General features: G+C 42.6%; 1 protein-coding gene and 1 pseudogene across 4 annotated transcripts; both read left to right on the top strand.

Annotated features, from left to right (window-relative positions):
* Positions 1-33,170: 33,170 nt before the first annotated feature.
* LOC148480648 (interleukin-1 receptor type 1-like) lies at positions 33,171-108,557 on the top strand. Of its 4 annotated transcripts, none has more exons than XM_088454172.1 (12): positions 33,171-33,240; positions 39,926-40,004; positions 67,384-67,476; positions 68,049-68,292; positions 69,200-69,377; positions 70,526-70,694; positions 81,658-81,723; positions 82,102-82,225; positions 85,517-85,662; positions 97,730-97,873; positions 102,933-103,094; positions 107,735-108,557. In XM_088454172.1, the coding sequence occupies exons 1-12, from the start codon at positions 33,208-33,210 to the stop codon at positions 108,097-108,099; spliced, it is 1,803 nt and encodes a 600-aa protein (XP_088310298.1). In that variant the 5' UTR covers positions 33,171-33,207; the 3' UTR covers positions 108,100-108,557. The 4 variants fall into 4 exon arrangements, with proteins under 4 accessions (XP_088310298.1, XP_088310296.1, XP_088310300.1 ...); XM_088454170.1 differs by having other exon boundaries at positions 69,197-69,377; XM_088454174.1 differs by lacking the exon at positions 67,384-67,476.
* Positions 108,558-142,264: 33,707 nt separating this feature from the next.
* LOC148480647 (coiled-coil domain-containing protein 62-like) lies at positions 142,265-142,936 on the top strand (annotated as a pseudogene).
* Positions 142,937-144,179: the final 1,243 nt, after the last annotated feature.

Genomic DNA, 144,179 nt, shown 5'->3' with positions numbered 1-144,179 from the left:
TCTGTATAGTGTGTACCCACCTTAAGATGCACCTCAAATTGCTTCACAGGATGTACTCCACCCTAAAACTGAGGTGCTTGGTTGGTGCCTCTCCCGAATTTCTATGTTTTAAATGTTCCCATGGATTTGCTGCACTGTATGTGGTCTAGCCCTATTGTCCAGGAATTCTGGTTGTCTGTTTGGACCTATATAACTCAGGACCTTGGTATCTTCTCCACTCTGGATGTAGACTGGGCATTGTGGAATCTTCGACCTTCCTCGCTCCATAGTTTCCGCTCAAAGGGTACTATACAGCTGGCAAGAGTTGCAGCAGCAGTTAAAAAAACAAACTTCTGACACATTTGTACCAGATGGACTGGGTGGAATGTTCCTTAGATGTGGAGAATTTATTTTCCATTTGGCTCCCATACTTTACAACACTGCCCCCTCATGTGAAAGACTACACTAGACAAGCAGTTGGACTAACTTACTGGTGTAATTTGGAAATATTGACCAATGGATCTCCTCCCTTCTAGTGCTGACTCCTTTCTTGAGCTGTTATGGTTGTTAACCCTTATTTCTATAGAATGTTCCCCCTTTATAAAGTTTGTTTTTATTATTAGTTGCAAATGTTCTTAGGTTTAAATGTGGAGGCCATTTTGGATTCCTGGAATGTCCTAGTCTATTTTCCTAAGTTGTAACTTCCCTCCCATATTTGGGTATTCTTTGCAACAGGAATATAGTTTAAATGTATGATTTGCTGTCCCAATGTTTCCTTTGGCTACAGTATATCCTAACACTATTGCTATTTGCATGATTGCTGTATTTATTATGAACATGCTTGACTTTTCCAATTAACATATTTATATAAAAAAGAAACAGCTAGGGTTAATAAGGAGGTAATTGTACTGATAAGTTACCAAGTTGTTATACTGATACAGTAACTGTATTAACATGAAGATTTAGATTCTTCCCTAAAGGCTATTTTCCTTGGCAGTCAGCCACTTTCTATAAATGTTAGCTTACCAACAGTTGCAGGGTTTGTCCCATTCAAAGTTAATTGCAGAACCCATGTGCACCTTAAATTCTTCCTTGTGTACTGTACTTCAATGAAATTATTGTATCCAGAGCTTTGCTGTATGGCTCTTAACCAGCTAGTAGACTGTATATGACTCACTAGGGAGAATGTAGCTTATGCTGACTGACTAGCAAGGAGGTTCCATTTATTTAGAGGTCCTTTTACTGAGAGCTGCTTTGCCTATTACTTAGCTCTCTGCTTGGACACAATCTGACGAATGTTCTAATTGACTACCTTGTTACCATTAAGATCCTCTTGTCATCTTAGAATCTTACCTCTGCAAACAGCTGTACTCACTGACCTCTCTGCTTCTGCTGCTGAGTGGGCATCTGTGCCAGGGACTGCCCTTCTCCTCAGGGCAACTTCCCCCACTCAGTGACCTAGCACCGGTGTCTTTAGGGAGATGGAGCAAGCTGAGGAGATGAGCTGCTGTCAGTGTGATTCAGAGCAAGCACCTCTACAAGAGAGAGCTCAGTCCCAGCAATGAACCACTTGCTAAAATGGTTTGGTACTAGAAATAGAAGAAAAGAGAAGGACAAGCGCCCAATAGTGTGGTATATTTGATAAATATAGGCTGATAGTGTCTCAATATATATGCCTGTACCATATATTTACTTGTACGCAAAGCATATCTGATTAATCTCTGTGCGTCAAACACAATTCCCTGCATTGAGTAGCTGATGTAACCCACATCTTACTCCCAGACTCCAGAATGCCACACACATGATTTCAGCAACCTGGTAAATGTCAAGAAGAGTTGTATGAAATCACGCACATAATGATGCATATAAATGTTGGCATAAGCTGGTGCCAGGTTGGAACACATGGCTGTGCTTGCTGTTTGCATATAATAACGGTCCTGATATGAAAAATGATTGAGCTCTAAAACGTTCTGTAAAAGTGTCAATATGAACTCAATTGGTGGGCCGTCAAAGGAATCTTGTACCAACATGCGTCTCACAGACTCAATCCCCACTTTATGCGGGATCACTGTATACAGTGAGCTAATATTTATTGTAGTAAGCAAACAGTCATCAGGTAACTCATCAAGGTTAGCTAAACCAGTCAGAAAGTGACCTGTGTCTTTAATATAGGTATTCATTTTTGTATACTGGGTTGGAGGCAAAAGTCCAAGTATTGTGCTATAGGCTGAAATTATGGGTCTTCCCGGGGGATCCACCATACATTTATGGACCTTAGACAGGGTGTAGTGTATATGATGGGACACACTGGGTGGTCAACCGTAAGAAATGTAACCAGCATCTCATCAAGCCACCTGTTGGATGTGGCCATGGAGATAAGATCATCAATCTCCCTTTTAATTCATGGAATGGGGTTAAATTCAAGAAGCTGGAATGACTCAATGTCTGGATAGAACTAGGGAGTGGTTATGTCTGCACACATAAGTTAATATTAGTTTTGAAAGACCCCATATTTTTTCTTTTTATTTATATATATTTTAGTGTTTGATCAAGGATTGTTTTTATTTTGGGGGTGCTGCCACTGACAAAAAGGTATCAATTACCTGAGACCAAACTATACAATAAGAGAAAAAAAGAGTTTGTCTATTATGCGGCGCACATTGATAATTTGCTTGTATTTTAAAAGAAATTCATCTTTATTCGATATGCATTAAAATACCCCTGTTAGAGCACACTTCAGCAAAATAATGGTAAACAAAATCGAAAGAAAATAGGTGTGAATAAGTTTGAAATTGTGTCAATAAAGAGAGAAATCCTGCTGTGTCCTTATTTCTTTTAAATTACTATATCATAGAGATGTGTGTGTATGTATGTATGTGTATATATATATATATATACACACACACACACATAACTCTGTACTATAGACAGCGTGTGGGAGAAGAAATTGGCTTTATTACAACCTTTAATATTTTAACATATATATTATATTATTCCTTTATTTATTAAGGTAGGTTATCTAATAAAGACTTCTTAAAATATACTTTAAGATCTTGTATGTTTCAGATCTTAAGTAATATAGATCATTCAATCCTCTGGATTTATATCACATACATTCATTCCTTGTAATACATGTGGTTTTGTTGTGGCTAATCCAGCTGAATATCATAAAGAAATACAAGTGGTAACATTGTTTCTAATGTCCACCTTATTAGTAATTAGCTCAGAGACTTAGACACATTCGCTTGTCTCTAGTGAAATTGAGTTGCACACTGTCACCCTGCTGTATCACATATTAGTTACATTACATTGACATGGGGATAAAGATCAGAGCACACACAGCAGGCGTGCCGATGCGCGTTTCGCTGTCTTAAGCTTGTCTCAACGTCTGACAGTTGTCTCATAATTTCTCTGTCATAGTCCTCATACTCTTGGAAGACCACCGCCCCACCTTTATCAGCCTTCTTAACAACCAAATTATCATTTATGATAAATGTTTTCAATGTCAACCTTTCATCATGAGTGAGATTGTCAAAATTGTTGGCCCTCTTTTTGTTACCTGCCTTAACCTTCAAGTCAACCAATCTCAAAAACATTTTGAGACTGGGGTTGGAAGACATAGGATCAAACTTCCCTGTTTTTTTTAAAATTTCAATTGCCAATTTGGGTTCAACCTGGGGTTTATTGTTAAAGAACTCCTTGAGTCTAAGCTTACAACCCATCTTGTAATGGTCAATCGACCAGCCAAGAGAGTCAAAGTCACAGGTGGGGATAAATGAGTGTTCAGCCTCAGTAAGTTGATGTTTAGCGAGGTTAAAGATCAACTCCTCCCCCTCACCATTCTGCCTCTTGGGCAGCCTCTTATGCCCACCCCTCCTCGGGTGTGGTCTCTTGTGTCCGTACTCGGAGTATCCCTCTGTGTACCTGTGTCTGACCCTAAAAAATTACCACATGGAGGTAGTCTCTCAAAAGACTCACAATCTGATGAAGTTTTAGAGGAATACGTATCTAATCTATTGACTCTGCTCGCGTCTAAATTTGCACCCTTGCATTTGTCTTGGGCCAGTGTTATCACTAGATAACCACCTGTAGACCGTGTGCTCTTGGTAGTCACGTACAACTGTTTCAAGTTTTTTTCTTTTAAAGGACACAAGCTCTGTCTTATATTTATCAAGCTGCGCTTTGATTTTATCATGCCACAAATCAGTCTTATGAGCTACCAGCTTTGGTGTGTACTCTCTATTGAATTTCTCAAGTTCACCACAAAACTTTCTTAAGTTCTGTACCCACTTCCTTAATGACGAGTAAGATTAGGTTTAATGAACATTTATTCAACACCTCTCACCACTTACAAGGGGCATATCTACCCATTGGCCAGGATGGCACTCGCCAGGGGCGCCGACCAAAGGGGGGGTGCCACCTGGCAGTGCCACCAGTAGCCAAGGAGTGGACAAGTCCCTCAGCCCCACAAGTGTAAGGCAGACCGCAGTGAGAGTGGTCTGCCCTACACAGTTTACAAACACGCAGCCGCCAGTGGCAGCTGTGTGCTTGTAATAGCAGCCAGCTAATGAGTCTGCCTGACTCTCATTAGCTGCTGCATCGTCCGCAGAGGGAGCTGGCTGGAGCTCACTAATGAGCTCCGACTACCGGCTCCCTCTGCAGGCTTGTGATGTGAGAGACGTCATGACGTATGATTTCTCTCCCATGCGGGAGAAGAGCGTGCCGGGACTGAGCAGACAGCGGCGGTCGCGTCAGGAGCGAGGATCAGGTAAGTTTTTTTTTTTAGTGTGTATAGGGGGGGCACTGAAATAGGGGGTGGCCGCTACTGGGGGCAATTTATGGGGGGGTGCCCACTACAGGGGGCTCTGTATAGGGGTGGCCACTACTGGGGGCACTCTATAGGGGTGGCCACTACTGGGGGCACTGAAATAAGGGGTGGCTGCTACTGGGGGCACTTTATGGGGGGGTTCCTGCTACTGGGGGCTCTGTATATGGGTGGCCACTACTGGGGACAATTTAGGGGGGTGGCCACTACTGGGGGCACTCTATAGGGTTGGCCACTACTGGGGGCACTGAAATAGGGGGTGGCCACTACTGGGGCACTTTATGGGGGGTGCCTGCTACTGTGGCACTGTATAGGGGTGGCCACTACTGGGGACAATTTAGGGGGGTGGCCACTACTGGGGGTAATTTAGGGGGTGGCCACTACTGCTGGCACTGTATAGGGAGGACTACTACTAGGGGCACTGTGTAGGGGGGGCTACTAATGGGGGGGCATTACATTGCCAGGGGCGCTTGGATCTCTAGATACACCCCTGCCACTTACTACAGAATGTGGGGTTGCGCCTCCCTATTGTAGGGATGTTAGTGACCCTGAACCCACTTGGGATGTGTTTACTCTTGTAGTATTCGGACAAAAACTGCCCATGGAGGGTCAGATCAATCTCCCTTTTGCGAAGTCTGCTAAGGGTATGAAACAAATCAAGTGGGAATTGTGTGGGTATCTCATTAAAATCCACACAATCAAAAAGCACACGTTCAGCGTCATCATCTGTGAGGCTAAGCTGAGCGTTCTCTACCTCACTTAGTAATACTTCACCAAAAAAACTTTCTCCCTGTGACATATCAACAAACAACTAAAGATATTAATAAATACATTTACACCACAAGATCCACGTATAATTAATGTGCCTGATGCCTCTGAAAAAAAACAAAAATTGAAAAAGTCTTACTATGAAAAAAAACAAAAATAATCTAATTCTGAAAAAAAAAAGATAATTTAAAGTAATAATAATCCATCAGATGGTAATCATTCATGGGTCTTGAAGTTTGGCTCAGAAACAATGTTTAAGCTTGATTATAAAGCATCACAGAAAAAATTGTCAATAAATCGTGGGTGCCTGACCAGAAAAAACTCAAAAGACAATCCAATATACTTTGCTATGCGGTCAGCACTCACACCAAAGAAGTGAAACAGCTAGGGTGCTCCTCAGTGTTCACCCTGGTCGGGGGCTCCATAATATAGTTACAATAATAAATAAAGAGAGTGCACTCACCAGAGGTTTCCATAAAAAGGAAAAGTTTTTATTAACATAAGTCCATATCAGCACATGACGTTTCGGTCTGCTATGAGACCTTCCTCAGAACCAGACAGCAAGCCAACAAGAACAGTATGATCACCCCTGACTCTGCCCCTATATATACCAGCCAGTCTCTCCAATTAGTGAACCTCATGTGACACGACCGGAAGTGACATCACCACATGGGCTCACTCTAAATATAACTATACAGTGAGGTAACCTAAACACTGCCAATGCTACTGAGTCACAATACCTTGTCTCAGCAGCTCCTGCTCATCCTGTAGATGCCATTAAAGTGGTAACTGCTCAAACACCCGAAATCGGAAGTGCACACCGCGGCACTTCCGGTTTGCGTGTCAACCCAATCAGCTAATTCAAGGTAAACACCGGGTTAAAGCCCGACCAGAAGTGATCATAAAGGAGCATCATGCGGTTGCCATGGCAACCTAAACAACTACATTGTAATCTTCTCATTAAGACCTTTAGGCGATACAGTGTCTAGCCTAAAAATCCAGCGAGCTTCTAAGGTCAAAAGTGCCTTAGCTCTATCTCCTCCTCTAAGGGATTCAGGGACATGATTAGTCATCAAATATTTGAGAGCAGATAGAGGGTGTCCACTATTCTGAAAATGCTTAGCTACTGGTTGATCAATATCTCTACCTGTGACTGCCAGGTTAATGGCTGATTTATGTAATGCCATTCTGTTGTGGAATTTCCATGTAGTTTAGCCTACATAATACGGGCCACACGGACACCATATAATATAAACAACAAATGACATGGTACATGTCAACACATTGCGAATCTCAAACTTCTTATCCAAATGTGGGTGCTTGAAAAATTTAGCTTGCACCAGGTATCTACAAGTAATGCAATTGTGACAGCAATAACAACCATGTGGCTTCACGTATACATTAGCTGGACAAGGTACACCTCTCCCACTAATATCCGTGATCATCAGCCGATCTCACAAATTCCGGCCCCTCCGGAAAACAGCTACTGGACGTACGTTCTTGAAGATAGGTAGTTCTCCGTCAGACAACACAAATGGCCAAAGTGTATTGGTCGCATGTCTGATCACTGGACTTGCTACAGTAAAACTGCTAGACCAGGGAATAATTTGTATTCTGTTCCCTGACTCTGGGCTGCAACAATTGATATCTAGGCATTAATAAAACCTCCTGTTTTTATTTCTTCTGCAGAAGCCTAAAATCATAACCTCTGGCTCATCATCTGAGAAGTGGCAAGCCCCTAATATATATATATATATATATATATATATATATATATATATATATATATATATATATATATATATATATATATGACAAAAATCTGTCCGTGGTTGGCGCAATCACTCAAAACTCACAATTATTTTCATGTGAGTGTCTTTGGTTAAACAGGAAAACACCTCCACAGAGATTCAGCAAATCTTCTTATTCTTATAGTATTTTATTGTTCAACTTAAAATAATGAATTAAAGATATGCTCATAAAAGAGCTAATATTCTGTATGCTTATCAGTACTTCTTGTGCAGGGGTGATGTGTATTTCCAGATATTTGCAGAAAGGTCATCTCAGAGGAAATACATTTCATTCCAGATTGTTTCCATATAAAATATATACCATTTGCAGTATAAAAAAAATGTAGTGTCATTTAATTAGACAAGAATACATACATTTAAATAAAAAAACAGAGCTTGTCTTTTTTAGGTACGAACCAGCATGGAATACCAGCATATAAAACACCTCAACGTGTTTCATCCATGTAGGACTTCACCAGTAGGTTTAAGAGAAGGTAATGAGCAAGGAAACTGGAGAGACTCTTATAACTTACCAAAAGGATCCTAATTAGTGTTCTTACAATGGTATCACCTGTGCTGCTAACAGGCAAGAGGTGTTGAGGACCTGATTTTTAGTGTGGCTTCTTAGAAGCCTTATAAAATCTAATCATATAGAGAATTTAATAAAACATATAGCTAGATTGGCGCTATATGTTTCTACCTAATAAAATGATTTATAATTAAAAACTAGCGGGACAGGCATAAAAAACTTCACGTTTTTCAGTTTAGAAAAACGGCACATGCGCCATGGTCATCTTGATGGAATAATTTTATTAACACAGCGGCCATCTTGGTGAAGAATATAAGACTTCTTAGTGAGGTCATTTTCCTTATTATGGCAGTCATCTTAGTGGCCATCTTGGTAGAGGATATAAGACTGCACATGCGTTGTGGCCATCTTTAGTGAGGTAATTTTCCTTATTACGGTGGCCATCTTGGTAGAGGATATAGGACAGCACATGCATCGTGGCGATCTTAGTGATGTAATTACACTGCGGTGCCAACTTTATTGGAGAATGTAGAATCCTTATGTGCGAATATAAAAATGTCCTATTTTTATAACGTGTGTCACAGTTGGTGCTAGTGAGTTACCTGTATCAGGTGATTAACTGGAATCACTGGAAGCCGGCTGGACTGGAACCATGGGTAACATGAATAGCTCTTTTAATATAAGAAGTGGGTAGCAGTGAGAACTGCCTTTGGTGATGAGTGACTGGAACTGGAAACTTGAGACGTTGGAATGAGACCAGAAGGAACTTGGAGGGACCGGACTGGGACCGGCAGGTAGGCTGACTGAGCTGGTCGGGGTACCAGTAGATGAGCTTGCAGGTGGATGGTAGCACGGAAGCTACTTGGTGCAGCTAATGAGCCGTGAGGTGAGTGGACTTGGAGGAACTGGACTGGGACTGGCAGGAAGGCTGACTGAGCTGGTCGGGTTACTAGTAGATGGGCTTGCAGATGGATGGTAGCGTGGAAGCTACTTGTTGTGGCTTGGGAAGCCGTGGGTAGACGTTGGTAGCTGGGTGGCTACGTGGAGCGGCTGGATAGCCGTGGGTAGACGCTGGTAGCTGGGTGGCTACGTGGAGCAGCCGGATAGCCGTGGGTAGACGCTGGTAGCTGGGTGGCTACATGGAGCAGCCGGATAGCTGTGGGAAGACTATGGTAACTGGGTAACTACGTGGAGTAGCTGGATAGCCATGGGTAGACGCGGGTAGCTGGGTGGCTACGTGGAGCGGCCGGATAGCCGTGGGTAGTCGCTGGTAGCTGGGTAGCTACGTGGAGCAGCCGGATAGCCATGGGTAGACGCTGGTAGCTGGGTAGCTATGTGGAGTGGCTGGATAGCCGTGGGTAGATGTTGGAGGCTGGGTGGCTACGTGGAACGGCTGGATAGCCGTGGGTAGATGCTGGTAGCTGGGTGGCTATGTGGAGTGGCCGGATAGCCGTGGGTAGACGCTGGTAGCTGGGTGGCTACGTGGAGCGGCTGGATAGCCGTGGGTAGACGCTGGTAGCTGGGTGGCTACGTGGAGGGGCCGGATAGCCGTGGGTAAGCGCTGGTAGCTGGGTGGCTACGTGGAGCGGCCGGATAGCCGTGGGTAGATACTTGTAGCTGGGTAGCTACGTGGAGCGGCTGGATAGCCGTGGGTAGATGCTGGTAGCTGGGTGGCTACGTGGAGTGGCCGGATAGCTGTGGGTAGATGCTGGTAGCTGGGTGGCTACGTGGAGGGGCCAGATAGCCGTGGGTAGTCGCTGGTAGCTGGGTGGCTACGTGGAGGGGCTGGATAGCCGTGGGTAGACGCTGGAGGCTGGGTGGCTACATGGAATGGCTGGATAGCTGTGGGTAGATGCTGGTAGCAGGGTGGCTAGGTGGAGTGGCCGGATAGCCGTGGGTAGATGCTGGTAGCTGGGTGGCTACGTGGAGTGGCCGGATAGCCGTGGGTAGGCGCTGGTAGCTGGGTGGCTACGTGGAGCGGCCGGATAGCCGTGGATAGACGCTGGTAGCTGGGTAGCTACGTGGAGTGGCCGGATAGCCGTGGGTAGACGCTGGTAGCTGGGTGGCTACGTGGAGCGGCTGGATAGCCGTGGGTAGACGCTGGTAGCTGGGTGGCTATGTGGAGCGGCTGGATAGCCGTGGGTAGACGCTGGTAGCTGGGTGGCTACGTGGAGCAGCCGGATAGCCGTGGGTAGATGCTGGTAGCGTGGAAGCTACTTGGTGCGGCCTGGGAGCCGTATGGAGAAGCTGGTAGCATGGAAGCTACTTTGTGCGGCCTGGGAGCCGTGTAGAGAAGCTGGTAGCGTGGAAGCTACTTGGAGTGGCCTGGGAGCCGTAGGTGAGAGATGGTAGCGTGGAAGCTACTTGGTGCGGCCTGGGAGCCGTGGGTGAGAGATGGTAAAGTGGAAGCTACTTGGTGCGGCCTGGGAGCCGTGTGGAGAAGCTGGTAGCGTGGAAGCTACTTGGAGCGGCCAGGGAGCCGTAGGTGAGAGGCTGGTAGCGTGGATAGCTGAACGCAGCATTCTTACGGATAGCACTGGTCTAGGAACCAGCAGGAGCCTGGGACATACTGGTACTCAGAGGTACAGCTATAGCATAAGTTGTACACCACGGAATGTAACAAGATGTTCAAGCACTGAGTGCTATTAGAGGAGGATCTATATACCTAGAGTCTGGCATCGATTGGTGGATACAGACAGGTGGTCTGGCAGTGGCATTCTGAGTGGAGCAAGGCACAACATGCAGAGGGAGTAATCATCTCTGCAGCCCTTGAGAATCAGGACCACACCTGTGATTCCAATTAAGACTAGCAATGCTCACAGACAGAGCAGGGTCCAGGTGTTTAATCAGTGTGGGGGGAGAGCAGTCTGCACACACAGAGATGTTACAGCCAGCATGATTCAGCCAGAGCAGATGTCCCAGGAGAATTACAAACACAGATCCATGGAGCAGCTGGCAGAGGTTAGTCACAAAAGGTAAAAACTAGCTAGGATTGTGACAACATGGCTATATTGGTGGTGTTGTAAGATACTTATTGTTGATTGAAAAAGCATTCTTTATTAATATAAAGATAGCAAAAAACATACATAATCATACATACAAGTGTACTGTGTCGCAGCACAGCTTAAACCCAATACACCATCAAACATATTCGAACATACAATATTATGCATTGCAAAACATATAGCACAAGACATCCTATACTATACCTAATGCTCAGCACTATTTATTCAGAACTTAAACAAAACTGCAATCAACAAGGACTATGGGTGTGGAGGGTAGAGGGTACAGGAATCACAGGTCTGAAGTTTTATTGAAAGACAGACACATATATGGGGAGGGTGAATAAATAGAAACACATATCAACAAAACATCAGTCTCTGTGAAAAAGGGGGAAGGGGGCCACTGTCCCAGTCATTGGTGGACAGTCACACATGGGGAGTGGGGCAGAAGAAGGGGGGGTTTAGTACTCTTCTTCCTCAGAGCTGTCCATGATGGAATAGTCTCTTAGCAGGCTGTAAATCAGCCTGTGACAGTCCTGGATAGACATCCTTTGCCTCCGCAGAATGAGGCGGTTCCTGGCAAGCCACAAAGTGTCCTTAAAACAGTTCATAAGGCGCCAGGCCTCCTGGATAGCTCAATAAGTGTGGGTGCCAGGAAACAGTTCATAAAGTACTGATTGGTAAAAAAGGTTGATCTTGGCACACAGTCTCTGAGTTCATGTTCCAGGGCATCTAACAACAACTGTGCATAAGTACAGTCCCAAAACAAGTGCATAGATGCTTCCTCATGCAAGATGCACCAGGGGCAATGTCTGTACCTGCACAGGTTACTTGAGTGCATGAATGTCCTTAGGGACAGACCCCCTTGGATTGCCGTCCATGACATGTCCTTGTGTCTATTTGTGAGCCTTTTGGAGGCCACATTTTCCCATACCTGCTTGGAAGTTGCAGAAGGGAGCCCTGGAATAGGCTCCATAACGTCTTTTGCTCTGATGAGCTTGTGGATAGTCTTAGGTTTCCACAAGTCAGGTTTAACTCCCTCCAGTTGGTGCTCCCTCACAAACTTGGACACATCCAGGTAGAACCAGGGAGTGTTCCAGTTGTAAGGGATGGAGCTGTACCACTTGTCCCAGCCTAGAACCCTCCAAAGGGGTAGGAGGAAGAAGTGAGACATGGAGTTTCCTGCAGAGTCATTATCAGTCTGACACAAAGTCCTGCGGATACAGTTGCACACAAAGAAGGCTCGCAGCATGTTGGGGATATCTGGTATCCCTACCCACCTTTGAGGGGTTCCTTGTACATAACTGTCTGCTTAACTCTGTTCATCTTGGAGCCCCAGATGAAGTGAAACACTGCCCTTGTGATGGCCCTGCAGACCATGACCAGAGGTGGCCAGGCCTGCGCTGTGTACTGCAGAACAGGAAGGATCTCGTTGTGCAGTACAAGTGCTTTCCCTTTGAGGGTAAGGTCTCTGAGGCTCCACAGTCCAATTTTTTGCCTTACAGTGGCAAGTCTGTTGTCCCAGCACTTCAGGGTCGTACCCTCACCACCAAACCAGACTCCCAGAATTTTGATGAAGTCCGGCTTGACAGCAAAGGGGAATGGGGCGGAGGATGACAGGTGCCACTGCCCGAACAGCATAGCCTCTGACTTCTCGCAGTTGACCTTTGCCCCTGAAGCTTGGCCGAAGTTCTCGCAGGTCTGAACAAGTGCTGTCACCGAACTCTGGTCAGCGCAGAAGACAGTGACGTCGTCCATGCACAGCAAACACTTGGCCTCTCTATGGTCAGGACCCAGTGCGATGACCCCTCTGATCTCTGGTTTCTGTCTGATGCATATAGCCAGGAACTCTATAACACAAACAAAAAGAAGAGGTGAAAGAGGGCAGCCTTGTCTGACCCCAGATAGAATAGAAAAGGGGTCAGTCTCCCAGCCATTCACCAACACCGAGCTGTGGATGTCAAGGTACATCAGGTTAACATACGTGCAAAACATTTCACCAAGCCCAAATCTCTGCAGAACTCTACCCATCAACTCATGTGAGACATGGTCAAAGGCCTTCTCCTGGTCAAGGCTAACCAGAGACGCATGCACGTTCCGGTCCTTGATGTAATGGACCGTGTCTCTGAGGAGGGCAAGGCTATCTGCAATCCTGCGGCCAGGAATGCCACAGGTCTGGTCCGGGTGAATGATCTGTCCAATGACAACCTTCAGCCTGTTGGCAAGTACCTTGGTGAGGATCTTGTAGTCCACGTTCAGGAGAGAGATGGGCCTCCAATTTTTCAGCTCGCATCTCTCCCCCTTATGCTTATACAAGATCATGATCAGTCCTTCCCTCAGCGAAAGAGGCATTTTGCCCTCCACCACCATCTCCTTGTACAACTCGAGCAGGTCCAGGCCAATGAGGTCCCACAGCGCTACATAGAGCTCTGCTGGGAGACCATCACTGCCCGGGGTCCTGCCCTGCCTAAAGGATCTGGTGGCAGAGTGCAACTCCTCCAACACCAAGGGAGCATCCATGGATGCTTTACCTGCAGGATCAATAGTGTTAGTGATACCTGACAGGAACTCATCAGCCACTCCACTGTCTGTTTTCTTTTTGGGGAGTAGAGGTCGCCATAGTAGTCTGTGATGACTTTCATGACGCCGCCCTTCCCCTGCCTGGGAATACTGGTCTCATCTCGCAGCTCAGTCAGGGGCGTGTGGCCAGAGTGGATTTTCCTGAAAAACAAAGAGTTACATTTCTCACCCTTCTCCAGGTTCTCCACCTTGGAACGGAAGACGATGCATCTGGATTCCTCCTCAAAGTGCCTTTTCAGGCCCTTTTTGGTCTCCTCCAGATCACCTCTCACATCCCAGCCACACCATTGGAGGTCCTGCAGGGACTGCAGTTGTCTCTGCAGTCCCTTGAAGTTCCTCTTTCGGTCACGCACATGTTGTCTACCTTTGACCTGAAAGAAACCATGAATGTTAGCCTTAACATATTCCCACCAATCACTCATACATTCAAAATAACATTTATCATTCTTCCATGTGATGTAGGCATCCTTCAGCTCAGCCAGTACCTCCTTCCTTTCCAGCAGAGTACAATTCAACTTCCAGGAGCCTGGGCCGAGAGGAAAACAAATTGCCCAGGACTTCTTGGAAGAGAATGGCCCTGTGGTCAGAAAAGAAGCAGGGAACCATAGCATGCTTATTCTGCTTCACTGCTCTAGAGGTAAACACAAAGTCAATGCGGGAATGCACCGAGCCATCGGGGTGGCTCCACATGTAATTCATGGAGCCCACAGCATCACGCAGAGAAGCTTCGGTTACCATTTCTATGAGCAGTTTAGATGTCAAATCCAACTTAGCAGAGTTACAGGTGTTGCGTCCATCCTCTTCCATGGGGCAGTTGAAATCTCTAGCCATCACTGCTGCCATAGTGGTTGTGAGCTGCAGTCGCAGGGTCTGGAAAAGCTCCAAATGCTCATTCTTACCAGGGGGTGCATACACGCAGACTAACCTAATAGGCTGACCTGCCCAGGAGCTCTCTATGATAAGCTATCTGCTGCAGACAAGCTCCAGAACAGAATCTAGCGTCATGAGGCTCCCCCTAATAAGAATGGTGACCCCTGCAGACTTACACTCACTCCCACCAGACCAATAGGATGGACTGTGAGACCACTGCCGGCCCAGATGTCTATCTTGGAAAAAGGAATAGAGCATTCCTGCAACATGTACACATCACATTTCTGAGTATCTAAAGATGTAAACATAGACTGTCTTCTAAACTTATCCTTAATACTCCTCACATTAATGGTAAAAAGGGAAAAAGACAGCATTAGTTGAAAGAAAAAGGGGTTAGTTCATTATGACATTTAGTTACCACTCCTGTCGGGCGGTGCTTCAGCTGGGTCGGCTACAGGGTCTCCCTGTTGGGTTGGCAGCAGGCCGTTCGCTATCAGCTGGTCGATCAGGCAGAAGGGGCTAGGATTGGGCTCTCCTCCTTCCATGATTTTTTCCACAATCGTCTCCATTTCTTCCTCCAGTGGAAGGGGATCTTCAGCCTGCTCAACCGCCAATTTCTTGGAAGGGTCAGAAGAATGGCTGTCCAACTCCTTTCTCTTCCTGCTTGTCTGGTCAACACCTGCAGAGGGCGTAAGAGGGGGAAACTCTTCCTCAGAGAGGAGAGAGAGAGGGGTGGTGGTAAAGACAGTGGGATGGAGCAGAGAGCAGGAAGGTGAGGGAGGAGCGGTTGTGCCAGCAGTGGGGATGGGAGTTGCTGTCACAGTGGGAAGAGGGAGTGGGGTAGGAGGGGTGGAAAGGGAGGGAGGGAGTGGGGTGGGAAGGTTAGGAGGGGTGGGAAGGAGTGGGGTGGGGATGGAAGATTTCTTACCCTCCTGATGCCTCTGCTAGCCTTGTCCAGTCACTGCTGCTGCAAAGGATTTCACCCTATTGGGGCAGTCTCTGTAAACATGGCTCACCTCCCCACAGAGGTTGCATGTCTTCTGTATTTGACAGTCCTTGGTGTCGTGTCCTGCCAACTTGCACTTCCTGCATGCCACCACCTTGCAGTCTCTCCCAATGTGGTCCTTCCCACTGCAGTTCTTGCAGATCCACAGCTGGTCGGAGTAACTGAGAAATCCAGCAGATGCGCCCAGGGAGAAGAACTGTGGCAGGTGCCTGACTCCATCAGGGCTCCAGTTGTCCTTTTGCAGCCTGACAATGACAGCCCACTTGCCTGTCCAGAAGCCATTCTTGTCCAGGATCTTGGAGGGGTCCTTGATCACCAGGAAGGTAGCGATGACCTTGCCAGGTGTATGTGGGTTCCGCATTGAAACTGTCACCCGCCTATCCTCTCTTTGAATAGGGCAATTGCCCACAAAGTGAGAGAAAGGGGATTCAGGCCTCGCCGCTTTCACCGCTTCCCAATACCTTCTGCAAATGGCAATGGAGTCACATAAAAGATTCCCTTGAGATAGTTCTGGATGCTGAGGGTTTCAGCCATCGAGGACCCCTGCTTAAGGACCATCTTCTTGCCGAAGGTCTCCGTCGTCATGTCCAGCATCTTTCCCTCCACCTCCTTCAGCTTCATCACCACTGTCTGCCTCATCCAGGGCTCCAAGGCTGGGGTACCCTTGGGCTGGGTCTGGCTGGGTTTCCCAGGTTCTGCTGCTGCTGGAGGGGCAGTGGAGGTGGATGGGACTGGGTCGAGCAGAGCTTCGGCTGGCTTCGGTCCCTTCTTTGCCGTCTTCTTCCTGGCAGAGGTGGCTGGAGCCGGCACCGGGGTTGGGGCAGCTGTGGCCATCTCTCCTGCTTCTTGCCCGGGGTTGAAGTGGGGCTGGAGAAGGGTCTGCACTGGTTGGAGGTTGAAAGTCGCTTTCGCAGAGGGCAGAGCAAACAAGTCTAACCCTCTGCCAGTCAAAGTCCTTCCTCGTCGCGGTCGCAGGGTCTAGTCGTCTAGTCGTCGCTGGTCGGAGGTTGGAAGACTGCTTCACAGAGGGCAGAGCAAACAAGTAAGGATCATGTCCTATTCCCCGCATGGAAGTACCCACAACCTATAAGATCCCTCAAACTGAGGAAAGATACTAATGGCACTTACGCAGTAGCCATAAGTAAACCCATTCATGGCAGCTATTTTGAAACACTATAGGTGACTTTCACTACACTATGTAGTATATTAGTGCATATTAGTGAGACTTCCTTTGCGGCAGCCATTTTAAAGAAGAATAAAAATGGCTGCTCTTTATCTAATTTATTGATGCTATTCCCTTTTGGGAAGAGTCCATGTGCATATGCCTTAAAAAGAAGAGACCCTTGTCCTCTTTAGACTGTAAATAAATTTGTGGCTTGCAAATACAATGTGCAGATGGCTGTAGCTAGATTAATTTTCAAATGTGGAAATTGTTACACCCACAATGCACTGCTGTGACAGCATCATTTTGAATCACTCTCTGTAATCCTACTGGTGTTTACGTTAAACTGCCACCGGTGTAAATTGTTTAGTTCTATTAATTCATGTCCGTGAATGTGTATGACCCTTGTGGGCTGCTCTTTATTTGGTCTAGTGAGGCTAATACCACTTGTGAAGAGTCAAAGTGTTTATGTTTTAAAAAGAGAGGCCCTTACCCAGTCTTTAGACTGTGAATAAATAAATCTTTCTGGTGTATGACTTAAACTACCCCCAGTGTAACTTATGTTCTTTTAAAATCTACTTAAATGTGGGTTTGAGTAAGGCTTTTAGGGACTGCTCACTTCTTATCTGTTCTAAGGCCTACTGTTTTTGAAAAGCGCTGAAGAATACATTCCCAGCTCCAGTGGATTGTCTGGTTAATTTTGGGATCAAAGTCAATGTAGATTGGTTAAAATAAAATTATAAGTTGCAAGTTATTTTTCCTACAATGCATTATGCATCTAAAGTTTTCCTTTTCAAATAAGAATAAAATACTCTCCATAATGCTTTAGGTGTGTGATTAAAACTACCCTCACACTCCACCATAGTGTGCATTATATTTAGACCCATATGGGCTCTACCTAGATCTCCTAGGGCTTTTTCTTTTAGAAATTGCTAAATAACCCATGTTTTTAATGGACATTCTGACTAATATGTCTTGTGGTGGAGGAAAAATTTAATATTTGTTTTCCTATACATATACAAAACACAATAAAAAGATAATGCCTGACAGCAAGGAGATGGATGCATAACATGCCCTTATTGTGCAACTGGTTGCTAGGCAACTGGTTGAAAAAGCGACAGTTGCCATGGTAATGGTTGCTAGGCTAGTGATTGCCATGGCAACTGTTGTAATGGCGATGGTTGCAAGGCAAATAGTTGACATGGTGATGGTTACTAGGCAACTGGTTGCCATCCTGACCATTTTCACTGCGATGGTTGCTCGGCAACTGGTTGCCATAGTGATGGTTGCTAGGCAACTGTTGTCATGGTGATAGTTGCTAGGAAACTGGTTGCCATGGCGAAGGTTGCTAGGCAACTGCTTGTCATGGTGATAGTTGTCAGGTAACTGGTTTCCGTAGCGACCATTGTCATGGCGATTGTTTGCCATGGCGATGGTTATGATTGCTTGGCAATTAGTTGCCATTGCGATGTTTGCTAGGTAACTGGTTGCCATGGCGATTATTGTCAGGAAACTGGTCACCATGGAGATGGTTGCTAGGCAATTGTTTGCAATTAGGGCCATTGCCAGGCACCTGGTTGCCATGGCAATGGTTGCTATCATGGGAACCATTGCCAGTCAATTAGTTTCCTTGGCATTGCTAGGCAACATGGTTGTCATGGCAATGGCTGCTAGGCAATTAGTCATGCTGATGATTACTAGGCAATTCGCTGCTAGGCAACTGTGAGTTATTTACACTGTTTTCATGTGATTTGTATTGGAATGAGGATATATATCCTCATTCCAGAAAGAGAGAGAGAGAGAGAGAGCTTGAAGTGTGCCAGTATACAATGGTATAACATACCCAAATTTCACTATTATTTAATGAGGTGACTGCTCCTTTGATGCAATGGGGCTCTCTTGGTCTGTTTATTGCAGCCTTTTCTCCCTATCGATACCTAATTAAAACCTCTGTACGATCCTGCCTATACCTTCTAGAATTGTCGCAATTTAGCGTAATGAGTCGCACAGTAAATAAATGCCTTCAGACTTTGAATGTGATCCAAAGCACAAAAAGTTATTATTCAACATAAAAACAAATGGTTACATGCTGTGATCTAAAGACAATTAGCACCAATAAATCATACAGACCCAAAATACAGTTGTTACATACACACGCGCTCTGGTCCAGATACCGGCATCAGCAAGAAACCTCCATCAACAGCACAGCAAGAAGACTCCAGACTGGGGTCAGAGAGCACACATATATACTCTTTCAGGGATTGGGAATACAATAGGCAAGTTAGGCATAATTCCATTTGTTCTTCTTAAAGTTGGCTTGGTTACAGGATCGTTTATTGGACAATTTCAAATGGACACAACGGCCTCCAACCGCCCTTTGTATCCTTTTTCCCCCTGCATGCAAATCTAAGCTGCTAACAATACAGAGTACATTTTAACACAAGACACGGTCTGCTTACCATGTACTAAACCTTAGATATTAAATAACCTTTATTACACAACATTAATAATCACTGGATAAACCTTGAATGTTACACTTTAATACTAGGGAACCTTTCATGTAAGTGTGCAGTGTGTAAGTATTGGGGAATTTGGAAAAGATGCAAGTTAACATTGTGCGACTTTGTGTTTTGTAGAGTACATTATGGAGCGTGTCTTGCAGGGATATTTAGTTTATCTGTTTTAGCGACTGTATTTATGTGGTAAGGACTTTTAACTTCTTTCTATTGCGTAGGAATCGCACGACGCTAAATAGCATTGCCATATGTACTTATAGTAGCACGTTTCACTAAAATGGCACTGGGCGGCCAGTCACAAAATGGCGTCTCATTGCCATTCGCAAAATAGCATTGTGCAGTTTTAATTTTAAACCGATACTGTCTTAGCTAATTATCCGGCTTCGACATCCCCAAACAAATTTCAAATACATCTGAGCCATCTTATATATCCCTTTATACCATGAACATTTAAGATTATGGAGAGCATTTTAATTTTGCTTGTATTTTTTTTTTTTTTCTCTAATATTTCTCTTCCCCCACATGACCCACCTTATGCCAGTCACATCCACTGATTGCCATATGTCAACCATGCATGAAAGACCACCAACACCATATCAATCATGATACCTTTGGACAAATGACAAGGTAATTTGCATATATGGAAATTATTTACCCACGATGCACCAATGTTACAATTTATGCAATGTTTGCAATCTACATTGTGCAGCTAAATCTCAGTAACCAAGAAGTAATGATCAGCACATAGCAAGAGGAAACAAAAGCATATAAAAATGGAAATGCACACATTATATAATATAATAATAATTTAAAAAAAAAAGTCTCCCTAATACTACTTGTGTGTGATTTAAACTACCCCCAGTGTTGTGGTTTGGTATTTGAATTCATGTCAGGTGGTGGGCTTGACTCTAGGGGGTTGTGCTATGTCTTAATCATTGATGCTATTCTCTTTTGGGAAGAGTCAGAGCTTATGTCTTAGAAAGAGAGACACTTGTTTTCTTTAGAGTGTGAAAACATGGTGGATTGTAAATATATTGTGCAGATGGATGTCTATGTGATGGGTGCTAGAGAACCAGGTGCCATGGTGACCACTGTCATGGCGATGGTTGCTAGGCAACTGGTTGCCATGGCGACCATTGTCATTGCAATGGTTGCCAGGCAATTAGTTGCCATGGCCATGGTTGCTAGGTAACTGATTTCCTTAGTTACTGTTGTCATGGCGATGGTTGCTAGGCAACTGGTTCACATGGCAACTGTTGCTAGGCAACTGGTTGCCATGGTGACCGTTGTAATGGCGATGATTGCTAGGCAACTGGTTGCTAGGCAATTACTAGCCATGACGATGGTTGCTAGGTACCTGTTTGCCATGGCGACCATTGTCATGGCGATGGTTGTTAGGCATCTATGTACCATAGTGATGGTTGCCATTGCTAGGTAACTTGTTTCCATAGCGACCATTGTCATGGCATGGGCAACCTGTTTCCTAGCAATCATCACTATGGCAAACAGATGCCTTACAACCATCGCCATGGTTGCCATGGCGAACATTGTCATAGCGATGGCAGCCATGGCAAACGTTGTCATGGCAAAGGTTGCCATGGTGATGGGTGCTAGGCATCCATTGGTCACCATGGAGATGGTTGCTAGGTTGCTATTGTGATGGTGATGGTTGCTATCATGGCGACTGATGCTAGGCAATTAGTTTCCTTAGCATTGCTAACCAACATGGTTGTCATGACAATGGCTGCTAGTCAATTGGTTGATAGGTACTGGTATTCCAGTCGCACAGAATATATGTTTCCAAAATATGAAGACAATAAATATCCCCTTTTATTATCAAGGGGGTGCTATAAAGCAACCCAAAATGATCAAACTCGCAACTTGACATAAATTCAAATACCAATACACAACACCTGGGGGTAGTTTAAACCACACACCAGTACTATTAGAGAGACCTATATTTTTGTTTTTATGTCTCTATTTCCTCTTTTATATGCTTTTGTTTCCTCTTGCTATGTGCTGATCCTTATTTCTTGGTTCCTGAATATCAGCTGCACAGTGCAAAGTGCAAACATTGCATAAATTGTAACATTGGTGCTTTGTGGGCAAATCATTTCCATATATGCAAATTACCTTGTCATTTGTCCAAAGGGATCATGATTGATATGGTGTTTGTGGTCTTTCATGCATGGTTAAAATATGGCAATCAGTGAATGTAATTGGCATGAGGTGGGTATTGTAGGGGAAGAAATATATTAGGGGGAAAAAAAAAAAATACAAGCAAAATTCAAATGATCTCCCTAATCTTAAATGCTCCTGCTATAAAGGGATATATAAGGAAGCCCAGATGTACTAGAAATTTGGGTGAGGAGAAAAGCCTGCAATAAACAGACCAAGAGAGGTCCATTACATCAAAGGAGCAGTCAGCTCATTAAATAAAAGTGAAATTCTGGTATGTCATACCATTGTATACTCTCCATATATATATACAAATCACATATAAACAGTGTAAATAGCTCTCAGTTGCCTAGAAAACATTGCCATGACAACGATCACCTTAAAAGCCAATTGCCTGGCAACAGTGCTAATGGCTACAAGTTCCTTGGCAACCAATTCCTTGGCAATCGCATTAATGCCTAGCAACCATCACCATGACAATGGTTGCCATGTTGCCTAGCAACCATCACCATGACAATGGTTGAATAGTGACCGTCGCCATGACAATGGTCACCATGTTGCCTGGCAACCATCACCATAGCAACGGTCACCAATCGTCATAACAACCATTGCCATGGCAACTAGTTGCCTAGTAACCATTGCAACCAGTTACCTAGCAACCATCACCATGACGACCATCGCCACAACATCTAGACACCACCACCATGACAGCAGCTGCCCAATAATTATGCATTCACCTGCACATTAAATTTACAAGCCACCTTTTATTTACACTCCAAATAGAGCAAGAGTCTTTCTTTTGACAACATAAGCACTTTGACTTTTCCCAAAAGGAAATAGCATCAGTGGCTTAAGTACAGAGCAGCCCAAAAGGATCAAACTCACAACCCAACATAAACTCAAATACCAATACACAACACTGGGGGGTAGTTTAAACCACACACCAGTACTATTAGGGAGACCCATATTTTTATTTTTATGTGTCTATTTCCTCTTTTATATGCTTTTGTTTCCTCTTGCTATGTGCTGATCCTTATTTCTTGGTTCCTGAATATCAGCTGCACAGTGCAAAGTGCAAACATTGCATAAATTGTAACATTGGTGCTTTATGGGCAAATCATTTCCATATATGCAAATTACCTTGTCATTTGTCCAAAGGGATCATGATTGATATGGTGTTTGTGGTCTTTGGTGCATGGTTAAAATATGGCAATCAGTGAATGTAATTGGCATGAGGTGGGTATTGCAGGGGAAGAAATATATTAGGGGAGAAAAAAAAATACAAGCAAAATTCAAATGATCTCCCTAATCTTAAATGCTCCCGCTATAAAGGGATATATAAGGAAGCCGAGATGTACTAGAAATTTGGGTGAGGAGAAAACAGACCAAGAGAGACCCATTACATCAAAGGAGCAGTCAGCTCATTAAATAAAAGTGAAATTCGGTATGTCATACCATTGTATACTCTCCATGTATATATATATATACACATATACACATCATCCCAATACAAATCACATATAAACAGTGTAAATAGCTCCCAGTTGTCTAGAAAACATTGCCATGACAACGATCACCTTAAAAGCCAATTGCCTGGCAACAGTGCTAATGGCTGCAAGTTCTCTGGCAACCAATTCCTTGGCAATCGCAATAATGCCTAGTAACCATCATCATGACAATGGTTGCCATGTTGCCTAGCAACCATGACAATGGTTGAATAGTGACTGTCACCATAGCAACAATTGTCATGGCAACCATCGCCATGACAATGGTCACCATGTTGCCTGGCAACCATCACCATAGCAACGGTCACCAATCGTCATAACAACCATTGCCATGGCAACTAGTTGCCTAGTAACCATTGCCATGGCAACCAGTTACCTAGCAACCATCGCCATGATGACAATCGCATTGGCAAACAGTTGCCTAGTAAACATCACCATGGCAACCAGATCCCTAGCAACCATCGCCATGGCGACCATCACCCTGGCATCCATGACGACTATCGCATTGGCAACCAGTTGCCTGGCAACGGTCGACATGGCAACCAGATGCATGACAACGGTCACCATGGCAATCATCGCCATGACAACCCATTTCCATGGCATCCGTCGCCATGACGACTATCGCATTGGCAACCAGTTGCCTAGCAAACATCACCATGGCAACCATCATAATGACAACGGTCGCCATGATGACCATCATCACGGCAACCAAATGCCTAGCAACTGTCGCCATGGCAACCAGTTACCTAGCAGCCATTGCCATGGCAATCATCATCATGACAGCGGTCGCCATGGCAAACAGTTACCCAATAATTATGCATTCACCTGCATATTATATTTACAAGCCACCTTTTGTTTACACTCTAAATAGAACAAGAGTCTTTCTTTTTACAACATAAGCACTTTGACTCTTCTCAAAAGGGAACAGGATCAATGGCTTAGATACAGAGCAGCCCAAAAGGATCAAACTCACAACCTGACATAAATTCAAATCCCAATACACACTGATTTGCCTGTTTTAAAGGTGACACATCTAGACTCAGAGTGAGGTGTGTCACGCAAAATTATAGGAGATGACTGGTCAACTGTGTTTGGCCTTGACTTTTGCAAGGGGCATTCTAGTGCATGAAACAGCAGGACCACCACTTGCAAAAAAGTCCATGGTCTGCACCTCTTCTTGCCACAGGGTGTGGTGTATGGCACTGGCATTTTGGCAATTTAAATTTTCAGCAGTAAATTTTCCCTTGATATTTAGAGGTGAATTTTTCATTAGGATTGTGAAATATTGTTTAGATTTGAGGTGCCCTTTACACTTTCTTTTCCCTTAACAACCTTTAGTAGATGTTGAAGAAGTACTATGACTGGAAGCACTGGCACTGGGTTGTTCCTGCTCTTCTATCGACTGATTCATGAATTTAAACCAGGACTGGAATAAAGCTACTGTTGTTGAACTTAATTGACACCACACCAAGTGTACATACATTGAGAAAGGGAAAGGAGGGCCTGTTACCTATACTATGCAGTTTTATTAAGAGACTTGAGGTTTTTTTTTTGCCAACAACAAAAAAATATATATTTTTTCCACTTAATACACAATAATACCCACTAAGTACAGTAATACACACTGTTTCTCAAAAACACATCATACAAATGTTTACTTTTGTTTATAAAAGACTGCCATTTTTTTTACACACAAGAAACAGAAAAGGTTTCCTTTGCAATAATTGTTTTGAGTGCAGATGATGGGGATACCACCGCACACAGTAGCTGCCCATGAAAAAAACACTATGCAACTTTTTAAATTAGATTATAGAAAACTAGATATTTATTTATACACCAGCAACAGAAAAAGGTCTATTTGCTAGAATTATTTTTAGGTGCAGATGATGGGGATACCATTGCACACAGTAGCTGCCACTGGAAAACACAATATGCATATTTTTAAATGTAATTAATTTTTTAAATGTAATTAATTTTTTTTTACCAGAAACAGAAAAGGTCTACTTTGCAAGGATTATTTTGGAGTGCACATGTGGTTCCTGTTTAGTGATCTACAGCTGATGACTATATTTGAATTGCGGAGCAGGGCTATCTTTTAAAAAATATATATTCTATCTATATGCAAAATTGGTGTGCTGGTCTCGTTCTGGCCTCAGTGAGGGCTGGAGTGTATATATATATATAGATATATATATATATTGTAACTCGGCCGGATTAGGGGTCCCTCTCCTGGTATAGATGGATTCCCTCTTCACGCACACAGCAGCCAGAAAAATAGTACACCAGCCTGGGGTTTCGTACTAGCTGGTTGGCACCAGTCTTTATTGTGCAACGTAAAATGAAAACAAAACATATGGGGAAAAACTAGACAAGAGGTTCCCTCTCTAAAGAAATAGTGGGGCCTACTGCCTCCACCATCAACACAAGCATATGCACAAAACTTGCAGGTAGTTTCCACCAAGTGTCTCTGAGCCAGCCAGTCTGCTTGCTCTCCCAGGTATGAGACAATAGCTTACAATCATGCACAGCCTGTATCAGCCAGCTTCAGGTGCAAACTCTAATGAGCAGGCTAACAGGCCAAAAAGGCCAAAACCTGGAGTGGCCTGTGGATAGAGCCCTCCCTCTCCTCACATCCATACTCCCAGGTCCCAAACCGGCTTTTCAAAAAGCCGACACTCAAATCTGCTACACTGCAGACTTTTCTCCTGGGGTTTTTTAGAACACATAGGTCAAAAACCTAGGACAAGTATCTACCACTGACTACTTTACCAGTGATCCTATCACATATCCCCCCCTTTGTTTCGACCTGTGGGGTGGAACAACTGAAGCCCCCAAGCAATGAACATGTGACAATGCGTCTGCATTGGCCAGCTGGCTTCCTGGCCTGTGTTTTACCAAAAATTTGAAGGTTTGTAGTGCCAAGAACCATCTCGTTATTCTTGCGTTACTGTCCTTGTTTTCAGACATCCATTTCTGAGGGGCATGGTCAGTAATCAGTTTGATCTTTATTCCCACCAAATAGTACCTGAGTGTTTCTAACGCCCATTTTATGGCCAAAGCTTCCTTCTCCACTGTGGCATAGTTTCTCTCATGTATATTCAATTTCCTGCTTAGGTAAAAAATAGGGTGTTCCTCACCCTCTCTGTTTTGGGACAGGACAGCTCTGATGCCTACACCGTATGCATCAGTTTGTACCACAAACTCTTTGTCAAAATCAGGGGTCACCAGAACAGGTTGGGTACATATGGCTATTTTTAATTCTTGGAAAGCTTTCTCCACTTCAGGACCCCATTCCACCATGATTTTTTGTTTGCCCTTGGTAAGGTCAGTAAGTTGGACTGCAATGGTGGCAAAACTGGGTATGAACCGCCTATAATATCCAGTGATCCCTAAGAAGTCTCTCACCTGCTTCTTATTGAGGGGTTGTGGCCAGTTCTGTATTGCCTCAATCTTATTGATCTGTGGTTTTATCAAACCTCTGCCAATGGTGTATCCCAGATATTTGACTTCCTCCATCCCTAGACAACACTTTTTTGGGTTGGCTGTCAAACCTGCCTTAAAGATGGAGTCTAACACTCTTTGTACTCTGGGTAAGTGAGACTGCCAATCAGGACTATGTATGGCCACATCATCCAGATAAGCCACAGCATATCGTCCATGGGGTCTTAGAATCCTATCCATCATTCTTTGGAAGGTAGCAGGCACCCCATGTAGCCCAAAGGGTAACATCTTGTAATGAAGTAACCCTTCTGATGCAGAAAAAGCTGTTTTTTCTTTGGCGTTTATGGTTAATGGCACTTGCCAATATCCTTTGGTTAGGTCCAGAGTAGTTAAATACCTTGCTGTCCCCAGCCTTTCAATTAGTTCATCCACCCTTGGCATCAGGTAGGCATCACATTTTTAAACACTGTTCAGCTTTTGGAAGTCATTACAAAAAAGCACACTCCCATTGGGCTTTGGAATCAACACAATGGGACTGGGCCACTCACTATCTGATTCTTCAGTTACCCCCAATTCTAATTTTTTTTAAATTTCCCTTGACACAGACTCTCTTTTGGCTTCGCGCAACCTATACGACTTTAGGTTAACTTTAACCCCCGGGTCAGTGACTGTGTCATGTTTGATGACCGTGGTTTTTCCTGGCAGGTCAGAAAACAGTACCCTATTTCTGATCAAAAATTCCTTGTCATCCTGCTGTTGACTGGCTGACAGGATTTTTGCCACGGTCACTTTGGGTACAACAGGACCTAGTTTTACTGGAGGGGCTTGGATGGCTGACAGTGCTGCTCTATCCTTCCAGGGTTTATCAGGTTCGCATGATATATCTGTTCTGGTTTTCTGATCCCCGGCTGGTAAACTTTATAGTTGACCTGTCCCTCTTTTTATAAGATCTCAAAGGGCCCCTGCCACTTAGCAAACAGTTTAATTTCTACCGTGGCCAACACCAACACTCTGTCCCCAGGAGCAAAGTTTCTTAACCGTGCATTGCGGTTATATAACCTCTGCTGTGCTAGTTGGGCCTGTTCCAAGTGCTCCTTAACTATCGGCACTACAGCCGCAATTCTCTCTTGCATCTGGGAAACATGTTCAATCACTGTTTTATAAGGACTGGACTGCCCTTCCCACATCTCCTTGGCATTGTCTAGTATCCCTCTTGGATGTCTCCCATATAACAAGTCAAAAGGTGAAAACCCGGTGGAGGATTGGGGAACCTCTCTTATGGCCAACAGCAGATAAGGCAACAAATAATCCCAATCTTTACCATCTTTGTCGACTACTTTCCTTAACATATGTTTTAAGGTCTGGTTAAACCTCTCAACCAAACCATCGGTTTGGGGGTGAAAAACTGAGGTCCTTAACTGGTTAAACATATACAGGCGGCACAACTCGTTCATAACTTTTGACATAAATGGGGTACCCTGATCAGTTACTATCTGTTTAGGTATTCCCAACCTGCTAAAAACATGGACCAGCTCTCTAGCAATGGACTTGGTTGACGTATTGCATAGCGGTATTGCTTCCGGGTATCTGGTAGCGTAGTCCAGAATTACCAGAATATATTGATGTCCCCGGACAGACTTCAACAAGGGTCCCACCAAGTCCATAACTATTCTTTCAAATGGTACCGCTATAATTGGTAGTGGGACTAGAGGACATTTGAAATGTGGTCTGGGAGCATGATACTGGCATTCAGGGCAGGAGGCGCAAAAGTCAGACATGTTTTTATGGACACCGGGCCAAAAAAACCTCTGCACAATCTGCTCAGTGGTTTTCTCTACCCCTAGGTGGCCTACCGTTATATGACAATGGGCCAGATCTAACACCGTTCTCCTGTAAGCTTTGGGGACTATTAATTGTTCCACAATCTCCTCCCCTTTCTTAGTCATCTTATACAACAGATTCTGGCATATTACCATGTGAGGATATGTCAAGGGACTATCGGGATCTACGGGTTTACTGTTGACCACCTTGACATTCTCCCTGGCTTTCACCAGAGTAGGGTCACTTAACTGCTCTACGGCAATGACCTCTCGTCTGACCTCTAAATCTGGCAGACGATCAACGGGTTCTAGAACACTTGGCGAGACACCATCATGCTCCGCATTCTCTAGTTCGCCAATCATGCTAGAAAATGGGAACATCTCTGACTCTGCCACTACATCAGTCATCCTTTCAGATGAGGCAGGGTGATTTACCACTGTGCAAAACCGGCTTTCCCACAACTTCCAGAAGTGAGCAAAGTTTCTTCCCAATATCACATCATACATTAAGCCCGGTACCAAACCCACAGAGACTACCGCGGAACCACATGGCGTCTTGATGTTCACTTCAGCAGTAATATAATGCTGAGTATCCCCATGGATGCATGTCACACCAACAGTTTTTCCCTTATGTTTCAAAGGATTCACCAGCTCGGTTCTGAAAAGTGTAACCAGGCTGCCAGAGTCTAACAGAGCCTCTACTCGGTTGCCTTCCACAGTGAGTACACACAGGTGTTTATCTGTCTCAGCCTGCCGGTCAGCAGTACAGGCTGGCTGGGCAAAGAAAGATCCCCTGCAGTTGACAGAAGCAGTATCACATTGCATGGGCTCAGAGGTAAGTGAGCAATTAGCTGCTATATGGCCGAAGCCACCACATCGGAAACATTGAGTCAAATTATTGTCTAGTCTTTTGCAGGGTAGGAACCTTCCTAGTCTGGCAGGCCTGTCTTCTGGTTCCCCACCCTCAGTCTTAGGCACATTCCAACACCCAGCACCCTTCTCCCCAGGAACAGTCTTACCATTGTTGATGGGAGTTTGCCGGTGCACCATCGGGGCTCGATGGGGCAGACTCATCAGCTCCTCAGCCACCATGTACCTCTCCACCAGTTCGACTAACTGGTCGGCGGACTTAGGGTCGGAATGGCTCACCCACTTGTGCAAGGATACAGGTAAGGATCGCAGATACTGGTCCATCATGACTCGTTTGATGATTTGTGGTCCTGTCAGCGGCTCAGGCTGTAGCCACTTGGTGGATAGATGGACGAGGTCATGCATCTGTGAGCGTGGAGGTCTGTCCATTTGGAACTCCCAGCGGTGGACTCATTGGGCACGAACAAAGGTGGTGACCCCCAAACGAGTTAGGATCTCCCATTTTAAATTTACATAGTCCTTTGCATCAGCCAGGCACAGATCATCATAGGCCTTTTGCGGTTCTCCAGACAGGAAGGGTGCCACCAGACTTGCCCACTGTTCCTTGGGCCAACTCTCCCTTTTGGATGTTCTCTCAAAGGCAGTGAGATATGCCTCCACTTCATCGCCTGAAGTCATCTTTTGTAGGAAGTGACTGGCATGTATGGAGTGAGTGGTGGTGGGAGGACCAGTATTAGCATCTCCAGGCCAGGTGACCAGGTGCTGTTCCACCTCCTTAATAGCCTGGCTGTTTTCCATTAAGACCTGGTGAGTTTCCTCGATGGTGACCTGTTGTTGCCTCTGGGCGATCTCCAAGGCCAATAGTTGCACCCTGTTGGATTCCTGCTGGATTTTGTTCATTTCCTGCTGAGCCTTGGTAGCTTGTTGCTGAGCTGCCGTAGCTTGGAACAAGGCTTTAATAATGTCCTGCATTTTGTCCTGGGGTGTAGGTTGGAAGCAGAACCTGGCTTCCCTAAGCGTCTGCGGACGGCACCTCTATGGACATCAAAGGACCCAAATTTACAACCACACTGACAAATTGGTGTCTGTCCCTTTAAATTTTAAATGAAAAGTTTTCCTCTTGCTGCAACTTCAGTGTGTGCTTGCCCGCATTCTCCACCAATTGTAACACGACCGGATTAGGGGTCCCTCTCCTGGGGTAGATGGACTCCCTCTTCACGCTCACAGCAGCCTGAAAAATAGTACACCAGTCTGGGGTCTCATACTAGCTGGTTGGCACCAGTCTTTATTGTGCAACGTAAAATGAAAACAAAACATAAAAGTAAACGCTAGCCCATCTGGGTGCTAACTAGACAAGAGGTTCCCTCTCTAAAGAAATAGTGGGGCCTACTGCCTCCACCATCAACACAAGCGTATGCACATAACTTACAGGTAGTTTCCACCAAGTGTCTCTGAGCCAGCCAGTCTGCTTGCTCTCCCAGGTATGAGACACTAGCTTACAATCACACACAGCCTATATCAGCCAGCTCCAGGTGCAGACCCTAATGAGCAGGCTAACAAGCCAAAAAGGCCCAAACCTGGAGTGGCCTGTGAATGGAGCCCTCCCTCTCCTCACATCCACACCACCAGGTCCCAAACTGGCTTTTCAAAAAGCCAACACTCAAGTCTGCTACACTGCAGACTTTTCTCCTGGGGTTTTTAGAACACATAGGTCACAAACCTAGGACAAATGTATCTACCACTGGCCACTTTACCAGTGATCCTATCACAATATATACAAAAAACAAGGGCACTCTTAGGTCTTCAAAGTGTTTATAGCCAATAGTTATTCTTACAAATGCATCATAGAAATGGTCAACATTTTGGTGTACAAAACACCGTCCTCAGGACCAATAATATAAAGACAAATTAAAGTAAACCAAAGAACAGAAGCACCACTTACTGTACCTAGTTTTTCATAGAGGAGAAGCCAACCTTGTGTGTGACCACCGAGAACACAAGGCTCAGAGAGTACGGTGCCCACCAATGGAATCGCAGTCACCAAGCAGCCGTTCTATAAATATATGCAGTAAAACAAGTTTTAAACTTCTCAGCCAACCATAACAGGTGTCATTCACTGTACTTTTGTGTTAATTTACTGGCTTTGTGCGTTCTTTTATATATATAAATGTGTGTATATAGTTTTATAAATGTTTGTATAGATAGACCCGCCAGTGATGGAGACATATTCACTCAGCATGTTGGATGCTGACAACGTTGCAGAGCCTATGTCCAATGAACAACTGGAGCATATTCACGTCCCTTATCATTATCGCAAATGCGACACTTTAATGTGATAGTTCCTTATTACTGTCTTGTAATAAATTTTGCTGAAATGTTATGATATCAATCATTTATTGGAATGTTTCGACGCATTTCTGATTTATTTATACATATGCCATTATATATAAAAATTTGGTATTTTAAACTATAAGAAGAGAGTGGATTACAATAGATCAACAAAAACACTAATTAAGCAGAAAAAGGAATGAGTTTGCAACAGGGTGCACTATCTCCCTTGATACTAATTTCAATGGTATAATAATTTTGGAAGGTATGCTTTTACAAAGAAAATAGGTATCAGTACAATGTATTGTTATCTTTTATTATTTTTACTTTTTATATATAGAAAATAATAAAAGTTGTGATCGATAGATGTATACTCTCCTTTGATGTTAATTATTACCAATGTATCATTCTTGGTGCAGGATTTTTTCTCATTTTGTTAGAATAGAACTAGCTAGACAGCTGTGAGTCATTCCTTGATGTACTGGAAATGCTATGAAGTAAATCTGTACAAACATGCTGTGAGATGATGAAATCTGCAGCCTCTGCTCCTCCCATGCAGGAAGAAATATATTTTCAGCAGTGATACCAGGGATTTGGCAATGAGACAGCGTATACTGTAGAGAGGTAAGAAGGGACACATTGAGAACCCACTACTGTGCTCTATGTGTGCATATTGCAAGGTTAATGTCAACTGTTAATGTGAGGTAAACATTTTATAATAACAAAAAAAGACTTACTAGGCTGGGATACTGTACCTACAAAATTGGGATACATGGTAAGCATGTGGTTTATTTTGTTACTTAAATGTAAGAGTTCACTTAGTAATAGTTAATTTATTTTCATGTTAAGATTTAAAAAACTTGTGAGTAGTGATAGAGTGTGGTCATGGGGTATATTTACACGTGACATCTTGTAAAAGCCATCTCTTCACAGCGTGATCAAGCCCGAAATTTTAAATTAAAATGTTTTTAAAAGCAAAGCACAGGTTTTTTTGCTATTAAAAGCATTACCCTTTTAAATTTCATCCTTAAACACACTTGGAAGTTGCTTTTACAAGTCGCTGCTTAATAAATAAACCACAATGTGATAACATGAAATAACTTTACCTGTACACTTTGTCAATGCTGGACTGATGGAAATGGCAAGATCCCATGCTATTAAATGTAGCCCCTTGGTCTTCCTCAGTTGTAACATGTAACTATGGGGGATATGTATCACCCGGCGATATGGTTTAGTGGTATCAGTGCACACTATGTGCACTGATACTGTTTCTCCCCCATGTATTAATGTGGTGTTGGATGGTAAATGACAGGGGTGCTATTGCTGACACCAGTTTAATGTCATGCTATACTAAAGCAGAAATTTGCATGACATGTTAGTCAAAATAGATGTTACCAATTTTGGCAAAATTTGACCTAACCCCTTTATGTCTAGAGTTAATGGTTGTTTTAGGTGTACATGCATTACTTGCAAGGAGTTCAATGACCATTTACTCCTTAACTGTTTTCATTAAATATTCCATCTTACCCACAAAATTTTCTATTGCTTATTTACTGTGTTGGCATTAGAGGTTTTAGTAACGACAGTATGTATATGCTGTATATAGCTATAGTTAGAATGGATTGTGGCTCAAGTTATTGCAGCTAAATATATCAATCTGAATTTGTATTAGTCTCCATCTATTTTGCTACTCAGTCTTTTATGATGGTAATTCTGTATTGGCCCCTTTGTTCTATGTTGTATTGTTATTTTGCTGTGTATAGTTGTTTTATAATATACATATTTTTATATCCCATCCTAAAACTGTCTGGGTGGTTATTGTAGCATTCTAGTGCAGTCATTTTTGTTATATGTTGTTTTTCTTAACTTGCATTTTTAATATGTCAGTTGTAAGTACTGTATGCATTGTATTTTGCCCAGTTATAGTTTCCTATTGGTGGAGTTTTCAATGGTGATACCAGCATACCTTCCAGTTCATCTGGCTTGGTGATGTCATGCAGATGAACTGCAAGCCGGGTATGCTGTCTCGCTTTTGGATATGGCTTTCACATGGTGTTTAAGTGTATTTATGGTAAGCACACTGAGTTAAGCATTATCCTTTATGACAATGTTTTAACCCAATGAAGCATTGGAAAGTCTCTCTATTGACAGTGTATGTTATTTTTAGTTGTGAGTACAGCACCTGAAAAATTGCTATACTGTTTCGGATTATGAAGACACCAGACTAAGTATATTTTATTGCATGTATATGTCACCATATCAAAAAGGTGTAGTGACAATAAAAGATATTTTAGTAAAGACACCGCACTATTTTCTGTTAAAAGAGATTTTGTAATTGATGGCATATGTTACATATATTATTGGTATGCAGTCAGGAAGCCGGCGGACCTAATCCCAACTGCTATATCCCGGTGAGGGTTAAATGACAGGCATCTAAATCTAGACGCCTGTCATTTTACCGACGCCGGGAGACCGACGCCTGGCATCCCAAGTAAAGTGATGCCGGGCACCAGGCGCGGACAGCCATGGGGGGAGGGTTAGGTTTAGGGCTCCTGGGGGGGACTTAGGGTTAGGCATCCCCCTGGGAGGTTAGGGTTAGACTAGGGGGAGGGAAGGTTAGGGTTAGGCACCCCCAGGGAGGACTTAGGGTAAGGCACCCCCCCGGGGGACTTAGGTTTAGGCAGCTGGGAAGGGGGGTTAGGTTTAGGCACTTAGAGGGGGATTAGGGTTAGGCACTGGGGGGAAGGTTAGGGTTAGGCACCCCTAAGGAGGGTTAGGGGAGGAGGTTAGGTTAGTGAATACTTACCTGGGGACGATCGGGTTTTTCACCCATGTAGGGCAGCCGCTGTCAGGATTCCAACCGCCGGCGGTAAATCATACTGATTCCTAATTATTTTCTGTTTCAAAATCCATACTATATGGTACAGCCATGGAAACTAAGTTTACCCCCGTATATGCTAATTTATATATGGGGTACAAAATGGAAAACATTGATAAAGCAATGATTCTCAATAAGGGGAGATCTATCATAATTTATAATTAAAGGTATCAAACATTCCCCATCAACTCAAGAGGAGGTAACAGAGAATAGACCCTTGTTAAATGGAATGAAGTTTGGATATATACTGTTAACTTATTGAGCCCAGGTGGATTCAATGAAGGGATAGACATAGTGGAGAAAATTCTCTAAGCTGCAGATTTTAAATTCTGTCAGTTTTGCGGTGGTTTTGCAACTTGCTGATTTACTAAGGCCAAAAATGCCAGAAGACCACAGAGAAAGCACAATATAGAATAGAATTGATTAAGAAAGCACCATCAATGTTTTAGACCATGGAATAGAATAGAAACACAAGTTTTATCATACAGGGATTTTAAAAACTGCCATAAACTCGCCCAAACAATAGACCTGCCAATGACAAACAAGTTTGCATAAAGTGGATATGGATAAGGTTGCATCCGACTGCACTAAATTCTAATAAAAAAATCACCTCTGCTGCTACATTCTATAATAAGGCGTCCCCCCTCCAAGATAAATATATGTGTGCGATATAGAGGTATGATAGCGTTGAAAAAATATATACATACATTTCTACTGCTATCATACCTCTATATCGCACACATACAAGTTTGCATTAAGCACTGCACAGATCACTATGATTTGTGCTGGCTTTGTTATGTTTAAGGATAAAAATAGTTACAAATGAGAAAAAAAATTTGGTTCCCCCCCCCCTCCAACTCCATAACCAGCCCTCGACCTCTGCACCTGGACTGGTATTGGAAACTACGGGGAAAATGTTCCCCCTATTTTCCATTAATCAGCTACAGGGTGAATCAGGCTTAGAGGTCCAGGGCTGGTTATGGATTTGAGAGTGGGGTCCCACAATTTTCTTTTTTTACATTTTCAACTATTTCTATACTTTTAAACAGAACAAAGCCTGCAGAGATCATAGTGATCTGTGCAGTGCTTTCCTATTATTAAGGTTATTCTCTACATTGATTTCAATACAAACTGCTGCCAAATAGAATACACCACGGTGGGTTATCATGTAAAAATTGCAAGGGATTGATGGTGGTTTCAGTTTAAATATCAAAATCTACCTTTAAAAAATTCTACCAATTTGACTTCTAAACTAATTGACGGTGGTTTTTAATTGATAATAAATGCGGTGCTTCGTAAATTGTGCCCAGCATAATTCCTGGGGCAGTAATTATAGGTGCACATATCTGGCTATTTTTTATTTCTTCCCCCAAACTCGCATCTCACATTGGGCTGTGACTTTCAAGTAGTTATTGTTTGCAGATATTGTGTGTGTTTTTTTCTTGTTATTATGTAAGTTTTAAAATATAGATATGACGGTTTTAAAATATTAAAAATTATATTATATGTGAGTTATATTTTGTAATTTCAATATTGTAATTAAAAGTTTTATTGACTACATTGCTATGAATTGTATAATTTGTATATATCAACTCATGAAGTTATTTTTGTATATTATGTTGATATATGTTATTAAGTATGTGTAAATTAATTGTTTTCTATTAAATAATTGACATCAAATTAGTTCACACACAATAGATCATGCAATACTGTATCTGAGATACATTTCTGAAGTATAACTTCCACTATATGTTTAAATGCAATACAGTTGAGTCTCCCATATCCAAATATTCCGAAATACGTAAGTAATATTCCAAAATACAGAATTTTTTGAGCATGACTGAGAGACTTTCTGATGGTTCAATGTACACAAATTTTGTTTAATGCACAAAATTATTAAAAATATTGTATAAACAGCAGAACTCTCCTGGGGTGTCTCCCTTTTGTTGGAGGTGCAAGAAAGAGAGAGGTACAATATTTCACATCTGGTGGGATTGCCCGTTGATTGTACCATTTTGGACCGGGGTTATAGCCTTGGCATCAGAAATTCTTGGTTTTCCTGTCCCTACAAACCCCTATTTTTGGTTACTATCTCATTACAATCATCCCTCTGTCTCAGTATAAAAAGTCTCTTCTAAAACACATGAATAATGCAGCTAGAGCAGTAGTTCTGCTTCATTGGCGATCCCCCCAACCACTATGTGGGACTGGTGCTAAAGGTTAGATTTTTATATGTCCATAGATGAGATATTTCACACTGCCCTGAAAAGCAACCTGATTTCACTGCGAGGTGGTGTAGCTGGCTAGATTTTAAACTCACCTTCTCATATAAGGATCTGACTCCTTGAGACTTAGGCTGATTTACACTCCTGTAGTGCCTTTATATGTTTATGTAGTGATCTTGCTGTTTTATGGCCTGTAGCTCCGCTACTATTAAAATGAATGCCTGATGGCCTGTCTGCAATTACGCTGTTCTATGTGCATACACTCTACCCCTCTTCCCTCTCCCTCTTTTCTCCCTTGTTCAACCTTTTTTTATGTTTTGTGTTTTCAGTATCATATTAAATTAGTATTAAGGAATATAAGATTGCCATCTGTTTACATCATGAGATGCCATGTTGTTTATTGTAAATTAATAACTAACATGTTGGTTTGATTATGTGGTCACAATATATCTGCTGGAACTGTTAAAGTTGTTTTGCTATAAAAAAAGTTAAATAAAGAATTTATAAAAAAAAATATTATATAAATTTACCTTCAGTGTGTGTGTATAAAGTATATATCAAACATAAATTCATTTTGTGCAGGTAGATAAACTTTAATGCACAAAATTATTAAAAATTATGTATAAAATTACCTTGAGGCTGTGTGTATAACGTGTCCCATTCCCAAGTTATCTCATTATGGTATGCAAATATTCCAAAATACGGAAAAATTCAATATCCAAAATACTTCTGGTCCCAAGCATTTTGGATATGGGAGACTCAACCTGCACTTTTATCCAAGTGTTCACAAATTGAAGTCTTTAGAGAAGTAGTTCTGTTCACTATTCACAATTAGTCCTTATTTATAATGGGCAGAATTTGAAAAAAATATATAGACCATACATGCCTTATGAACAGTTCCACATAAAATAAAGATCAATATGTTACAAATCTTCTGTCACTCAGAAGTTGTCTTCTCAGGCTGGAAATCTCCAATTATGTATACTATAAAAAAAAAGAAAATATAACAATATATGGTGTAATACTATTATGTACTTTTTCACACAACACACGTGCTGATAATATATACGTGATCATAAGAAAGGCCCAAAATTATGTCAGTATGACAGTGCTCTTCCATGAAATTTAATAGACACCCAGGAATAAGATAGTAAGCAAACAGCAAGGTGCTTACATTAATGTTTACATAAACATAAGTGTGATCCTCACAAAAAGGTTTCTTTATCCATCCAACTCCAATTAGGATTTGACCCAGTAATAAAAAGGGAATACAAACTTGTAGTGTAATATACCAGAGTTTTAATCATGAGATGAAAATGTTTAAAAATGAAGGTGCAAAAACTCCATACCATACAATGTAGAAAACAGGTCATATATACATCTTCAGGCAGAAAAATACAACCCAGATATACTATAGCAATGAAAATGGAAAATAATATCTGGATAGGATATCTGCACACTTTGTCACTCTACCACTCATTTTGATGCACACATAATATTTTTTAAGGTGAGTGACTGTTTAACAGTACTCTAAAACAAATAGCATGTGGATGCCATTACTCAGTGCTGAGTAAAATGTTTTACAAGTAAAATGATCAAAATATATATAGGAGAAAAAGATTTGATTATTAAAATGCTGAATATTTTGTTTGTTGTGACAGAATTTATATGCAGATTGCATGTAGGGAACAAAGGCCAGATCTGAGTAATAAAATCAACAAGGCAGGAGCTTGATGTCCAGAAAAACCCTGGCACTCTTCTCTGACCTGCTTTGTCCAAAAGAGCGTTCAATTCACTGAGTGCCTCTAGAGGAAGTCACACACTCTAGCCAACTTCTCATATGCTGAACAATCTTACCCCAAAACCCTCATCTCCCAGGCCTCAAACCTTTGTCACTTCTTTGCTGCCTACAACTACATCTTTCTCCCTTACATCCATCTTCCCTTTTCTCACAGTGCACCCACAGCCACTTTAAATCCACAAAATAGTCCATTCACTTTGACATCTTAATACTTTAGGCCCCACCCCTCCTACCAAGACTGCCAACATTTTCCTGCTTCACATCAATCTCTGGGGTATAAATCTGCAGCCTTCTCCCTACTTTACCCCATTCCCACCAAATTCCTCATTCCCACCTCCCTCTTGAAGCAAGCATCCACACTGCAAACCTGGTTAACTTATCTCTCTCTTCTGGCACCTTCTCTTTATCCTTCAGGCATGCCTGGTCTCCCCTATTCTTAAGATCCCTCTCTTTACCCCACCTCTTTTGCTAACTACCATCCTATTTTTATTCTCTCCTTTGCAACTAAGCTCCTCATGCTATAAACCATTTCACCTCCTTCCTCTCCTCCCTCTCGAACCTAGCTTTCATTTTCTTCATTCCACCAAAACTGCCCTCTCCAAGGTCACCAATGACCATTCATCACCAAATCCAAAGGTCAGTTCTCTATTCTTCTACTCCTTGACTGGACACCAGGCTTTTACCCTGTTGATCACCCCCTCCCCCTCCAAATACTCCATTACATTGGGCTTTTTATGTCATCTCTCTTCTTGTTTGCCAACTACTAACTCAACTTCTCCTCCCTCTGTCTAGATACCCACCTCCATCTCCCCTCCACTTCTCCTTCCTGCTGGGATCCCCCAAGGTTCTGTCCTTGGCCCCCATCTCTTCTCCCTCTACATATCCTCCCTCAGTAGGCTTATCAGTTATTTTGGACTTTTACACCATTACCTCTCTGCCGATGAACACCAAATTTACTCCTCCTTCTCAGACCTCTCTTCTTCTGTGTCACCTCCTGCATGTTAACGATCTAATCATGGATGGCCCAATGCTTCCTTAAACTAAATATTTAAAAAACTGAACTCATCATCTTTCCTCAAGGCAAGGCCCTATATACTTCCATGTCTCCTTCTCTGTTGACAATGTTCCCCAAGTCTAATGTCCAGGTGTCATCCTTAACTTTGCCTTTCCTTACCTCTGCTGGACCTCTCCGCCAGTCACTTGGACTCCTATTCTACTGAAATTAAACTCATCATTCTCACCTACAGAGCTCAACCTCACCATTTCACCTCACATCTCCAGCCAAGTTTCCACATACATCTCTACCCCACCAAATGACAGAGACTGGGTGGTTCTGTCATTTGCCAGGCCACCAGGCCACCAACCAATCAGAGGCTGCTCTAGAGTAAGCAGCAGCAAATTGGCTATGAGCCGCATGGCTGTCAATCATTTGCATGACATCAAACACCACACAAGTGCAGCGCTGAGTACAAACCCCTTTTTATCTAAGTACCCATGCAAGACTGGACCACTCTAGTACCCAGTTGCTTCCATCACAATATTAGGTGGAGCAGAGCGCTGCTACAGACAACCCATTATTTCCCAAACTATCCTACCAAGTGTTATTATGTTGTGTTGGTCCGTTGACTACATCCTGTTTCTGATTTTGTTTAAATATGGCATCTAATGTATAGAATAGATTGCTGAATCTGTAAAGTGTACAATTTAAAAGAGCAGTAATATGAAATAGAAAACCAGACAAACAAAAATTTTCAGGATGCAACTGTTGCTTAAGAAATGTATTATTTTATATTTGTATGACCTTACTGTATTTCTATTGTATCTCCCAAATTATTATTTTCTTTTTTTATAGGTCCATGAAATGTTTAATTCACAACTTATATTTATTCTTCATATTTTAACTCTGACATGTTTACCATCATACAAGACAGGTAAGCACAATTTAATATACATATTGAATATTATGATTTTGCAATATAAGATCAATTACAAATTCTTTTTGTTTCCAACATTTTAATATACACACAAGTGTGCAGTGATGTGGTTGTTATATAAATATATTGAAATCTGAAACTTAAAGAAATCTCTTTGATTGAGCAACTATTCAGTTGAACACCATATTCTGCTGAAGCATTTTTTCTGATAATAATTATTTTTGTTTATTCTTTTGGTCCTTAAAAAATTTTTTTTTTTTCTGTCCTTCCTTAAGAAAAGTTAGTATTTTATGGCAGCCTTCTGTGATCCTTTATTTTCTTCAGCCAAGATAATATATTCATTTTTTAATGGGGAGAGCCAATTGAGAAAAATATGCAAAAAGGAACAACATAATGTCTATGCCACAGGTTCTCAAACTTGATTCTCAGGACCCCGCACAGTGCATGTTTTTCAGGTCTCCTCACAGAATCACAAGTGAGATAATTAGCTCCAGCTGTGGATCTTTTAAATTGTGTCAGTGAGTAATGAATACACCTGTGCCCCTGCTGGGTGACCTGGAAAACATGACCTGTGTGGGGTCCTGAGAACCGAGTTTGAGAACCACTGGTCTATGCTAAAAAAGGTGATGCTTTATTGTAGCACTAATTAGACCAGTGGTTCTCAAACTCAGGGCCTGATTCAGACCCACTCGTGAGCGCTGAGTGCTTGCAAGCGGGTCGATGTTGGCCCAGTGCGCATGTGCAGGAAGGACCCGGCTCCGTCGTGCGCATTCGCGATACCTGGATAGCGACGGGCAAGCCGTCGCTATGCGTCTCGGACCAAAGGGGGTGTGCTGTCGATGGTGAGTGACAGCACGCCCCCTTTGGTAGGCATGCTGGGGGCGTGGCTGCCCAGACGGAGGCGTTCCCATGGGAATGCCTACTGTCTGGGGCCGGCCCCACTGACATCACAAGTGATGTCCGTGGGAGTGCCTTTGGCTCTGATAGAGCCGAAAGCACTCCAGGGCTTGCGGCAACGAGACCCTACCACAAGGGTCTCGTCGCAAGCCCGATGGTAACGATGGTCTTGACCATCGCGACCATCTTTTGGCCGCTCGCTATAGCTGTGGGTGGTCACCCACAGCTATGCGAGCGGCCAGGAGGCCGCTCTAAAAAATGAGGACTGCCCTGATTCAGAGCGAGCGCTCTGTCAGAGCGTCCGGCTCTGAATCAGGGCCTCAGTCCTCAGGACCCCACACAGTTCATGTTTTGCAGGTCACCTAGCAGGTGCACTCATTACTCACTGACACATTTGGAAAGATCCACAGGTGGAGCTAGTATCCCACTTGTGATTCTGTGAGGAGACATGGAAAACATGCACTGTTTGGGATCCTGAACTAGACCATAAGACCATTATTTACTTATTAATGGAACACATACTGTAGCAATGTAATGTTATTAGAGATGTGCACTGACCCCTGTGTTTTGGTTTTGGATCTGTATTAACTTTGTGTTTTGGTTTTGGCAAAACTGACCTCATGGGTTTTTAAAAAAAAAAAAAAAAAGATAAAAACTGCTAAAATCACATAATTTGTGCATGATTTTGTTCCTACAGTATTATTAACCTCAATAACATAAATTTTTAGTCATTTCCAGTCAATTTTGATGACCTCACAGCTCACAATATTGTGTTCATCCAGTTTAGGCCAAAAGGTTGCACCAAGCTAGCTGGCTGACTAAGCTAGGTGACAGCAGTGGGCGACATAAACACGTGACGGTTCAACATCCAACATGAAACATCTAGAGGGACACTGCAGTGGCAGACAGGATGGCAGTTTAATATAAACTATATGATGCTATAGAATGTTTTCATTAATCAAGAACTAGATAATAAGCCCAAAAGCAGTACAGGGAAATGGAGGTGGAGTATGTAGTGGAAGATAGATTGATTGAGTAAATGATTGATTGATTAATCATTATTTTATTACTGCTATAATAAAAAACAAAGCAGAGAAGTGTAATAACCACTTGCCTGGCATGGTTGCATCAAATGCGACCACACCAGGCTGGGCTTTCCCAATGGGCGGCTGCTTGAAGATGATCTTCTAGCAGCCGCCAATCTCAGAGGGATCTCCTGGTCCCTCTGTACTCTTCATTTGTCAAGTGCGCCAATCACTGCTAGATCGGGCGGCACCCACACCCGGAGGACAGAGCAGCCGCTGGCAATATACAATCCAGCAGCGCAATGATGGTACTGCCCTCCTCTCTCCCTCCCTTCTGCTGTGCTAGCGGTAGCCTGGTGACTGCATAGAGGACTGAGTAGCTGCTGGTAATATACAAACCAGCAGCAGGCTGATGGCGCTGCCCGCTGCTCTCCCTTCTACCGCCCTGCTAGTGGCAGCCCGGCACCAGACCACTGGCGGCTGCAAGGTGGATGGAGCAGTCATTGGGCATGCAAACAGTGCTATCCTCCTCTCCCTCCCCCAGCCCTGCTAGTAGAGGCAGCCTGGGAAATGGGTAGGAGCAAGTCCCACCCGCCAATGTATACCCTGCCTTAAGTGTATATCCAGTAGCTGCATTGTCTGGCCTGTGCTGCCGATAGGGGGCTCAGAAGAGGGGGCAGCAGCAGGTCCGTATCACCCACTATGCAACATAGGCAGCCATCTAGGGCCCACCTATACTGCTCGATGTATGAAATGTTTGTTTTTAATGTAGATAAATAGCCTATAATGTCTGCAGAGCCCAGATCATGGAAAGCGGGGAGGGCCCCAAGCGTACCACAGTGCTGGTACCTGTGGAGTCACTGATTGATGCAGTATAGTGCAGCTACAACACAGCTGCACATTTTGTTGGTTTCCAGTCTGTACAAACAGAGGTGGGGGGTGGACAGTGATTCTCAGAGAAGTCTCTGGGGTTCCCGGGCAGGTCTATCATTCAGAGGGAGTCAGACAAAAATCATCGGGGGGAGGGGGGCATAGCATCTCTGTATGGGAAGCTCCCATGAGCACTGTCTGCTTGGGGTGTGCGGTCTGCTTGGGGGGCATGGCATCTCTGTATGGGAAGCTCCCATGGGCACTGTCTGCTTGGGGGGGGCATGGCATTTCTGTATGGGAAGCTACCAGGGCCGGCTCTAGGGATGTTCGACCAGGGCAGTCGAACAGGGGCACCACCAATAGAGGGCGCACCCCTCCCCAACATCCCACTGTCCTGTTGCTCCACCGTTGTGATGAAGTGGCCCGTGGGTGGTCAAATCGGGAGGCTGGGGACCCCCACCGCCGCAGCTGTGCGGCAGTGCCGGACCCCAGACTCTGAATGGATGGTGCGCATGGCATCCATTCAGTGATTGGATAGGGCTGGGGGAAGCCCAGCTAGTGAGGCTCCCCCCAGCCTGATGTTATTTGGAGGCATGCCATGTGGTAATTAGGCCACACACCCATTTTTGCTTGCGCACAATGTTGGTGTGCACTGTAGAGAGCCGACACAGGGTGCTCCAGCCCCTGGAGCCGGCCCTGGATGCTCTCATTCCATAAGCACTGTCTGCTTGCAGAGGATTCAGCTGAAAGTTCTATTATTCCCTTTAGTGCACTTGGGAAATGTAAAAATGCACACTGTAGGTGAGTCATGTAATGAAACTTTCAAAGCTTATTACCTTAGCAGTCTGGGGTGTATGGGTCACAATAATGTTAATGAAAGAGAAGTTCCAAACATACATTTTATAATCATTTTCTTAACAAGAACAAATATGACTCTAGTCAACTTCAGCTAGACAGCACTGGTTATGCAATTGACCACCTGTGTTTCTTATACCAGCCATATCATCACTACGTGTAATAATCAGCAATCACCTTTCGCCATAAATACTACTACTGCCTCTAGAGAGTCATTATGCCACTAGTTTTAATTCTGAGAATACAGATACCTAGTTCACCTTTTGCCCAAGGTGCTCTGTGGCTGTGTTGTATCAGCATTCATTATCTGTAAGTGTTGGAAACGGGATCCATCTGCTTGTTCAACGTTCATAATGTCGATACGCTGCCAGCGCCAGTATACCAGCAGTTAAAATGCAGCTTAAAGCATTTTTATGGTGTTGGCAGTATAACTAAATATTCTGGTAAAGCGGCATGAGTACAGTTATATTGGCAACACCGTTAAAATGCATTAAGCTGCATTTTAATTGTCGGTATACTGGCGCCACATACTGATGACGATCTCCAGCCTGTCAACATGAATGTAGATATGCAGACTGCATACCTTGGAAACAGCTGCACTGTGCATGTACAGTAGCTCACCTTACAATTTAGATTTGTAATGAAGGTGCTATATATTTTTGTGGTTTCAAACTATATGATACCATCTTAAAGCATTGGATATGATATCCCAGCGGTGACTATCCTGATGGTCAGAATGCCAGCAGTGGAATCCTGACGTTCAAAATCCAGACAAATATTAGTGACTATTCTAACCCACCCCTCTTGAAGCCTAACCATAACCATCTCCTACCGCAGCCTAACACTGTCACTTACAGCAGCCTAACCCTAACCATCCCCCTAGTGCCTAAACCTAACTATAACCCCAATACTCACAGTTGGGATTTTGACCATCGGATTCTGCTGTAGGTATTATGATCGTCTGGACTTGACTAAGTTACATGCCTAATTAAAGACCTAATGTGGTAATAACCCATTATCCACCCAAGGGCCAATAGAGCCCCTCAGTCCTAAGTTAGAGCACAGCTTAGCCCATGTCAGGGAGGTCTGATCATCAGTACCCCTGCTGCAGCTGATCTCTGCAATAGCAGAAATCAGCCAAAAGTGCTCATGGGGGATCTAAAGTTCACTTTTCACTATTGTTACAGGCGCATGTGGCAGTGATGTCAGCGGTCACAGACTGCCAACATAATTGCACAAGGAAGTTTTCTGATTTCCTCATTAACAACTAGAGAATGGACACAGACAGCTTGGTCACATTGGATGCAATCGTCTTAGTAAAAGCCCACCTGGCTGCATCATATCTCATGCACGTGCTCACCCTGCTTCAGTTGTGGATAGCAGCATCAATGCACTTTATGTACTGTACACAGGGCACCAAAATGCGCAGTGACGACTATGCTTTGGTGTGCACAGATGTGTCCTCCACTGTGTTCAGCACCACTGCCCTAAAAAAATCCTGCAGTGATCACTATCTAATCCTCCCAATTGGTCATTTGGGAAAATGCCTCCCCTTTTCTTTGTGTGTGACCTACACCAATGAATAGCCAGGTTTACCTAACAGAACCACCCAAATACCAAATGTCTGACTATGGCATATGTATAATTCCCCTGTAGGATGTGTGTTGTGTGTATTTTAACACAGAGAATGATGTACACTTGTATGTATATAATTATATTTGTAAGACCATAGACTAATAAGTGGAAGGAGTCAGAAATTGTAAGGGGAGGAGTTTTTGCTAGGAACTAGGGGCCTGATTGACACCCGGTCGTAAGCGCTGTGCGCTCGCAAGCGGCCCGATGTTTTGTGTACGTGCATTCATTGCTCTGCGTGTGCGTGAACTACTCTGTGCGACCGCAAACCGCTCGCTCACCCAGCAAAGCCAACCCAGTTTAATGAGTGACAGGAGAGGACGTTTGTGGGTGGTAACAGGAGCAGTACAGTAATAACGGGGGGCTGGGGATGCGAACGTGATGCCTGAGTGTTTCAATGCTGTTTCAGAGGCGTGCATAATTTAAGAGGCAGCGTCATAGTACATGTCACTTGCCATTTTTTTACACTGATTTCCTCGCAAAGCTTGCGGGAGGGTAAAGGCTACCACAAGCACTACGTTCACATCCGATGGTGCTCGATGTAACAATGTTTTAATACACTTCCTCGAGATGATGTGCTCGTGGGCATCTCTGCCTATGCGATTGGGCGTACGCTTACACAAAGTGGCCGCTCGCTAATACATGGTGAGCGTGCTTATGCCTTGGTGAGCGATCGCTTTCAATGCTCTCACTATGAAAAATTTGCATACGCATCTAGCGAGTGTACGCAGATAGCGACCAGCTCTGAATCAGGCCCTAGATGCTGAAGCAAGATGGACCTGTGTGCTTTAAATGCCAGGGCCTATGTTTAGTCCCAGTCCGGCCCTACCCAGCGATTATATGTATGTGAACAAAACGCACTGGTGTACAGCGCACGGACGTAGTACAAACAGCAATAGAAGAATTTTTTTTTCCTCTTTTTTTAAATACGCAGCTTAGTTGACACTGCGTACATTCACAGCAATTATAGGCACGTGACCAAAACACACTGGGGGACAGCAGACAGATGAAGTACAAACGACAATAGAAATAAATATTTTTTACCATTTTTCTTAAATGCGCAGCTCAGCTGACACTGCGTGCATTCACAGTGCTTCTATGTGCATAAACCAAATGCACTGGGGGACAGCGCACAAAGGTTGCTTAAACAAAACATTTTTTTATAACATTGTTTTTTTTACTTTTTCTGCAAATGACAACTGCAGAGTCACAATGCTTATATCACAGTGAGGTATGGTCTGCGGAGTCACACTGCAGCACCACTGTGTGACTAATATAATTCCTGCACTATAAAACTTATAAACAATGATTTTCTATCTGACAGTACTGTAAATCTAGCTCTGCCAATATTAACTGTTTAACACTAAGGGGACTAGACTGGACACAGCACAGCAGCAGCCACTGGAGGTGGAGAGACTGGACACAGCAGCCACAGGGAGTGAATGGACACAGCAACAGCCTCTGAACACAGGGTCTGGAGTGGACACAGCACAGCAGCAGGGAGTGGATAGAGCACAGCAGCAGCCACTGGTGGTGTAGAGGATGAACACAGCACAGCAGCCACCAGACACGTTAGTCTAGACTGGAGTCAGTGTGAAATGGTGCCCTATTCACCACAGGAGGGACTTGTATAGAATCCAAACCCGTGAGAATCCAACTCCGGATGATGATGTTTTGCCTCTATTTGGAATCCGAGCGAGGCAGGGACACCCGAGCCACTGCTCGGATTCATTCAGAGAAGTTCAGGTGGACGCGGTTTTCAGAAAACCAAGCCCGCACATCTCTAAATGTTATATGGAAAAGTTCAAATTACATCCATAAAAACAAGTGAAAATTTCCATTCCATTTTTGAAAATGATCCCCATTAGCTGACCTTTAAGTGAATTATTTTTTTAGGGATTACACTCTAGAATAGTATTTCTAAATGTGCATACACACACAATGATTTTTTGAACGATTATCGTTAGCTCATTGAAAAAATCGTTCACTTTCTAAGTTAAAACGATGAACGATTATTGTTCATGTGCGTTCACGTTTATAGTTTGTAGTTCAATTAGACTAACCAACTCAATGATTTTCATTAAGGGAAAATGCAAAAATTGTTTGTAGTTCAAAAATGTTGTTCATTACATTTATTAAATGAACGATTTTGGTAAAGGATTTTCGTTCATTTTTCCCTTGAAAAAATGAATGAAAATCGTTTACTAAAATCGTTCATTTACAAAATCGTTGTGTGTGTGTATGCAGCTTAACAAGTATTGTGTTGATCATATTATACTAGAGAGTATCTATCTAAAGGTAAGATGTTGGACTTATTTTTAAACTTTTAATTCTTAAAAACAAAATCCATTGAACTGTATTCCTATGCAATATACAGTATAATGTAAGCAATATAACTTTTGCAGTGGCAGCACAATTATAGTGTAATTAGAGCTATTTCGGAACACAATTAAAGTATTGTGGTTTCCTAGAAAAACGTTACAGGATGACAAAGTTATTACAAATGAATACAGAACATTATTAAAAAAAATAGTTTATAGATGTTAAATCTATTAACAAGTATGGTTTTCTCTGACTCGTTAGTCGTTAGTACTATTATAGATTTTGGTGTGTGTAGGTCTGGCAAAAGTAACAATGTTATTACCTTGGTAAATCATATGTCTGCCTGTTCATATTCTAATACGTTCTCTATTGTTTGCAAATGATAAAAAGCTGATATAAAATGGTAAATGACAATTATTACTGACATATTTATTGTGGTATTGTAATAGCTGCACCCTTTCACATAATGTCACAATTACTGTACTAAATATGAGTCTTCCTATTCAGCCTTCCACACTGACCTTCAGCCAGAGAGTATGATAAACAAAAGCCCACTCACACGGCTTCCTATTTTTGCCAGGCCTATATCATCTACAGTAGGTAACACATGTCCATTAGCAAATTGAAGAAACCCAAAATCTATATCAGTTATTTAGATGAACATAATGCTATCATTACCATAACCACACAAACTACTGTATTCAGTCATACTTATTTTTGCTATCAAGGCTTATAAACAAACACTTTACAAGATAAATTCGATGTCCTATAAATATTATAAAGCAGAGGAGAGCAAAAGGCATTCACCAGCTGCCTTTACCTCTATGCTCCAGAAATGATTTGTTATTTGTTTTTTTAACTGTGACCATATCTGTTTTCTGCCTGTGCTGTCCTCTTGACAAGCAGATTCTTAGGGAGTTGGATACCCAGATAAGACATGCTATTATGCACCCACTGGAAGGAACAGGCTGAGCCACAAGACATTGGTGCGATCCAAAGCATATGGCTACAGACTTGGAGGGGTTAATGTGAAATCCAGAGATGTGGCCATAATCATCAATTTCTACAATATGAGGGAGGGAATTTTTGGGCCGCACCAAATACAAAGATAATCAGCGAATTTGGCATTTTGGGCGATTTTAACCCCCAACAAAAGTGGGCCAATTCTCGACCAGAGGTAGGAGAGGGTATAGTGTCAAGTTAAAGAGAAGGGGTAAAAGGGGCTAGTACTGCTGAGTATCTTGTTGACGGACAAATCTATCACCTCTCATATCATTGCTCACAAGAGAAGTTGAAAGGGGGAAATAAAAATAATGAATCAAGACAATAAAAGAGTGGTTATTCTTTAGTCTTTAATACTACATACAAATATGACCACTGATTGGAGTCAAATGTCTTTTGTGTATCGAGGTTGAGTAAATGGGCCTTAGAGTGAGGGTGAGCTGAGGCTGTGAAAGTGGATGCATTGCAATCCCCACTGTCCTCTAACAAAGACTAGTTGGTGATAGGTTAGAATTCTCTGGCAAAATATGTTGTGGCGATCATTTTGTATAGTATCTTGATATCTACATTTTACAAGGTCATGGAGCAGTAAGATTCCAATAATTGGGGGTCCTTAATTATGTTTCAGGATAAATATAGTATGGGAATCGTTAAAAGTGGGAAATAGGGAGCATTGTGTTGAATTGAACAATTCGGTTCCAGGAGAGTTGGGACCAGATTATGATGAAGAATTTTATAATAGTCTCCGGGAAGACGATTGGGTAATGGGGCAGTTGTTTAGTGGTAAACTTTAACACCCTCAAGGCATGCTTTCTGAGAGGTGGGCAACCTAGGGAGATTGGCGTCGTGGAGGAGTCTAGAACAAAGCTCAGGTTCAACTGGAGAATCACTATAAATATCACAGTAGAAGTTCTAAAACAATGTTAGTATGCCCTTGGAAGAGGTAGTCAAAAAGTGTGTGGAGGTTTTTTTTCCTATTATATAGTTATGTTTATGGTTAGCTTTTGCCATTCAGGTCAGAAGATGCCCTGGCTTATTTCCTCAGCAGTCATATTTATGTTTATTGATGAATAATAAGTTATGTGCTTTGATTAAAATAAAATTCAAATGGTTGGTTAGCCTGTTAATACAGTGTGAGGTTCGCACCCAAAAGGATGGTGGAGTAAGTATTAATAGCCGAGGCTAGATCATTGTGCAAAGAAATGTAAACTTGCTCAGACTCACATTTTTCCCTGAGATGTTTACAATGAACCAACAGTCTCCCAAAATATGATTGGGTTATACCAGTGGTCTATATTGTCATCAAAATATTCTGTCCATGCAGCATTTACAAATGTTTTAAAGTCATCAGAGTCATACAAATATGATGGAATCCTCCATTGATGATTAACAGCTAGCATTGGCAAAATATAAAGTTGCAGAGATATCAGGGCTTGGCCAGAAATAACTGTATCATGTAGTTCATCATTTCTCAATTGATCAAAAAGATGGTCAGACCACAGGAGGTAGTCAATATGCAAGAAGGAATGTTGAATGCTGAGTAAAATGCAAAGTAGCAGTCTGTAGGATACAGAAGTTGCCAAGATATGTGCGATGGTTAAGTAGAGGACAATATAGGAATATAAAGAAGCACGGTCTCATGAAGTGGCCCCCCCCCCGACTTATTCATTGTCATGTCAGGTACAACATTAATTAATTAATTATTTAATATTTTCAGGAACCTATTTGGCAAATAAGCTGTGTGATAGTGTAAAAATAAGAGTGCTCTATCAGCAAAGTATAGCAAGATTGGAAAATATCAACCTCCAATAACATATAACTTCCATTTGGGTCAATGTGTTGCAGTCTTTTTACTTAAGATGCTTCCTGCAGCTTTTGCAAAGTTTTGCACAAAGGTGCAGCAGTGAAGAAATTAGCGTAGTGGAGTCAAGATGCAAGAGTCAATCCATTGGGCTTTACGGGTGGAAGAAACTAACTAAATCCAGTGCATTTCCTGTAAAAAAACAAGACATCTGGATGGAATGGCTTGGCATGAGTAATCACCCTCTTTTAACTGGTAAATTAAAGGCCAATTCATTTTTAGATGGACTGGAAGACTCTTCTGAATAGAGGCATTAGATTGGGAGGATGGCATACCTATCCCAAATACTGAGGGCCCTGCAGACATGGCTCAAGGAAGTGGAGTAAAATGGCCAATTTGAGAGGATATACTATATATATACAGGTTGAGTCTCCCATATCCAAATATTCCAAAATACAGAATATTCCGAAATACGGAATTTTTTTGGCATGACTGAGATAATGAAATCTTTGATTTTTGATGGTTCTATGTCCACAAACTTTGTCTAAGGCACATAAAATTACCTGCAGGCTGTATGTATTAGGTGTATATGAATCATAAATTAATTTCATTTCTGTACACAAACTTTGTTTGAGCCACAAAATTATTGAAAATATTGTATAAAATTACCTGCAGGCTGTGTCTATAAGGTGTATATAACACATGAATGCATTCTGTGTGTATATTTGGGTCCTATTCCCAAGATATTTCATTATGGTATGCAATTATTCCAAAATACGGAATATTCCGATATCCAAAATACCCCTGGTCCCAAGCATTTTGGATATGGGAGACTCAACCTGTATATATATATATATATATATATACACACTAGAGTAAAATCAATTCAGTACTCAAAATTTGTGAGGCAGAAGGTACAGAACTCAGGGGAGGCAAAGCAGTAGAATTTTGGCTCTATGGCCCTCATTCAGAGCCGTACGCTCTGAGCAGAGCGCACGCTCTGAATGAGGGCCGGTCTCCATGAAAATGGAGCGTCCTCCTGGACGCTCGTATAGCTGTGGGTCACCACCCACAGGCTATACGAGCGTGCATTTTGATGGCCGCGATGGTCGTGACCATCGCGACCATCAAAACTGCGAGCCGGAGCCTGCGGTTGAGGTTTTCAACCGCAAGCTCCGGAGTGATTTTGGCTCTATCAGAGCCAAAATCACTCCCACTGACATCACTAGTGATGTCAGTGGGCCGGCTTTTGACGGGAGGCGTTCCCGTGGGAACGCCCCCGTCAGGGAGGCACGCCTACCAAAGGGGGCGTGCTGTCAATCAACATCGACAGCACGCCCCCTTTGATCAGACACAACGAGCGAAGGACTTTCCTTCGCTCGTCGCGTCTGGCGCATGCGCACGACGGAGCTCCCTCCGTCGTGCGCATGCTCAGTCCAGAACATCGACCCACTTTCGAGCGGACAGCCGCTCGCGAGTGGGTCTGAATCAGGCCCTATGTTCCTCAGGAGAGACCTTAGTGACAATAATACTTTATGAATTTCAGCACAGGGGGCATATAAGACCTAAGCCTTGGAGTCCAGGATTGTTAAGGTGCATACACACACAATGATTTTTTGAACAATTATCGTTAAACGATATCGTTTAACGATAATCGTTTGTAAAAATCGTTCACTTTCTGAGTCAAACGATGAACGATTATTGTTCATGCGCGTTCACGTTTGTAGTTCAGTCAGACTTCTCAACTCAACGATTTTCAGTAAGAGAATATGCAAAAATCGTTTGTAGTTCTAAAAAATCGTTCATTACATTTAAATGAACATAGTAAATGAACAACTTTAGTAAACGATTTTAGTTAATTTTTTCAAGGTAGAAAATTGTTTACTAAAATCGTTCATTAACTAAATCGTTGTGTGTGTATGCAGCTTAAGAAATAAGTAAAAGACAAAACAAAACATAAATGAACACAATGTCCTAGCCACATTAAGCTGGGGCTAGTTTTGTCCAGATGAAACAGCGTGAGCCAGAAAGACACAGAAAAATAACTAATGAAAAACTAGATAAACTCAACTCCATTACTGGAGAATGTACAATAACCTCAGGGAACATATGAGTACTAGAGGGATTTAGGTAGCAAACCCCAATGAAAGTAGAGATGTGCATAGATACCCTTGTTTTGGTTTAGATTCTAAATCATCATCGTGTTTTGGCTTTGGCAAAACCACTCTCAAATGTATTGGTTTTGGATTACTTTAAAAAATTATAAAAACAGCTAAAATATGTAACGTAGGATATGTGTTTGTTCCTACAGTATTAACATCAATGACATTAATTTACAGTAAATTTTGACCACCTCACAGCTCAAAATATTGTTTTCACCAGTATTGGCCAAAGGCTGCAGAAAGCCTGCTGGCTAAACTAAGCTACAGAGCAGCGGCACAAACGCATTGTAGTTTAAAAGAATATAGCACATCTATGACACATTGTGGCAAAGCAGTGGTAGAGAGGATGGCAGTTTAATAAACTATACAACCCTATACAATGTTTTCATAATCAAGAACTAATAGCCTAAAAGTAAATGACTAGTAGGAAATATAATATATTACCAACACACTTCTCCAAACAGCAAATCACTGGCCAATACAAGTGATTGGAGGTGCAGTAATAAGTATTTAGTGACGTGGAAAAAACTATTTAAAAACAAGCATCCAAATGTGAGTTTACAAACACATTTGGATGCAATTCCCAGCAAATCCCAGGCCCGAGGCCAATACAAGTGATTGGAGTTGGAGCACTAAGTTTTTAGTGACATAGAAAAAACTATTAAAAAAACAAGCAACCTAATGTGAGTTTACAAACACACTGAATCCAACTAGCCAATCACTGGCTCAATTAAATAAAATCAAATAATATAGACACAAGATGCAGAACATTAACATCTGTGACTAGCAGCTGTTCAGAATTATATCTATGCTGCTGCCAAGACCTCTATCAGAGAGATTACAAACTGGAGTTGATACTTCAACATCTACTGAAGGAGGAAAAGCTGAAATGAGCAACTTGGATGTTCTGCACTCGTCATTGTCATAAAGATGCTGCCTGTCAAAGACAGACAATAAAGTATGAACAGGAGGATGATACTACTCTGTAGCTGTGAAGAAGCTACTGGAAATGGGTTTATACTTTTGGATGAGTAGCTGGTGATGAATGGTCTTGCAAGATACAGAACATCAATGCCCCAGTAAAGTACAGTAATATATATGCTGCCTGTCAAACACACAATCAATCTTAGCAAAGACCATAATGAAAAGTTGTACATAATGGAATTGTCCTTGGACTCTCCCACCCACCTTTATGTTGTATATTTAAAAGGACATGCACAGTTTACAAACCAAGCACTGCAGAAACAGGCACTGCAACTTTTGCGGCTGTATTGCTTTGACTGTTTGGGCGGGTTGGTCAAGCTACCTTTGAATTATGTATATATATATATATATATATATATATATATATATATATATATATATATATATATCCACTTTTGATCCAGTCTCCTAGATAGGAGCACTCACCAATAACAACAATAAAAGTCTCTAATGAATCCAGAAAAGTGTCATCATTTAATCTTCAAAATTGAAAAATGTTGTCCACAATAGGCCATATATTCAGTATTGTCGACGTTTCGGTTCAAAATATGAACCTTTCTCAAGACTGGCACAAAATGTACATCATACTCATAGTGCTAAACGCACACACTTATGTATTACATCCGAGTCATCTGTACACCACACATAGCCGTAAGGGATCTAAGTCACTGGCGTCCTTCCGGGACAACAGGGTGCACTGATGTGCATATACCCTGTTGTCCCGGAAGGACGCCAGTGACTTAGATCCCTTACGGCTATTGTGGACAACATTTTTCAATTTTGAAGATTAAATGATGACACTTTTCTGGATTCATTAGAGACTTTTATTGTTGTTATTGGTGAGTGCTCCTATCTAGGAGACTGGATCAAAAGTGGATATCTAATTGGATCAGTGTAGAAATCTGATCTTGGAAGCACCCCATGGATGAATTGTTTTTGATGTGAGTGCAGGATTTCATTGGATATATATATATATATATATATATATATTCTTTTATTTAAAGATGCACAAGACAAACACAATAAAACTTTTTCATAAATATAAAATGTCCAGAATTTTAATTAAAAGAAAAAAAACAAATACAGGGGGAAGAGGAAATGACAAGGAAAGCATGGGGTGGGGGGGGGGACGGATCTCGCAGGCCTTCATTGGAATAAACATATCTCAATCTAAAACTACAAAAGGCAGGGTTAAACTAGATCAGGCCATTAAGGACTTGTATGTAACAGATTCCTTAAATTCTAACCATTAGTACCAGGTGGTGATGAATGTAGAAAAGCGGTCCGTAGCCGCCAAAGAAAGCTCTACTATAGTCATATACTTATCAAAATGAATTAACCAGTCCTTAACGGAGGAAGGAAACGTTGATCTCCATTTGACTGGTATAACTACCTTGGCCACACTTTTAATATGACATAGAAGAGATTTTTTATATTTGGAAATGGGCCAAGGAATAATATTTAGAATCCAAAACTCTGGGCCATCAGGAATTTTCTCTCCCATAATATCTTTGGTGACTTTAATAATTTGATTCCAGAATGAAGCCACTGTTGATTAGTAAGAGAGATGTTTAGATCAGTACACCAGGCATTATTAAACTTCGGAAATTAGGTAATGGCACTATCTAGCAATATTTTATAAACCACAAAAATTGCATGGCGAAGAGGCTCTTTTTGCAAACAATGTTTCAAAAAAATTCAGATCTCTATGTAAAATACCTTGTCTATTTACCTTCCTTACAGAGGATACCAACTGAATATATGACCAATATTCAGAATGGGGAAGGCCCAGTTCTAATCTCAAATCTGGAAAAGAACTAACTCCATTGGGACAAATTAACTCATGTAACCTCAAAATATCTGCAGAGTTCCATAATCATAAGGCATATTTATCTAGACCTGAAAGACAATCGGGGTTACCTAAGGGAGAGGTTAGAGGAGTAGGAATAGAAGATATTAATGACTAAACCCTCAGTTTCTTCCAAGTTTGTATGGTAGGAGTGATAGTAGGATGATCAGTTAACGGAATAGATGGAACCCAGGGTATGACTTGCAATGGAATGTGGCTTGAACACTGCTCCACTGAAACCCATTGCTTGTCAGAATGGGATTTAGACCAATCTACAATTCTATTTCAATGTACTGACTTATGAGAAAATAAAAGTTTGGAAGCTGCAAAATCATAGGACTCTGCGATGACATGGACTTACAGATTAAATCAATCATTTTAGTTGTGTTATCTTTTGCTTCTCCTCCGATACAAATACTTCTTGATCAGTATGAATCAGAGTGGCAACAAAGGAATAAGATGATTGGCCAACACTTTTGCATATAGCTTGAGATCAACATTGAGTAATAATATTGTCAGACAACTCAAACACAGGGTCAGGTCATTGTCTGCCTTAGGGAGAACAGTAATATGGGCTTCAAACATTGAAGCAGAAAAGTTTCTCACCCCATCAACATCATTGAATGTCTGAAGTAAAAGTGGAGCTAAATGAGTTTGGAACAATTTATAATATGAGATGGTAAACCCTTGAGGGCCTAGACTCCTACTAGCCAGAGTGGATTTAATCGCTGACTCCACTTCAGTTAATGAAATAGGTTGTTCCAAAAGTTGTTGAGCCTCATCAGGAATTCTAAGGTAATTAATGGAAGATAAATAATCTTCTATTTCTTTGGTGAGTAGCAAAAATTGGGTTGGGGAGATGGGATTAGAAAGGGAATAGAGACCAGAATAATATTTCTGAAAGGAGTACGCAATTTGCTCCATAAGAGAGCTAACAACGCCTTGTGAGTCTTTCATTTTAGAAACAAAGGTTAAAGCTCTTCATTCCCACAAAGAATGTGCTAGGTGTTTCCCAGGTTTATTGCCCCACTGAAAATACTTGTAGCAACATTTCTGAAAAGATAATTTGGTTTTGTCTGATAACAGTTTGTTTAAAGCTGATCGAGTTTGCACCAACTCCATGCCTAAAGTAGCATCTAGAGAGAACTTGCGATAATTCTAGAGAGCGAATTTTAAGTTTCCTTACCTTATGCAGATCTTTATGTGGTACATCTGATACTGACCTAGATGTGTCCAGAGCTGGATCAAATGTCCAATTAAAATCACCTCATATAACAACAATACCCTGTAGCACAGATTAAAAAAATAGTAACACTTTAGAAAAAAAACCAGGCTGACCCTTGTTTGGACCATAAATATTCACGAAAGTTTACATTTGGTGAAAGAGTTTTTTTACAACAGTCAAAGCTCGGCCTTTAACCACACAATTTGTGACCATGTCCGTAAGAGAGAGGTGCCTAGAAAAAAAAAATTGCAACTCCTTTATTTTTGCCCTTCAAGTTGTCACTGATGTTGGCCCATGGATAATAAAAATGTTTAAACAAGGGGGCATTCCTTCATTTTAAAGTGCATTTCTTACACAAGTTTCTAGTTACGAAACTCATGAAGCACTGAAGACCGCTTCTCGGGAACGTTCAGCCCCTTCGCATTAATAGAGGATATTTTTAATGTTTCAGAAACTGGCATAATGACAACTCACAGGGCAAGCCTTATTATTGGACATTGGAAACCCAGGACCCTGAATAGATAAATACTCTGGAACACGTTCAAAGGAGAAGGACGTTTCCAATGGAGACCTAGAAGGGGAGACAGGGAAAAACAAGCGAAAAAACAATTTGATTATAGACACAGTACAACTAAGAAAAAGGAGAAAATCACGTATCATCAGTGAAAAACAGATAAGAAAATCCAAATTAAAAAAATTTGCGCAATCACACATGAGAAGTCCATGGCCAGAATAGAATATGGTAAAACAAATTGAGAAAAACATAGGGAGGGCTCAATAGAGGAGCGAACCCATACTCTGTCACATAACAAAATAACCATCAATAGAAAATGATAAATCTAAAGAATCTCTGCAGCGGAACTCTTTAAAAAAGCTACGGAGAAAAAGCACAAAACTGCAGCTACAGCAAAATACACTCACAGTTGGCAAATAGTATAACATTACTAGCATATAAAAACCTTTTAAATGATATTGGATTTTGTAAAAATATATATAACAATTAGAACAAATTAGAAACATACTATGCAAATAGAAAGCCATAAGAGGCAAAGAAAACCATATAACATAAGGACAAGAAGAAAGTCAAGTAACAGGGCCAGCAGCATTATGTGAACAAGAAGAGGTGCCTCATTTCTTCCCTCCTACAGTATCCCATTGTTTATCCTCAGGGATGCTTGGTAAGGGTGGGGGATCCAAGTGAGAAAACAAGGCAAGCCATTCGGTAGAGCAAATCTAGGAATTTGTGTATCACAAATGGAGTTCAAGTCTCCAGGATCTTTAAGTGAGTAAAGCATACCATTGTGGTGGACACCCCCAACAATATTTTAATTCTTGGTTTTTCAGTTCATCAATCAATGGACCCAGCAAATGCTATTGTTGCAGCGTGTTCCAGGAGGTCTTGAAAAAAAGAGAGATCTGGCCATCCGCAGAACAAGCTCCTTGTCTGTAAAGTAATGTAGCCGCTGTACATTTCTAGGTTTAAGTACCCTATGCGCTCTATTAAACACTAAAGGAGTGTCTGGAGCCCTCTCAAGAACTTCATTAAATGTTTTAGTAAGTATGCCAATAGTGTCCTGAGTCTGTATATCTTCAGCTATGCCCCGTATCCATAAATTATTTTGTCTGCCCCGGTTGTTCATGTCGTCCAGCCTGCTCAGCATCAGATGTAATTCGGAGGCATGATTCATGGTCGTAGAATTAAAAGAGCGATGATATTCATCCATCTTATCCTCCTGATCCTCCAGCTCCAGTAAGCAATCAGCAACCTGAGAAATGTCCAGCTGCAGAGCAGAGACACCTTTACTAAAAGCTTCATGTAGTCTCTATTCTGAAGCTAGCAAATCCTGCTTTGTGGAAAGGGAATCCAAACGTTGAAGGATAGTAGCCAGATCACACTTGGGAGCTGAGGAAGGAAAAGGTGATGACGCTATGGAATAGTCTGTAGAAAACAAAGAGAAAAAAAAAGTGCGCTCAAATGCTCAACATGGTACAATGTAACCTGCAATGTAAATAAATTGACGGTGCATAAAGTCCATTAAAAATATAGTGATTTATTAATAAAAATTGATATGAAGATTCAACCCTCCAGGGGGGTGCTGAATAGGAACCAGGTGTAAAGTATTAATCACCTGTATGTTTAGTGTCACTGTGGGGAGTCAGCTTATCTTTTAGGGACAAGCTCTCCGTATGTTCTCTGCCGTTATGCTTATAACATACGTACCCCTATGTTCTGCTATGCAGTATCAGTGAGTAAACATATAGTGTATGGTATTGATATAAGTATCTAGCCACCTCGTCTCACTGTGGGATGTCAGCCTTTCTTGCAGGGATAGGCTCTCCGTATGATCTCTGTTTAAACACTTCTATCATACGTCTCCCAGGAGGTTGCTATGCAACCATCAGTGAGTAATGTGGCTGAGTGTAACTGGTGAATGACACAGTATGCGGCGTCCCGCACTGTTACTCACCCCTCTTCTGGGTGACTTCTCATCCGAAGTCAAACCTCTCCTGAAGTGTGGAGCCATGTGTGGTATAAAGTTTTTGGTAGACTTGCACTACTGTGCACGAGCGTAGTAAACCAATCAGTTTCTGCTGTGAGTCTTTGGGCACCAGATCAAACAGTCTTGCACTATAGAGACTGGGTCCGGGATTTTTCAATGTCTATCCACTCGCTCCGGTGAGAGCTGAGCATCTCCACGCTCCTCACGTTGATAGTGGAGGGCTGTATGAACCGAGTTCTTCAGTGCGGTGGAACGGGGACTCAGTCCAGATTTTTTTTTTTTCTTTTTCTTTTTTTCTTTTTTTCCTTGAAACGCTCGTGTGGAAAGCTTAGACACGCTGACTGCTTGTGCTGCTTCTCACATGCTGGTTCTATCCGTATATGTCTCTGTCACGTCATGCGGGATTCCCAACGCATATCGGCCTCTGATTGGGGGGTGTGTTTCTTGTGTCTGAGATAGCGCTGCCTTTATACAGTGCAGGCTCCGTTCTTATTGGTCAGCAAGGGGCATCATCAATTGTTTAACGACTTGTTGATTAGTTCCACATGGGATCTATCTGTTTGTGAGGATCTGATAAAAAAAGGGGAGGGGTTTGCAGACTAATTGAGAAACAGCTGGTACTTGATCTGTAATTGCTTTTCGCTGCTGATTACTATCATATTGAAGTCTAATCGCTACTTGTATATCTAATGTAGTTTCTGATTAGTAATCTACATATATTCTTGACACTCATAAATATCCAGTAAGATGACATTCATGCATCATAATCCTAGTAAATGGGACAATTGGGTAGAAAACAATCCCAAGGTGTATGCTGATGTAAAGAATTGTACAGATGGTTATTAAATGTCCCTATGCTATAGTGCTGGTATAAAGAGCACAAATTTGTAATGCATTAATAAATCAAACATTAATTACAATTACACAGATGGTTATTACATATCTATGGGTTATGGTGCTAGTCTCTAGAACGAGGCTTTCTGATCTATTAATATATCGATCATTAATTAGACAATAATTATGATACTTAAATTTATTTTGTATATGTCTATTATTGAGTCACATATATCCATATGCTGACCTTAAGTTGTAATGACGGAATAGATCTCATTATCTATATTTAAACCTCGTGGTGTCATTGTCTTTAAGGTGTAGATCCATTTAAGTTCTTCTTTATTAATTTTATTAATAAAGTCACCTCCTCGCCAGTTTTTTTGTACTAACTGTATCCCTATTACTCTCAATCCTTTAGGGTTACAGTTATGTTCCATTTTGAAGTGATTGGAAAGACTGTGTGTTTCCAATCCTTTCCGGATATTTCTAATATGTTCTGCAGTTCTGGTTTTTAAAGCACGGACCGTCCTACCCACGTACTGCTTGCCACATGGACATTGTGCTAAGTATATGACTCCTGTACTTGCACATGTAATAAAATCTGTGATTTTATATGATTCCTTTGTTTGTTCTGAAAGAAAAAATTCTTGGCCTTTTGTGGTATATGTTAATATCTTACAGCTTTGACATTTCCCACATTGGAAAAAACCTACAGGATGTGTTTTTCCATCTATTGTTTTTTGTGTTGTAGTACTTGGTGTTATATAACTTGAAACTAATTTACTTTTTAAGTCCGGCGCTTTTCTGAATGTTATTGATGGTTTTGGTGTTAAAAAGTCAGTAAGAATTTCATCTTGTAAAAGGATATGCCAGTGTTTCTTTAATATTTTGGTTAATGATTTGTTATCCCTGTTGTATTGTGTTACAAAGGGAATCTCACTTCTTTTGTTTATTCTGTTCTTGTGTTCTAGAAGTTCACTGCTTTCTACTTGTGCAACTTCGGAGAATGCTGTTTGTACTAATTGTTCGTCATATTTTTTCTCCAGAAATTGTGTTTTTAATTGTAACCCCTGTTCCTTGTATGTATTGATGTCGGAACAATTTCGTCTTATTCTTTTAAACTGACTGCTGGGGATGTTCCTCAGCCAGTTTGGATGGTGTCTACTATCTGAAAAAATAAAACTATTTACATCCACCTTTTTTTGGTATGTTTTAGTTTTCAATAGTCCCTGTTGTATGTAAATTGTGAGGTCTAGAAAATTAATTTCTGTCTGACTGTACGTAGTAGTAAAAGCTAAATGGTTGTCATTGTTATTTAAATAATGAGTGAATTCGATCAGTGATGCCTCTTCTCCTTGCCAGATGAAGATGACGTCATCTATGTATCTTCTCCAGAGGACCAGGTTTGCCGACCAGCTATGTCGAGACCAGATCTTATTGTCTTCCCACCTACTCATAAATAGGTTTGCATAGCTGGGGGCAAACCTGGTCCCCATTGCAGTACCTGTGGTCTGTCGGTAAAATTCCCCGCCAAACCACAGGTAGTTATGTTTAAGGATAAATGTTATGCTGTCTATAATGAATTGTCTCTGTCTTGGATCAACCTCTATGTCCTGTGTTAAAAAATGTTCTATTGCTTGTGTTCCTTGCTCGTGGTCTATAATGCTGTATAGTGACGTCACGTCACTGGAACACAGCCAATAATTCTTCTGCCACTTTATTTGATCCAAGGTTTTCAGTGTGTCAGTAGTATCTCTCAAATGGGATCTTTGCTGTTTTACATAAGGTTGCAGGAATTCATCAATATATTGAGAGAGATTGGCCGTTAAAGAATTGATTCCTGAGACTATTGGTCGGCCCGGTGGATTTAGAATGTCCTTATGAATCTTTGGCAGATAATAAAAAACAGGAATAATTGGGTGTAAAATGTCAAGAAATTGAAACTCTTTCTTATTGAGTATTCCTAATGTTAGGCCTAAATTCAGATGTTTCCTTAGTTTGTTCTGATAGTTATCTGTGGGGTCTTCTTTAAGAATCTCATGTCTTAGAGTCCTTTAATATTCTTAGTGCTTCTGTGTTGTAATCATTTGTATTCAATAAAACGATTCCCCTCCCCTTGTCTGCTGGTTTGACTATGATATTATCATTTTCCCTAAGTTCCTTAAGGGCTTGCATCTCTGCTTTTTTAATGTTGTTGTATTTTCTATTTTGCAATTCGAGTTTCTCTAGATCTTTAGTTACAAGAGTCTCGAAGGTATGTATAAAGCTACCTTTCATGTGGTTTGGACAAAATTTTGATTTAGGTTTCAGGTTGGTATGTTTAAATTCCTTATTAGATTCTGGATTGAACTGTGGGAGGTGATTGTTTGCAAAATATTTCTTAAGTGTTAAGTTTCTGGTGAATTTATGTAGATCCAAATAGGTGTCAAATTTGTTTAGTGATCTTTTAGGGGCAAATTTTAATCCCTTTTGTAAGGCTGATAGATGTTGATCTGTTAGTTCCATGTTACTTAAATTGAAAATTCCTGTTTGATTTACTGAATGTTCTGATCCATCCTTGCCATTTTGATTGTTTCTACTATTTCTTCTCTTACATCCTCCTCTACATCCTCTTCTAGTCTTTGTAATTTTCTTTTGTTCGAAACTAGGGGTGTCGTAATGCATGTTTCTATGCCTGTTCGTAGGTCTAAAAAATTGTTGGCCCATTGTTTTGGTTGTGGAACTGTCTCTATTTGTATTTGTGGTGTTACAAAGTTTGTATTCAATATGGCTGTACCCAAAGATAGTCTGGCTGTTTCCTCATATGTACACTCTTCTTCCTCATCTAGACTATAGGTAGAGAAAGTTTGTTCTAAGTCCGAATCAGTTGTATTTGACATATGATCGGGACTCGTATGGTAGGTGTTTATAGCTGGTTGTGCTTGGTATATTATACCAAGTCCTGTGTGTAATTTCTGCATGTATTGTTGATATGTTAAGTTCAATTTAGTGTATATAGGAGTTTTATTGGTATTTAGTAGTGTTCTCGTCTTTGTTGTGTTGATTTCTTTATTTTTGTTAGCCAATCTTAGTTTAGTATTCTGTTTCTTTTCATTTCTTGTTTTTTTTCCTATTTTATCTCTGAGGATTTTAGACCGTTTTTTTGCTATTATTTTGTCCTCGTTTAGTTGCAGTCTATTGTTTGTCAATATCTCTAAATGTCCAAACTCCGATTCTTTTTTAAAAGGTTCAAGCTTTGCATCTAGTAGTGATATGTCTTTGTTTAATTCGATCAGTTCTTTCTCATGTGTGTCAATAATTAATTGCATTAATTGTAAAGAACAATTTTTAGTTATATTGTTCCATTTTTCCATAAATAAATCATTTTTAGTATTGTGTGTTGGTTGTTTCTTAATATGAAGTCCCTTTGGTATCAAGTTTTGCTTGATATACCACTGAAGTGTTTTACTATCCCACCAGACTTTGCTTTCTCTCGCAATGAGTTTCTCTAGTTGCAAAACTGTGTCGCAAAAATCTTTGCCACTATCATGTAATGATGATGTTGTGTCTAACTGGGAGAAAATGCTATTGGCTTTAACATCCCTATTTTGTCCTACATCTAGAATACCCATAAATGTCTGTGATGTATATAATCAGTGCAGCGGTAAATCGTGGACCAAGTCAAGTATAATTATAAATGAAAATTTACTGCGCTCTGAAGCAATCAATGAGTTGGTATAAGGCAGCACTTATTCAGATAAAAGGGGTCCTCCTTCTTATATATACAATAGAAAACAAAGAGAAAAAAGTGCGCTCAAATGCTCAACATGGTACAATGTAGCCTGCAATGTAAGCGTGGAGACGCTCAGCTCTCACCGGAGCGAGCGGATAGACATTGAAAAATCCCGGACCCAGTCTCTATAGTGCAAGACTGTTTGATCTGGTGCCCAAAGACTCACAGCAGAAACTGATTGGTTTACTACGCTCGTGCACAGTAGTGCAAGTCTACCAAAAACTTTATACCACACACGGCTCCACACTTCAGGAGAGGTTTGACTTCGGATGAGAAGTCACCCAGAAGAGGGGTGAGTAACAGTGCGGGATGCCGCATACTGTGTCATTCACCAGTTACACTCTGCCACATTACTCACTGACGGTTGCATAGCAACCTCCTGGGAGACGTATGATAGAAGTGTTTAAACAGAGATCATACGGAGAGCCTATCCCTGCAAGAAAGGCTGACCTCCCACAGTGAGACGAGGTGGCTAGGTACTTATATCAATACCATACACTATATGTTTACTCACTGATACTGCATAGCAGAACATAGGGATACGTATGTTATAAGCATAACAGCAGAGAACATACGGAGAGCTTGTCCCTAAAAGATAAGCTGACTCCCCACAGTGACACTAAACATACAGGTGATTAATACTTTACACCTGGTTCCTATTCAGCACCCCCCTGGAAGGTTGAATCTTCATATCAATTTTTATTAATAAATCACTATATTTTTAATGGACTTTATGCACCGTCAATTTATTTAAATTGCAGGCTACATTGTACCATGTTGAGCATTTGAGCGCACTTTTTTTCTCTTTGTTTTCTATTGTATATATAAGAAGGAGGACCCCTTTTATCTGAATAAGTGCTGCCTTATACCAACTCATTGATTGCTTCAGAGCACAGTAAATTTTCATTTATAATTATACTTGACATGAGTCTGTGTCAGAAAAAAGCGCAGGAAAGAGAGAAGCAGTTGTTCCAGGAGATATGAGAAAGTGTTCTAGCTTTGATTGAAATAATGGAGGATCTTGAGGTTTGCCTTGAGTTTTACGGCAAATGCATTTCCTTTCTTTTGTCTTTCGATAAATTCCAGTGCAGAGATAGCAAAATTAGTTCTAAGAGTGTGGCTCCAGCCTTCCCCCCTCCCAAGCACTATTGTTGCAGTTAGTGGTGACATTGGTTCATGGAGATGAAGATCATCATGGCCCAGAATTCATATATATCTATGCTGCTTGAAAAAGGACAGCAAAAATAATATAGATAATGACTTGAAAATTTTAGAACTGTAAGGCAGGTACAGAAAGCCACCACAAGATGGAGCTCCAACACAGCACATATATAGTGAAGGTACAATAATATTTAGCAGCAAAATGGAGAGAGGAGGAAAGCTGGAGAGATTCATATGTGTCCCAGGAGATAGGCAGAGTAGTAAGGCAGGTTAAGATGAGATAGCACACAGTACCTTTGAGGATCCTATAGATGCAGCAATAACCTAGATGGTAGGTGAGCTGTAGTTGAAAATAGCTTCCCTCAGCAAGTGTAATCGATGTGCAAACTGGACATCCTCCCTTCTGGGTGTCAGGCCATGCCCCCAGAACAGGAGACACCAGCGGGGTTGCAGGGGTCACTAGAAGGGAGGGTATCAATCAAGTGCAGCATGCGGCACACACAGTGCTGATGAAAGGTGGGTGTGTCTGCAGGGTCTCGGTGGGGGGGAGAAGAGGCAGTCTCTGGCAGGGTCCGGCAGCTTCTCCACCTCATCCATGGCCACATATCTCCCAACTGTCCCACATCCAGCGGGACAGTCCCATTTTTCTGGGACTGTCCCGCTGTCCCACCCACGGGCCACAGTGTCCCACAGTGGGGGGGGGGAAGTTGGGGAGCGCACAAACTGCTGCTCTGAATAGCAAAGCAGGGGGTGCGCGGGAGGACAGATGCCGAGCGCATGCGCACGGCATCTGTTCTCTTGTGTACGGGCTGCCCAGCACCTTGGAGAGTGCTGGGCACGCCCCCAAAGTGACAAAAACGGGGGAAGCCATGAGGCTCCGCCCCTTTTCCAGTACGCTCCACCCCTTTTGTGCAAACTACGCCTCTTTTCGGCTGTGCGTGCCTTCGGCGCGTGACCTGTCCCTCTTTGGGAGGTTAAAATGTTGGGAGGTATGCGGCCACCAGAGAGGGAGAGCCATGAAGCTCCGATGCTGAGGAGGGTAACTTGGGTCCAGCTGAGCGGTCCACCAGAACATCAGGCTGCCCAGAGCCGAAGATGAGGCTGCAGCCGCAACAGTGTCCTGGAGTAGGCCTCTGCTGGTGGGATTGTGCTCCCGAGGACAGGGGCACACCCCCGGAGCAGGATTAATAAATTCAAATTGCAGTCCTCTCGCGCAGTAGGGTGCAGGAATCACATAGAATGGATCAAGGTGCCTCTGTAAGTGTAAAATAGCTCACTATTTAGGGAGCTAATGTGGAGCTGAGAGGAAAGCATCCACCATCTTGGGCCACCAAGCCACTCCCCTCGAATTATGTATTTTTGTTAATGTACTGGTATAATTCTGGCCCCCCACAGATCAATAGGATGCTAATTCCTATGACACAGGATAAATATTTAGTGTAGGGGCTATAGGAGGCCTTTTGGTTAAAGTCCTGTCATAATAGCACCGGTGACTGAATTAAGAGTCAGGCCAGGTTTTCCACTAGCTTGTTAACAAAGTCAGGAGTCCTAACCAAATTTGTCTGAGGTAGAGCCATTCTATACATAGTTGCCTACTTTTTGAGTCTCTCCTCCGTAATGAAGATTCACCACAGCAGCAGCAGTCCCACTAAAGTGAGAGTTTTTAGAAGTTGAGATGTTGCCCATAGCAACCAATCAGATTCTACTTAACATTTAACTAATACCTCTAGAAGATAATTGCTAGAATCTCATTGATTGCTATAGGCAATATCCCCAATTCAAAAAACTCTCACTTTAGTAAATATACCCCCTAGTGCGCAAAGATTCTTCTTGGAAATCCTGGATAGAGGAGGAGTCAATTTGCCTTTGGAAACTGGATACAGGACTACTTCCAATCTTTAATAAGAAAGGTTGATAATGGAGATTGCATGTGTTGGGATCTATCTATGCTGCTAGTAGCTGATGCTGAACTGCTTATTATTCTATAAGTTTTTCCAGATTTTGATCAAATAATTTGCATGAACTTGCTGCACATAACATAAGAGAGGAAATGTCTAGATGGTTAACGTCCTTACCTCTGTTTACTTTGACACTACAAATAGCATAGATGCCTTGACAAATGTTGTCAGAATTTGGGTAAAAAAAAATCCACAGTGGCAAGTAATGCTGCTACTGGTGGCTGAATTACTTTGACACAAACAACTCCAGCTTCCTGAATTTTATCAACTTGGTCTTGTCCAATACGTTCATCATCAACATCCTCATTAGTTTCAGATACACAGTTATCACCCTGTGCAAGGCAGTTACAGTAACATTCATAGAACAAACCTTTTTTTCATTGTTTTTATTTTTTGTGAAAGCTATGTTATCCAGTTAGCCAATATATTACATTTATGAAACAATTTAAGTACACGTTTTCTTTTACTGTCTTCATAATTTGAGATTAATTGATATTTAAGATAAAGTAGGTAATCGTTTTTTCAGGGTGTGAAATATATTACCGCCGGGCGCATGGCCAGCGGTTCAACTCCCGACAGCGGCTGCCCGACAACGGAGGAAATCCCGATCGTCCTAAAGGTAAGTATTTACTAACCTAACCCCCCTAACCCTCCTTAGGGGTGCCTAACCCTAACCGCCCCCCCGTGCCTAACCCTAATCCCCCCTCTAAGTGCCTAGACCTAACCCCCCTTCCCGGCTGCCTAAACCTAAGTCCCCCGGGGCGGTGCCTAACCCTAACCTCCCCCCAGGGGTGCCTAACCCTAACCCTCCCTCCCCCCTAGCCTAACCCTAACCTCCCGGGGGGTGCCTAACCCTAAGTCTCCCCCCCCCGGAGCCCTAAACCTAACCCTCCCCCCCGCGGCTGTCCGCTGTGGTGCCCGGCATCCGCTCGATCGGGGTGCTGGGGTGCCGGTCTCCCGATGTCGGGCAAATTACAGGCGTCTACATTTAGACGCCTGTCATTTGTCCCTAGTCGGGATAAAGTAGTCTGGAAGCCGGCAGTCGGCATTTAAACCGTCGGGTTCCAGACTACATCCCGTTTTTTCATAAGGCATTTAGAGATCTGCCTGCCTGATCAATGTACCATTTATGTTATGTAGTTATTGTGTATTGTTATACACATAATACTTTTTGCATGATTTGCTTTGTAGAGCTGTGTGAAGATTATGGAGAGGCGCCTGAGACAAAAATTGTTGCGGATGGCCAGCCTTTTTATGTACCCTGCCCACTTCAAGACTTAATAGACAAAAACAATTTCAATGTAACCTGGTTTAAAAATGGCTCACAAACCAAAATCACCTCAGACATGCAAATGAGAGTTCATCAGGATCAAAGTTACCTCAAGTTTATCCCTGCAATGCTGAATGATACAGACTACTACTCATGCATGCTGGGGTAAGACTGTTGTCTGACAATTGATCAGTGTCGTGTACAGTTAGGTCTTGGAATAGTTAAAGTCAGTTGTGATACATGTTACATACTTTAGTGTTAATATAATTTCCAGATATAGTCCAGCATCACTATTAAGCAGACAAAAGCAATGTTGCTATTATTCAAAAAATAAAGTCAAGTTATTTATTTTTTGGTATACTAATTACAAAAATTCTAAAGTTAATATTGCATACTTCATGAAGTCTGTTGTCAATCACAAATAAAGCAAGCCAATACATATAGTGATAGAAATTACACATTTCTAAACCTAGCCCACTCAAATAAATGCTAATTAATGTAATTTATTCTATGTTGCTCAAACAACAGACTCCATTATTGCTTGATAAATTAGCAGAGTAGGCAAAATACACATTTTCACCATATAGATTAGCAAAGAACCAACTGTCAACTTTATAAATAGGTATCACGTTTAAAATGTTCTTTTCTGATTACATTTTCATTAATTGTAAATAAATAAAATGATATAGTTCCAGGGATAAAACACAATAACTTACAATAGAGATTCCCATATTATGAATTGTTTTAAGACATATCAATAAAGATTTATTGCATGTTAATTAATATATAGAAAAACACATAAGAAATAAGCAGTGCACTACAATATGGATCTCTTCTAGTTCTTCCTTGTAGTAGAAAACACAATTTACCTTCAGGAATGTTGAGAATCTACCATATCTGAAATGTATCATACACCATACAAATCATTTGCTCTACATTTAAAACCCCAAAACCCAATATAATGCTGCTGCTTAGTAAGTAGACAACCAGACACTGAGGGGTAAATAGTGATTTCATACAGTAACTAGTGATTCTTTGGTTTACAGTACTTTTTTCTTCTCATTAAAAGCAGAAGTTTTACATACTGCAAACAGATGCTGACAAAAGTAAAAGTATTTAAAAATGACGATGGACTGTGTTACAATCATGCCAGAGTGTACCTTTATAATCCCACTTTGGACCGTCCACCTACAATTGAATGTCCAGACATAGACAACTTTGAAAAGAGGTCACAGATAAAATGGTTTAAGGTAATAATTATTTTATTTCCTAAAATTAAATATTTAGAAATACACAATGCACATTTCAGTGCTATTATTAATGTATTCATTTCAAATAAGTGTGCCATAGGCTACTTTGCTTTATTTCTGAGTTGTAGACATAGTAGTATACTGTACCGTTACATAAATATGCTGGAATGTTATTGTGCTGTACCTGAAGTTGGGCCTAGGAGTAAATGTATTAGGAATAAAAAACATCAGCCATTTGCAGTGTTTATTACAATTGTCCCAGGAGTCACATCAGCAATAGGATATACATCTAGCAGGGAACCACAACGAAGAATTTTAGCATCACATTGAAATACAATGGTACGAAGCATCCTGCTTATCACACTATTGTGTTGTGCAATATATTTATGATTTTCCATATATATATGCGTTTAAGAGACAACCGAGAGATGGGATTCTACATCAAAATCTTTTCCTTATCTTTTTTCTCGGCTGACTGATGAAATTAATTTTTTGGCACAGTACATTTAAGGGAGTTTCTCCTTTGAATTTTATTTATTTTTTTCTAATTATTGACAATATACAATACTGTGCAAAGTTTTAGCCAGGTGTGGAAAAACTGCTGCAAAGTAAAAATGCTTTAAAAAATAGAGGTGTTAATAGTTTATTTTTTATCAATTAACAAAATGCAAAATTAATGAACAGAAGAGAAATCTAAATCAATTCAATATTTGGTGTGACCACCCTTTACCTTCAAAACAGCATCAATTATTTTAGGTACACTTGCAGGGTTTAACACGGGAAAAACCCGTGAAACCCTGCAGTGTAAACGGCGCGATCCGAATCACGGTGACCTGGATCAGGCCACATGCCTGCCGATTGGCCGGCTTCAGTGGCTCTTGGAAATTACGTCATCTCCAAGTGTCCACTTCAACGCCGGAAAAGCCAGGTCCCTGCAGACCCGGCTCCAGTGTGAACGGCGCCAACTCAGGAATATCTCGAGTCTGCGCCAGGGAAATTCCGGGTCTGATCCGGATTGGAACCCTTTTCCAACCTCCGGGTCAGACCCAAAATTACGGTATAAAAGCAGTATTACTTTGCAGCATTTTTTCCACACCTGCCTAAAACTTTTACACAGTACTGTATATATAAACTTTATTTCTGTACAGGAATGCCAGCCTTTGGAACTAGACAGTAGTAAATTTTATGCTAGAAGGGATTTCTTGAATATCAAGAATGTGACATCGCAAGATATCGGGAATTATACATGTGAAGCTACCATCATGCATAATGGTACAGAATATAAAATCTCGCGGACCATTTACTACTCTCCTGAAGGTAATTATGAAAACATATTATATAACATTATTCTAAAATGACCAATTGTTTGACTAGTTATTCTTAAAAATAATATTATGAATATAAATGATACTGCAAACACAAGACAACAGTCTATAAATCACTTGCAGCTCTACATGAGATGTGTCACTCATTTCCCCTTCCTGAATGACTACTAGAGGCCAGAAGGCTCCGAACAAGGCGCTGAATGAGAACCATTCTATTTGGCTATGATTTAATTTTTGGGGACAGATCTATCCTATGTAAACATGGCATACCCACTCATCGGGTTACTCCATGACTAAACTATAGGCGAAATGCATGTCAGAGCGTTTCAGGGACACACGTGTCACTGAAACTCTACCAGCATATTCACATGTATTACTGTTGAATGATAAAGCTAGCCTTTGCTCTGCAATTGATAGTGTGTTGCACTGCTGCATGAGCGGTCTGCCCTGCCTGCTATTAACTACTTGCCTGGCAGGGTCATAATTTTCTGACCACCAGGCAGTTCTTTATCTGCTCTGGTTGTAAAATTGCGACAAGTCAGATAAGCATGAGGGCAGCTGCAGGAAGAGAATATTCCTGCAGCTGCTGCTCTCAGAGAGACCTTCCGGTCCCTCTGCTTGCCAGCACCCTTTCCCCCTGTGTCTGCTGTGCTGCCAATCACTGCTGATCAGTCAGCAAAGCAGGACCCCCCACCCAGCGGCTGCAGAGATTAGCAGCCGCTGGTAAAAAGTAAATTAACCTCCTCCCTCACGCCCCTCACATACCTGGTGCCTGGATCCGGTCTCAAATTGAAAATCACGATGGTCGCGAGGTTTCCGATGTTCCAATGGTGGTTCCGATGTTTGGAAAAAATATTACAAATCTTAAAAAACAAAAATCTTTTTTTTTTTTTACATTTTTATGAAACCATTTTGGATAAGTTAAAATGGATGTTCCTCACCTAATTCACTCATAAAAAAAACACGACAATTTTGAAACGGGTTTTAGAAAAAAAATCGTCAGTTAAGTGGTTAAACAGACACTGCATGCATTATCCTGTGCTTGAGAGATGGAAATCAATGCTACACTAGTTAATGTGCAATATTGTAATTATATACAGTATCTCAACACAATTGCAAATATTATACCTGGCATAGTTGTACTAAGCCTAGGAGAGAGATCAGGTGGAGAGAAAGTACCAACCAATCAGCTCCTAACTGTCACGAAACAGCTCATAACTGTCACGAAACCTATACCTGTGTGGGATTGCAGTGTACTTTTAATTTTTAGTGTGTCTTGAGTGATATCGTTGTCTGTTGGAACCATTTATATAGTTTGTTCAATTGTGCTGATTTTTTACTTGCAATTTTATTATATAGATTGTATTTGTAAAGATAATATATGTGTAAATGATATCTGTTTACTGTTATACCTGATATTTAAATGATTTTTGTGTACAAATCCATAGAACATACTTTGAACTAATTGATCCACACCGGTGAATATATTGGGCAATCAGTGAACCTGTTGCTGATTGGCTTTCACCCACTTAAATAAGGATCCAGCAAGCATTCCCTTATAACCCTCTGATGAAACCTTCACTGTATATTAAAGGACAAACACGTTAGGAGTAGGACTGGTAAAACTGCTCTGGGACTCTCTGCTCCAAGGTTGCTAAAGGTCCCTGATTGCTGAAAAACACTTCTAGCATCTGGGGATAGTGGCCCTCATTCAGAGGCGGTCGGAGGATGCAAGCGGTCGCCCAGAAACTGGGCGGCCGCTTGCATCCTGACCGCCCGCCTATGTTTTGGTCGTTAGGCTGTGGGTTTACACCCACAGCTCTAACGACCGCTCGGGTGATGGTCGCGATGGTCAGAGACCATCGCGACCATCGGGGCTTACGACGAGACCCTAGGGTAGGGTCTCACTTGTCGTAAGCCCCGGAGAGCTTCTGGCTCTGTCAGAGCCGGAAGCTCTCCACTGACATCACTAGTGATGTCAGTGGGGCCTCCCCCAAACGGTAGGCGTTCCCTCCGTTTGGGCTGCCACCCCCCCGGCCCGCCTTCCAAATGGGGCGAGCTGTCAATCAACATCGACAGCTCACCCCCTTTGGAAATAGACCCGCTACGACCGGCGCTGTCGGTCGTAGCGGGTCTCACGCATGCGCACGAGGGAGCCGGCTCCCTCGTGCGCATGCGCACTGGCCAAACTTCGAGGCGGCCGTGTGGTCGTACAACGTACGGCCGCCTCTGAATAAGGTCCAGTGTCTACTTGGAGGTTGCTGCTTAAACAATGAGATGCTGGCAGTGACATATTGGATATAAGCAGGGGTAAGAAATATACTACTAAACCCCCTGATATGCTGATCTGTTATAATTGTGACAGAGTGCAGGAGGTTGAGCTTAGCACTCGCATGCATACACTAAACTAGCGCTCTCCCTCTGTTAGCATTGCAACTTACCATCAGTGTACTCCCTGGAATCTGTGACACAGGGTTGAGCACAACGCTGTTTCAGAAACCCATCTGCACCTTTATCTGTGTACACATACGGCTCTAACTGTGACCTATTGTTGCCAATTGGTAATACTTATACCTGGATCAAAAACATTTGTGGATTTGTAAAAGACTATGGGCGGGATGCACCAAAGGGAGAAATGCGGTCAAACCCTGAAAATGCGGGTTTGACCTCATTTCTCATATGCACCAAGCCCCGGAGTGCGAAGCATTCTGGGACATGTTTGCAGTGGGTAACACCATCTTCCCGATGGCATTACCCTATAGAAGCCTATGGGCTTCTATCGGGAGGGTGTTTTGAGAGGGATCCAATTGTATCCCTCCCAGCAGCCCCCACAGCGCATGCATCCTTCTGCGCATGTGCTGAATGATGCAAGAGGGGCTTCAGAGGGGCTTCTGGGTCATAGACCTGAAAGTCTCTCCATCGCAATGGGCCACTCTTACCGAGAGAGCAGTCCTTTGCAGTGTTCGTAATGCATGCAAAGAGCAGCAGGATGTATCGCATCCCGAATGCAATGCATCATGCATCCCGCCCTATGTGTTATAATTATTCAATTAACACCTTGGAGCAAGTTATTTAAGGAATGGTTTTAGCATTGTGTTAATACTGTGAACACATTTTGGATATATTATTTTTATATGTCTTTAACTGTTTTTATATAAAATGCACTCCTAGTAGTTAGTATTCTCACTCCTCCTTGTTCTGCATACACAAGAGCCTGTTTGCATTGGATTGCAGGTCCTACTAGTGTCGGAGACACAAACAAATAAACACAGTGACAAATATGCCTGTACACACCACTCTATCTATCTACAACTCTCTCTAATGGTAATTAGTATTTAGCATTTCAGCATGAACTACAGCCCACACCTTACCTCCATCCTTTAATATGTGTGAAATAGCACCTGAAATCATGAGGTAGGACTTAAATGCAATCCAAAACACGCAAGATCCAGTTTTAGATCTGAGATCCAAACTTGGCAAGAAGACCTCAGAACTCGGAACCCTAAAGTTCAGGTGTGTTCGGTTTTCAGCAAAACAGAATTCCCCTTCTCTAATTTTTACTACCTATTCCATGTTACATCTGGCGATAAGCTTGATTGTGGGTTGACTTTCTGGCTTTTACAGACAAGCCTATGTTACAAATATTGCCATGCTGCTTTGGGTTTGGTGTGAAATACTGGCGGCTAAATAGCCACCGACCAAATCCCGACAGCGGCATCCTGATGCATGAAGATCCTGACAGGGCAGGTAAATACCCTAACCCTCCTCCTCTCCCACCTAATCCTAACCATCCCTTAGTGGTGCCTAACCCTAACCTCCCCACCATGTGCCTAACCTTTACCCCCCTATACCCAGGACAGTGATACCCAGCATTTTGCCGACGGTCGGTATTCCGGCGGCAGTACAGGCTTTTTAACTACATCCTGCTGCTTTACCTGTCTAATATCGCCATAACAAGATGATGCAAACAAAACAAAATCATTAAATAAAGCATTTTTTTATCCATTAATGTTTGAATTTTTTTTTTAATTGAATAAAATCTATTTTTGAACTGTATTTTCTATTTTTTTTGCACATTAGTGTAACTAAAATCCCACATCTGCGTTTTGATTCCACTGTACATAGACATATCTACCAAAAATTGACCCTGCTAAGTGAGAAGTTAACTCTTACCTCTCCTGGCCATTATAACCATCGAAGCTGAGTACTGCACAGCTGCCTCTGTAAAAAATATTTTTCTTACATTGTGGCGATAATTGAGAATTTTTTAGCTACAATTAAATTAAAAAAAAAAACTTATTGTCACAATAGGGGTATATATATGGGAAGCAATCGGGAAGCATGGCGGTGTTTCATACCCATTCCATATATATATATTGTGACACAGTCAGGTTAGGGGGTCCCTCTCCTGGGTAGAGGACTCCTTCCTTACACACACAGCAGCTGGGAAACAGTACGCCAGACTGGATTCGAGTACAAGCTGGTCGGCGCCAGTCTTTATTGTGCAATGTCAGAAATAACATAAAGGAAACAAAACATAACTCCTAGCCCTGTCGGGGCACTAACTTCACAGGTGGTTCCCTCACTACCAGAACCTGGCAGGGCCTAATGCCCTCACCAGCAACAAAGGCACAGCACAACACTCACAGGTTTTTCCAGTGTCTCTGAGCAAACTCCCTGTCTGCTCTCCCAGGTGAGACACTCAGCCCTATACACACTAGGCTTATATTGGCCACTCTCAGGTGGAAACCCTAACAAGCCTGTTACCAGGCTGCAAGGCCCAAAACCTGGAGCGGCCGTGGGTGGAGCCCTCCCTCTCCTCTCACCCACAACCCCCAAGTCCCAAACCGGCTTTTCAAAAAGCCGAGACTCAAGCCTGCTACACTGCAGACTTTCTTCTGTGGATTTAAAACACATAAGACAGGAATCTGGGATAAATGTCCCTGTCACAGACCACTTTACCAGTGATCCTATCACATATCCCCTCCCTTTATTTCGACCTATGGGGCGGAACAACTGAAGCCCCCAAACAATGAACGCGGGACAACGCGTCTGCTTTAGACAACAGGCCCCCTGGCCTGTGTTCCACTGAAAATTTAAAAGTTTGTAACGCCAAGAACCACCTCGTAATTCTCGCATTACTGTCCTTATTCTCGGACATCGACTTCAAAGGGGCATGATCAGTGATCAATTTGAACTTTCTTCCAACCAATCAATTTTGAAACACTGTTCAACTTTCGGAAGTCATTGCAGAAATGCACACTCCCGTCGGGCTTTGGAATCAACTCAACGGAACTTGACCATTCACTATGTGATTCTTCAATAACCCCTAACTCTAGCATATTTTTAATTTCTTTCGACACCGACTCTCTTTGTGCTACTGGTAACCTATAGGGCTTTAGATTAACTTTAACCCCTGGGTCAGTGATGATGTCATGTTTAACGACCGAGGTTTTCCCAGGTACGTCAGAGAACAGCACCCTATTTCTGATCAGAAACTCTTTGACCTCTTGTTGTTGAATTGCCGACAGGGTTTTTGCCACTGTCACTTCGGGAACTAAGGCCCCTGGACTTACTGGAGGGGCTCGGACGGCCGACAGTACCGTTCGATATTTCCAGGGCTTTAACAGATTTATATGGTATATTTGTTCCGGCTTTCTTTTCCCCGGCTGGTAAACTTTGTAATTGACCTGTCCCACTCTTTCTAAGATTTCAAAGGGCCCTTGCCATTTAGCCAAAAGTTTATTTTTCCCCGTGGGAACCAATACTAACACTCTGTCCCCAGGAGCAAAGCTGCGTAACCGAGCATTGCGGTTGTATACCCTCGGCTGTGCCTGTTGAGCCTGTTCCAGGTGCTCTCTCACTATCGGCACCTCTATAATAGGCAATGGAACTAGTTGACCCTTAAAACGTGGTCTAGGAGCATGATACTGACACTCAGGGCAGGATGCGCAAAAGTCAGATACCTCTTTATGGAGCCCGGGCCAGAAAAACCTCTGCACTATTCGCTCAGTGGTTTTCTCTACCCCTAGATGGCCTGCCGTTATATGACCATGGGCCAGATCCAACACTGTTCTTCTGTAGGCTTTGGGAAGTATTAGTTGTTCCACAACATCTTCCCCCTTCTTAGTCACCTGATATAACAAATCCTGACACATTGCCATGTGGGGATAGGACAAAGGACTATCAGGGTCTATGGGTTTACCATCAACTACTTTCACATTCTCCCTGGCTTTTACCAAAGTAGGGTCATTCAACTGCTCCACGGCAAAGACCTCTCTTCTGACCTCTAAATCAGGCAGACGATCACCTGGCCCAACAACACTTCCCACCTCAATGGGAGGCACATCAGTTGGCGGGCCACCGTCACGCTCCGCATTCTCTAGTTCGCCAATCATAGTAGAAAAAGGGAATAACTCTGACTCAGAAGAAACTCTCTCCTCTACTACATCGACAACCTTCTCAAATGGACCGGGGTTGTTCACTTCTGGAACAAAACGACTTTCCCACAACTTCCAGAAGTGAGCAAAGTCTCTCCCCAATATTGCATCGTACATCAGACCATGCACCAAACCCACAGAAACTATAGCCGAACCACATGGTGTCTCGATGTTCACCTCGGCAGTACCATAATATCGAGTAGCCCCATGTATGCAGGTCACACCAACAGTTTTCCCTTTATGCCTCAAGGGGTTCACCAGCTCAGCTTTCATAAGTGTCACCAAGCTACCAGAGTCTAACAGTGCCTCTATTCGGTTGCCATCTACAGTGAGTACACACATGTGCTTATCAGTCTCAGCCTGCCGGTCAGCCGTACAGGCTGTCTGTGCAAAGAAAGACGCCCTGCGGTAGACATGAGCAGTATCACATATCATAGGTTCAGTTGTAAGTGAACAATTAGCGGCAATATGGCCGAAGTCACCACACCGGAAACACTGAATCATATTAATGTCTAGTCGTTTACGAGGCAAGAACCTTCCTGGCCTGGCAGGCCTGTCTCCAGGTTCTACACCCTCAGTCTTGGGTACATTCCACCGCCCAGCACCCTTCCCCCCTGGAACAGTCTTACCAGTGTCTGTGGGAGTTCGCCGGTGCGCCATCGGGGCTCAGTGGGGGGATACTCATCAGCTCCTCAGCCGCCACGTACCTCTCCACCAGCTCGACCAACTGATCCGTGGACTTAGGGTCTGCATGGCTCACCCACTTGCGCAGAGTCGCAGGTAACGATTGCAGGTACCGGTCCATCACAACCCTTTCCACGATCTGTGGTCCCGTCAGCGTCTCAGGCTGTAGCCATTTTGAGGACAGATGGACGAGGTCATGCATCTGCGATCATGGAGGCTTGTCCATATGGAACTCCCAGCGGTGGACCCGTTGGGCACGAACAAAGGAGGTGACTCCCAAGCGAGTTAGGATCTCCTGTTTTAGCTTTTTATAGTCCTTGGCATCAGCCAGGCATAAGTCGAAATATGCTTTTTGTGGCTCCCCAGACAAAAAAGGTGCCACCAGACTTGCCCACTGCTCCTTGGGCCAACTCTCCCTTTCGGCCATTCTTTAAAATGCGGCAAGATAGGCCTTCACATCATTGCCCGAAGTCAACTTTTGGAGGAAGTGACTGGCTCGTACGGAGTGAGTGGTGGTGGGAGGACCAGTATTAACATCTCTGGGCCGGGCGACCAGGTGCTGTACCTCCTCTTTTATGGCCTGGCTGTTTTCCGCTAAGGCCTGGCAGGTTTCCTCGATGGCGACCTGTTGTTGCCTGGCGGATTCCTGCTAAAGTTTGTTAGTCTCCTGCTGAGCCCTGGTAGCTTCCTGCTGAGCTGCTGTAGCTTGGAGCAAGGCCTTAATAATTTCCTCCATTTTGTCCTGGGGTGTAGATTGGAAGCTGAACCTTGCCTCTCTGAGCATTGGCTGATGCTTCCTCTATGGGACTCCAAGGACACAGTGTTATTTCCACACTCACAAATTGGGTGTCTGTCCCTTTAATTTTTAAATGGAAAGTTTTCCTCTCGCTGCAACTTCAGTGTGTGTGGATGCCCACATTCTCCACCATATTGTGACACAGTCAGGTTAGGGGGTCCCTCTCCTGGTTAGAGGACTCCTTCCTTACACACACAGCAGCTGGGAAACAGTACGCCAGACTGGATTCGAGTACAAGCTGGTCGGCGCCAGTCTTTATTGTGCAATGTCAGAAATAACATAAAGGAAACAAAACATAACTCCTAGCCCTGTCGGGGCACTAACTTCACAGGTAGTTCCCTCACTACCAGAACCTGGCAGGGCCTAATGCCCTCACCAGCAACAAAGGCACAGCACAACACTCACAGATAGGTTTTTCCAGTGTCTCTGAGCAAACTCCCTGTCTGCTCTCCCAGGTGAGACACTCAGCCCTATACACACTAGGCTTATATTGGCCACTCTCAGGTGGAAACCCTAACAAGCCTGTTACCAGGCTGCAAGGCCCAAAACCTGGAGCGGCCGTGGGTGGAGCCCTCCTTCTCCTCTCACCCACAACCCCCAAGTCCCAAACCGGCTTTTCAAAAAGCCGAGACTCAAGCCTGCTACACTGCAGACTTTCTTCAGGGGATTTAAAACACATAAGACAGGAATCTGGGATAAATGTTCCTGTCACAGACCACTTTACCAGTGATCCTATCACAATATATATATATATATATATATGTATATATATATATACATATATATACACAAGCTAATGCCATCACAGCTGTGATCCGTATTTAGCTGCTGTGCGAAAATATGCAAATGTCGCAGACGCCGAGAATTGTATTGAGACACTCACCTGCGGCTTTGCAAATCCAAGCATCTGCGTACAAAGACGCAGCATCGGTCACAGATCATTACAGTATCACAGTTCTTAGTAACCCTATGACTACTCAGAATGGCCGTGAGAATTAAGATGTCAGAGCCACTTTCTCTGCATACAGGATTGCAGATGCAGGCTGTGAAGCACCCCCAAAATTGTAGCAACACGCCTGTGTTTTTTACTGCCATTCACCATTACCTGCCCCAAACGCTCCCTGCCTGTCAATCACACTGAGTAAAAATTTGCTGCGAGCGACTACAGTAATGTATCTTGAAGCATGCATAGTTCAACTTAGATGCATGCGTAGTTTACCGATAATCACTCAGCTGTGTAAATATCGGCATTGCGTACCTCTCTGAATCAGGCCCAGAGTGTTGTATGATTTCAATAAAAAAAAAAAATATCAATAATATTGAGTACTAATGCCCTGAGGGAATCGGTATGAAATACCGCCGGCCGCATGGTCGGTGGTTCGATTCCCGGCAGCGCCTGGCCGACCAAAGCAGAGTTCCCGACAGTGCTGGAAATCCTGATCGTCGATAGGTAAGTATTGACTAACCTAACCCCCTAACCCTCCTTAGGGGTGCCTAACCCTAATCCCCCCCTTCCCCGCTGCCTAAACCTAAGTCCCCCTGGGGGGTGCCTAACCCTAAGTCCCCCCTGAGGGTGCCTAACCCTAACACTCCCTCCCCCTGGCCTAACCCTAACCCTCCCGGGGGGGTGCCTAGCCCTAAGTCCCCCCCAGGGTGCCCTAAACCTAACGCTCCCCCTCGCAGCTGTCCGCTCGTGGCGCCCAGCATCCCTTCGATCGGGATGCCGGGCGCCGGTCTCCCGGCCTCGGAGAAATGTCAGGCGTCTACATCTAGATGCCTGGCATTTCACCCACGCCGGGATATGACAGTCAGGAAGCCGGCTGCCGGTATTAAGGCAGCCGGCTTCCCGATTGTATACCGCCCTGAAATATTCTCAAAGACCAGCAATGGTGCCCTAAGGGAGGTTTCCAGTTGCTCAGAAATTGTCATGAGCTTAAAACATCACCTCATAAGAAGGTGTAGTATACTGATGCTGGCTGCCAGAAGGTGGGCCGCCCCTTACTTTCATTGTAGTGAAGGCAAGGGCTGTGGTGGGACTCCCTATACTCCATAGTCCACATGCATCATTGCCATAGAGAAGGCAGCATGAGGTCACTATTATGCAGATTTGGACCCCACCTCTGGGGCATTTTAAGAGAGGAGAGGGCCTGTGTGCAGACTCCATGCAGGCCCCCTCCTCTCTGCAGTGCAGTAGGCTCTGGCTTTGTGCCAGAGTCTACTGCGCATGCGCAGGTCTCCGGGCAACTGGCTGCCGTATGCACAAGTCTCTGGAAAAATGGCTGCCCCTCCATTTTCCTGGTGATTTCTGCTGCAGCATTGATGGAGAACTCCAAAGAGGGAGGTATAACCCTGCAGCCATTATAGATATGCCAATGCCCCACTTCTACACAGTTGAGCAGCACCTGAGCATTTCTTCTCCTATAGTGCTTACAACCAACTACCGAAAAAAATTAAGTATCTCTCTGAGGGCTAAATTTTCAAAGGTGAGAGTTTTTAGAAGTGGAGATGTTGCCCATAGCAACCAATCACATTCTAGCTATTATCTTCTAGAAGGTGCTAGTTAAATGTTAAGTAGAATCTGATTGGTTGCTATGGGCAATATCTCCACTTCTAAAAACTATCACCTTAGTAAATTTACCCCAGAGAATTTGAACAGTATCAGCAATTATATCATCACTAACACATTGCATTTATGAATGAAACTATGTATACAACAAATGATTCAGAAAATCCCTTCAGCACTAATAATGTTTAAGGTTCTCCTAGCTGCTGTTTTAATTGAAATGGTGTAGTTTTAAGGAAATTATTAATGAACAAAGAAGGAGAAAAACACTTGTTTTAGAACACCTATAAAACACTTTAAATAATTTAGGTGTTAAAAAGGAGTTTTAACACTAGCAATGTGTTTTCTTTGTTAGTACTGACTAGTTTGGTGAAGCCAAATATTCCAATTTACAGGTATCAGCAAGTTGGAGAATGGGCAAATGATGTATAATCACTGTCACAGAACTTTTTTTTTTGTTTTTAATTTTTAGTTGTACAGTTACCAAGTGAACCTTTTATAATAAATCCAAAGAATAACTTCTTACAAGTGGAAATAGGTGAGTTTTGCCCTGTTGCAAAAGGGTGATTGATTTTTCACAGCATAACTGCCTGATTCCAATCCATTTTAGTACTGTTCTCTGAGCTGATTTCCTTTATTAGGCCTATTGAATTTATATCCTGCAGCTTGCATAGCAACCCCCTAGGTTGATGAAGTAGTAGAACACAGTCGAGGTGGGTGGGCTTTTCCGTAAAGCTACAATTTACTTGGGCTTCTATTTATGCCAGTGCTTATCACTTTATATTTACATTGTACTACAATATAGTATGCTTGTATCCTAAAAGGGTAGCTACTCTGTCATTATCAGTCTACATTAAAGGCTTCCTCAAAAGACCATTATATGTAATTCATTGTTCAACTTGTAACAATTTTGCAGGAGCTGCTATTTCACTAACCTGTGAAGTGCTATTTAGTGGAAACATTTTATTGTATTGGACATTCAATGATTCTGAAATTCCTACATATTCAGACGATGGCAGAGTGGTAATGGGAGAAATGTAGTAAGTATGAGTTACTCATTACTCAAAATTTATTTTGTAAATTTAATATATATATATATATATATATATATATATCACATAGGATCACATGGTATATATGTATATATATATAAGATTACGGGTCGACGGCACCCTATCAAACATAGAAGTCACGCAGGATGTATGATCAACGTTTCGATGTTTATTACATTGTCTTCAGGATGCAAAAAAATGAAAAATTTACTCACTGTAATACCACCACTACACCATGAGCACAGACGGGGCTTCCGGGTCCAGCTCAGCTGCGCCCACAAATGACGTCAACAGCACGCCCGGTTACCTCGGGAACAAGTGAAACTAAAAACAAATATAAATACATCAAAATATAGTATAAAACTGAAATATAATGCAGGATAGTCAGTGATCCAGAGTGTCTGCGAAACAGTTCATTTATATGCACAACACCTCTCATATGTCGGCATTTGTCTCTGAAAGGAATGTCGGACAAACGGGATTGAGTGATGGAAAGTCTGTTGATGCAATCTGGGTAGACTGCGGCATCCCGCTAGTCTCCCTGCTGTATTGAAGATAGAAGAGGGGAAGGGGAAGGAGGGTCCAGTATACTCTCACCGGAGCCCGGGATATTCTTCTTGGAAGTGTCAGCTGGGAAACTGGGGCATAACAGAGGGTCTTCTGACTGGACTGTTTTCCCTAAGGACAAGCTGCTGATGTCCTCCCTCTTGCTGGGTTGTTCGGCAGATGGTACTTCCAGGTGGTAAAATCACGTGACCAGGATTATGCTACGTTCGCTGACTGCGTTCCTTTCCTTCTTGATTAGGTTGTTTTTAGAGGTGGTTTTTAGCAATTGATTTTGTGAGTATTGCCAGTGCTCCAACGCGTTTCAGCCTTATAGGAGAAAGGAGAAACATCGATTAAATCCACCAGACCACTATCTACCAGCAAACGATAGTGTTAGAGTTTTTCTATCATACCCAATGCTGTCTAGATCCTCAGGTGTGCTGTGACTATATTTACTCTCAGTTGTATAAAACAAGACATGAGCTCTCACCTACTACTTTATGTAAAGTGAAGGACACTAGTCACAGGATAGATAGCAGGATAAACACTCACAGCACATATCATTGGCTAGGAGTTTAGACATATAACTAGAGAGAATACTAAGATAGAGGATGGAGCATTATATCATTAGCAAATGTCTTTAATTACTTATTGGGTACCTGGCATGTCGGAACGGAACGATATTTTGTGAAGTATCTAAACGTACACATATGTATTTGTACATTAATTTATTTAATATGTATGTGGAATACTACAGACTTTAGCCGAACTTTACTATCTTTCTTCGCACTCTCATCGGTACTGGCCCGCAGGAGCCGGGCACAGTAGGACCGAAAGCAGATGCACCTATTAAAAGGGATCAATTATTGTCAATATATGTACTCTCATCATTATCTCCTCTGCACGATACCGCTGAAGCATAGAGATATGAAAGCAGATGCATGGCATTCTTGATTCTTTCTTTTCAGTATGACTATTACTCATCTTAATTTTCTGACTGTTATAACTGACACTGAGAAGGTTAACACTCATTAATATCATTCGATGCATGCAGATGAATTAACAGCAGTATTTCACTCCTCAAAGTGTGCAGTTCTTTTATACCCACTATTCTTTCTTTTTTTCTTTCTTTTCGGCAATCCAAATCATAGACAGATATTACCCCATACTATAAGGGGGCAGTCTGGTGATATTCCCAACAGATACTTCATCCTATATGTTTTTTAGAAATATTTTTTGCCTTGACATATGAATACGGCAGTTCATACTTGGAGGACATATTCTGGATCACAATAAGCATTTTAGATGTCTACTAAGTGACAAGAACACGATACATTTGTCCAACAATAGTTTAAGTAACAGTGTGACACTTAAATATACAACCTTTGTGTAATTTGTCTATATATGGTGTTATGTCTATTATGTACGTAAGTTGAAGATTATGTAATAAACTTTGTTTTAATAGATTACATTAAGTTTGTGCCCCCAGCCAGAAGAGTTTTCTTTTCCTTTCTTTTCTTGATTCCATTGTATCTTAACTCTAGGGGAGCACTGCCAATCGTGTATATATAAGTTGATGGCATTAGAATCAGTGACATTTCCAACTACAATTTGAGATTGATCACTTACTGCCACACAACTGTAAACATTTGGCAATACTAATTTGAATTTCTCAAACGCCTGTGCGGGGACACTCTTCTCGTTTCTTCAATATGTCACTTTATAAAGAAAGATGAAAACTCACCCTTTTGGGGTTAAATGCAGGAGTTGGACAGTTTTTACACCAATGTTCTTCGGTGGTTGCAAAAGCCACAGGTGAAGCTCACTCAAGCTGTAGGTACACGGCCCTGAAGTGTCTCATCCGTTCATCTAGGGATATTTAGGAACTTCCTTCAGTGATCTTCTTTCAGTGTTAAATAACTCAAATGGGATGACATAGATTGGCAGACATCGTGCAGGTCAATTATAAATATGGTATTTAGAACATTTGGGTTATTTTACTCACCCTTTTTGTATTAATAAAGAGCTTTATTAATACAAAAAGGGTGAGTAAAATAACATTATTTACTTCAAGTATCCAATATCCATCGATTGTACAGTAAATACCAAAAATAGATACAAGAAGATCATTTTGGAATAGGATGTACAACTACTGCATAAAAAGTGCCAAAAAAATAGTATTTTATTTAAAAATATTTAATTTCTATAAGATGCATTCTAAATATTGCACTATAATAAAAGCAGTTAAATAAGAGAATGAGAGTAAACATAAAATACCATAAAAAGCTACGCATTTCACCGAACATGTATCCACTTCCTCAGGCTGATAACCTATCACTAGACCAAACAGTTCCATGTGTTCGCATGATCGCTGCCTAGTTACTGCCCAGAGAGACCCATTTCATAGAAAGAGTGTTCCGATAAATCCATCCGCACTTGCAATCTCTATGCGATTGCCTGATTTTGCACAAGCACATTTGCCAGTATCTTGCAGAGCATGTACAGTATGCTCTGTACTTGTGTCCGATTCAGGACCAATGTGCACTTGTTAATAGTAATAATGTTAATGATAATAATTGGCTTATGAGTTGGTAGTTTACAAAACAAGAATCATAACGGACCAGCCCTATGATAGACCATATTTAACATGAGAATCCCTAGTTCTTTACCTTTAGTGTCATTAATGTGATGTGTACGAAATGTGTTCGTTTATACCTTTCTCTCTTATATTAGCAGTACATTCACTGAAGATGGGAACAAAGTAGTCGGCATAAGCTTAAACTTTTCAAAAGTAATAGAAGAAGATTATAACCAAGAGTTTTACTGTCATATCTATTCTGATGTAGACCAAATGACATTTGTTATGTTGAGACACCCAGGTATGTATTGAACCCATTTACTAAGTGTATTATTAGTTTGATTGACACAATATGGAAAAATGACTAGGTGTTTTGACCATTTGTCTCATGGTGCATGTGTGCAGAAATATACAGGAGGTAGGGTGCCTCCTGCAGATCACACAGCCCAGCCAACAGCAGCCGGCACCAACAGCGAGAGACTTCCTTCTCAGTGCTCACGTCCCCTCAATCCACTGTCCTGTGGGTGCAGCAGCTGCACCCCCTGTATTTGTTCACATTTTAAAAGGATCCATGGCCACAGCTACCCAGATTAGCCACGCCCCATCTCAGTACCAGGGACAGGGGATGCTATCTACGGCCCTGCCACTGCTTTACTGCTTTTGTTAGGCAACAAAAGGACACTTACTTTGCAGTACAAACACAACTATCCAAGTGATTTCGGCAGCAGATCAAAATGTAAAGTGAATAAGGAGTATATTTGCTATTTTAATAGATTTTGATTGCTTTAAAATCAATGAAAATCATTCAACATCGATGTTGTGTTTCTGGGGCTATGGTAAATCACACATTTACTAACAGACAATTTTTTATTTGATTTTTTAAGTATTAGTAAATGTATGATTTAGCCCCAGAAACACAACATCAATATTGATCAATTTTCATAAATTTTAAATCAATCAAAATCAACCTTTAGTAAATATACCCCTAAGATTTCATTATCCTGACACATTTATTGAACCTGGTAAGAAATAAAACATAGAGAGACATATCAATAGACAAAGACTAATAAATCATTATATACTATCTGCATTATATATTTCAAACAACAGTTCAATAAAGCATTAGCAGCAGCACTGATGTGAATATTTAGGTAATGTCATGTCCTACTGATGCTTGTAATACGATTTATACCTGACAGGGTATATTGCGGGCTGCTTGCAATGAATAATATTATTTACATGCGAAAATCTGGGTAGGAAGCCATATATAATTAATAGTGAGTGTTTGCTTTGTATAGGGAAATTGCATGTGCATATGGGAGAAAACACTAATAATTAGAAACTGAGCCATGGAGAAAGGATTATACATGTGATGCTTGTACTAAAACAATATATACATAATTGCTGCACAGCCTTCATTCTCATATATGAAAATCACTGCACACAGGAATTACAGTATCTTGTATCTTTTGATTTCAGCAATAGATTGTGAAATATACAGCAGATGCAATAATATATGCAACTGTCCAAACAATCGGAAACACTATGGCAGAGCTTAATAGACTGGTACTAAGTTAAAAAATGTAACAATTGTCTGGCAACTGTTTCTAGTATTTAACTAATTTGAAATCTCTCTTTACTTTCGGGACTAGAGCAATTCAGCTTACATTTCCTACCAAGAGGAAAAAAAGAAACCACATCTGCTGTATCATATTGAATAAAAACCTGACATAATATAAGAGCCTGTAAATAAACTAAACATAGAGCGACATATTAAAAGACAATTACATTACTTGGACTGTCTACAGCACTAACTACAATGAGCAGTTTTATATAGCATTAGCAGCAGAACCTTTCTGGATATATATCTGTAAGTTGTATTTACTGAAGCTCATTATTGAGGATATATAGTGAACAATTTACTAGGGATTCGCCCAGTGTTCCTCTAATCCAGGGGTGCCAAACATGCGGCCCTTTAGCTATAGTGGAAATACACATCCCAGCATAAACTGCCACAGTTTTGCTATTAGGGCACCCTAAAACTGTGGCAGGGCTTGCTGGAATATGTAGTTCCACAGCAGCTGGATGGCCGCATGTTTGACCCCCCTGCTGTAATCAATATAACTAGGATACTTAACATTTGTAGGAAATTATAGCCTGTTTTTCAACACACTTATTATTTTATTTCTCACTTCTGAAACCTTTTGCTTTAACCAATATTTGCTTTAGGTAATATGTAATATTTAATATGTAAGGTCTCAATCCTAATTAATTAGGATTATATCCCATTTTCTAAACCAATGAAAATAAAAAATGATGTTCTAGCAAAACAATATTAAACATAGAAGTCCCAGGCGCACTGTCAATATATACAGTAACTGTCTTTTTATTTCTGCTTTTCAATACATGATGTGTATATTGGATCCGATTCAGACATGTACGCAAGGCGATATGTACACAGATGAAGCAATTGTCTTCCATTGAGCATGTATGTGAGCTGCACTGTACACACGCAGCGATTGTTTTCAGATCACTCTCACACAATTCATTTGCAAAGTGAGTGACAGATAGTCAGCGTTTGGGGAGGTAATAGGGAGTAGCCAGGCAAATGCAGGTGTGTCTTAAAAGCAAAATGTTAAAAAAGGAACAGTGCTATTTCAATCACAATGAATACTGAATATGCACACACACACACACACACACACACACACACACACACACACACACACACACACACACACACACACACACACACACACACGTGTGTGTGTGTGTGTGTGTGTGTATATATATATATATATATATATATATAGTAGAAGTATAAACAATTTATTTAGACAAATAGTATAATACTAACATAGATGCCTCGGTCCCAGCATCATATAAATTCCAATGTAACCTTAAGTTACTATGATAATCTAAAAATAGACGCACTTATAACAGACCACCCTTTCCTAAAGTTAGGAAGGAAAAATTGAATAAAATAAATTTAAAAAAACACAAAGTCCCAATAATATGGATAAATCATCCAAAATGAATCCTCTGTTAATGATATTTTGATACAAAGTTCCAAATTTGTTGCAAATAGATGGTAACTGATAAATATTGTCCTAAGAAAGTGCAACAATGTCTCTGCTCTGTGCAGTGGAAATATTCACATAAATTCCATAGGTATTGCCAAAATGAGCTGTATAGTAAAGCGCTGCTTACCGATGCAGCATATGCAGTTGATCTGTGAGTCCGTGCTGGTGGTATATTGGCTCGCTCCCTGGTCTGTGCTGTGTGTCGACAATGCCATTCACTCCGTCTGATGAGACCTGTATACCTGTATACCGTTTATATAATATTCCAGTATGCAGGCAAATAGGGGTCAGTTGTAGTACAGCCCGTCCCTAGTGAGAGTCCTAGAAATTAATCTTTAATGGCATATTGCACCCCAGTGGTTAGTAAGGTGTACGAAGATCACTGTCACAACTCACAGATGGACAAGGATGCTAACCTGTATTTTGAAATTGGCGAGACCTATTTCTGAGACACAAAGTCTAACATGCCAGCAGTATTCACCAGGGCCCGGCAAGGAGGTTTTGGACTTCGTCCGACAGGTTTTGGCCCTCAGATTAGGTTCCCTAATACAGATACTGGTGTACTCTGGATGGAAACTAGTACGATGAAGATGTATAGCGTAGTCGACAAGTCGGGTCAAAACCAAACAGACAAGACAGTACCAGGGAACTGACAAAAGCAGGTCAATGAGGATAGCCAAGAGTCAAACCAGAATACCAAGTGCAGTACCATGGAGTAGACAAAGTTGGGTCACAAACAGAGCCAAGGTCAGGAACGAGCAGTAGAATCACAAACAGGAACGCTGGAGTAAGGTTTGGGAGCCAATACACTGGCACAGGAGCGCTCCCAGGGACTTCCTTATATAGGCAGGGCTTGAATTAGGTGCCTCCTGTGACATCATGATGGAAGGTGGTCTGGCCCTTTAAATGCGCGCACCCCAGGGGAACCGCAGCTGCCCACACCATGCCACTGGGAGGAGGATTACACAGCAGTGGGTACTGGGGACTCCACGTCCGCAGCCCTGCCACTGACCAGCGCTGCCAGACCCAGTTTTTGTGTGCCAGTATCCCGCACACTGTGACATTACCCCCTCCTCTAGGGGTGGAGACCAATTACCCCACAAATAGCTTGCCAGGGAATTTCTGATGGAATTTCCGAAGAAGTTGAGGTGCATGAATATCCGAAGACTTGACCCAACATCGTTCTTCGGAACCATATCCCTTCCAGTCCACCAAGCATTGAACTGTACTACCTCGAGAGATTCTGGAGTCCAAAATTTTCTTCACCTCATATTCCTCTTGATGGTCCACTGGAATAGCAAAAGGAGGATCGCAAAGTGTCAAAAATTGATTAAGAACCAGTGGTTTCAAGAGGGAGATATGGAAAATGTTTGGTATTTTAACGTGCCTTGAAAGATCTGAAAAGGCCCAATGAACCTGGCAGCAAACTTTATTGTAGGCACCTTCAATCGTAGATGTTTGGTTGACACCAAGACTGTCCCCGGGACTTAGTAGAGGATCCTTTTTCCTCTTCCTGTTCACAAACAGTTTGTACTTAGAAGACTCTTTGCACAAATTCCACTTTACTTCTCTCCAAATTTTGAGGAAACAATTCACTGTACCCTGGACCACTGGAAGTGAAACTGACCGGAAGGCCGGAACCTCCAGGAACACAGGATGCAGACCGTATTGGATAAAGAAGGGAGAGTTAACCAATGCCTCATGGAACAGATTATTGTGTGCAAATTCAGCCCACAGCAACAAAGATACAGATCATCTTGACTGGCTGAAACATACAAGCTAATAAATTCCTTCAGATTCTGATTCACTCGCTCTGTCTGACCATTACTTTGAGGATGATAGGTTGATGAGAAACTCAAATTAACTCCAAAGCATTTACATAGTGACCTCCACAATTTTGATGTAAATTGTACCCCACGGTCTGAGACAATGGGCCTTGAGGAACCCATGCAGCCTAAAGATTTCTCTTATTAATGCTTCTGCCAGTTTCGGAGCAGAAGGTAGACCTTTTAATGGGACAAAATGAGCTTTGAAAATCTATCCACCACCACCCAGATGCTACTGAACCCTTGGCAAGATGGCAGATCAGTGACAAAGTCCCTGGATATATGGGACTAAGACCAATCAGGCACTGATAGTGGACATAGAAACACAGAGGGAGGGTGAGGTGGAGCCTTGTGTTGTGCACAGGTAGTACAAGCTGCCACAAAGTCTTTGCCATCATAATGTATTGTTGGCCACCAATAAATCCTGAGGATTAGCGCCAGAGTTATTTTCACACCTGCATGACTGTGGTGAAGCATGGTGAAAGAGCCCACTGAAGTAACTTAGACTGGATTTCAGGTGCTATGAATGTTTTTTCCAGTGGAATCTTGACCTTGTTGGTGACAGCCACAAAGCAAGCAGGGTTCAGAATGGGCTTGTCTTCCCTTCAGCAAAACTAAATGCTCAGAACAGAGCATCGGCTTTGATGTTTTTACTACCCGGGCGATAGGTAATCACCAGATTGAACCGATCTAAAAATAATGACTATCTGAATTGATGGTAATTTAGGCAGTGGCTTTTTTAAGGTATGTCAGGTTCTGACGATCAATATAGACTATCACTGGACATTTTGCTCCCTCCAACAAGTATTGCCATTCCTGAAGGGCCAACTTCATGGCTAGTAGTTCTTTATCCTTGACAGAATAATTCTTCTCTGGAGCAGAGAATTTACTGGAGAAGAACCCACAGGAATACCACTTGCTCTCTTCATCCTTCTGTGACAGCACTGCCTCAACTCCAACATTGGGGGATTCCACCTCTAGGAAAAAAAAGTTGGTCACAATTTGGTTGTCTCAGAATGAGTGCTAAAAGAAAACACTGCTTTAGAAGGACAAAAGCTTCCTCTGCTTAGAAGGCCACACTCGAGTGTCTTGACCCTTCTTGGTAAGAGCAGTGATGGCAGCTGAGATGGATGAGTAGTTCCTGATGAACTGGCAATATAAATTGCAAAACCCAGGAAGCATTGTATTGCTTTCAACCCAAATGGACAGGGCCAGTTGACAACGGCAGTAAGCTTCTCTGGATCCACTGAAGGCAAGAACCTGAAATGATGTATCCCAGAAATGTCAGTTCCTTTTGCTTGAAGGAGCATTTTTTAAGCTTGCAGAAAAGCTGGGTGGCCTGGAGTCATGACAGTACTTCAAATACGTGTTGGCAATGGCTTACTATATCTTCAGAGAATATCAAGATGTCATCCAGATATACCACAACGAACTTATATAACAGGTCCCACAAGATATGATTCATTTATTTTTGGAAAACAGCTGGGGCCTTGCTTAATCCAAAAGGCATGACTAAATACTCAAAATGACCATCATGAGTATTAAAGGCTGTCTTCCACTTGACCCCAGATTCTGATTCGATTGTAGTCCCCATGGAGGTCTAACTTGGTGAAAATCTTTGCCCCTTTTATCCAATCAAAGAGCTCAGAGATCAGAGGTAGTGGAAATTGGTCCTTGATGGTAATGGCGTTCAGGCCCTGGTAATCAATGCAAGGTCTCAAACCTCCATATTTTTTTTAACAAAGAAAAGGCCAACTCCGGTGGGTGATTTGGACTCTCTGATGTACCCTTGCTCCACATTCTCTTTAATGTATTCTGCCAATATCGCAGCAGGGCAACAACCCCAAACATACAACCAATGTCATTAAGAACTATCTGCAGCAGAAGAACAAGGAGTCCTGGAAGTAATGATATGTCCCCCACAGAGCCCTGATCTAAACATCATCTAATCTGCTATGTGAAGAGACGGAAGGATTTGAGCAAGCCTACAAGATCTGTGGTTAGTTCTCCAAGATGTTTGGAGCAACGTAACTGTCGAGTTCCTTAAAAAATTGTGTGCAAGTATACTTAGAAGAATTGATGCTGTTTTGAAGGCAAAGGATGGTCACACTAAATATTTAATGATTTAGGTTTCTCTTCTGTTCATTCACTTTGCACTTTGTTCATTGATAAAAATAAACTATTAACACTTCTATTCTTGAAAGCATTCTTACTTTGCAGTATTTTTTCCACACCTGCCTAAAACTTTTGCACAGTACTATATATACAGTTACGTTGATACATATACACACAGACACATATATATAGTTACACAGACATATATACATGCAGACACATTTACACGCAGAAACACATACACTGTTTCACAGATACATATGTACGCAGACACATATGCACACAGACACATATATAGACTGACACACAGACACATGCTGGGGCAAATCAATAGAATTTACTGTCCTTCTTACCTCACAGGCTGGATATTTGTCAGTGAGAGTGGACTGTGGCAGCTCCACTCCTCCGATTTCATGTTACAGCAGCAGGAGTCAGGGCTGTACCTTGTTCTGTGTAGTCCCACTCCCCTGCTGGGACACTGCCCCATCCTTCTCCTCATCTCTCCTGCTTACAGGACAGTTCCCCTCAAATAACGACTGGGGGTGGCTTCTTGAGGAGTGGGGGGCAGGACACATGTCCCCAGAGCGTTAGCAATGTGACAGGGCACGTCACACTGCCCGCCACTACACAAGTGATGTCATCAATTGCGGCTGATCCTGGCTAGACGCCACAGGAACACATGGAGCGGGAGCCAAGGCCAGTCTCCAGTCACCACCACAGCCCAGACCGATATGCCGGAGGAGAAGAGACTGGTGGCATAAGGAAAGGGTTAGGTAGGGACAGTTAGGTAAGCTTACATTGCGGGCAAACTAACAGTCTAAAAGGGGCCCACCAAATTCTCCATAAAGGAGCTATAAACAGGTAACTGAATAACCAGTTTTTCCTTTACAGGTGCCAATTTTTGATATTTAATATACACATAGTGCTCAGTAATTGTTTGCATCCCCCCTCTGTGAGCCACCATTCTATCAGCAGCAGCAGCCAGCTCCTCATCTAGAGGATGCAGCTTCTGCCTGCCGACTGGGAGGTAAGGGGAGGTAGCAGGGGATGGGACATAGGAGGAGCTGTGACAGCTGTTGTAGAAAAGCTGCAAGAGCAGAGGAGAAGTGTCTAGATATTGGCGGCAGTGGTGAATAAGACCCGTGGCTAGTGCAAGCATAATCTGGACAAAGGTAGTAAGCCTCAGCAGCGCCCCCTAGGCTGCAGCACCCCAGGCAATGACCCTGCCAGCCTGCCCCTTGAACCGACCCTGATAGAGATGGCCATTGTTGTGTGTTAACCATCCATCAGTGATTAACATTGATGGCATGAAACAATTGGTGGGGAACCATTTATGGTTTGCACCCATGGATGCATATCCCTGTTGTGGGGATTGGCAGGTGGAAGGCCAATCACTGAAGGGGACATGGCTCAGTGGTGCAGCTGCTGGTGGGGCTAAACTGAATTCCCCTGCGCTAAGAGAAAAAAAAATATGGCTGTCTCTGTGCCATTGGCTGGGCAGTGTTTCGGGGTGCAGTTGGTGTGGCTCCTCTCTTTTAGTTTTGGACTGTGCTGCAGCCACAGCTTCACAACCACCACTGATAATAACCAGTGGTGGATTTTACCTAGGAACTGTAGGACAGCAGTGCCCCCCAGTAAAATCCACCACAGCCTCCACTGATTCTCAGCCCAACAGTGGGTACTAGTGCTACGAGGAGGAGTAGATTAGCTGTGAGTGGCTTCCTATTGAAAACTCTTTCTGCTTATCTCACACCGGGCTAGCCGTCCCAGGGGTAGAAAACTACCAGTCCAGAGTGTGATTAGCACTAAGAGCTTCCAGCAGGAAACCCACACTGTGATAAATTTCCTGCCTTGCAGTGTTACTAGGAGCTGCAGATTACTGTATGCACTCCCTAGAACCTCCTGTAGTGATGCTGCCCATGTGCGAGTAGTGATTGCTACTAAATAGGCACATACATACTGCAAAGTGTGCCTGGACCACCATGGAACTGAAACTAAATCCCAAACAGCTCACTTAATAAAAAAGGTAGCAACTGCTTCTATAAAATAAAAAGTATGTCATATAGTACAAAAGTAGAACTATTATGTACTATAGCTCTATAAAAGGTCAGTTTTTTAGTATGAATTGGCAAAATAAAAACTCCTCCCAAAAATGTAGATTTAACATTGAAAACTTAATGGTACTTACCTGGGATGAGCTGTTCACTGGATCCACAGGGATCCTCAATGGATGAAATGGATCCATACTGCTTTGTTCTCTCCTCTAACCTCTTGATCTTATGAATGGGAGTTTATTCTGTCTTTTGAAGCCACTTCCCTGTCCGAAACAGGATGAAGGGTAAAAAAAGGGTGATGTGGAGGTCTTATATCCATCAGGATGGCAAACTGTGTATACCCACTTTATGGTCCTGATTCTGAGTCGCACACAGCTCTGTATGTGGCTGCTTTTGAATACAAATATTTTGCTAATGGAATACTAATGTTACTATATGCACAATCCAGAATAAGGGGTCCATGAACTAAGGGGAGATAAGGGGCCAAATGAAAAAGACAGCAAAAACACCTGTACATATCGCTTAGCAATAGCAATATGCATTAAGGGGTTTTCTCTGCCTCCAACCTTCTAGCGCTAAGAGCAGGCTAGAATATTGTGCTGCCATAGGCACCTGCGGGAGGGGGTGACTTTACGTTTACTCTCCTCAGCAGGTCTATTTTTAGTAAACAGCTGCTTCCTGTTTTGCACTGATAACGGGCAAAGGGCCTGATTCAGGAAGGATCACAGTTGCAAAGACGCATGCAATAGGTCAATTAATTCGCATTGCGCATGTGTATGCATTGCATTACGCATGCGCAAACTAGTAATTGCGATGGGAAATGCGTTTGCAGAGACTACGCAGACCCATGGCAGAGTGATTGACAGGAAGCGCCGTTTGTGGGTGCGATGTTGCTCGATGTTACCGATTATTTAGCTATGTTGCTCAAGTATACAGATGTGTGTATGGGGAAGTGGGCCTCCTTATGGTAAGCTGTGATAGCAATGCAATTGCAAACATTTGCATTTCACTGCTAATATTAGCAACTGCGATGTGTGCGTCCTAGCAGGATAGCGATCCTTGCTGAAACAGGCCCAAAGCACGCTACAGTCTCTTAGCACATCCACAAAATGGTTCTCTTGTGTATGTTTAAATTATTATCGCCCAGTTGCCAATTTGCCACCCAGATACTCCTCACACGTGCGCGCAGATGGTGTTTCCGAGTACCTAGAAACCCCCCCTGGCCACCAATTTTTTGCAGCTGATCAGAAGTTAAAGAGGGCCGGAACGAGGCGGATCTGTGTTCCGCCACCTCCGATCCACCTTACCCAGCCACACAGGGCTGTTTCTAGAGAGGAGGGGGCCCATGTGCAGTCTGTGACATGGGCCCCCTCCTCTCTGCCTGGCAGCCGGCAGCTCACTGAGCTGTGTGCGGCCAGCTCCGGAGATATAGACTCTGGGCACTAGAGTGTGCCCAGAGTCTATAGACTATGCGCAGGTCACCGGGAAAATGGCTGAGGCGGCCATTTTCCCTGCACTGTTCATGCGCAAACAACGGGAAAATGGCCGCGGCGGCCATTTTCCAGTCATTTTTTCAGTGCCGGACCCCGCATTGACGTGGGACTCCGGAGAGGTAAGTAGCCATATGGGTGCAGGGCCCCCCTGGACCCATGGGCCCGTGTGCCCCGCACACCTTGCACCCGTTATAGATACGCCCCTGCGGCCACAGCAGTCAGAGACTGCAGCTAATGTGACCACCAGTACGGCAGCCGAACCGCCTGCCTAGCCAAGATGGGGAGGAAGACTAGCAGTAGCAGCTCCTGACTCGTACCGACCTCTGCCTCCCATGCGCAACGTAACGTGATGACGTTACGCTGCGCGCACTCCACACACACTGCATGTGACTCTTTCCTGCATGTGTCTCAGAAGAGCCGTCCGTGGCTGGAGGAGCTGTCAGCGCCAGAGCAGGAAGATGCTGAAAGGGTAAGTAATGTCTAAATCCTGACCCTGACGTCAAGGTAGAGGAGCAGATAGGCTGCTAAAAAATAGGCTAGAATGGATACAGGTGGCAGGAGGGTACAGGAGGCTGCAAGAAAACCAGGAAGAGGGGGGATACAAGAGGCTGCAAGAAACAGGATGCAGGGGAGACACAAGAGTGCAAGGGACACAGGAGGCAGGGGAGACACAAGAGTGCAAGGGACACAGGAGGCAGGGGGGACACAGGAGGCAAGGGAGACACAAGAGTGCAAGGGACACAGGCAGGGGGGACACCGGAGGCAGAGGGGGACACAAGAGGCTGCAAGGGACACAGGAGGCAGGGAGGACACAAGAGGCTGTAAGGGACACAGGAGGCAGGGGGGGGAACACAGGAGGCAGGGGGGACACAAGAGGCTGCAGGGGACATAGGAGGCTGCAAGGAATACAGGAGGCTGGTAGGGACAGGGGGCTAGGACACGGAGAGTGGTGGCAGGAGAGACACATGTGACACAGGTAGCAAGAGTTTGGAGTGACACGTAGCAGTGGAGAAACATGTGGCACAATGCTGGAAAAATAGGTGGCAGGAGGCTGGAAGTGACATGGGCAGATGATGGTGGTAGTCAATGGCCTCCATAATCATAGAATGGAACTGTGACAAACTGACATTTAAAGTACCGTTAAATTATTTTACATTTAGTTGAAATGTTAAAATTGTACTGGTAGTATAACTTTTGTCCGTACATACTGTTACACATTGTGCATAAGCTAGATTTATGCCCAGATGCCTTGTTTTATTAATATTATTAACAATATTATTTTGTGTTATTTATTTTAAAACACTTAAAGTACACAATAAAGTATATGTTGCAGGTTTATTCTGGTTAGACTTTTTTTGTCATTTTTTCTATAACAAATTATTTGGAAACCCCCCTTTCAAAATCCTGCGTTTGCCACTGCTCCCATTTAGCGACCACAGAGAAATAAGCCAGATCTGTTTGACTTAGAATTCCCCGGAGATACGCAAAGATGTGTGAATTCACTACAGCCCATGCGCAGTTTAATAAGATGTGCTAGATGTAGTCACATAAGGAGCTCAGAATATCTTTGTTTGATTTTTATTTTCGCATAAGGAACTTCACTAAAAGATACAGTCAAACTCTATTTTGCAAGGAGTTATAAATATGCGATGAGGTCACAATTTATACTGTCTGGGGTCATGAGAAAATAAACAGTTTTTATTAGTCAAAAGGTACTGTTTATATTGTCACTACTGCTTTATCTTTTCAAACATTTCCAATGTCTAATTGTGTCTTTATATTTTTCTGTGTTTGCAGAGCCTAATTTCCAAAGTTTCTTGATTGCTTTTTTTGTGGCTATGGTGTCTGTTATTGTTATATCTGTAATTGCCATCCGTGTTTTTAAAGTTGAAATTGTTCTTTGGTACCGGAGTTCCTGTTTTGCTCATACAGATCAAAAAGGTATGTTTCATGTGTCAATGGCAAAGGGGATTGGGATCCAGATAATCTATTTAATGAGATTGGAAATTAAGTTAAGACATGGGGGCATATTTACTAAAGGTAATTTTTTTTTCTTTTTTGGGCAGTTTTCTGCCGGTTTTGCAATCCACTCATTTACTAAAGGCCAAACTGATAAAAAAAACGACAAAATGACTGACTTTAGAATACAATAGAACATCGGCTCACTGTTGTTTTTATTTAATTACAAGAATAGAAACCTCAGATTTACTAAGTGTCGGGTTTAGAACCTGCTGCAAAGCCACGGCAAACCCGCCCAAATAATAGACCTGCCTCTGGCTGGCGAGTTTATGTGAAGCCCTGCACAGATCACTATGATCTGTGCAGGCTTTGTTTTTTTAATACGATTAAAAAGGTGTTTAAAAAAATCATTAACCAGCCCCAGTATTGGAAAATAGGGAGTTCCTACAGGGGTGGTTTAAGAGAGGAGGGTGCCCATGTGCAGCCTCCCTGTGGGCCCCCTACTCTCAGGCAGGCAGTAGACTCTGGCTTTGTGCCAGAGTCTACTGCGCATGTGCATGTCTCTGGGAATATGGCTCCATTGCCTTATTCCCGGGGACATTACTACTGTACTGTGCATGCGCAAATGACCAGGAAAATGTTTGCCGTGCCAATTTCCTGGTGAGTAAAGTCTACAGAACGGTTGACACAGGACTCCGGAGAGGTAAGCATACTAATTATATGGGTGCCAGGTGTACGGTGTGGGCCCCCTGGATCTAGGGGCCCGTGTGATAAATACGCCAATAGGTTAACCACCTATTGAAACAGCCAGGGTAACTGATACCATTGCAGGGGGGGGGGGAAAGTGTGGGCCCCCCTACCATAATGGTAACCATCCCCAAACTTGTCAGCCCATGGCTTGAATCCCTCGGGAAGTGGAGACCCCCCACAAAATGAAGTCCCCCCCACCCAAAGGACAACCAGCTCTTGGGCTTTAGGTCGGAAGTAAGAGTAAAAGTAAATAGTTAAATAATATTGTTTTATTTTTACAGGTGTACTACAGGCCACAGCAAGCCTGCACTGGCATGATGACACTTTTTTTAACCACAAGTGCCTGCATGCCCTGACATCAAGGGCCCACTGACACCTGTACTTCACCTGTAAAACACACAGAATTTCGTATTAGTCTATTAAATAAAAACACCCCCACACAGCCCCCATCCACCAATTTATTACTTGCAATATGAAGGGATCATTTCCTCTTTGGCCCAAGTAGCATCGCAAATTTTGGCGGCACAAAAAGTACACCTCTACTGTTCCTGCAAGGAATGAGAGGCCACTAGGGAACATTCTCCATAGGAATGAATGGGGACTGCATGTTGGTCAGTTCACAGCAGTTCCCACACTCTGCCCAGTCAGCACGTCCCCATTAATTTCTTTCGAGACCCCACATCGTTTTTTTTATTAAACTCCTTTTTACCTAGATTAATAAATAAAGCAAAGCCTGCAAAGATCATAGTGATCTGTGTAGTGCTTTTACTTTGTCGCAGATGGACGGCGAATTGCAGTCAGATCTTCTGCATAATAGGGTGTTGAAATCTGACAGGAATCGATGGGAAATGACAGTCAAAACCGATGCATAGCAAATATTGTTTTTTCACACTGCAATTATTCGTCGATGTTTGCCGGTTTCAATATAACTGCAAAGCTGAGGCTTAGTAAATTTACCTCATGGTCTATATGATATTTTACCAGGAAGTAAAACACTCTTTATCAAGTATGTCTTGGATGCATTGGCATATTTATATTGGGTGTAGGGAGTGCTATGTACACGGACCCCTGGCTCCAAGAGGACCCCACATCTAACACCCTGCACCCAGAGTTATATTTACCTTGTGCAGGCAAGCGGGTCCACAGAGGAGGAGGGACCCACTTGCCAGCACAGAGTAAGTATATGCAGGGCTTGCTGCTCAGAGGAGGGTGCAGCTGCAGACGGACCCCTTTGGGAGTTAATACTCCCCTGCTTAGATGCATCAAATACATTTGTGAACAAATTACAGAGAAGAGACATTAAGGGTCCTATTCACAATGCACATTTTGGAGGTCATTGTGATAGGACAAATTCGATTACATTTTTATTGCAAATATTACCAAATATTGCAGGAATATATCAATATTCAGATGCTGGAACAGAGCTTGCGAGAAAGCTCTGTCTCGACGATGTGTCCGCAGTGCACTGTCAGCACACGTGCACTGGGGACACCGCTGGCATGCTCGCTTTGCCGACACCACTGGCTCCCTGCACTAAGGACACTGCCAGCACCCCCGCACTACTGCCCCACATATTGAGAATGCCGTCAGCGACCCTGCATTGCCGCTACTCCCACACCGAGTGCATCCCCGCACAGCTGACACTGTCAGCACTCCTGCACTGAGGACACTGCTGGCACCTCCGCTCTGCCGATACTGCCGGCACTATGCACTCAGGATACTGCTAGGACCCCCACTCTGCCAACATCACCACACTGCCAACACCGACGCTATTTCCGCATTGAGGACACAACTGGCACTCTCGTATTGAGGACACCGCCAGCACCCCGCACTGCTGACACTGCTGTCACAGTAAGTGCAATATTGGTGTATCCAACCCACACTGTATAACACACTGTATCTGTGTTGGAACTTGGAAGCTGAACTGCCACATGTTAATGCCACCCACTGCTGTCGCTTAGCTTAGTCAGCCATCTAGCTGGATGCGACCTTTTGGCCCTAAACTAGATGAAAAAAATCAATATTGTGAGGTGGTCAAAATTGATTGGAAATGACTGGAAATAAATGTTATTGAGGTTAATAATACTGTAGAAACAAAAACAGGCCCAAATTATGTGATTTTAGCTGTTTTTATAATTTAAAAAAAAAAAATACAGATCCAAAACCAAAAACCAAAAAACGGAGGTGAGGTTTTGGCAAAACCAATCCAGATCCAAAACAAGAGGAGATACAGATCCAAAACCAAAACACATGGGTCGGCACATATTTCTAGTTGTAATGCTAGCTAAAGCTTTCTACATGTGTCAGCATCATAACTCTAAACATGATGGTAAAGCACTACTGTAGCTAGCATTACAACCATGTCTGTATAATGCAGCTGGCATTCTGCATTTGACATATTCACACATAAAATAACTTTTAAAATTGTTGCATCAGTCTTAGGTGTTTTGCATAAATGGGTGTGTTTGTTATCAATCACATGCAGTCATCATTATCAATGTCACGCTTACCACATGGTCAGAGCACATGTATTGCAGACTCTTTTCGGCAGTCATTCTAGTTGCACTCTGCAAATACATGCCCACTCCACAGTCTTTTAGCAGCAACTGCACACCTACTGTAAAAGCGCACATGCCCACTGTAAAAGCACACACGCCAGATAGAGCATTGGCACTCCCCCATTTTTCAAATAGGGACATAACGCACCCAAAAAAAGGGAATGGCCTCATGGGGAAGGGCCAGGGAAGAGATAGGGGAGGCCAAGAGATGCTGGGGATGAAATAAGAGGAAGCTACAAGAAAGAATTATGATAAACAGAAAATTGACCGGCCTGAACAGAGGGCCTGATTCAGAGACAGACGCTCTGAAAGAGCGCTCCCTCCGAATCAGGGCATTTTCAGTTTTTTCGGAGTGGCCTCCTGGCCGTTCGCATAGCTCTGGGTGACCACCTACAGTTATAGCGAGTGGCCAGGTTGATGGTCGCGATGGTCAAGACCATCGTGACCATCGGGCTGGCGACGAGACCCTTGTGGTAGGGTCTCGTGGCCGCAAGCCCCAGAGAGCTTTCGGTTCTAACAGAGCTGGAAGCTCTCCCACTGACATCACTGGTGATGTCAGTGGGGCCGCCCCCAAACGGCAAGCATTCCATTGGGAACGCCTCCATTTGGCCGGCCACCCCCCCGGCCCGCCCACCAAACGGGGCAAACTGTCACTCACCATCGACAGCTCGCCCCCTTTGGTGCGAGACCTGGAGCGACGGAGCACCAGTCGCTAGCCGGGTCTCGCGCATGCGCACGATGGAGCCGGCTCCATCGTGCGCATGCCCAATGGGCAAACATTGACCCGGTTGCGAGTGCTCAGCGCTTGCAACCAGGTCTGAATCAGGCCCAGAGCCCCTTGTTCTGCGGTGGCCTGTGCCACACTACCCTAGTTACGGCCCTGCCCACTGCCTCGGATTGCACACCCACTTCCCAGACTGTATGACCATTCCAGCTCCGCTCTAAGGGCCTGATTCAGCAAGGATCACTATTCTGCTAATACACACACATGCTAATATCAGCGGTGATATGCAAATGATTGCATTAGCATTGTGATCGCAGCCTAACATAAGGGTGCTCACTTCCCCTTACTCACATCTATATACTTTAGCAGCATAGCAAAATAATCGGTAATATCGAGTAACATCGGACCCATACGCACACTTGCACAAGCCCAGACCTTACTCAGAAATTGCTAACTTCCACACATGCTATGAGACTTCACAGTGGCTAATTTGTGCACGCCCCTGCAATGGCATGCAAACTACTGTCCATCACTCTGTGATGGGTCTGCGTAGCCGCCATTATTGCAGTCCCCATCACAGGAGCTGGTTCACGCACGCGCACTGCATACACATGCGCAGTGCAAAACAATCAGCAGATTGCGTGCGTATAAGCAACTGTGAACAAAGCTGAATCAGGCCCTAAGCCCCTTAGTCACTCTTGGGACTGAAAATTATTTTTGGATTGCAAAAATTTGTGCATAAGCAATGTCAAAAATCACAACTTGAGACCAAACAAAAATCATAGCATTTCAGATGGATAATGAGGACTGGAAATATTTAACATGTTTTCAGAAATTTTGTATATATCATTTAGAGCATATTTTACCAGGTTGAAACATACATTAAATCTGTCCGATATAAAGCTTGGGGTAAACATTCTGTGAGAGAAGTAGAAAAAAACAAGATATAGATGATTTTATTTCAGGATAAAAGTTAGACATTATAGTATTTCTAATGTTACATTTGCAGATGGAAAGATTTATGATGCCTACATCATGTACCCGAAAAACGTCATGGGAACCAGCTATCATAATATGGATATATTTGTACTTAAAGTGTTGCCTGAAGTGCTTGAGAAACAGTGTGATTATCGATTGTTTATAATTGGACGGGATGACCTACCAGGCCAAGGCAAGTATTTTCCCATCCACATATTCAGTACATTGCTAGAAATACTGGTAGCCAGAAACATGTTTATTCATTTATTATGTATAGAGGAAACCATATGAATAACAATGACTAGATTTGGTATGTGTTGTTGGTTTGTGCAATATTCTGGTTTAAGTGCTTACAACTTTAGTGGAAACCAAACAGCTTAAGGTTAAACAAAAGAGGGATGCCCTAGTATTACTAGATCTGGTGTTAGCAGTGGAAGGGTTAGAGCAGTTCAGGTGCAGTAGCTGGAGTATCAGCCCCTTGTGCTAACACCACACATAGCAATAGTTCTTTTCCATGCTCTGAGCCCAATTCTTTGAAGAATTTCTCATTTGTACAGGTCAGAAACCTGATCATTACACATTTCATTGATCCAGTCAGTGCTAGAGTACCATATGTCAATTTACCAATTGTTAGGTGCAAATGGCATATACACTAGTGTTCACTTTAGGTCTGGCGCCAGGCAGGGCGCAGGACCAAGAGAAAGGGAACTGCGCGGGCCCAAAAAGAGGGTGTGGCCAATGAAAAGGGGGCATGTCTTTATGACGTGTCCCCTTTTCGTCACTCTGAATGAATGCCGGGCGCAACCATTCACTGGCAGTGACCGCTAGCAGGCTAGTGCGAACGCTGTACACTACTATATTACTGATGGAATCAGTATGAGAAGCCGCCGGTTCAACTACCGACGCTGGAAGGCCGAATGGTGCAGAATCCTGACAGGCGCAGGTAAGGACCCTAACCCCCCCCCTCTACCCTAAACCTCCCTTAGTGGTGCCTAACTCTAACCTCCCGGTGGGGGGGGGCTAACCCTAACCACCCCTCCAGTGGTGCCTAACCCTAACCACTCCCCAGTGGTGCCTAACCCTAACCCGCCCCTTCCCGTAGCCTAAACCTAACCCTCCCGGGGGGTGTCTAACCCTAAACTTCCCCCAGTGGTGCCTAACCCTAACCCCCCCTTCCCCTAGCCTGGGGTGGCTTAACCTAACTCCCCCTTTCCCAGGCAGTTACTTACCCATCTGGACGATCGGGATTCCAGCGGATCGAGATGCCGAGATCGGTATCCTGTTCTCCTTGGGGATATTGGTATCGGCATATATTGCCCCCCCCCTGTTCCCCTAACCTCCCGGTGGGGGGGGCTAACCCTAACCACCCCTCCAGTGGTGCCTAACCCTAACCTCCCCCCAGTGGTGCCTAACCCTAACCCCCCCCTCCCGTAGCCTAACCCTAACCTTTTCCAGGGGGTGTCTAACTGTAATCTTCCCCCCGGGGGTTGCCTAATTTTAACCCCCCAATCCCCGGCTAACTGCGCATACTTACCGCTATCCGGACATTCTGCATTCCAGTGGTCGGGATGCCGACTCCGGTATTCTGATCTCCTTTGGGGTATCGGCGTCAGCATTATACCGGGTGGCGGAATTACAGTGTCGGTATTTTGACTGTCGGCATCCCGTTTGCCGGCATATAAACTGCATCCATTGAACAAAGATAGTTAGTGTTTTCAATTGATACAATGTTTTCTCTAGTACTACACATGTATTTGCTTAATGATAAGATGGATTATTGTACGAATGTACGTATATTCTACTTACAGCTCTCATGTCCATAAGGTTGGTCTTTGAAAGAGGTAATAATTTCCCAGGTTCCCTGTGTGTCTTCTACACTATATGGTGCATGCACATGCAGTTATACAAATACATCATAATCATTCAGTGCATTGTCTCCTGGCAGTTATGATTTGAAATGCACCCAGTTGGAGATGGCTATGGTGGTAGTGGTTCAGCAACTTAATTTCAACATCTGTGTTATCTAAATATAAACGTCAGGAGGATAATGCAATTCTAGATCCCAGTGGAATTGCAGGTGATACAGAAATAAACATGCAACCAAGCAAGCATCTTAGTCATGTAGTAGGAATGATAATAATAGCAGCCAGTCTTTTTTAGGAAGTTACAGTTATAGTAATCTTTTTTAGGAAACACTAACATATTAAGGGGCATATGTATTATCCTGGTTTTTAAAGGTCTTTAAATGCATGGCACTATTTCACCCATTATTGAGGCGAAGCAGGGCCAATCACCAACGGGATATATGAAAAAATAATTTGCCGAAGAAAGAGAATATTAACTCGTCTCTCCGGTAAATAGCACTCGCCCTCTTTCGGCGTCTGTGACTGACACTTGCAGTGAATCTGCACAGACACAGGTCTAAATTTCCCGACAACTTGTACGGCCGACAAACTCACTTCTATCTCCTCAGCTGTACTCTCTTCTACTGAAGGGAGTAGCTATAGCAACAGTTAAAAAAAATATATTTTGTAAACACAATTCCTGGCTACATATTTGAAAGAGAAAAATAGAAGAGCAGGATTGGAAATGTCATTTGTGGTGCACTTAAAATTTTAAATATAACTTTTATTAGAAACATTTTAATATGTATATAGATAGATAAATAGCTATTTTTTTTAGATAAAATAAAGATGAAATAAAAGAATGATAAACGGTTAAAAATATGCTGTGTGTGATGCCTTCACTGTGTGTCATCAACTATTTATGTAATAAATAAACAATCTTGAGTGTGTCATCTTATGTCTTTAGAAATTATTCTTATATGTAGTTTGAATATTATGAGTCATTATAGCAAGGAATATGTATAGGTAAGTTCCTGTCAAGTATTTGTGGAAGAATTCCACACACTAAGGGCAAAATTTACTAAGCGGCGGTTTGATGGCGGTTTCTATTCTATTCTAAACCCCGGCGGTTTGGTGGCAGTTTTGCAGCAGTTTCTAAATGACAGCCTAGGTCTATTCTATTCTAAAATGTGTTTTTATGGCAGTTTTGCAGCGGTTTTGGCCTTAGTAAATCTGCAGATAGAAAAACCGCCGCTAAACCACAATCAAAACACATTTTAGAATAAAATAGAACAGGGCTGTCATTTAGAAACCACTGCAAAACCACCACCAAACCCCCGGGGCTTAGAATAGAATAGAATCCGCCACCAAACCGCCGGGGTTTAGAATAGAATAGAAATCGCCGTCAAACTGTCGCTTAGTAAATTTTGCCCTAAGAATTGTTATCAATCAAAAAGCCACATATAACCTCACATGTGTTAGAATCTGAATTCAGAGTTTATTAGCTGTAAATCTAGTACAGATAAGTGACACACATCTGTACTAGATTTACAGCTAATAAAGTCTGAATTCAGATTCTAACATATGTGAGGTTATATGTGGCTTTTTGATTGATAACAATTCTTAGTGTGCGGAATTCTACCACAAATACTTTACAGGAACTTGCCTATACATATTTCTTGCTATGATGACTCATAATATTCAGACTACATATAAGAATCATTTCTAAAGACATAAGATGACACACTCAAGAAGATTGTTTATTTATTAAATTAATAGTTGAAGACATACAGTGAAGGCATCACACACAGCATATTTTTAATTATTTATCATTCTTTTTTTCATCTTTATTTTATCCAAAAATTTATATTTTAAATTATCTGTGCACCACAAATGACATTTCCAATCCTGCTCTTCTATTTTTCTATGTAAATTGCATATGTTAATGGTAGCACATTCACATATTTGAATTTGATTCGATACTATATCACAGATATTTAAGATTATTCCTGTGCAACTGGATTCCAATTACCTACATATTTGACAGCCAAGTACAGTACTGTGTGTGCGGCAGCGGCAGCTGGAACTGTCAAAAATGATAGCTGCACACATCAGAATGGTCACTGCCACTAACCGTACATAACTTTCAAATCCAGAACAGTTCCCTATCTCTTCTTAGTGGTGCCAATGATGAAAGGGGCGCATAGCGCCTCCATCATTCTGATTACTTTACTGCTTTAATAAATGCAGGGAAGCGGTAACTGCGCACCACGTTAACAAATGTTTATACATCTCACCCCATATCTTAATTTCAGTATAAATGTAAAGCACATTTGCCTTCTTTCTTTAACTTCTCTCTGGGAGAAGCCGGGTGAGGGGTTGCAACTGGCCACTGAGAGAGAGCGGTGTCGGGAACGTTGTATCATTAAGCCTCACACCCATCGTGGCATAATCCCACAAATCATGGTTCTCACAGAAGTGGGGCCAAAATGAAGCAATTCACATCCTATTGGCCCCGCTCCTCCCTACAGACCTGCAATTCCTGATATTGTTCTCCCAAACCAACCCAATTCACTAAGAAGTTGGTGAGATGCGGGAGGTTCACCCACTCTTCCAGAGATCTGTGGAACAACACAATTGGGAGTCTCCCGGATGTTCTGCTAGAGTAGGCATGTATAAAGCAAAGTGTCAGTACTTATGCTCTGAATGTAACTCTCAGAACATGCATACATTTTGTACATATATACAAATATAATTAGGAAGAGGGCTTATTTTGGGGGACTTTGTGGGGGCACTAACTGTTTCTTTATTCTTATTTACCACTGCTAGTGAGAGCTGAAAATTATCCATCTATCTTATCTATATTCGCTATCTTTACTATCCCTGGCAGTGTCACTTCAGATACATTTTTCTGGTTTCTTATTTGTTGTGTGATAAGTAGGAGGATCTTTTGGTATAAATCTAAACCTACATTTTTGTGTGTTCGCAGCCATTGCAGACCTTGTGGATGAGACAATCTCCCAGAGCAGAAGGTTGATTATTATCATAGGAGACATATCAAGTGAGAACAGCCTTGGTGATGATTTTGAACAGAAAATAGCTATGTATGATGCTCTCATTCGGAATAAAATTAAAGTAATCTTGATTGAGCTGGGAAAGATAACAGATTACACATACATACCAGAATCTATCAAGTATATCAAACAGAAGCAAGGTGTTGTCCGATGGAAAGAAGAATTTACAGAAAAGAGTCTTCACCCTAATACAAGGTTCTGGAAAAATATCAGATACCGGATGCCTCCAGCCCAGCATTCTTCTGACAGAGAATTGTACTATATAGTTTCAGAGGACTAATAATGACCTGAGTATTTATAATATGGATACATTACCAAACCCTCAGTTGGCTTTGATCAGCGTTAAGTGCATTTAGAAGAAGTCACATTGGAACCTTGGTTAGATGTGTTTGAAGGACAGACAAACTGCATCAGCGTTCCGTATGATCATTTGTTTATTAATCATAGCTATAATATGGATACGTTGGACTGATACGGAACATAGTACTATATCAGTCCAAGACCCCATAAAAACAATGTACATTTTTATGTAAATATTTTTTCACATATTTTAAGAACATGTATTGCAAGGTTACAAAACTGTAAAGTTAAATATATTATTTGCCATTTTTTTTCCAGAAATAAAAAAATCCTAACCAAAATGACAAATAAAAAACATTTTTCTTTAAGATTGCAACTCTAAATTCAGTCATCCAGTCTGGCTATCCTTGTAATTTACGATGAACAATATAAATTAAACTAAGCAGTCCAAACTGTTTCAACCCATCATTTGATCAGTGTTTTTACAGGGAAATCATTTAATGCGCTGAGGGTGACAGATCTTTATGCTAATGCTACAGCTGACAGAATTAATCTGCTGCTTTGCGTAAAAAGGTCGCACCATTGGTCATTCCATCAAACATTGCACCAGCCCTATGAAGTCAGAATATCAATCTGAACATAGCTGCAAAATGTGTGCAACTGCGTAAAAAGATGCAGTCGCTGACCATGACACCCCCCCTACCCCATTGTCTGGCAAGCTGCCCCTGTTACCACCCAGAAACGCCCATTGAATTTCCATCTGCGCCCCTGGTGGTAACCATCAGGATGCATGCGCAATGTAACTTGGACGCATGCATAGACTGAATACATTGGCCATCTGCGTCCAATATCGACACTGCATCAATCTCTGAATAAGGCCCTTAGTGTGCTCACACTGTCCACTGATTTCATTATTCATATATATTTTTCAAATTTAGAAATGACTAATGTGTGTTTGGCCAATTGCTCTGTAAATGCGGTAAAGCATATGTAAGTCTACGTTTTAGGAGATCGATGGTGAGTCAGTATCATTGCTCTTGCCGCACTGTTTATAAGTGAACTTTTGTATCGGGGGGCTGAAGTATTTGTCTATTGAGTAACAAAAAGTTTGGATTTTCTAGGTCATAATTTTGTAATATAATGTTAGCTAAGCCTTTTACTAAAATGGGTTATTTATAGGGTAGTGCCACTAAAATCAGAGTGGACTATCCAGGCCTGATCCACATCTCTAGCAAAATCCCATGTCACCTGGATGCATCTTACATCTTAATTTAGCATAATTTAGCAGTGAGGTATAGAGGTTTATAAGAAATATTTTATTATTAACATAGATAATGTGACTAGGGTCCTGTGGTGCAATACAAAGGTCTTCATATGTAGTCAGCTGTCTTACTATTTCTGCTATAATGTTTCTCTTTTGGAGGTAGTGCCTGTCTGGCATATATTACCAAATTTCAGGGATTGAGGAGCCTATTCATGATTTAGTATTGAACTCGCTGCAAGGGATATTTAAGCATCCAACTCTCAGCGGGGGATAGTTTACACCGGAGCAATTCATCATTGCTCCGGTGAGGGGACATCTGCTCTAAAAAGCAGCTGACCCTCGGTTAGTATCGCAGTAACAGATGTAGCTGCGTTACTTACCTCCTCCCCATCGGCATGGCTACGTGATGCATTCACAGCCGTCGGGGAGTCCGTGAGAAGGAGGCAGAGAGATCAGCTTGGATCCCTCTTCGCATCCCCAACTCCTTGCCATAGGAAGGAGCGGAGCTACGAGAGCAAGTGCTGTCTGAAGATGGCGCTTGATCTCGAGAGCAAACCCTGAAAACTTTATGTTGCTGAATATCAGAAGGTCCTATCGGACTCCTGATGATGAATGGCCCGGTAAGTAAAATATGCGGAAACTAGTGTTTCCGCATCGTTACCGGGCCATTTATCGATGATGAATTTGTCCCTAATGGACAAAAATTAAGAGAGAAACCGTGAGTCACTTAATATGGTGCACTCTGGTCCATAGTTTCCTAGTTAGAATATCAAATTTTATTAAGTATACATTAAAAATATCAACACAAATGGTCTCCGCCTTCCTAACTACTTAAACATACTACAAACAAGTAATTTTATTTTTGCTCTATAAATCCCACATCTTGGGTTTATAAATTAAGACATTCTAGTGAATTATTAAATAAGCAAAATACATACAAGAATAAAGAATTGTGAAGAAAAAGGAAATAGTAATAATTAAAAACAGCTGTACAGTATATTTTCCCCTTTAGAGCCTTTCCTAATTCTACATGTCTGTGATTTTAAATTCAGTATTAACAGTGAAGCAGTCACAGTGTATATTATACAAGTATTTCAATAAAATTTGAGTATTGAACACCAGGGGGTAAATTAACTAAACATTGGTTTTGCAGGGATTCGTACATCGGATTGACTGCAGGTTCTAAAAGGGAAGAAAGAGACTCAAGCACCAGCTATACAAAATAAATACCATTGCTATAATAGAAAATGAAATGGTAAAGTATGCGCTCAAAAGTTGTGAAGTGTAATGAGGGATCATGTACTAAAGACTGTATGAACATTCTGGTAGTTACCCTTCAAAGCGGCAAAAATAAAAGAATAATATAAGAAAAAATACACAAATGTATCATATAAATATCAAAATTAATTTAAATGCTCCAGTTCTCAATAAATCCTTAACTTATTGATTGAGTATTTTAATAAGTCATTTAATCTCATTTAAAAATATTGCAATTAGGAGAGAATAATTAAAGTGAGGTTGTGTTCCAAATTCTGCTGCTCAGTATGTGTCCAAAGACAGTGAACAATGGGCCTGATTCAGAGCCGGATGCTATTTGCGGACGGTCGTTCCAAAAAAGGGGGTGGCTATTTAAATTGAGCACTCGCTCTTTGCGGTTTGTTGACGCCTCTATGTCTGAGCGAGTGAACAAAAAATGTGCTCGCTATTTTGTAAAGACGCCCCTTTGCCGTTCGCATCACACGTCATCTCCGGTATTTATTAGATTAATCGGGTACATCGAAAGGCATCTGAACTGCTCACAGTGCTTGTGGTAGCTTTTTCTTACAGCTATCACTGCGAGCATTTCAGGCTAAAAGACAACCAAGTGACGTGGTCGATGACGCTCCTTTACTAATTATGCACTCCCATTAAACACCCTTTTGACCGTGTGGCACACCTGCGTTCGGATCTCCACTCCCCCGTTTTCAAGCTCCTTCCCCTGTTACCACCCACAAACGGTACATTCTGTGAATCAAATTAGCAGCCCCTCGCTGTTTTGCGAGCGTACGATTTCCAACCGCAATGACTGGTTTGCGCATGCGCATTATGACCCATACGTATGCGCAGTTGTGCGAACATCGCTCAGGGCGAACGAGCGGCCGCTTACGAGCGGCTCTGAATCAGGCCCAATGAGTGAGAGACTTGTACTGATAATTAGTTTTTTAGAATAGGATAGAAAGGTACGTAACTGCAGTTAATCAATCTTTTCAGTTCTACTGTCAACTGTTTGCCTCTAGAGCAATAAAAGCTCGGTTTTAGATAAGAATTATCCCTTCTGGTGGGTTCTAAAACTTTCCATGCACTAAACAACTTTTCATCCAACTAGCTAGCTGAACAATTATCTGACCAACTAAACCAGTGTTGGCTAACCTTGACACTCCAGCTGTTATGGAACTACATAACCCAGCATGCACTGCTACAGTTTTGCTATTAGGGCATGCTAAAACTGTGGCAGGGCATGCTGGGATATATAGTTCCACAACAGCTGGAGTGTCAAAGTTAGCCAACACTGATCTAAACAATCCTTAGTTTATTTAAGACCATTGGTTGCCACTAAGCAATGAATCTTGGATGACATTAATTTGTCAGGGTCATAACTAGGGCTCTGATCGCCCTGTGTCGGCCCTACCCCCCTTGCGTGTGATATCATGACATTGCACATAAGGTAGTGGAGCCGCCGGCACCCAGAAATGCAGCAGTGCCTGGAGTGTCTTCAAGACGCACTAGGCAGCTGTATATTGTGGCAGGGTGCCTGCCTGTAGTGTCCAAAGGATGCTACATGCAGCACTGTTGCAGCGATACTGGCTTCAGGGTGCAGTTCCAGGCACCTTGCAGCCAGAAGCAGGGGCTGTGGGGTGGAAACAGTGCCACTCACAGAGCCCTGTGCCCTGTGTGGCCACAACAGTCACACACTCATAGTTACGACTCTGTAATTTGGTTACTAATGTTGCCCTCCAACATAAATAAGGTGCACATAGCTGTATATATAATTTAACATTTTATCTATAATAATGTCCAATATATTACAGTATTTGCGGGACCTGCCTTGGCTGGTGGGTGTCCTATTTCTCCTAGGACATAGAACTGTTAAAATAAATTTTCTAGGGTACATATGAATGTAAAAGTTGGTGCATGTTATTAGGGCTTTCCATCCATGTAACATATTCACTAACTTTTTACACAAACAAAAAAGTGAAGCGCATAAGTGAATTTCTATCAACACAACTCTTAAACTTCATAACTTCTGATGTTAGCCTATATTTCTACATTAGGTGAATAGAGGAAAATCATTTGCAATAAAGACATATTTGCGGGGAAAAGGGTCAGCTTTATTTTATTATTTATTGAATGGAGGGAAATGGTATGGTGGTGAAGAATGTAGGTGTAAATGGGGGACAAGTGCCAGTCCATTATCATGTCAATGTCTACAGTAGATTGGTGCCAGTTGCTAGCCCAACAGCAACAACTCAAAATATTCAAACTTCCCTGCCAATGAAACACAAAAATACCCACCAGAAACGCTGGTGTCACTGACCCCAGTGGGTGGGGAGAGCACCTCAAGACCTACAGTACAGCACTGTTACTGTTCTGTCTTGCAAAACGATAGAACTGACAATCACAGTAATTGGTTGGTGGGAGGGAACATCCAAAGATGCAAGAGACCTCCCAACCAGGAAATCACTATTATAGACCAACCCCAAAATTTCACAGCTTAACTGTAATAGGACTACACAAACCAGACTATAAAAAGTTGACACTGCTTACATTTTTAACCCTTGCTTTTAAATGTATTCTGAAACAGCCTACTAGTTTATATTCTGCCAGGCATATACACTCTTACCATTCTTTCCCACCACACAAGGTTCTTAGGAAGGGACCACAGTTGCCACCATACTAAACTGTGGCTACTCCTTTAACATTCTTAATTAGATCAAAAACAGAACTTCCACAGTGAGATGACCCAAACTGGCTGGTAAAGATGGGAGTCTTTACTCCTACTCAAACAGGCATCTTTCGGACCATGTGATCTCCTACATGAATAGTGGATACCGACTGAAGACGCTCTGCCTAGGGAGGAATAATTTCTTTAGTTGCTCCCCATTGCAGAGAAACCATCATATAGGTAAAGTGAGTATACACAAAAAACTAATTCTTTTTGTGAAATGACTTGAATTGTTTGGAATATATCTAGCTCTTCATGGCCCAATTCGATGCTGCCCCTAATGTTTATTTTTATTTCCCTTTAATTCAACCTCACATTCTGGACACACCTCCTCCCTGGCCCATTTGGGGGAGGGAGGTGCCGTAACACCCACATGCTCTGGGCGCCCTGGCCACAGGCTACATGTCTGCATTTCCCTCTCCTTTATTTTTACATACAGGTAGCAAGTTAACTCTACTTTAGTTCAACCATAGGTGTATAAAAAGTTTAGGCCTTGAAGTAATATGGGCTGAATTTTGCTGCTTGTTCAGGTTCCCAGGGATGCAGCAACATAGGTAAGGCATGACCTCCCAACCCAGAGCATAATTTGTTTAAGATTAATTGATTTAAATTCCCAGCAAGACTAGAAAGGGTATTATGGTACTTTACCTTCACAGTATTCTATGGTCCAGGGAGATGTGTGTGTTTTTGTTGTCTTTTGATATGCCATCAAAGTTGCTTTATAGTATATACAATCAAATCTAATCCACAGACCAGTTTATCAATTTGTCTCATATACATACCGAGGTGTGCATATTATAGAAATATTTATTGCAAATGGACAAGTGACTTGGCAGAAGCTGGGTGGACTGAAGAGGGTAACAGTGTCAGTTGTCAGGTATTCACATGATGCTCACATTCTACTGTATACAGGGATACAATGTAAGGACAATATTAACATGTCTATACAATAGCTTGTCAATATATTTACTCCTGTTATTTGCAAATCTCATGCTATATACAAATAATCTTTAGGTATACATATCTACTTACATACATGGATCATGCAATTACAAATATTGCACTATTTCAAATGTTTTTTGCCTATAGATAAGTAAAAAAATAAAACAAATGTTGGTATCCAAAAGAACAGCTTACCTAAACACCTATATATGTGCATTTCCTCATACATGTACTTCCCTTTAGGGTAATGTGCAATGTATAACCACAGATACTTTTACACAACCTACTTGTCACTTCCTTATTGCTTTTTCCGAGATGTCATCATTGACACGTAAGTTATGCAGTACATAAAAGTCTGATGACTAAGTTGAAAAAAAAAACTATCAAATTCTGTATCTTGCTTACTATTGTAGGTTTATACTATCAATGTTTTCTTGTCATATCCAATAAACCTTCCTTTTTTTAAAATCTCTTTACTGTACAAAAAACATTACCAAAGTAATAAAAGTTTCTCATTTTCTCATTTTTCATGTGGTTTTTTAGAAGTGGAGATGTTGCCCATAGCATAGAAATCCACCAGAGTAACAGCGCTGAAGCAGATCCTTTTAATACAGGCAAGTCAGTGTTCAGATTGCTACCCTAGATATTAGAGATGAGCGGGTACGGTTCTCTGAGAACCGGACCCGCCCAAGCTTCACAATCCAAGCTGGGATCAGAGTCCACCTCGGGTTTTCCCACCTGACTCGGATCCCAAAACGAGGCAAAACATCATCAATCTCTCATTGGATTCTCATGGGTTTTGGAATCTACAAAGGTCCCCAGTTATCAGTGCCATTTTCACTCCGGCTGTGGAGAGTGTACTGAATAGAAGTGTGTGTCCTCCAGTGGTGCTCTGTCCATGCATCAAGGGGCTGCTGTGTCCTCCAGGGGTGCTCTGTCCATCTAGGGGTGCTCTGTCCATCCATTAAGGGGCTGCTGTGTCCTCAAGGGGTGCTCTGTCTGTCCAAGGGTGCCCAGTGTAAAAAAATAAAAGCTAATAAAAAATATAATTAAAAATAATATTATTTATTTGTGCTGTACCCCAGTGTGCTATATTATTTTACTTATTTTTCCTGTGATGCTGCCGGTCAGACCACAGTGTAATATTCATACATGTATTGTGACACTGTAAGTGGTACCACAATTTCATCCAAGTATTGTGACACTGTAAGTGGTAGCGCAGTGTAATATTCACAAACGTATTGTGACACTGTAATTGGTAGGGCAGTGTACTATTCATACACGTATTGCGAAACTGTAAGTGGTACCCCAATTTCAGCCAATTATTGTGACACTGTAAGTGATAGTGCAGTGTAGTATTCATACATGTGTTGTGACACTGTAGATAGAACAGCAGTGTAATATTCATACTTGTATTGTGACACTGTAAGTGGTACCCAAATTTCATCCAAGTATTGTGACACTGTAAGTGGTAGCGCAGTGTATTATTCACAAACGTATTGTGACACTATAATTGGTAGGGCAGTGTACTATTCATACACGTATTGTGAAACTGTAAGTGGTACCCCAATTTCAGCCAATTATTGTGACACTGTAAGTGATAGTGCAGTGTAGTATTCATACATGTGTTGTGACACTGTAGATAGAACAGCAGTGTAATATTCATACATGTATTGTGACACTGTAAGTGGTACCCAAATTTCATCCAAGTATTGTGACACTGTAAGTGGTAGCGCAGTGTATTATTCACAAACGTATTGTGACACTATAATTGGTAGGGCAGTGTACTATTCATACACGTATTGTGAAACTGTAAGTGGTACCCCAATTTCAGCCAATTATTGTGACACTGTAAGTGATATTGCAGTGTAATATTCATACATGTGTTGTGACACTGTAGATAGAACAGCAGTGTAATATTCATACATGTATTGTGACACTGTAAGTGGTACCCAAATTTCATCCAAGTATTGTGACACTGTAAGTGGAAGCAGTGTAATATTCGTACATGTATTGTGACACTGTAAGTGGTAGCGCAGTGTAATATTCATATACGTATTGTGACACTGTAGTTGGTACCCCAATTTCATCCAAGTGATGTGACATTGTAAGTGGTATTGCAGTGTAATATTAATACACATATTGTGACACTGTAGGTGGTAGCGCAGTGTAATATTAACAAACATATTGTGACACTGTAATTGGTAGGGCAGTGTACTATTCATACACGTATTGTGAAACTGTAAGTGATACCCCAATTTCATCCAATTATTGTGTCACTGCAAGTGATAATGCAGTGTAATATTCATACATGTGTTGTGACACTGTAGATAGAACAGCAGTGTAATATTCATACATGTATTGTGAAATTGTAAATGGTACCCAAATTTCATCCAAGTAATGTGACACTGTAAGTGGAAGCACAGTGTAATATTCATACATGTATTGTGACACTGTAAGTGGTAGCGCAGTGTAATATTCATACATGTATTGTGACACTGTAAGTGGTAGTGCAGTGTAATATTCATACATATTGTAACACTGTAGTTGGTACCCCAATTTCATCCAAGTGATGTGACATTGTAAGTGGTATTGCAGTGTAATATTCATACACATATTGTGACACTGTAGGTGGTAGCACAGTGTAATATTCACAAACGTATTGTGACACTGTAATTGGTAGGGCAGTGTACTATTCATACACGTATTGTGAAACTGTAAGTGGTACCCCAATTTTATCCAATTATTGTGACACTGCAAGTGATAATGCAGTGTAATATTCATACATGTGTTGTGACACTGTAGATAGAACAGCAGTGTAATATTCATACATGTATGGTGACACTGTAAATGGTACCCACATTTCATCCAAGTAATGTGACAATGTAAGTGGAAACAGTGTAATATTCGTACATGTATTGTGACACTATAAGTGATAGCGCAGTGTAATATTCACAAACGTATTGTGACACTGTAATTGGTAGGGCAGTGTACTATTCATACACGTATTGTGAAACTGTAAGTGGTACCCCAATTTCAGCCAATTATTGTGACACTGTAAGTGATAGTGCAGTGTAGTATTCATACATGTGTTGTGACACTGTAGATAGAACAGTAGTGTAATATTCATACATGTATTGTGACACTGTAAGTGGTACCCAAATTTCATCCAAGTATTGTGACACTGTAAGTGGTAGTGCAGTGTAATATTCGTACATGTATTGTGACACTGTAAGTGGTAGCGCAGTGTAATATTCACAAACGTATAGTGAAACTGTAATTGGTAGGGCAGTGTACTATTCATACACGTATTGTGAAACTGTAAGTGGTACCCCAATTTCATCCAATTATTGTGACACTGCAAGTGATAATGCAGTGTAATATTCATACATGTGTTGTGACACTGTAGATAGAACAGCAGTGTAATATTCATACATGTATGGTGACACTATAAATGGTACCCAAATTTCATCCAAGTAATGTGACAATGTAAGTGGAAACACAGTGTAATATTCGTACATGTATTGTGACACTGTAAGAGGTAGCGCAGTGTAATATTCACAAACGTATTGTGAAACTGTAATTGGTAGGGCAGTGTACTATTCATACACGTATTGTGAAACTGTAAGTGGTACCCCAATTTTAGCCAATTATTGTGATACTGTAAGTGATATTGCAGTGTAATATTCATACATGTATTGTGACACTGTAAATGGTACCCAAATTTCATCCAAGTAATGTGACACTGTAAGTGGAAACAGTGTAATATTCGTACATGTATTGTGACACTATAAGTGATAGTGCAGTGTAATATTCATACACGTATTGTGACACTGTAGGTGGTGCCACAATTTTATCCAAGTATTGTGACATTGTAAGTTGTACCGCAGTGTAATATTCATACAAGTATTGTGAGTGACACTGTAGGTTCATCACACCGCAGTGTAAATTTCATACAAGTATTGTTACACTGTTGTTCAGTAATACTGCAGTGTTATATTCATACAAGTATTGAGATGCAATCGGTCAGTAATTCCGCTGTATAAATATTTCATACAAGTATTGTGACACTGTTGGTCAGTAATACCGCAGTGTAATATTCATACAAGTATTATGATGTTGTCGGTCAGTAATACTGCGGTGAAACAGGTGTTGCCCATGATAAGAATAAGCCCATTGTCATGCCTGTGCATAAGACAAAAAAATCCCCTTCTTATCTGTGGAATTATTGCTACCCAAATCTGGACAATTGTCAAGCAATCTGTACCCTTTGTAAAGCGAAAGTAAGTAGAGGCAGAGACCTTATCCATCTAGGAACCTCCTCCCTGTTACATCATCTGCAGTGCATCCATCAAACATTTTTGTCAAATTCAGAAACTTTGGCTAAAAAAGTAACAACAAGCAGTTCAGCATCAGCTAGCTCCCTTCTATCTGCTAGATCCAAGCACCTGTCATCTTCACCACCAACACCTTCATCAACATTATCCTCAATCATGAAGTATTTTGGTTTGTTTGGGCCTCCACAAAACAGGGAACCAATGCACAGCTGACATTGCTATCAATGATCTCTCCATGCACAAACTGACTTTACAGAGGCAAGATGTGTCACCATCATCATCCAATTCCTCACCCTCATCAGTGTGTACATCATCTCCACACAATATTATTAGTCCCCACTGGAATCCACCATTACAGGTGCCTCTGTAATTTTTGGACTTAATTAGCCACTGTGATGGCATACACAGCCTGAGGACTCATAGTGCACGATGAAATTAGCAATTTCAGAGTAAGATGAGAGCTTGTACAAGTGTATGTGAGGCTGCGATTGTACTCGATTGTACCGATGGTTTTGCAGTCTTGCTAAACATTACAGAAGTGTTTAAGGTAAAGTGTGTCTCCTTGTGCAGTGCTGCAGTGGCATAATGATTTCAATGAATTAACATACTATCTGTTACAGTTCTCAAACGGTTGTGTAAGATCGCAGGACTGTTGACTAGCAACAAGGCTAAATTGAGGAGTGGCAGTCCTTCCACTACTGGAACTAGCTGGAGTGTGGCTGCAGGAGAATGGTACTATAACAGATGTACTAGCAGCGGCAGATGAATATGATCTGAGGTACATCTTGGGACTATGGTGCAGCTAGGTTACCAGACAGGAAGTGGATAGACAATGCATACAAGGGCAGGAGTGGCCAGGACTGTGAAACTGTAGGATAACAGACAAGGACTAGACAGGCAAGATACAGACAAGGACTAGACAGACAAGATACAGACAAAGACCAGACAGGCAGGATATTGACAAGAACTAGACAGACAATGTACAATATAGTGGCAGGACCACTGACTGAAGTGACAGACTAAGTTCAAGGTGTGTCCTTGTGGGCTGAGGTGTGACAGGAACAACACAGAGCGGCCTTGAGGGACGATCTGTGACAGGAACAACACGGCGCGGCTTTGAGGGCCGAGGTGTGACAGGAACAAGACAGAGTGGCCTTGATGGCTGAGGTGCTACTGGAACAACACGATGCGGCCTTGAGGGCTAAGATGCTGCCTTGAGGGCCGAGGAGCAACAGGAACAGGATGGCAGACAGGTGAACTCAGGTGCGGCAGGAATGCAAGCTGGAGGCAGTGAGGTTGGAACCACAGTAGATGACACACAGGCGAATACAGATCAGGCAGACAGCACTGGACATAGGAACTGTGGAACAAGGTAAGACCGGCTAGAACTCAAGCTTCTGAGCACAGGACAAACATACAGTGGAAGTCAGACAATATCAAGGGCACGAAGTGTAGGGCTGGCTGTAACTTATCAGAAGCAGGGTCCAATCAGAGAATCCCTGCAGAAGACCTCCCTAATACCCAGCTGTGCTCTTCACACAGACAGACAGGCAGGAATGCAGCACTGAGCAAGACAAAATTCCAGCTGCCTGCAACAGTCGGAACATGGATCAAAACATGATGCAGTGTCCCAGTCACCTAATATGGCTGGGACCTGCCACCAAGAAGATCCACTACTGCGGATCCTAACACTACCACAGTTGATCTGCATGCGTAATCGCTATTGCATTTGCAGTTGCGTTCATTACTGAATCAGGCTCTTCATCTAAATGTCCAACATACTTACCGGAATCACTTTGTTTCAGCTCCTCCTTCAGATTCTCAAGTTGCTTTTCCAACAGTCTGATTATAGGAAATTACCTGACTCAAGCTGGCAGTGTCCAAACTCACTTCACAGGTGACTACTTCAAAGGGTTTCAGCACTTTGCACAACACAGAATGTATTACCACTGAGCTTGAGTAAAGTATATTCCCCCTCCTCTTCCTTTGTCATACTTCATTGTGTAGCTTTGAATGGCTCTTTGCTGTTCCTCCATCCACTAAAGCATATAAAGGGTTCCACCTTGTAACTACCTCTTGCTTCAGCTGGTGACAGGGAAAATTCAACATTTCTTGCAGGTGCTGCAATCATCTAAATGCACCTGCTGAATGGCGAAAATGTCCAGAAATTTTTCGGGACACAGAGAGCATTTCCTGCACTTGCCAGTAATTTAAAAAAAAATTTTGCACCACCAAGTTGAGTGTGTTGGCAAAACATGGGTTTGTTGGAATTCACCCAGCTGTAATGCTCTCACAATATTAGTGGTATTGTCAGAAATCACACATCCAGAGGAGAGTCCAAGCAGAGTAAGCCATTTTGCAATGATTTCCAAGAGATTGTCAGCGCTATGCCTCTTAGTGAAACCGTTGATACACAGAGTAGCCTGCCTTTGAATGAGCTGCTGTTTCTTAGATGCTGCTGCTGCTGTTGGTGCCGCTGAATGCAATACACCAACCCTGTCTGCTGTTACAGTCATGTAATCTTGTGTTTGCCCTTTTCTGCTTGTCCACATATCTGTGGTTAGGTGAACAGTTGGTACAACAGAATTTTGGAGGACACTAATTATGTTTTTTTTTTTTTAACAACCCAGTACAGACTGGGAATTGTTTTTCTAGTGAAATGGAATCTAGATGGGATTTGGAAGCGGGGACACAGGTTCTCAATTAACTGTCTAAAACCCACTGCATTAATGGCAGATATTGGATGCACATCTAATAGCAGCATAGATGTTATGACATCAGTGGTCCGCTGTGCAACTGGGTGACTGCTGTCATACTTGCTCCACCTGGATTGTTTAACAGTCAATTGTTTTTTAAACTGCTACTAGTAATCTTCCTCGTTCCCTTTCGTGATGAAGATCTACTCCCAGCAGCAGCAGGCGTAGCGCTCAAGGATTCTTCTGAGGAATCCTGGATTGGGGAGGACTGAGTAAGCCTTATTAAATTGGATGCAGGACTACTTCCAAACAGAGTAATAAGTAGAGGTAGAGACCTTAACCATCTAGGAACCTGAAGTGATTGGTTTGTTAAACTGTGTATGTCCTGTTTAATATATAAAACGTAAGGGTGGGTGGAAGGGCCCAAGGACAATTCCATCTTGCATCTCTGTTCTTTGCATTATGTGCTGTTTGGGGCATTTCTGCCTGACATTTTTCATGTTATAGTTTATTAAACTGTCGTCCTGTATGCCACTGCTGTGTGGCAAATGTTTTGTATATGTCCTATATTATTTTAAATTGCCGTGCCTCCCAGCCTTCTCATACATAATTCCAGAAGCACAATGATAAGACATGTTTAGTACCAGACTTTTAAATCCCTCTGCCCCCTTCATAGCTTCCATTTTGTGTGCTGCCACAGACAGCATCTCCTGCATGCCCCTTTTATTTTTTTTACAAAAATGTGGAACCACCAAAGAGCTCAACTGGGGCAAGGACTGATGTGAATGATTTTAAATATTTTTTGTAAATGCCTAACCTCCATTCTCATAAATTTGCTTTGGAATCAAAAAATTATATTAAATTTACTACGTATCAACCCTTCCTCTCCCTGCCTTCAACTACACACATGCTCTATCTCCCTCAGGCCATTTGATTAATGAAAACATATGTTTCCTTATGTGCCATGTTGGAAGTTGAACTACCACGTGTTTGTGCTGCCCACTGCTGCCACTCAGCTTTGTCATCCAGCTAGCTTGGTGCAACTTTGGGCCTAAACTGGATGAAAACAATATTGTGAGCTGTGGGGTAGTCAAAATTGACTGGAAACAAGTGGGAAACAAGTGGTAATTAATGTTATTGAAGTTAATAAAACTGTAGGAACAAAAAAAAATGCCAAATTATGTGATTTTAGCAGTTTTTATTAAAAAAAAAAATTTTAAATACAAAAACTAATCAAAACCAAAACACGCAAAGGCGGTTTGGGCAAAACCAAATTCAGATCCAAAACACGAAAGAGATACAGATCCAAAACCAAAACACGGGGGTCATCGCACATCCCTACTAGAGATACTACAGATGAACTCAGTATCAGGCTCCCTAATACACTAACCACTATCAGTCAGTGCAGCAGCATCTATTGCAAACCGTCAACACACATCTACTGCAGGATTAATTCATTTACAGCCCATTTACCCAAGCTTGGTGAACTTTGTATGCATATACATCATTCGCATAAGCAACAAAGACTCCATTCTACAATTTGGATCAACCTATTGTTAAGGAGCTATAATACACTCCAGCTTATTCTTATGGGATACATACTCAAAAGCCAATAAGGTACTTAAAGTGCCAATTCCTTAATGACTAAAAAGAGCTAATTATACAGATTAATGCAAATTCACTGAAAAGAGATTTAGGGATTCTCTTAACAAGTAATTTTCAAGGATAGCTGCTTTAAGTTCAGCAATATAGCTATAAGTAGCTACAACTCTTTTAAGAAGACAATACGACTTTATGCAAGCCATCCTCCACCCCTGATAAATACTAAGTGCACTAACGACATAAATAACCACGTGGTACCAATATTGTTTGCTTTATTATTTTTAATTATGAACTTTGTTGGCTCTGCTCTGTGTTTATATGTAATTATTAGTAGTAATTGTTAGGTGTAAAGCTTTAAAAATAGTTTCACATATTTAAACAACTGTTCCAGGTAATATTTATATATGTGAGCATTTAGTGTACAGATATTGATCTTTATATAATATTGCTGCATATTATAATATACTGTCATCATAATGACATTGTAGTTATGTACTGTTTTTACTTACCTTTAAATATTGCCATCAACTGGGGTCACAAAGAAAGAAAAGTTCCTGATAAATAAAGTAAAGTAAAGAGAACTTTTGTTTTATTTTACCGTGTTCTTTATTTCTTAAGTATTCCGAGTATACTCTATAAAATAGAATTGTTAAATTTAAGTAACATTTATTCATGTCTATATTGTCCAAAGCTAGTCCCTCAAATCATTGTCTATATTTTCTATTATCTTGGGTGGAGACACATCTAGTTTAGTAACCTATACTTTGTTGACTCAAAAACTTTCATTAGGTTAGTTTGGACTGGCCCAGGGTGGGAATCAATATAGAAGCCCCATTTATTGCTAAAAAAAAAAATGTTAACCAAGCTTCTATATTTGGGTGTGACATTTGCCTTTGAAAGTATGTAATACTTTACTGCACCTTAAAAGGAAAAAGTCAAATAAATCCAACGCTGTAATCTAACTTTTTTTTCGGAAGTGACCATCACTGTCAGAAAGAGAATGAGAAGCGTAATGGGGAAAGTTGATTTCCAGTTTGAAAAATCTGGTAAAAGAATTGCTTCAGCACATTTGGGAGCATATTTATTTACCTATCTTTTTTTTCAAAAATATTGTGAAAATGGATGTTTTCACACTATTTTTATATTTAAGTTTCACGTAAATGTATCACATTTACCATAACTCTAATTGGAAATGCTATCAGACCAATTATTCAATTGTAAAAACCTCCAACCAGGCACTAATAATATAAGCAAGCCTGTGTAAACTCACCAGCAGCAAAGGAAACAACGATATAAAAGAGTGTTGGTGATGCACTAATTGAATTTAACCAGTGACTCCTGAGATTGCAGAAAGAATTCACCACCTAAATAACAATAATCAACTTTATGTATTATTATTGATTTAAAAACATATCAATACATAGAATAAAATAACGTATGCACAATAAACGATTACAACCCATGGATCCTTTAAACACTGTCTTAATTTTATAATGGTAGCTAGCTATTCATGGCAGAATGGATAAAAAGCATTCTGTTTGGAAGCCAAGGAAAATTTTTGTGTTTGTATATATATATATATATATATATATATATATACACATATATATATATATATATATATATATACACACACACAAAGCAGTTGGCTGCACTCAAGACGTCTTCACAATTGACCCACTGGGTAATAAATCAAAGTTGTGTAACTGGGTTATTACCCACTGGGCACTAAATCAAAATTTTTTTTGTGTGTGTGTATATATATATATATATATATATATATATATTAGGGGTGTGCCCCGGCCACTTTTCGTGTTTTGGTTTTGGATCTGGATCTTTTTTCGTGTTTTGGATCTGGATTGGTTTTGCCAAAACCACCCTTCCGTGTTTTGGGTTCTGGGTTTTGTGTTTTGGATCTGTATTTTTTTTTAAAAAAGCATAAAATCAGCTAAGATCACAGATTTTGTGGGTTTTTCTGCTCCTATGCTATTATTAACCTCAATAACCTTAATTTCCACTAATTTCCAGTCTATTCTGAACACCTCACACCTCACAATAGTGTTTTTATGTCCAAAAGGTTGCACCAAGGTAGCTGGATGACTATGCTAAGAGATACGAGTGGGCGGCATAAACACGTGGCCCATCTAGGAGTGACACTGCAGTGGCAGACAGTATGGCAGTTTGAAAAACTATGCCCCAAACAATACATAATGCAAAGAAAAAAAAGAGGTGCAAGATGGAATTGTCCTTGGGCCCTCCCACGCACCCTTATGTTGTATAAACAAGACATGCACACTTTAACAAACCAATCATTTCAGCGCCAGGGTCTTCCACATGACTGTGGCTGAAATGATTGGTTCGTTTGGGCCCCCACAAAACAAGCTGGCAATTAATCTGTCCCTGCACAAACTGGCTCTACGGAGGCAAGATGTCATCCTCATCCTCCTCATCCACCGATTCCTCACCCTCTTCAGTTTTGTGTACATCCTCATCCTCACAGAGTATTAATTCGTCCCCGCTGGAATCCACCACCACAGGTCCCTCTGTATGTTCTGGAGGCTGGTCTCCCTGGAAGAGTTGATAATTCATTTTTATGAACATCATCTTCACCACATTTTGTGGAAGCAACCTCCTACGCCTTTCGCTGACAAGGTTCCCGGCTGCACTAAACACTCTTTCGGAGTACACACTGGAGGGGGGTCAACTCAGGTAAAATAGAGCCAGTTTGTACAGGGGCCTCCAAATTGCCTCTTTTTCCTGCCAGTACAGGTACGGACTGTCTGACATGCCTACTTGGATGCTGTCACCGATGTAATCCTCCACCATTCTGTCAATGGTGACAGTATCATATACAGTGACAGTAGACATGTCAGAAATTGTTGCCAGGTCCTTCAGTCTGGACCAGATGTCCAAACTTGGTCCTGCCTGCCCTGCATCACCGCCAGCGGGTTGCTTAGGATACCTAAGTTTTTCCTGGCAGCCCCAGTTGCAGGAGAAAATGATGAAGGAGCTGTTGACGTGTCACGTTCCGCTTCAGCTGACAGTGTTTTCACAAGCAGGTCTTTGCACCTCTGCAGGCTTGTGTCGGCTGGAAAGAGAGACACCACATAGGCTTTAAACCTAGGATCGAGCACGGTGGACAAAATGTAGTGGTCTGATTTCAACAGATTGACCACCCTGGAATCCTGGCAAAGCAAATGAAGGGCTTCATCCACAAGTCCCACATGCCGAGTGGAATCGCTCCGTCTTAGCTCCTCCTTCACTTTCTCCAGCTGCTTCTGCAAAAGCCTGATGAGGGGAATGACCTGACTCAAGCTGGCAGTGTCTGAACTGACTTCACGTGTGGCAAGTTCGAAGGGCTGGAGAACCTTGCACAACATGGAAATCATTCTCCACTGCGCTTGAGTCAGGTGCATACCCCCTCCTTTGCCTATGTCATAGGTGGATGTATAGGCTTGAATGGCCTTTTGCTGCTCCTCCATCCTCTGAAGCATATAGAGGGTTGAGTTCCACTGCGTCACAACCTCTTGCTTCAGGTTATGGTGGGGCAGGTTCAAGAGTGTTTGCTGGCGCTCCAGTCTTTGGCACGCAGTCGCTGAATGGTGAAAGTGGGCAGAAATTTTTCAGGCCACCCAAAGAGTCTCCTGCACGCCCATCGCTTTTCAGAAAATTCTGCACCACCAAGTTTATTGTGTGAACAAAACATGGGACGTGCTGGAATTTGCCCAGATGTAATGCCTGCACAATATTGGTGGCGTTGTCAGATATCACAAATCCCCAGGAGAGTCTAAGTGGGGTAAGCCACTGGGTGATGATTTCCCTCAGGTTCTCTAAGAGGTTGTCGGTGGTGTGCCTCTTACTGAAACCGGTGATACACAGCATAGCCTGCCTTGGAACGAGCTGGCATTTCTGAGATGCTGCTACTGGTGACGCTGCTGTTGTTGCTGCATAAGGTGATATATCTACCCAGTGGGCTGTCACAGTCATATAGTCATTAGTCTGCCCTGTTCCACTTGTCCACATGTCCGTGGTTAAGTGGACATTGGGTACAACCGCATTTTTCAGGACACTGAGGACACTTTTTCTGACGTTTCTGTACAGTCTCGGTGTCGCCTGCCTAGTGAAGTGGAATCTAGACGGGATTTTGAACCAGGGACACACTACCTCCATCAATGGTCTAAATCCCACTGCACTAATGGTGGATACCGGACGCACATCTAACACCAACATAGCAGTCAAGGCCTCAGTTATACGTTTTGCTTCAGGATGACTGCTGTCGTACTTCATCCTCCTTGCTAAGGACTGTTGGAGGGTCAATTGTTTAGTAAAGTAGTGGTGTTCCTACTTCCTCTCTGGGATGATGAACGACTCCCAGCAGCAACAGCAGCAGCAGTGGCAGCGGCAGCAGTATGCGTAGCAATGCAGGATCCTCCTGAGGATTCCCGATAGGAGAATCAGTCATGCCAGTGACATGGCCTGCAGGACTACTTCCTATCCTGACTAAGGAGTAAATTGACGAGGAGGGAGTTGACGGTGTGGTTTGCAGGCACTTGGATACAACAGGACAACGGGAATTAGGTGTCCCTGGACTGCTTACGGTCTTAGCCAAAGTTTCTGAACTTGACAGTAACTTTTTATGAATGCGCTGCAGGTGCCGTATAAGGGAGGATGTTCCTAGGTGGTTAACGTCCCTACCCCTACTTATTTCACCTTTACATATGGTACATATGGCAAGACAGTTGTTGTCCAGATTTGGATAGAAATATTGCCAGACCAAAGAGGTGGAATGTTTGGTCTTCTGACCAGGCATGACCGTGATGGGCTTTTTCATCTGATGTTTCTGTACAGTCTCGGTATCGCATGCCTAGTGAAGTGGAATCTAGATGGGATTTGGAACCGGGGGCACACTACCTCCTTCAATTGTCTAAATCCCACTGACTCCCCGGGAGCCTGATTTAAACAAACCACATCACCATCAGAATCCTCCTCGCCAACTTCCTCCTCAGCACCAGCTACACCAGTATCCTCATCCTGTTGTACTTCAACAGTGACATCTTCAATTTGCATATCAGCAAGTGGACTGTGGGTGCTCCTTTCAGCACTTGCAGGGGGCGTGCAAATGGTGGAAAGAGCCACCTCTTCCCGTCCAGTGCTGGGAAGGTCAGGCATCGCAACCGCCACCACACTTGGACTCTCCTTGGGGATTTGTGATATCTTCTTAGAATGCACAGTTCTTCGCTGGGCTTTTGCCAGCTTAACTCGTTTGATTTTTTTAGCGGGAGGAGGGCTTCCATCGTCATGTGAAGCTGAACCACTAGTCATGAACATAGGGAAAGACCTTAGCCGTTCCTTGCCACTCCGTGTCGTAAATGGCATATTGGCAAGTTTACGTTTCTCCTCAGATGATTTCAATGTTTTTTTTAAGGTAATTTTCCTGAACTTTGTCATTTGGGATTGTATGTGCCCTCTACTATGACATTGGGCATCAGCCTTGGCAGACGACGTTGATGGCATGTTATCATCTATGTCATGACTAGTGGCAGCAGCTTCAGCACTAGCAGGAAGTGGTTCTTGATCTTTCCCTATTTTATTTTTATCGGAGAAAGTTTGGTCCTCCGTTTATGTTATATTGATATATATATACGTGCTGCTAAGGCGCACACAAACACAGAAAATAATTTTTTATTTTTGTTGGAGACTAGTGCACTTTATGGGTTACACCACCCTTTAAGAAATGAGCCAGCCAACTCTTTACTTATGGGACACAGGCGCATGCTTGGCGCTGCTCCTTTGTTGATGCACGTGCGGCTACAGTGCACACAATTCACAAAGACAGAAAAAAAAGAATTTTTTATTTGTGGAGCGCACTTTGAGGGTTACACCACCCTATAACACACAGACACATGCTTGGTGCTGCTGCTTTGAAGATGCATGTACAGTGCAGACAATTCACAAACACAGAAGAAAATGTTTTATTTTTGATGGAGTGCACTTTGGGGGTTACACCACCCTTTAACAGACAGACGCACGCTTGGCGCTGCTGCTTTGAGGATGCACATACAGTGCACACAATTCATAAACACAGCAGAAAATATTTTATTTTTGTTGGAGTGCACTTTGGGGGTTACACCACCCTTTAACAGACAGACGCACGCTTGGCGCTGCTGCTTTGAGGATGCACGTACAGTGCACACAATTCACAAACACAGAAAATATTTTTTTATTTTGTTTGAAGTGCACTTTGGGAGTTACACCACCCTTTAACAGATGAGCCAGCCAGCCTTTACTTATGACACAGGCGCACGCTTGGCGCTACTTTGTTGATGCACGTGCGGCTACTGCGCACACAATTCACAAACACAATAAAATATATGTTTTTATTTTTTTTGGAGTGCACTTTGGGGTTTACACCACCCTTTAACGGCCAAGCTGGCCGGTCCTTTACTTATGACACAGGCGCACGCTTGGCGCTACTTTTTTTATGCACGTGCGGCCACAGTGCACACAATTCTCAAACACAGAAAATAATTTTTTATTTTGATTGGAGTGCACTTTGGGGGTTACAGCACATTTTAACGGTCAAGCCAGCCAGCCCTTTACTTATGACACAGGCGCACGCTTGGCGCTACTTTGTTGATGCACATGCGGCTACTGCGCACACAATTCACAAACACAGAAAAAATATTTATTTTTTTTGCACTTGGGGGGAGCACCCTTGATGGACAGAGCACCCCCTGGACAACACTACAGCACCCCTTTAGGACTGGGACACTGCACAGGACTTTGGAGTGGACACAGCCCCTATGGACAACTGACTGCACAACACAGTCCAGCCAGCCCCTATGGACTTTGGAGGAGTGGACACAGCCCCTATGGACAACAGCAGCACAGCACAACACAGCCAGCCCCTATGGACTGGAGGAGTGGACACAGCCCCTATGGACAACAGCAGCACAGCACAACACAGCCAGCCCCTATGGACTGGAGGAGTGGACACAGCCCCTATGGACAACAGCAGCACAGCACAGCACTATTCTACACTACACTGCACTACACTACACTATACAGCCAGCCCTAACTCCCACCCTCCCTCTTCACTGTCCACAGCCGAGTGAGAAAATGGTGCCGATGCGGGTACCTTATATAGAATCCAAAACCCGCGAGACCCAGAAGGCAGGATGATGACGTTTTGCCTCGATTTCAGAACCGAGTCAGGTGGGAAAAGTTGAGCCTGACTCGGATCGGCCTCGGATCAGGGGGCTCGGGGGGGTTCGGATTTCAAAACCCCCCCGCTGAGTAAAAAATCAAAGTTTCAGAAAACTTTATGGTTCTTTCGTCAGACTAAGATGAACAATACAAAATACCTTACCTTAAATACATAGCACCATGAGTGAGCAGACGCTGGGGAGCACGTCGCAAAAGCGGCTTGCCTCTGATGTCATACATATGTTACTACACCATCACCATAGAAAAAACAATGCATAGTAGTATGGAAGCCTGGAAAGTACAAAAAAATTAATTTAAGATATGCAGTATTGGATAATGAAAAAAGCACATTAGTGCTAGCTGGCAATTAGCAACAACAACAATATGCTATTACAGACCAATGTTGACACTAATTCAAGGGTTACCAATAAAGGTTTAGAGTCTGAGCATGATATACTATAAGATAAACACTAAATGTATGGCCATTGAATGACCCCCACTAAGATCTATACATCATTACAGGAAACATTGCAAACCTAATTGCTTGTTTAGACCCTTGGGGGATAGAGTATCCAAATGGAAAATCCATTTGGATTCCAGTTTAAGTAGCTGTCGAGAGCGGTCTCCTCCACGTATATATATCGTGGCACATGGTCAATGATTCTATACCTGATCAATGCAAAGCCATGCTTGGCTTCTAAAAAGTGTTTTGCCACTGGTTGATCACTGTGTCCTTTTACTAGGGCTGGTCTAATGGCACTCCCATGGAGAGTCATATGCTCCTTGAACATCCTGTCGGTTTTACCAACATAATTCTTGCTGCAAGGACACGTTATAATATAGATAATGAACTTAGTCGTGCATGTCAGGTAATATCTGATGGCAAATAGCTTGCCTGTTAGAGGATTATTAAATGATGGACCACTAGTCATATATCTACAAGTGATACAGCTTGCACATTTGAAACATACTGTCTTTTTTGTGCACAGAATTAAACCAGATGGAATTTGTTCTATACAGTATATACATAAATTGCTAGTGGGATTCCGGCTTAGATAATTTCACAGAACCTTCTGCATAATAGAAAATCAATAGTATCCAGTTAATAACAGGCTCTATGATAAAGCTCCCTAATCAGAGCAAAACGCGGAGACTTACCTGTTATTAACTGGATACTAATAACTAGGGGTGTGCACCGGCCACTTTTCGTGTTTTGGTTTTGGATCTGGATCTTTCTTCGTGTTTTGGATCTGGATTGGTTTTGCCAAAACCACCCTTCTGTGTTTTGGGTTCTGGGTTTTGTGTTTTGGATCTGTATTTTTTATAAAAAAAGCATAAAAACAGCTAAAATCACAGAATTTGTAGGTTTTTCTGCTCCTATGCTATTATTAACCTCAATAACCTTAATTTCCACTAATTTCCAGTCTATTCTGAACACCTCACACCTCACAATAGTGTTTTTATGTCCAAAAGGTTGCACCGAGGTAGCTGGATGACTATGCTAAGCGACACGAGTGGGCGGCACAAACACGTGACCTATCTAGGAGTGACACTGCAGTGGCAGACAAGATGGCAGTTAGAAAAACTAGGCCCCAAACTGTACATAATGCAAAGAAAAAAAAGAGGTGCAAGATGGAATTGTCCTTGGGCCCTCCCACCCACCCTTATGTTGTATAAACAGGACATGCACACTTTAACAAATCAATCATTTCAGCGCCAGGGTCTGCCACACAACTGTGGCTGAAATGATTGGTTCGTTTGGGCCCCCACAAAACAAGCTGGCAATTAATGTGTCCCTGCACAAACTGGATCTACGGAGGCAAGATGTCATCCTCATCCTCCTCACCCTCTTCAGTGTGTACATCCTCATCCTCACAGAGTATTAACTCGTCCCCACTTGAATCCACCACCACAGGTCCCTCTGTACCTTCTGGAGGCTGGTCTCCCTGGAAGAGCTGATAATTCATTTTGATGAACATCATCTTCTCCACATTCTGTGGAAGCAACCTCCTACGCCTTTCGCTGACAAGGTTCCCGGCTGCACTAAACACTCTTTCGGAGTACACACTGGAGGGGGGGGCAACTCAGGTAAAATAGAGCCAGTTTGTACAGGGGCCTCCAAATTGCCTCTTTTTCCTGCCAGTACAGATATGGACTGTCTGACATGCCTACTTGGATGCTGTCACTGATGTCATCCTCCACCATTCTGTCAATGGTGACAGTATCATATGCAGTGACAGTAGACATGTCAGAAATTGTTGCCAGGTCCTTCAGTCCAGACCAGATGTCCAAACTTGGTCCTGCCTGCCCTGCATCACCGCCAGCGGGTTGCTTAGGATAGCTAAGTTTTTTCCTGGCAGCCCCAGTTGCGGGAGAAAATGAAGAAGGAGCTGTTGACGTGTCACGTTCCGCTTCAGCTGACAGTGTATTCACCAGCAGGTCTTTGCACCTCTGCAGGCTTGTGTCGGCCGGAAAGAGAGACACCACATAGGCTTTAAACCTAGGATCGAGCACGGTGGCCAAAATGTAGTGGTCTGATTTCAACAGATTGACCACCCTGGAATCCTGGCAAAGCGAATGAAGGGCTTCATCCACAAGTCCCACATGCCGAGCGGAATCGCTCCATCTTAGCTCCTCCTTCACTTTCTCCAGCTGCTTCTGCAAAAGCCTGATGAGGGGAATGACCTGACTCAAGCTGGCAGTGTCTGAACTGACTTCACGTGTGGCAAGTTCGAAGGGCTGGAGAACCTTGCACAACACGGAAATCATTCTCCACTGCGCTTGAGTCAGGTGCATACCCCCTCCTTTGCCTATGTCATAGGTGGATGAATAGGCTTGTATGGCCTTTTGCTGTTCCTCCATCCTCTGAAGCATATAGAGGGTTGAGTTCCACCGCGTCACAACCTCTTGCTTCAGGTGATGGCGGGGCAGGTTCAAGAGTGTTTGCTGGCGCTCCAGTCTTTGGCACGCAGTCGCTGAATGGCGAAAGTGGCCAGAAATTTTTCGGGCCACCCAAAGCGTCTCCTGCACGCCCCTGTCGCTTTTCAGAAAATTCTGCACCACCAAGTTTATTGTGTGAGCAAAACATGGGACGTGCTGGAATTTGCCCAGATGTAATGCCCTCACAATATTGGTGGCGTTGTCAGATATCACAAATCCCCAGGAGAGTCTAAGTGGGGTAAGCCACTGGGCGATGATTTCCCTCAGTTTCTCTAAGAGGTTGTCGGTGGTGTGCCTCTTACTGAAACCGGTGATACACAGCATAGCCTGCCTTGTAACGAGCTGGCGTTTCTGAGATGCTGCTACTGGTGACGCTGCTGCTGTTGCTGCGTAAGGTGATACATCTACCCAGTGGGCTGTCACAGTCATATAGTCCTTAGTCTGCCCTGTTCCACTTGTCCACATGTCCGTGGTTAAGTGGACATTGGGTACAACCGCATTTTTCAGGACACTGAGGACACTTTTTCTGACGTTTCTGTACAGTCTCGGTATCGCCTGCCTAGTGAAGTGGAATCTAAACGGGATTTGGAACCGGGGACACACTACCTCCATCAATTGTCTAAATCCCACTGCACTAATGGCGGATACCGGACGCACGTCTAACACCAACATAGCAGTCAAGGCCTCAGTTATACGTTTTGCTTCAGGATGACTGCTGTCGTACTTCATCCTCCTCGCTAAGGACTGTTGGAGGGTCAATTGTTTAGTAAAAGTAGTGGTGTTCCTACTTCCTCTCTGGGATGATGAATGACTCCCAGCAGCAGCAACAGCAGCAGCGGCAGCAGTAGGCGTAGCAATGCAGGATCCTCTGGAGGAATCCCGGATAGGAGAGTCAGTCATGCCAGTGACATGGCCTGCAGGACTACTTCCGATCCTGACTAAGGAGGAAATTGATGAGGAGGGAGTTGACGGTGTGGTTTGTAGGTGCTTGGATACAACAGGACAACGGGATTTAGGTGTCCCTGGACTGCTTACGGTCTTAGCCAAAGTTTCTGAACTTGACAGTAACTTTTTATGAACGCGCTGCAGGTGCCGTATAAGGGAGGATGTTCCTAGGTGGTTGACGTCCCTACCCCTACTTATTTCACCTTTACATATGGTACATATGGCAAGACAGTTGTTGTCTGGATTTGGATAGAAATATTGCCAGACCAAAGAGGTGGAATGTTTGGTCTTCTGCCCAGGCATGACCGTGATGGGCTTTTTCATCCCACGGACAACAACTGTCTCCCACGGAGCCTGATTTAAACAAACCACATCACCATCAGAATCCTCCTCGCCAACTTCCTCCTCAGCGCCAGCTACACCAGTATCCTCATCCTGTTGTACTTCAACAGTGACATCTTCAATTTGCATATCAGCAAGTGGACTGTGGGTGCTCCTTTCAGCACTTGCAGGGGGCGTGCAAATGGTGGAAAGAGCCACCTCTTCCCGTCCAGTGCTGGGAAGGTCAGGCATCGCAACCACCACCACACTTGGACTCTCCTTGGGGATTTGTGATATCTTCTTAGAAAGCACAGTTCTTCGCTGTGCTTTTGCCAGCTTAACCCTTTTGATTTTTTTAGTGGGAGGAGGGCTTCCATCGTCATGTGAAGCTGAACCACTAGTCATGAACATACTAGGGATCGACCTTAGCCGTTCCTTGCCACTCCGTGTCATAAATGGCATATTGGCAAGTTTACGTTTCTCTTCAGCTGATTTAAATGTCTTTTTCAAGGTCATTTTCCTGAACTTTGCCATTTGGGATTGTATGTGCCCTCTACTATGACATTGGGCATCGGCCTTGGCAGACGACGTTGATGGCATGTTATCGTCTATGTCACGACTAGTGGCAGCAGCTTCAGCACTAGGAGGAAGTGGTTCTTGATCTTTCTCTATTTTATTTTTATCGGAGAAAGTTTGGTCCTCCATTTATGTTATATCAATTTGATATATACGTGCGGCTAAACACAGAAAATATTTTTTTTTTTGGTTTGGATTGGAGTGTACTTTCGGGGGTTACAGCACCCTTAACGGTCAAGCCAGCCGGCCCTTTACTTATGACACAGGCGCACGCTTGGCACTTCTTTGTTGATGCACGTGCGGCTACTGCGCACACAATTCACAAACACAGAAAATAATTTTTTTTTTGGTTTGGACTGGAGTGTACTTTCGGGGGTTACAGCACCCTTAACGGTCAAGCCAGCCGGCCCTTTACTTATGACACAGGCACACGCTTGGCACTACTTTGTTGATGCACGTGCGGCTACTGCGCACACAATTCACAAACACAGAAAATAATTTTTTTTTTGGTTTGGACTGGAGTGTACTTTCGGGGGTTACAGCACCCTTTAACGGTCAAGCCAGCCAGCCCTTTACTTATGACACAGGCGCACGCTTGGCACTTCTTTGTTGATGCACGTGCGGCTACTGCGCACACAATTCACAAACACAGAAAATAATTATTTTTTTGGTTTGGACTGGAGTGTACTTTGGGGGTTACAGCACCCTTTAACGGTCAAGCCAGCCGGCCCTTTACTTATGACACAGGTGCACGCTTGGCACTACTTTGTTGATGCACGTGCGGCTACTGCGCACACAATTCACAAACACAGAAAATATATTATTTTTTTAGCACTTGGGGGGAGCACCCCTGATGGACAGAGCACCCCCTGGACAACACTGCAGCACCCCTTTAGGACTGGGACACTGCACAGGACTTTGGAGTGGACACAGCCCCTATGGAGAACTGACTGCACAACACTGTCCAGCCAGCCCCTATGGACTTTGAAGTAGTGGACACAGCCCCTATTAACAACAGCAGCACAGCACAACACAGCCAGCCCCTATGGACTTTGAAGTAGTGGACAACAGCAGCACTACACTACACTACACCACAGCCCTAACTCCCACCCTCCCTCTTCACTGTCCACAGCCGAGTGAGAAAATGGCGCCGACGCGGGTACCTTATATAGGATCCAAAACCCGCGAGACTCAGAAGGCGGGATGATGACGTTTTGCCTCGATTTCAGATCCGAGTCAGGCGGGAAAAGTCGAGCCTGACTCGGATCGGACTCGGATCGGGGGGGCTCGGGGGGGTTCGGATTTCAGAAATCCGAACCCGCTCACCCCTACTAATAACTAAAGTTGATTAATGTTATTCAGGTGGTGTCTTGAATTCCTTCTGCCATCTCAGGATTCACTGGTTAAATTCATTCAGCGCATCAATGACACCCTTTAATAATGAAGAAACAAGCCTAGTATTAGACCTGAATAATTCTTGGGCTTGAAGACCTTGATGATTTTAATGAGACAAAATCTGTCTTTAACTGTCTAGGCTAGCCTCTTCCAGGTATGGGTAAATTGGTTGTAATGGGGGGAGCGGGGGAGTGTTTTAAATTTTGCAGAACAAAGTCACTTGATTTAGAACTCACTTATACCCCTGAAGTCTCAGAATACACTGAAAGGGACAGAGGGTAGATGGGCATGAATGGAGTGCACCATGGGGAGGGAAATATACTGGATTTAGGGCCTGATTCAGTACTTTATGATAGGCATATTTATAATGGATGCAGGGTGTGCAATATACACAGGCCCCTGGGGGCCAGTGGGGCCCGCACCGTACACCCTGCACCCATAGCATACTTACCTTGAGCTGGCAAGCTGGTCCCTCGTTCTCCGAGGTGCCATCTTCCCAGTGACATTTTCGGGAAGATGAAGGCAAGGCAGTGAAAGCAAAGACCATGACACTGTACCATAGCCTTTGCTCTCTTGTGCACACATGCCATCTTCCCGAATTTTGCTGGGAAGTTTGCTCCATGGAGGAGGAGTAACATGCTTGCTGGAACGATGTGGCATGATGCAGGGCTTGGGGGGATGCGGCTCAGCGGAGTGGGTTCTCTGCACAGGGGCCCTCCCCAGACATGAATACGCCCCTTTACACTATTGCTGTTGCAGTATTGGACGTAAAGGCTATGCAGAAATGTGCTGAATTTGCAGACGCCAGGGTTTGTATTGAGATGCCTACAGGCACCATTATCATTCCAAGAACCACCGTACTAATATGCAGCCGCATACTCAGATCCTTCAATAATCAGCCTCCTGAGTAACCCTATAGTTGCTCTGAATGGCTGCCTGATTTGAGAGGCTGCAGTCATGTATTGTGCGTACAGGATCGCAGACATAGACGGCAACAAGCCCTGAAAGGATTGCGACATGCCTACGTTTTTGGCAGCACACCATGTTACTTCCGCCAAACGGCCCTTAACTGTCAATCACTATGCGAGTAAAAAATCGCTGATTGTAACTACAGTAATGGACTTTGATACATGCGCATTTGACTCAGACGCATGCACAGTTTACTGATAATCACTTAACTGCAAAACCATTAAGCATAGTGTACTCCTCTGAATCAGGCCCTTAGAAGGTACCAAAAAAACATTAACCACACTAAAGAAACTGTTCACTGAGCCACTCGCATCAGTTATGAGATGAATGTCATCGGTATAAAGAGCTACAGTATCGACAGCATCACCAGTCTGTAGACTATGTATGTGGGGACCTGCTAATAATAAACATGATAATAATTCTGTAGCCAAAGCAAATAGCACATTAGAGAGTGGTCAGCCCTTCTTGGTGCCATGTCTCAGACTGAATGGAACTTTTTCATTGAGTCCTCGCACTGTCCACTTAAGCAGTGGGAGTCACACAGCACCAGAACTATCTGAATCCATAATGGGGCAAAAGAAAAAAACAGTTATACGCAAAACAAGGAACCAAAGACCCCTGGTTATCAGCCCTTCACAACGTAGTTCACAGACATATCATCTGTATACACTGGCCGGTGCACCCACGATATATTGGCCATTCAATTGAACTGTTTTAAACTGCTCACTGCTGAATTTTTAATGTCCATGCCTCTTACTTTTGTTTGTAGCACATCCATATCTCATGCACATCCATATCTCAAGTTTTATCCCCACCCACCTCAACTTTCCATCTAAAATCTTAAATCATACACACTTAGGGGCATATTCAATTAGCCGCGCTAAGCCATTTTTGGCTAAAGTTTAGCCGATGACGTCATTTAGCCAGGCGAAAACTTATCCCTGTATTCAATTCCAAAGTCTTTTTGCCTATACGGAAAGTTAATGCACTGGTGTAGATTCGCCTATGAAACCAGGTAGAAAAAAGCAAAGGTGGGGAAACAACCCTGCACCCTTGGGACAGGTCCCCAAAGGTTACCTGTGTCCAAAAAAATCCCCCAAAAATTGAAGAACACCCCAAAAATGACATTGAAAAAAGGGGCAAAAAAGTAAAAAGTTGGGGTACAAACTTAAAAACTAGAGAAATAAGCTTTTGGGGGGGTCTGCAAGTGTGGGGGAGGTGTTTTTTGGATTGAAGGTACGTTTTTCACGTTTTTTTAAATTTCACTTTTGCGAATTTAAACTAGGAGTGAGCGGGTTTGGATTTCTGAAATCCGAACCCCCCTGAGCCCCCCCGATCCGAGGCCGATCCGAGTCAGGCTAGACTTTTCCCGCCTGACTCGGATCTGAAATCGAGGCAAAACGTCATCATCCCGCCTTCCGGGGTCTCGCGGGTTTTGGATCCTATATAAGGTACCCGCGTCGGCGCCATTTTCTCACTCGGCTGTGGACAGTGAAGAGGGAGGGTGGGAGTTAGGGCTGGCTGGGCTGTGTAGTGTAGTGTAGTGCAGAGTATTTGTTGTGCTGTGCTGTGCTGTGCTGCGCTGTGCTGCTGTTGTCCATAGGGGCTGTGTCCACTACTTCAAAGTCCATAGGGGCTGGCTGTGTCGTGCTGTGCTGCTGTTGTCCATAGGGGCTGTGTCCACTACTTCAAAGTCCATAGGGGCTGGCTGGACTGTGTTGTGCAGTCAGTTGTCCATAGGGGCTGTGTCCACTCCAAAGTCCTGTGCAGTGTCCCAGTCCTAAAGGGGTGCTGTAGTGTTGTCCAGGGGGTGCTCTGTCCGTCAGGGGTGCTCCCCCCAAGTGCTAAAAAAAAATTATTTTTTCTGTTTGTGAATTGTGTGCACAGTAGCCGCACGTGCATCAACAAAGTAGTGCCAAGCATGCGCCTGTGTCATAAGTAAAGGGCCGAATTGCTTGACCGTTAAAGGGTGCTGTAACCCCCAAAGTACACTCCAAACCAAATAAAAAAATATTCTCTGTGTTTGTGAATTGTGTGCACTGTGGCCACACGTGCATCAACAAAGGAGCAGCGCCAAGCGTGCGCCTGTGTCCCATAAGTAAAGAGCCGGCTGGCTAATTTCTTAAAGGGTGGTGTAACCCACAAAGTGCACTACTCTCCAGCAAAAATAAAAAAATATTTTCTGTGTTTGTTTGCGCCTTAGCCGCACGTATATATCAATATAACATAAATGGAGGACCAAACTTTCTCCGATAAAAATAAAATAGGGAAAGATCAAGAACCACTTCTTCCTAGTGCTGTTGCTGCTGCTGGGAGTTGTTCATCATCCCAGAGAGGAAGTAGGAACACCACTACTTTTACTAAACAATTGACCCTCCAACAGTTCCTAGCGATGAGGATGAAGTACGACAGCAGTCATCCTGAAGCAAAACGTATAACTGAGGCCTTGACTGCTATGTTGGTGTTAGACGTGCTTCCGGTATCCGCCATTAGTGCAGTGGGATTTAGACAATTGATGGAGGTAGTGTGTCCCCGGTTCCAAATCCCATCTAGATTCCACCTGCATCCTCAAAGCAGCAGCGACAAGCGTGCATCTGTCTGTTAAAGGGTGGTGTAACCCTCAAAGTGCGCTCCACAAACAATAAAAATATTCTTCTTTTTTTTTCTGTCTTTGTGAAATGTGTGGGCTGTAGCCGCACCTGCATCCTTAAAGCAGCAGCGACAAGCGTGTGTCTGTCTGTTAAAGGATTACATCGGTGACAGCATCCAAGTAGGCATGTCAGAAAGTCCGTACCTGTACTGGCAGGAAAAAGAAGCAATTTGGAGGTCCCTGTACAAACTGTCTCTATTTTACCTGAGTTGCCCCCCCTCCAGTGTGTACTCCGAAAGAGTGTTTAGTGCAGCCGGGAACCTTGTCCGCGAAAGGCGTAGGAGGTTGCTTCCACAAAATGTGGAGATGATGTTCATAAAATGAATTATCAACTCTTCCAGGGAGACCAGCCTCCAGAACGTAGAGAGGGACCTGTGGTTGTGGATTCCAGCAGGGACGAATTAATACTCTGTGAGGATGAGGATGTACACAACACTGAAGAGGGTGAGGAATCGGTGGATGAGGAGGATGAGGACGACATCTTGCCTCCGTAGAGCCAGTTTGTGCAGGGACAGATTAATTGCCAGCTTGTTTTGTGGGGGCCCAAACAAACCAATCATTTCAGCCACAGTCGTGTGGCAGACCCTGGCGCTGAAATGTTTGGTTTGTTAAAGTGTGCATGTCCTGTTTATACAACATAAGGGTGGGTGGGAGGGCCCAAGGACAATTCCATCTTGCACCTCTTTTTTTTCTTTGAATTATGTACTGTTTGGGGCCTAGTTTTTCAAACTGCCATCCTGTCTGCCACTGCAGTTTCACTCCTAGATGGAGCACGTGTTTGTGCCGCCCACTCGTATCTCTTAGCATAGTCATCCAGCTACCTCGGTGCAACCTTTTGGATATAAAAACACTATTGTGAGGTGTGAGGTGTTCAGAATAGACTGGAAATGAGTGGAAATTAAGGTTATTGAGGTTAATAATAGCATAGGAGCAGAAAAACCCACAAATTCTGTGATTTTAGCTGTTTTTATGCTTTTTAAAAAAAAAATGCAGATCCAAAACACAAAACCCAGAACCCAAAACACGGAAGGGTGGTTTTAGCAAAACCAATCCAGATCCAAAACACGAAGAAAGATCCAGATCCAAAACCAAAACACAAAACACGAAAAGTGGCCGGTGCACACCCTTAATTTAAACCATGCTTGCAGCCATTTTCATGTACCCCAAATCTGATGGGACTAGTTATTTTCTACAAAAAAAACCTGCTAAATGCTATTCTTCACCACTTGTGCAAAGACGCTAATTAGCAGCTATTGACAGCATTTAAGTACCCCAAATAGCTTCAGTAGGGCTATTCGGGGGCATCTACATTGATCCCCAATGTTAGTGCATCTTTTGGGGAGTGTCAGCCTGATTTCCCCAAATCTGACAGCACTCTTCGTCTGTTTGAGTTTCGTCGGGTTCCGTATTCGCGTCTTTTGGAATTGAATAGGGCGAATAGCGGGGCCGCGCACAAAAAGTTTTTGCCTCTGAAACACTCGAAGTCAGCGAAAAGTATGACAGGCGACACCTTTCCAACTTTTCGCATCTAATTGAATATGCCCCTAAGGGACATCATTATTGAACAATATTTATTGGACACCCACAAATATAAAGAATCCTTAGGAATGACTGCAGCAGATATCTCCGATGGCACTGAGTTGGGGGTTGGGGCAGAAACTAATGATATATGAGCACAGACTTGTCTGAGGGCCCAGTCATGGAGGTGGAGAATGCTCTCCATCCACAGTGCATCTTCAGCAACTTTGGTCATAGGATCAGGAGAGCAATTTAGTTTGTAGTTACCCCAGTTATGTGGACACCCCAAGCATAGCACCATTGTTGTTCTGTCTTTATTTTGGCTACTTGGGACTGCCTGGTCTGCACCCTCACACTTCAGATCAGGTGGGTTTGACATAAACCATGCAGACTTGGTTTGTTTAATGTGGGTGTTGTTTACATTTCAAATGGAATATTTATGAAAAATCTCTAAGATCTACAAAAAATTACAACACCTACCAGCCCCTTCTGAAAAAGAAGAGACTATTCTAGTGACCTATGTTCAAAGCAGAGCACATTCTAGTGACTGATCTACTGTATATACAGGGAGCATTCTAGTGACTGATCTACTGTATATACAGGGAGCATTCTAGTGACTCCAGGGTCTTCAGAGCCAGAACCCCTTACCCTTCATTTCCTGACGTAGGAGATCGCTACTGACCAAACACTGCTTAGGCTGTCACTGGCTATAGCCGTATATGCACACTATGGGCTATCACCCCCCGAGTCCCAGCCAGGTCTGAAGACCCTGGACGCAGCGATGCCCTGGCTCCAGCAATAACACCGGTTTGATCTGCTGTATACAGACCTTGAGAATTCTACCATTCAGAAGCAAAGAAATGAGCTACAGTTATTAATTGCTGAGCTGAAGGATCGAGACAAGGAGCTAAATGACATGGTATTAGTGCATCAGAGGCAGTCGCTTGCTTGGGAGTATGATCGTCAGTGAGTTCTCACACTGGAACAGAAGGTTGCCAGGCTAGAAAATGAACTGCAGAGAAGGAATGAAATAATCAGATCATTAACCAAAAGGATAAAGTTACTGGAAGCTCAGCAGCAGGACCAAAGAACATCCCTGGAGAACACCCAAGAGCAACTTCAGAAAGTGTCTCTCAGGGCATCCGAAGCAAGCAGCCACTGTCAGGACTTGGAGGAAAAAAATCAAAGTTTGAATGAGTCAATGTTGGAGCTGTCTGCTCATGTTGGACGATTACAGGCCCGAGAACAGGAACTTTCCACTTTACTAAGATTGAAGGACAATGATATTGTAGAAGCAACCGATCACATCACGGAGTTCACATCTCGATTTAAAGATCTAGAAGCAGCGCTACGTGAGACTAGGCTAAGGGAAGCTGCAACTATAAAGGAAGTGGATAATCTTAAACCCTGACTAAGAAGGATGAAGACTGAAATTGATAAGCTGAAAGCCCTGACGAAGCCCGCACAAGCATAAGCGGGTGAAACGCGTTGGCCACGCCCCCCCTCTCAACTAGCTTCACAGACTCCCGTCTCCAGCTTCCCGGTGAGGATCAGCATGCACGCTCACCGCCGGCAAACACCCGCCAAGCAGGACAGTACATCCCTGAGAGACGCCGGCGGAGGACAGGAGGAGAAGCCAGAAGATCGGGCGGCACTCACAGCACCATAACCACACGGAAGTGTGGTAAGTATATATCCAGGACAGCTGAAGAACTGTTTGGAAACAAGGTAGGACAGACGCTATCTATCGATACCCATCTGACACTTTGTATTCAAAACAGCAGTTGCAAAATAAGGACTCAAGACTTACCTGTCAGTGTTTGTAGCAAAAAGCTATCTCCCAAGCTGACGAGCTGTTGATGTGCATAACAAATCTGCGATCCATCCAGTAATCACCTTTTGCACACCGGAGACTGCAATAACTAATAGATGCAATTTTAATATGTGATTGTATTGTATTGTATTTTATTCCATTCTTTTTATTTTTTATTTCATTATATTGTCAATATATGTCCAGATTAAAACCATTTTTACCACACACTCATTGCACTTTGAATTACCAAACTCCCTGGGGCGCTGTTGTTTAGACACATTTATTACTACTTATCTGCAATTTTTAGTGACACGGGAACTGTCACCAGTGTCTATAGCCGCAACAGGGAAATTCTACAATTTTTACATTATTTACATCTTCTATTATAACTCCACATTGCTACATCTTTACATCCCCACAAAAGTATCCCCAGGAGCGCACAACACCACCACATCAATACCTTTAAGCTCCAATAGTATATAATATGTTCCCAGTACAGTGCTGCGTAAATTGGTGGTGCTATATACAGTAATAAACAATAAAATTAAAATTAATAATAAAAACTATTACAATCCTCCCAACTACCTTCAGGATCATCTCTCATGCAATGTCTCTGGCTCTTACTATCAGCACCATCCCACTTGAAGCCATACGGATCCTCGCATAATCCCTATGAAAACTCACATTAGCATAAGGTTACTCACATTAGCAATCAGGCTTCTGCGACATCACATAAATAGAGCCACTTTGCAACCAAATTATAATCAGCCCCTCAAAACCTCATCCTGGCACTTACAGGTAACACACCAGGCTATGGACACTGATGCTTGAATCAGTTGTCCTTCAAAGTCTTATTTCAAGGATATTTTACTCTGATTGGTTGTCTTTTTTTTTTTTATAGAAA

The sequence above is a fragment of the Taudactylus pleione genome, unplaced genomic scaffold, assembly GCF_031769625.1.
Source record: "Taudactylus pleione unplaced genomic scaffold, aTauple2 ptg000609l, whole genome shotgun sequence".
Taxonomy (NCBI): Eukaryota; Metazoa; Chordata; class Amphibia; order Anura; family Myobatrachidae; genus Taudactylus; species Taudactylus pleione.
Note: the sequence above shows the minus strand (reverse complement) of the source record. Positions and strands in the feature narration are given on the sequence as shown.

Bases quoted from the DNA above. Each gene is read 5' to 3' on its own strand.
- LOC148480648 (XM_088454170.1), top strand. From the start codon at position 33,208: ATGGCTTTCACATGGTGTTTAAGTGTATTTATG. The intron at 67,477-68,048 runs GTAAGTATTTAC...TTTGCTTTGTAG, and splicing joins AAATCCCGATCGTCCTAAAG to AGCTGTGTGAAGATTATGGA. The intron at 69,378-70,525 runs GTAATAATTATT...ATTTCTGTACAG, and splicing joins CACAGATAAAATGGTTTAAG to GAATGCCAGCCTTTGGAACT.